Source organism: Coffea eugenioides, chromosome 2, assembly GCF_003713205.1.
Source record: "Coffea eugenioides isolate CCC68of chromosome 2, Ceug_1.0, whole genome shotgun sequence".
Lineage (NCBI taxonomy): Eukaryota > Viridiplantae > Streptophyta > Magnoliopsida > Gentianales > Rubiaceae > Coffea > Coffea eugenioides.
Window position 1 is genome coordinate 21,160,630 of NC_040036.1, and position 119,801 is coordinate 21,280,430.

A 119,801-nucleotide genomic window follows, 5' to 3' on the forward strand; every position below is an offset into this window, starting at 1 on the left:
CATGTCTTGTCTTTTAAATTCATTAGTTGCTGAAAAATTTGGTGCACTTCGTAACACAACAAGAAGCAAGAAGAAAGCGTTGCGTTGTAATGGCGTTCTTTAACCTTTTGTGCCGCGCCAACAGCGGTTGGCATCAAAGCTCAAAATGGTTTTTTGAAGAGACGGTCTTCCTCGAGCAATAATAATTAATGTATCTTATACGTTTCCAATTTCCACCCTTCCCTTATATGATGTTGAGTTTTTAAAAAATAATAATAATAAAGGGTTGTTATTGCAATTTTTTTTTCTGTTTTGGGTCTGGAGTCCAATATTGTACCCAGAAAAAAAATATATTTTAAAAAGGCCTCTCCGGCAAAGGTTAGAGCAATGAGCCAAGGCCCGTGATGTCTGGAAGGAATCGCGTTTCAAGGTTCTTATCCACCCAAAACTCTTAAAAATTGGCAGAAGGCAGCCCATAACTTGCGGTTTGTTTCTTGAAGACCAGCTGCCCACTGTCTCCGAAATAAAAGAATGCCCCATAATAATTCGTGAATCCTTCCCACTCCATTGTCAGTGTCCTTTAGGGGTAGAGGGATCAAAATGGGTGATTTGGACAGGTTGAAATGGATAATAGATATAAGTGAGTTAACTCATTTTATAACCATTTAATTATATAGATATAAATGAGTAAGTCAAAACATGAGTTAGATAATCCAATTATCCATTTATAATCCATTTATTTTAACTTTTTGTAAACTCATTTAAATTCATTTTTATAAACTAAATTATTAATTTATACCACTCTTTGCACCCTCATTAGTTTTAGAAATTTGTACTTATAATGTTCAATAAGCCTAATTACCAATTTTTTCATCCATGTTTTATGTTGCAAAATTACATACTATTTAATAATTGAACAATAAGAATATAAAAATTTGAACTAAATACTATGAAAGTTAACATAAAAACTTAATCCAAAAACTTTGAACCCTTAGCATTTTTTTCGTATATATATTTAAAATTTCATTTTTGCAAGGTAGGAAAAGAGGCTAAAACTTATGATAAATGAAAGGACAACTGTGTGCTTCAATGACAACCTTGGAATCCAATTGTCGCATGTTGTAAGTTGTAACCCATTCTCTCTCTCTCTCTCTTTTTTTGGTTCGTTCGTTGATTCACAACAATTGGAAACAAAAAATCTTGTTTAATAATATAAGTTTAGTCCCTTTTTGGATTGTAGTCGGGAGTTTGAATCTTACCTGTAGGAAAAAAAAAATTAAGAGGAGGTGCTAAAACACCCTTTTAGTCTAGTCGGATTTTTAAATCTATTAATTTCCTATATATAGTTTCTTTAAACTCATCTGCATATAAATTATGATAGATTAAGTTATAAAAAAATTATCGTTATGATAAAAAAAAAAATGAAAGGACAACTGCGTGCTTCAATGACAACCTTGGAATCCAATTATAGCATGTTGTAACCCATTCTCTCTCTCTCTCTCTCTCTCTTTTTTTTGGTTCGTTCGTTGGTTCACAACAATTGGAAACAAAAAATCTTGTTTAATAGTAATATACAAAGGAAACAAACAAAGGGCAAGATGCCACCACGAAGCTTCCCTGGAGCCATGTCCCTAATAAAAAGTTAACCAAATGTATTTACACAGGGAACCACAATTATTAATTCCCTCCAAATTGCGATTTGGCAAATCTATCCAAGAATCGTGAAACACAATTTGGTCGGCGGTTGAAAAGGTATATTTGGGGACAGGAATCGATAATTCCCTCCAAGCGGCACTCTGTTTGGTTAGTGATTACTAAAAGCGAACGAAAGAACAGTGGTTAATAAGGTTTATTCATACAGGGGATCACGATTTGTCATTCCCTCCAAACCGCAGTTTGGCAATTAATTAAAGAAGATGAAACATAATTTTTGGTTAGTGCTTAATAAGGTATGTTTATACAGGGGACCAGAATTAAGAATTCCCTCCAAAATGTGGTTTGGAGACGTATCCAAGAATCACGAAACAGGAGAGTGCTACAAAAGGTACCTACGATACTAGTGTTATGTAGCAATTCAAGGTTGGATGTATAAAGAGAGATATCAATTTTTAAATAGTTTTAAGAGTTTAGGTTATTGGATGATGTAACAAGAGTTTCTTGAATTACATGAGTATGATAGCGAAAGGGGATGGTGAAATTTCCCATCAAATACGAGCTGGTCAGTGCTTAATAATACCGATTAATAATTAATACATTTATGATTTATCATACTATATGGGATCACGGCTAATAATTGCCTCCGTGCTGCAGTTTCGCAGTTAAAAATTGCCGGGAACAGCATCATTTTCTTCCCGATAATAGTTGAGTTGATCTCCTTCCTCTTCCCCCAGTTCTTTTTATCCTCAAATCGGGATCAGATTCTCAGAAGTAAACGATGGCAGCTGGTTCACCCCTCCAGCTCCGACCTCTTGGCAACACCGGCCTCAAGCTCAGCTCCATCGGCTTTGGCGCCTCCCCACTTGGCCGGGTCTTCGGCCCCGTCTCTGAGGAGGAAGCAATCGCCTCCGTTTGTGAAGCCTTTCGCCTTGGCATCAACTTCTTTGACACCTCCCCGTGAGAAAAAAGAAATCCCGTTTTTCATTTTGATTTTAATTAGCTGGTTTCTTTTTCTAATTTGCTGATAAAATGGGTTAATTTGTACTAACATTTGACAATTGTTTTTTATGCGATTTAGGTACTATGGAGCGACCTTGTCGGAAAAGATGTTGGGGAAGGGTTTGAAAGCACTTGGGGTGGCTAGAGATCAGTACATTGTATCTACAAAATGTGGGAGATATCAGGAGGGTTTTGATTTCAGTGCTGAGAGAGTGACCAAAAGTGTCGATGAAAGCCTGGAAAGGTTGCACCTGGATTATGTTGATATATTGCTTTGTCATGATATTGAATTTGGTTCTCTTGATCAGGTGCCGTATTTTTTGTACTTCTTGCATTTTGAATAGTAGGGGATAAGAAAATTATTTTATTAGGTAGTTATGAACTCTGTGGCTCGTTTTATTTGTTTCTCCAACAGATTGTAAACGAGACAATTCCTGCCCTTCTGAAACTAAAGGAAGCAGGGAAAACGCGATTTATTGGTTTAACAGGATTGCCATTAGGGATTTTTACTTATGTGCTTGATCGAGTACCACCAGGTACGATTGATGTGATTCTCTCCTATTGTCACTATAGCATTAATGATTCGACATTGGAAGGTCTACTGCCCTACTTAAAGAGCAAGGGTGTTGGGGTGATAAGTGCCTCTCCCCTATCTATGGGGCTTCTTACAGAAAGTGGTCCTCCAGAGTGGCACCCTGCTCTTCCTGAACTGAAGGTTTTGATTCTCTTTTCTGATTAGCATCCTTTTCTAGTTTTTATTTATTTTAAGAGCTAAATACACATACTTTCTTAACCTTTGCACGTAATTTAGAATGTAAACACTGGCAAGTTTGGTCTGTTTGTTGCCGTGTCATGGTGAGAGCCTTTCGTATTGTATTACTTGTTAACCTGACAAATGTTATTCCAGTATCTATGCTACTTTCATAGTTGACCTCTTTTTGTGTCAAACTTCATCTTAGACGCCAATGCTACAAAACTGATCTCAGACAAATATAGTGTGTTACCTCGATGCTTTATGACAAGGTGATCATGGTCTTGCATAAGCCTCAATTTTTTCACTGTAAAGAACCTTACTTTATGTAGCTTAAAGTGTGTTATGTATATTGTACTGTGTGTCAGTTACTTCTCTCAAAGTTGTGTTGGAGAAATTACCTCGTAATGGGCCAATGCCCATCCTACAAGGTGTAAAAAAGTGATGGAGGATTTCTGGTAAAAGAGCAATCTCAGGAGGTGAGTGGGCAAACTCTATGAGATTAGCCCCACAGGAGATAAGTTTTATTTAGAAGAACGCTTGTCTGCTTGCTTGAGTGCAGTACAAATCAATTGCATCTTGGTGTATGCTCACTACTAACGCAGTCATCTTTTAAGTCCTTACTCTTATTCTGGATGTGTCGTTGTCTGGAGCTTACTCTCAATCTGGTTGAAATACTTTAGTTTGCTTTTCCTCAGGTTGCATGTCAATCTGCTTCTGCCTACTGTAAGGAGAAGGGAAAGAATATACCTAAATTAGCTATTCAGTTCAGCTTATCAAATAAAGACATCTCTACAATACTGGTTGGAATGAACTCTGTCACACAGGTAAGGTTACTATACTGAGCCTGAATGTCAACAACATACAAATTACAAAATTTGGCCTTGTGGAGAAATTTTCCTTGTTAGCCAATGATCTTTCTTTAGTATTTCACCTAGACCATGCTTTAAGAGATTCACGATTAGCTACACTCTGTTTTATTTTACACAGAGTCTTTGGTATCATTGTCATTCCTAGCTTAAGTCATTTCTCCAATAAAAGATAAGGATCTGAAGACAAACGCGTGTGGAAAATGCAAAGCATGCATGTTTTTCTTTTGAGATAAATACTTGATGGTATTGGATTTCCATTTTTGAAGAATTATAAAGAGATGTACGGATTCGATCCAAGCTCTCTTATAAAGATTACTTCTTTGTTCAGATTTTCATTCCATGTAAAATTTTGTTTCATTCCATGTCTCTTCAATTGTTATTTTTAACTTTTCCAGACAACTTTAAATTTAGGTTAAAAGTAAGGAATTTAGGGGATTATGAGTAATGTCTTATCATTTCCTCGTTGATACAGCACTTGACAAGCTTAAGATGGTTTTCTAAAAAGAAGAAGGCCTAGCATAATATAATTACCATGAAGAATTAGCAGAACCAGGGATCGTCCCTGGCGGCCAGATTTGGGGGTTAGGGAGGCTTAGGGGAGGGAGGGATGGGTAAAAAAGAAGAAGAATTAGCGGAACTACTATTTGTAATGAGTTCGGGGCTGCTGGTTCCTACTTTTAACCATCAGTTCCACTGATATATGTAACAAACAAAGTTGTTGATTATCAGGTTGAACAAAATGTAGCGGCTGCAGCAGAGCTTGAAACAGTAGGAAAGGATGAGAAATTACTGGCTGAAATTGAGAAGATTTTGGAGCCCGTGAAGAACCAGACGTGGCCAAGTGGAATTCAGCAGCTTTGATATCGTATCTGCTAGTAACTGCTTAGCATCTGTTGCATGGACATTTCCAAGGTTTCTTCTCATCTCTGTGAATCCCAAATTGGTGTCTTTCCTTGTTCTCTTTCTTTTTAAGGGTGAAACTGGTGTATCTACCCGGTTTAGTTAAAGCTCTGTATCACCTAAAGCCAAGGAAAAAAAGAAAAGAAAAGAAGCAGCAGCTTAGCATCTTCATTCCAGTTGGTGACCATATGTACTTTATCGCATTACCGAACTAGGGAGTCTTACATAACACTTGTGGATCCATTTATCTTGCATTAATCCAGGAATTGTTAACATTGTCGGCTTCAACTGCGCGAATTCGGGAGCCCAAGATCACCTTAAACAAAAAATAATTGCGGACAACAATTAAGCGAAGGAGTTATACTAATTAGCATCTACAATAGCTTCTCTAACCATTAGTAAAGCCATCGGCGATTATGTCAGTGAGTGCAAAACAACAATCTCTAAAGTCTAAACTCAGGCCAACGATCTGTCTCAAAAAGTCGAACACAATTCTTGCAGTAATGAACCCATTTCTCAATTGAACTATAATCTCTGATTGTCAATCAAGCACATAGAGAGAAGATACCACTTCCACAATAAGATAATGTACATTCCCCCCCCCCCCCCCCCACCCCAAATATTGATTTTGAGATTTTGCTTTGTACAAAGTGTAAACAATCTTTGAGTTCTGCTTTCCTATTTCAAATTGATCTACATTGTATCCGTGACAAATGTCAGAATTTACTTGCATGTAGCAATGGATTCCCATTCAAATAGCAAGCAAGCATCTTCGACTTTCACTACCTCGCAACCTGCTGTAAAGGAGGCCAAGCAATCTCATTGTCATCCGTATAACCACGTATGACGAAGTCTGAGCAGTTCTTCCTGCACCCGTGGTTATACGGGTTGCGAAAGCGGCCATCTGGCCCGCGAAGATATCCATAACGTATAGCATTTGCCATTTCATTTGTGGTAATATTCCTAGAGATCTGCGCGGCAGAAGACTTGATCAGTTACCAGTACCAAACACGACTGAGCATCCAAGACAACATTTTCACTATGTGAAAAGTTAAAACCCAAAACAAAAAATGGAATTTCCTTGTTCAAACTAAGCTATGTCTTCGAATTTGGCAAAAGTGGGAAGGGGGCCAGGCACTCAATTTCTAGCATTGCCGCAACAAGGCAACAACTTTTGACCACAAGACTTGAACCTGAATTTTCCGTCACAATTCACCCCAACAATACAAGCTTGAATCTTTTCTTTTTCTGGGGGCCACAGGGGGAGGAAGTGCATAAGAAAAGAAAATTTTGGTTCTTCTTGCCAACTCTCTTTCATTATCTGTTCTTTTATTCCCCAGTTGTGTGTGTTTATGTGGTGGTGAATAGGAGGGTGTTGATCCATTACCTGTGAAACTTGAACTATCAATAGAGTTGCAGCAGCAAGAAGAATAGATCCATCCATGATAAGAAATGCGACAACCCCAGGGTGTTCAAAAATAACGTGATGAATCCATGTTTCTCCCTGTAGCACAAATACTGATGTCCAAATTCCTGCCATATCAAGACATTATTGTTATTCGTGAGTAAGTGAAGACATAAATGCTATCAAAGACTTATCCAACTTACTTTGAAGAGCAACAGCAGCACCAATTAATGATGTCATCATCCCCAAACAGAGAAAAATGAAAAAGTCGCGTTTATTCCTCTACAAAAACATCAGAGAAATGAAATAGTGAAGCCAAGGATAACTATTCAGTATGTAACTGCAAAGTGCAAAACAACCTACAAGTGCTGCCACCAATAGTAGCAAATTTTTAAATAATAATGTTAGAGAAAGTCTATATATGAAACCAAAGCCACATGAATTAACAGAGACAGCTTGCAAGTGCAAAGCAGGATTCAGTGCATTTCAGCATCAACAGCATCATATATGAGAAAGATAGTAGCAGAAGACCAAACTGTATTTAATAACTTCTGTCGCAGAATCCCATCAAAAGGCTATATTACAAAGGCAGGCAACCAGTAAAACATTTCATTCTGTGTAAAAGAATTGAAGTACGTCAAAAAGTGACTCCAACTTAAGATCTCTATCACGAAGCCACAAAAGAAGCTCATTCTCCCAGGACAAATAGGGAAACACAGGGGCTTAATAAGAGTAAGAAACACGCAGGAACCAACAAGTTGAACCAATATTGAATAACCGAGATTTCTTATGAAACTATGAACAATCCTAAACATACTGCAATATAGTTGCTTTAATCAGCAAATAACACTAAGACCTACCTTCCCCACACAATTTGAGATCCAGGGACAGTGATGGTCAAACTGTTCCACACAGTGTTTGCAAGTTGGACAGTGCTTTGAGCGAACTGGTCTTATTATCTATACATAAACCAAAAAGAGAGATGACCCACATATTACTAAATGTAAGATACAAAGGATTTTACATACTCTGCTTCAAAATTTAACTAATTAGCATAGAGAAAAGTTAGTTTACATATTTCTAGAGCATATTAAATTGGTAGCAGAATAACTCAATTATAAAACCTTGCAGGTAGGGCAGAGCTGAGACCAATTTCCAGTCCAAACTGAGGAACTGTTCAAATCAATGTTCAACAAAGGATCCTGCGAAAGTTAAATAACCTAATTAAGAATCAAAAGATGAAGACGGCCATACCAAAATCTAAAATTTGCAGAAAAAGAAGATGCAAGAAGGTGATAGGCAGAGAAACACAGAAGAGCTCAAGTACCTCTGAGTCAAAATGACTATCCATCCCAGTCTTTATATAACCTGGATCTTTGCTGCAATTGAATCAGAAAGCGCCATCAGACAACATGAAAAAAAATTATGCAGAGGATTATGTGCTAAGTATCATAAAATGAGGACCGATGCAACTAGCGGTACCATGTTTGACATTTACAATAAACAGAACAAACAAGAAGCCCCAGACAAGATGATTAATTGTTTCTGAAAAATTAAAGCTGAAATAGGAGCTTCAAACACATAAAATAAGCAACTGCTGGTGATGACACAAAATACTAGTTCCAAGCCAACCACAATCACTTTTTCAAAATAAAATCATGACAAAGCTACTAGGCCCCAGTCACAAACAGTGCTCTAAAAGATCATGGCGAATCTTTCCGAGTCCTGGAATTGAACTTCAATAACTTTATCAAATTTGACAGATCTAAACTAGGCCATGCTTTAGCTTATTTACTTAAAAACTACCTTTTGATGCTTTAGTACAAAAGCAAATTTTGGGGACTATATGATTTCTTGCTCACCAAATTGAGTTTTCTGTTCATACTTTGACAATATTTAAGTATATTTGTATAGAAATCTAAATTATGATAATTTTAAATAGAAAAGCAATCATGTCTGCAAAAGTAAACAAACTCTATTCTATAACTAAATGATTCACATTCAGCTGTGTTTCCAGATTCAGCAATACGAGAAACCTGCTAATTCACATTTTCCACCCATAACTTGTTTCTGTAAGCAGTCTATCACAGTTGATGACACTTATCAGCTGGAAGTTAACTGCTAGACTAATCAAATGCATACACAAGTAATGAAAAGATAGATGCAAAAGAATGCAGTTCACACACAAAATGGCATTCAGATCAAAAGAAATCATAGCACAATATTCTGTATAGGATGAAAAGATACATACCTGCTACAGCGGACAAACATTACCAGTGCTGCCACTCCCAGAGAAACACCAGTCCATCCCCAAAGTCCAACTACAGCAGTTACTTTTGTCATATTTGAAGCTAGCACAAGTGTTTTGAAAAGATTAGCAAGGAAGCAATTCTAACTTGATATATGGAATAGTCTAAAATTTATAGATTTAATTACCAAAAATGACTGAATTCATGAAGAGAATGATGTTGAAAACTACAAGAGAGAACAGAATTGGAGCATAACCAATATTTCCGTTCTTCCAAGGGAAAATTTTGTTCTGCCAGCCCTTACTGTGTGCATGCAGAACATTAGACTGCAACAAAAACAAATCAGATCGTATCAAAATCAGCCTTCCTAAAGGTAAAACTGTCCTATTTTGATACTCGAGCAGAATAGATAAATTGTTTCAACTCACATGACAGGAAAGTCAAAGAAAAATCTCTACTTGACAAGCAGAAGAATGCGCTATTTCAGTTATATGTGACACATACTAACTCTCCTAATTAGATTAGGATTTTTTGTCACTTTGTTTACTTTGTTACTTCTAAAATTCTTAACTTTAGGATGCATAACTTTTACCATCTCACAATTTATATAATAGCCCCTTAGCTAAAGAACCAAAAAAATTAAAAAAAAAAAAACCAAGAACCAAATATAGTTGAATTCAAACATGACAGCACTACTGCCCTGCATACAAGAGAAGCATCACCAGCATAGCTGTCAATACTCCTAAAGTTTATCAAAAGAAATATGGATTTTAGTGTATTCTCATTCTCCCATCTTTTAAAATTGTTAAATATTTAAATGTGTATCATGAGCCAAGAACTACAGTAGGTGGAGTATGGAAAACTTTGCACGTTGAGCCACCATCAGATTTGAGTAAAACACTTCAGCAACTTGAAAGGCCAGAAACAGACAGTTTTGGGGGTAACAGCTACTAATCTTATATACAACTAGAAGTTATACCAATGCAAAGTTACCTACGAGGGAAAGACCAATATGTCGATGACCTTTGTCAAATGCAAGCTGTACAGGCGTAAACCCAGCTTTATCCTTCACTAGTAGTTCCTCCTTAGTGCCTGTGTGTAGGAGAATAGTACATGCTTCTGCATATCCTCTTAATGCAGCCCAATGCAGAGGGGTACAGCCTACATTTCAATGACAGATCAATTTGGCCAGAACGAGTTATCAAATGAGATTACAGAAATAAGTGTCCAGTCAATTAATGTATAAAGCATTGTGTCACCCACAGTTGCCTTTAGTTCTTTGGCTAATACAAAAGTATCCGAGTGACATCCATGTTTAAGTCAAAATGGATATTCACCACCCTAAGTGAATTTGCATGATCAAATATCCTTGAGGAATTCAACAAAAGCCCTTGAGTCCCACTCACATAAAGAACCTCTCTCTACCCTCTCTCTACCCTCCCTCTCCCCCTTCTTCCCCCACCCCTTGTTGCATCAGTCCTACTAACAATTCTTCTTCACTCCTCCTCCTCCTCATGAAGGATGAACAGCCTCTGGCAGACTAGTTGTGGATTCAAAGAACCCATCAGGCATTTACCAAATGGAATATGTAATGTGCACTCACATGCCTGAGTCTTGTCATGTCAACCTGTCTGCTTTCGGGTTTAACAACGAGCTGAGCAACAAAGACTCCAAGGATAAACAGAACAAGCAAAAGTGCCACAATACAATATCAACGTACCTCCTTTATCCTGCCTCCCTTGGTATGCATCTCTAAATAGCAATAATCTGATTGTATCAGAATATCCCTTGTAAGCAGCCCTGAAAGAGACCATTTAAGCAGGCATAGGCCCATTAGCAGAAGAGAAACTCAAGTTCAGGAAACTGGCATCGTATGTCACTATTGAAATAATGATAATAATACCTAAACTAACCGAGAAAAAAAAAAGGCCAAGCAAAAGAGTAACTAATCCAACAACTGTAATTGAATCACAGCATCACCCACAATATGATGATCAAGTAAAAGAAAACTCCTGATCAATATCTTCAGCTAACAGAACAATACGCCTCTATGGATAAGCAGAGTTGCACATAATCATTAAGTAAGCACTTCAGAATACATTTAAGTTGTACTTTCATTTACCATATTAGCTAGTATGGCAGACAGAAGCATTTAGCAGACAAAAAACGACATCTGTCATTAAAACCGCTAATCCAGGAAACTCCAGATATTACAAGATTCGGATCACCCCTTTGCTCTTATTTGACAATAATAGATGACTAGATCGGTATTTCTAGAACAAAAAATGAAAATTAGAAATAGACCTGTTAATAGAATAAGAATGGGACCAGATTTCTCTATCTAGACTCATTTTACCCCTCAATGTGACAAAAAAAGCAAGAGAATGCAACAGCACACAATTTCAATTTTGACTTTCCATCTAAATCTCATTGTTCCTCTTGTCTTCCAACTTTTCCACTCAATTCCTTTACCCAATTTCATTTAGATGCCCCATCTAGGTACTGAAAATTTTTGAACAAGTGGTATGCTGGAGGGATTTTGCCCAAAGCAAAAAAGAAGAAAAAAGGAAGAGGGAAAAAAAAGGGGAAGAAGAAGATACAGATGCAGCAAACAAATATAACATACCAATGTAGGGGACTTCTTCCATCATTATCAGGCACATCAAATTCAGCATAATACTTTGCAACAATGTGATTTAAGAATGCTGTTTGTCCATATTGAGCTGCTACATGAACTGCCTGCAATGTCAGTAGTTACTACTTTGAAATTAACTGCCAAGGTATTAGTTATCTGAATTAAATCAAAAGCAACCTTTAGTTTTGGGTGCACAAAGTTCTGCCGAGTTCATACTTAAATTTTCTCCCCAAGAAAAATTAAAAACTTCAAAAAGAATGTGTTTTTACGTTCCGATCACTCCATCGCTTGAATTGCATCTTACATAGAATAATGAACAATGACACTACTGAAAGTAAGTTTCAGCGGTAATTACTACATCATAAGAATATTCAACAAGCCAGCAAAACATTACCCGATAACCATTAACATCAACAGCCTCGACTCGCGCCCCGTTCTGCAACAGAACATCGGCAGCTGCAATTGATCCCCTGACAGCCGCCCAATGCAACGCCGTTTGTCCAGAATTGTCCGAAGCATTAACATCACCACCGCGCTTCAAGATGATCCAAATAATTCGATCTTGGAGCAAAATTGAGCCAATAATAATAATAAAAAAAAAAGAATCTTCGAACACTAATTAATTCCTAAAGAACAATTACCTGGATGATATATTGTGCTACATCAGGGAAATTATTCAGAGCGGCCCACTGGAGAGCGTAGTAGCCGTTGCCGTCGGGTTGGGAGACAGAAACGCCGTCGTTTTCGACGAAATTTCGAAGTTTGTCGAAGTCGCCGTAGGCGGAAGCGGAGAAAATGTCAACAATGGCAACCTGGGTAGGGTTTTGGCAAGCGTTCTTCTGATCGTTGGAGACGGATACGATTTCGATCTCGGATGACGCCATTTTCAGATCAATCATAACATGCCAGTAGCTTACTACTATTAGAGCTTCTCTTGATAGAAATAATTAATTTCGGGGGTTTAGGGCTTAGGGTTTATATATAATGATTCGATGGGCGGGATTTACCGTTTCAATTATCAGGTGCTTAAGCGCTTTCCGCCAGCTTTTAGCTTTGGCAAGATTACTTACCAGAGAAGTCCAGACTTCAGACTTTGACTCGCACGGCTCTAAATTTCCAATCAGGGACTCTATAAAAAGGTATTTGCGCAACCGGCGACACAATCTTTGGATATTCATCTACTTCCCATTTAAGTTTTGTATTCCATATTAAGTGCCCATTCAACACAATCAGTTCTAGTTTACAGAATATATTTGCAATTATTCTGGTTCAATTACCTTCTAGTGTAAATATCTGCACAATAATTCCACTCTCAATATTTTTATTTGGAATTTAAGATATAATTCCACTCTAGTATATTATTACATGGAAGCACCAAATGTGTCATATACTAGGCATGGTAGGTGATCGATGCTTTCATGCTGACAAAATGACTAATTGACTATTTGCATGACATAATACAAATCAAAAGGTACAAAACTAGCAGACCATTAACTCCTGACAAGTTAGAGTCATTCTTTTTTTTTTTCCTTGACATTTCTCACCTCTCAAATGTGACGTAGTTATTTCTTTATTCTTCGATATATTTTACACTATACTTGCCCCAAAATTTCAAATAGTAGTCCGTCCGGATCAAGGGTCTCTTTAGTTGAATTTTGTAATTTTTATGACTTTTGATAGAAATTCAAATAACCTTAGTGTAGTTATAATTTTCATGCTACTAATTTAATTGAATGAACTGAGAAATTTGCTTTTATACTACAATGAGGACATGTTAATTATAATTATATGTATCGGACAAAATTAGAGACAATACTACAACTTGAGAGGTACAGGCTATAATTGGAGCTTGCATTATCTCCTATGATATGATTTATATTGATTCGTCCAAACCCGCTCATTAATAAGTGGATCTGAGAATGCAATACAATTTGAATGAATTTTAACTTTACATGAGTAACTCAGTTAGATTCATTTAATTAGTAGATACTGGGTTAATTCATTTCACCCATTTACATCCATTTAAAAGCAATTACATGTTCAAAATCAATATTTGGCGAGTTTTAAGGGGATATATTTGAATTTTTTATTGATCTAATCACAATAAAATATCATGGGAAAGAATTAAAAAAAATAGAATTTCAAACAGGTCATAAACTCATGCACATTTATGCCTATTTAGTGTCAATGGATCAATTTAATTATACCATCGCCCAATTATAATCCCGTCCAAACCATTTTGACTCCTTCTGAATGTTAAGCTATCTATAACTATGCACAACAAAATTACTATAACAACTTACATCACCTTGCAAAATGTATCGAAATTAAACCAACACAGAGGAACGAGAGGGAAGTGAGGTGAACTGTTGAGAACTCTTCCCATAAGTATATGGCAGTTGCAATTATCATTGTAGCCAATTTGGGAGTTTAGGTTAGAAAAGAAAATATGGGAAATGTTAAGTTATGAAAGAAAAAAAAAAAAAGGAGATTTTAACGTTGTTGTCTGGAAGTTAAGGTAAAAAAATGGATGACTTCGGATATATATATATTAATAAAAATTTGTTCAATACACGTACAAATTGTATTTAAAAAAATTTTATTCGACAGAGTCAGCTTCTTCTTTACTTGCCAGCCATCATTTCAAGCAAAGTAGTAGGAGTTCATCCCTTCAAATCATATGCTTTCCGCTCTTTTTCTGCCGCTCAAATACTGCCAAACGTTAGAAAGACGCCTTTCTTGTCACCTTCTTTTCTTTTCTCGTCAAATCACAGCTCCCAAACTAGCTATAGCGACAAATCAAACATCACAATCATCTCGTCACCACATGATTCTAATGTTGGAAATTTCATTAGCAAGCAAGCAAATTTTAAGCAACCAAGAGGAAAATGAAAATTTTATACAAGCAACAGCGAGCTAATGCAATATTAAATTGTTGGGAATGGTAGCTGCCGGAGTTATGGTGTCATTGATACCAGGGATCGGCTCCACTTGGCCATTAATGAAGAGCCCATTTTTCAGGCGATCGAGTACTATCAGCCTCCGCTTCATCAGCGAAAACACCAAGCGACTTGAGCAGCAGGGGCACGCCATTCGCCGTTATTTTAACCACCCTGGTTACCAGATCCAAGAAGAAGGCCAGGTTGATCGCCATGATTACAGAGTCTTCTTGCTTGATAATACTGGCAAAAAGGTATACGAAAAATAATAGGGGAAAAAAAATCAAATTCTTCATATGTTATTTGACCATGATCTGACGATATTGTGTCAGAAAATGTTAAACCAACTCACTGAACTAAAGAGATAACTGACTCAGTGAAGTGAGAGAATGGATAAATTGGGTTCTTCTGTCAACGTTTCAGTTTCAATTATTTCATTAGATGAACTTTGCTCAGTTTTGGAAACGTGTTAAAAGGGGTGAGGAATCCTGCTGCTTAGAATCTGCTCTTTGTTTTAAAACAAAACAAAGACCCTTTAAATACTGCGCTATATTCGGTCCAGGAAATGCTCGAATTCGATGTTGGTGATTGGCTAAGAAAGTGTGGAATAAATTAATGTACTCCGTATTGTCTCTAACACCTCAAAAACAATTAAAATCTTATATTACATTTGTGTGAATGGTGTAGCTACATAGAAGATGAACTTGTGACTTCTGTCTCATACTGTCCATCTTCTCGTCTGATTCCCGCCTTTTCTTTTTCTTTTTTTAAACAGTGTTCATTAAATGTGCAGATTTCGCCTTGGCACGATATACCCCTACACGTTGGCAACGGCGCGTTCAATTTTGTTGCTGAAATTTCTAAAGATTCAAACTTGAGAATGGAGCTTGCCACCGATGAACTATACACCCCTCTCAAACAAGATAAAATAAGGGGTAGAATTTGGTAATGCGTGCAAGGATGCTTTTAACTGTTGTCTTCATGCTAAGTGTATTCTCTCCATTAGGCATGCTAGGAAGTTTCTAAAATTTGCATATCTTTTGGTTTTTGTATGTTAAGTCATATTAACATAGCATATAAATATCTGTTTGCCAGCTTCATGCTAACAGTAATTCTTAACAAATTTGTCTTCCTCAAGAGATGCTTAATGAATGTGATGAAAATGATACAGTTAGGCTACAGGGATTACTAACTTGAGCTTTCAATCAAGGAGATGATTATAGCATTTTTGCCTCTAAGGTATGTCCAACTTATTTTCTACAACTTCACCATTCGGCTGCTAGTTTTCTCCGTCTTCTGGGAGAGCTACTTTCTCACTGGTGAAACCAGCTAGTCAGATAAGTGAATTCAACCATATTTTATAGGCAATCGTGTCATTAAGGCTGGCAAGCATTAAGCAGTTGACTATGAACTTTAGTTTACACAAAGGAATATAAGCATGGTGTGGTTGGAAAACAGTATCAATGGCTGATCTATTGCAGCTATCATACTTTACTTATCTATGTCAATGATAGTTGGATTTTGGCACTTAAAAAGGAATCTAAATTAAAAATTTTGTAATTTCCCGAGTATTTTTACAAAATGCATATGTAATAATACCAAGTGTCTTAATAGGAGATGAGAAGGCCTGAACATAGACAAGATTGTTTATCGGGCCTTTAGGTGAACGTTTTATGTTTTGGTTAAAAGTTTTTGTGGGAACATTGTGTAATTCATTGCAAAATGTATCTTCTTCTTGTTTCTTTTTCAGCATTAGTTACCTTCATATAATTGTCTTAGATGCAATATGAAGTGGAATTATGGATTGCTTCCTCAAACTTGGGAAGATCCTTCATCTGCAAATCCAGAAGTTGAGGGCGCATTTGGAGATAATGATCCTGGTAAACATCTATCTATTCTTATCTTGTGATCAACGTTTCTACTGAAATAAGTGTCTTTTTCTACTGCTCCAACCAAAAGGAATAACAGTTTTATAGAAAGCATATTTATTTCATACATCTGAGAGTCCCTTCAATTTGCAGTTGATGTTGTTGAGATTGGGAGCACCTCTGCCAAGGTTGGTGAGGTTTTGAGAGTCAAGCCACTAGCTACTCTTGCACTGATTGATGAGGGTCAACTTGATTGGAAAATAATAGCTGTTTCCCTGGATGATCCAATATGTTCTCTCGTTGATGATGTTCATGACATTGAAAAATATTTTCCGGTATGTTTAGGTTCAATGAAGCTCACATTTTTGCTTTACAGCTTCTTTTTTCTGTATTCCGTTCATCTGCAGATAATAATGTTCTGTTTTTTGGCTTACTCTGTCAGGACAATTTCTCATAATGGTATTAAAAGATGTAGGACTCCCACCGCATCTCAGTATAAAGTTTCTTTTCAATTTAGCAGCATGAATGTCATTTTGGAGACCTAGTTTCTGGGTGTTTGAAAAAGTGGTGATTTGGTAATCTAATGAGGGCTACCTAATAATCTGGCCATGAATCGCTTTTTAGTATGAGATAATTCAACCTGGGCTTCACATTGTTCTTCTAGACATCTGTAAGCATGCAAAAGAAAGCATGATTAATTAGGTTAAGAATTTATAATTGGATGAATGATCACATTAGCTTGACAATCCATGATAAAGTATGTAAAATATGTGATCTATTGAAGACAAAAGCAACAGGCAAAGAATTAATCTGCTAAAGAGAAGTTCATATTTGGTAAAGATGTCTCTTACCGACAAGACTGATTGCCTGGCTACCTCCTGGAATAACCTTCTTTATAATCTTTTGCAAATTGATTGATCTATTTCATGATAATACATTTCTCTGGTCCAAGACTAAGCATACATTTTCTTCAGGCCACTCTAACTGCGATCAGCGAGTTTTTTAGAGACTATAAGATCTGTGATGGAATACCTGGCAACAAGTTTGGTCTAGGAAACAAGCCAGCTAACAAGGTACACGGTCAATTATGCAAGATCCAGATTTGTCTTTTACTGAATGGACGAGTTAAAAGATATTCCATTTTCCTGATTCTGGAAATGTCCTTTCATAAAAGGTTTGATTTCTTGTGAATCAGTCATACAACCTATATTTTGCTTAATATACCCTTATCATAAATGCTCTATGGCTTTTTGTTTTTCCTCCGCATCAATGTATCATCAATGTCTCAACTGCCCGAGTTCATAGGGTGCTAAAACTCAGGGTATCAATCATTTATATATGGATCACCAAACTCTAGTAATCTATTAGAGTTTGTCAGTAATCTCAAGCAACATATTATGGTACAACCTGCAAACTTCCATTCCAACTTATAATTAGGCTAATGCATTTGTTTCTAAAAGTCCATTTAGTGGCAGCCCTTTGTTGAAAATGCCTGCTAACAGAGAGGGAGAAAAAATTCCCTTACCATGTCATTGCCTACTGAATGTAGGTTAGGCAGAAGGGGTAAAGGAAGGGAGTGTCTTACTGTAGGTTTGAGACAAGGAGGGAGGGTTAGAACAGCCACACAATGCTATGTCGAGGGTAATTTCTCTTAACATTTTGGGGCGGAATTTGTACTCTTTTGCTGTTGTGAATACTTCATTGGCAATTTCTCTTCTTATACTTATTTTCTTGAGACAAAAGAAAAGTTACTTGGAAGAGAGATTATAACCCGCACACATTCTTTTTTTTGAGGTCAGAGGAAGGTGATACTTAGCCCCCCCGGGGGTTTTGGCGGTGGGGGGAGGGGGGTTCCCTGGTTGTATTTTTGCTCTCAAATATGTTTTCGTTTCTAAATTCATATGAGCATAATGGGGATAACTGCTAATTGGATGGCCATCGGGGTGGCTAACTACTTGATTGTGTATCAGTCTACCGGTTCTCTTGACTTCCCTCTTGCACCTCCTTTTGGCTTTTGACCTCCCCATTATCCTATCCTCCAATGGAGATGAGATGACTGATGAGAGGAAAGAAGCACATCCACCTATTGAAGTCTTTTACGATGAACGAAAAGACTACCGAGAACAAAGAAAACAGAAATTGGGGGACGGATGAAGTAGAAGACAAGAGAAGTAATCAATTTTCATGCAGACATTTGATGCTGTTTATTGTTTGCATGCGTCTTTGTTTCTTTCTCTACTTTCGCTCTTAAACATTATGTCCTCCTTGTGGTTTTGAAGAATCTAATCATTTTTGGACAGGATTATGCCGTCAAGGTTATCAGGGAAACCAATGAAGCTTGGACTAAACTTGTTACAAGGTCTATCCCTGCGGGTGAGCTCTCACTTGCATAAGCGTAATTATGGAGTGTTTGAGCCATTATTGTGTCTCGTATCCTTGGCAAAAACAGAAATGACCGGAAATCTCCCACTGGATTCTTTTTCTGTAACAAATGTTGATGATGATAATAAGCTTGTCAGTCATGACAAAACCTGGTGTTTTAGCAAATATGATTGATTGCACACAAGGGCTCTCAAATCAATTGTTGAATCACATGGCGAAGGCATATATATATACTAGGTGTTGGACCCCGCGGGTGTCGCGGGGTGCCCATATTATCTTGTTGTTGAGTGTTAACTGATGGTTTTTTTGTCAAGAAGATGTTTGTGTTAGAGATGGATTATAAACAGGAAAGTAGAAACCATGCATTTTTTATATATACATGATCACTGGGAATTGCAGCTTAATACAAAAGTTAGTTGTTATTTGTACAGAACAAAATTCTAGAAAGCTGCAGTGATTCGTAAACAAAAAGTACAATTTTTTGTTTTACATCCAACTGGAATGTAAACTGTCTAGTTTAGTTTTTGATGCTTTGTGCTTTCAGAGAAATCTGCCTCAAGATTGGATTTTCATCAAGTATAGACCTCAGCTGTTGTAGAATAGACTCTTTGAATTTGCCTGAGATAGCCATTCTATTTGCTAACTCATGTTCTGTATCATAAAAATACACAGTTTCAAATGCAAGTTGAATATTTTATGGAGAAATTAAGTGATTGAGTGAGCTAGCATGTTTCTCTGATTTCATATTGATAGTCAGTGGATGATTTAAAGAACGATATCATTACTACCTGAATGAGGAGGAAGAGGAAATTGGTGTACATGAACATGTGACGAAGCTGAATTAAACAAACTCTGTGAAATTGAATCATCGTTTATAGCTGGACAAACTATATGAATAAAAAATTAACAAGATGATCAAGCCTGCTATAGGTCAGCAAAAAAACGACACAAAAAAAAAGAGCACATAAGAATAAGGGAAGAATAATACATGGATCAATGCTAGACACAGTTGAAGTTGATGGAATATCTATGTTATCTGGAAGTGAAAACACAGGCAAATCCAAACAGAAACAGCCGACTGCATGTTTAGCTGGCAAATCATGATGAACAGGAACATCAAAAAGATTGTGCTCAGTTGTCTGAGGAGCAGTGGTCATAGGTAAAACCTGCGTTACTCTGGGGTTCAATAGGCAAAAGAGCTGCCTTTTTATGTCGAACTATTTTTCTAATATATCTTGTCTGAGGAGCAGTGGTCATAGGTAAAACCTGCGTTACTCTGGGGTTCAATAGGCAAAAGAGCTGCCTTTTTATGTCGAACTATTTTTCTAATATATCTTGTACGATCACGACGGCTTTTTTCTAAACGATATTCATTTTCTGAGGAAAATTTACGTTTCCGACCCATATGCAATTGTAGTTAAAATTAAGAAAATTCTGTTATCCATGACATCCAACAATAACAATCAAATCATCTAAAGTTTCTCGAAGCAGACAAAACAAACGTGAATGAAAGAGATGATTACCATTTAATAAGCAAAACGATAACAAACATAGAAAATAAAACACAACGAAGTAGAATAGACTAAGCACTAAGCAGATGAGGAACAAATAAGTAAAGGGGAGATTGCTTTACCTGAACAATAAGCTTCGAATAGGATGGTTGAGCTGAGCTGCATGGAATAAACCGATAAGATCACAGAAAAGATAAATATAACATGGAAGTAGCTTACATAAGAAAAGTCAGAGTCCATGCAAACTAAAAACTTGCAACAAAGAAATGGAAATGATGGGGAAAAGAAAATGATAAAAGCATAACTTGAAGCATACGAAACAAAAATAAGCAAACACAATGAAAGAGCAAAAAGTTCACCGAAGGAACAACGTAATAAACAGCTATATTAGGCGCAAAAGTGAAGAAATACAGTAAAGGAAAACAGGCAGCACCTGATTGAAGCGAGCGAGAACGAGGAAACTGGAAACAAAAAACACCAAAAGCTGGCACAAGATGGAGGCTTAACAGAAAGACGCAGGACAAAAGAGAAACATCTCTAAAACATTATAATAGTTGCTGTTATGCACGTAGAGAAAGTCAAAGCAAAGAAACTGTGGGTGGAAAAGCTAATGTAGATATAGCACACAGAGTGCTTAACTATACAAAGAGCCTGTGCTTTGGTAAAAGCAAGCACATGCATGCATTAAATCCATGTAATGATTGCAAGTCCACTATGATAAAAGAACCAAACGAAGCAAGCATATCTATAATCACCGAACGAACCAAATATAGCTCTAATGCGTAAGCTGTAAGCACGTAAGATGAAATTTGACCCAGTGCAATCTGCAAGGTGTAATCTGTAAACATGCAACACGTAAGGCAAAATTTGACTGTGTAATTTGTAAGCATGCAACACGTAAGGCAAAATTTGACAGAGTCAAAGGAGAATTGCGCCACGTAATGTGAAAGTAACAGAGAAGAACCACGTAAGATCTGATGAGTAGCTTTAATTTAATAATCGAGAGAGTTTAATTTAATGGATTTAATAGGGTAGACAACTAATTATCATTTTGTATTGAGCACATATATGTTATGACATTCAATCTTTTAGCTAACAATAGCTAACAAATTTTATCAATCTTATCTACTCAATCTTAAAACGCAAAAGCTTTAATTTAATAATTGACTATTTTAGTGTAATATTTTTTGAATTTTACTTACAAATATTTATGTTTTTAACATAAATTAAATGATTTAAAGTAAAATGTCCATAAATAGCTAGTACTTTGTTCATGTAATGAAAAAAACCAGTAAAGAGCCGGTATGCTATGGGCAATTTCTTTTTTTTTTTTTTTTTTTTACATATTTAATTTATGTTCAATACAAAACCTATGAGTTTCCCTTTTGTAAAAATATTAGTGTAACACTTTTCCAATTTTAGTTACAAACATTTATGTATTTTACACAAATTAAATAATTCAGAGTAAAATGCCCATAAATAACTAATATTTTGTTCATGTAATGCAAAATACCCATAAAGAGCTGGTATGTTTAAAAAATGTATTTTTTGTGATTGGAAAATGAATTGTGATTTAAAAGAAAAAATGGGTCTAAATGGGGGTTGAGAATGCGACGATTTGACCCAAAATTATAGTTTAAAAAGGGTTTTTGAAATAAAAATTGGAGTCGCCACTTGGTAATGAGTTAAGGTGTACCAAGTCACCAAAAAAATAAATTTTTAAAGAAAAAATAGGAAAAAGTAATAAGAAACCCCTTTTAAACGACTCCTAGTCCACGTAAACCAAAGAAAAAGGTTCGGGAGTCACATTTGACAAAGGGGAAGGCGAGGATAAAATCCAAGGCACCCCTTTGACCTAGCCAAGGCTAGTTGCACGATTTAATCAAAGATTTTCTTGTTTTAACCAAAGAATTTATTACATTTGGATGCACTACATGGATGCAAACCCTAGACCTAGGGGTATTGGGGGAAATTTCTCTTCAAAGGTTGAGTGGTGCCAATCACATTAGTTGTGAAGCCCAATAACGATCCTTTGAAGAAGTCACGAATAATGCGAGTGGGATGCAAGTGAATGGAATGCATGTATGCAATGTGAGGACATGAGTTTGAAAAAGTAATAAAAGACAATAAATATGTAAATGAAAATGTGCACGTGAGTGGGCAAGGTACGGTATGTGAAATGATAATATGAAGTGCATGTGTGCAAGTGATGATAAAAGTGTTCGTGTGCAAGTGAAGAAACATAAAGGTGCACGTGTGCAAAATGGGAGGAAAAATGAAAGTGTGATGAGGATATAAAATGGTAGAGTGGATTTAAAAATGCATGAGCCTAGGGAATTCATGCATATTGGGTACGGGGAGACCTAAATCGTGACTCAATTTGCCCTTTATAGAGGGAATACAAGCGTGCTAAGGCTTAGAAAAAGCCACACTCGTCTATATCCCATATTTAAGGGGACTCTCCAGGCAAATGAACCCTATAACTAGTATGAGATGCAAAAATCCTAAAATGAGGGGAAAAGGGATTCGAGGAGCATGCCAAATGATAAAACTAAGAAAAATGTATGACATGTAGTGAACATGCAAATATGCACTATCGAAAGGGAAATCCTAAGGGTCTAGCGTTGGACTAGCCCATCTATGAATTCCGACTAGCGTTGGACTAGCGGAAACGTACATTCATCCATCACATTCATTCATGGCTATGAAAGCAAGTAGACATGCCAAAACACTCGTAAACACGTAACACGTAACACTGAGCATGTTCGACTAGATGCAAGAGCCTAATAAAGCAATTAAACATGTAGCAACAAAAAGCAAGCAACCAAGGGGAAGGGGAAATGGACCAGATGCTCTCCGAGCCCTATCTATTACAAACCAAGAGGTGTACACATACCCCATAAAAACATAAAGGGGAAGGGGAAATGGACCAGATGCTCTCCGAGCCCTATCTATTACAAGCCAAGAGGTGTACACATACCCCATAAAAACTTAAATAAAAGTAAAAGTAAATAAATGCACGCAAGGAGGTAAGGAAAGCGAAGTAGACAGGCATATTCACATAACACATAAGATCACATAGGAGAGACAAAAAGGGATAAAAGAAGTTGTACCTCCCTCCGTGTGTAATGCTAGTAAAGTGAACAATACTCAACTTGGGCTATGGTCACTAAAGAAGGAGCTAATTTGGGCTAAAACCATTCAAAGGAAAGGATTAATGCACCAATGTAATGATAAAATACAAATATGACAGTCGGAATCCCTCAAACATCGAATTCTTCCTCACTTTGCAACTTAGAAATGATCAAATAAAACAAATTGGACCAATCGATCATCTAAATCATCTCAAAATGCAATCAAATAATGCACGGTTACCAAGGAGGAGAGATTATCAACCAAGTCCTAAAGTAAACACTCCTAATGATTCACTTGCTAACATTAACAACCCCTCAAGTCCGATCAATCATTATGGAATTTCGAAGGTCCAAGATCAAATACGGGTCAATGAGTGGTTTCACTTGCATTTTGGGATCCAAAAACAACCATTGATCAATCAAACCGAAATCAATTAAAACGTTTTAAAAAACCTTAAAGGTCCCAAAACAAGAAAAAGGTCAAGTAACAAATTTATTTAGGAAAATTGAAGAGAATAGGCAAGCATAAGCTCATGTAGACATAAGGTTCACAAATTCATGCATTAAGTGCCACCTAAACAAATGAAAACAAACAAGCAATCGAGTTGGAAAATTGAGGCTACCAAGGACTCAAATGCGAACACTAACCAAACACTCAAGCTTATCAAACACTTCTAGGAACCTCAAAAATCCAAAGGCAAAGAAAAAGTCAAGTAATGGCTTAAAATTCAGCTATTCTAAGACCTATTTGCAAAAATTAGGACTTAATTGAGTCTTTGTAATATTGCTGCAAAATTTCAGGGACCCAATTGATTGATTTTCAGAGCTTACGGGCCTGAGAAGGATTAGATAGAAGCCAAGGGGTTGGAGTGCAATTATTTTAGAACATTTTACATGCAAGTTTCATGCAACCACGTAAAGAATGCTTCTGCAAATATTTTCTTCCATTCCAGCAATAAAAGATTTTCAGCAACACCGAATGAAACTTGCTGCAACTTTCTTACCAATTCAGATTTTTATCAAAGCTTTGATTTAGATGTTTTTAAAACCCAACATCACAGCTCCAAACCAAACCATTAACTATACCACCACCATGATCCTAACAAGCTGGAAACTCAAGAAGATGTCATACAAAATTCTGGAATAAAGCTCATACGAAGAAACAGGTTTATTCTTTCCAGCAAGCACTTGAACGTGATTCAAACATTTCAACCCATACACACCCAACACCCCTTAATACTGAACACTTCAAATAAAACTAGAGTTATTGACTATAATCATCAAACTCAGCAGATCACAACTCACGGCCAAACAAAGAAAACCAAACAGCAGCTGAAGCGAACAAAGTTTCCAAAGTCGCAGGTCTGAACCAGCAAACTTGGAATTCATGCAAGGAAACACAGAAAATGAGTAGGTTTAGCCGAAATACTCCCATGAGATGCAGCAAAGCAACACAATCTAAATGCCCTGAATACTTGTCAAACCTGAACTCTAGCCTTTCAAGATATCAGACCCAAAAACAAAAAAAAAACAAACTCCAGCGGCTCAAGAGAAAAAGGAAGCTATTCGCACAGCTGCAACATGGTCAAGAGTAACTCTCGGCTATTCTACGCTTCACTGTAATGAACTAAAAGGGACTTAATACAAGCCCCAACTGACTCCAGCACAACGACTTGGGGCGAAGGGGCGAGGGAGGATTAAATACAGCACAGCAAAGAATACAAGCATCCACACCACCCAATCAGAATTTCAGTTATTCTAGAAAAATCAGTCTACAAACATCCACATAACCAGCCGAACCCTTTCAAATTCATTGCAGCAAAGATTTTACTCCTAAACTTCAGCAAAACACTGTGTGAATCCAGGCCATGGCATCAAACAAGTATTGTTTTTCAACCCTTAACATAAAAACACTAGTTTTAGGCATGCTAAGAGATTTTAATCATAGAACAAACAAAACTGCAAACTTTCTACGGTGAAGCCTTCATTTCCTTAGACCCGAACCCCCATAACCCTCAAGTCATCAATTCTCGCACAACCCAAGCACAAAAGCTTTTCGTTCCAGGAGAAACCGGACAAACAAAACAATACAGAACAAACTAAGGATGATGCAATTCTGAAATATACAACTTGCTGGGCTTGCTTGAAAGAGGTAAAAAGGATTACCTTTAACGCCTTATAGTGTCCAGTGAGCAAAGAAAAATTGGAAAGGTTGCACCCAGACGTCAACTTTGAAGATGCAGGCTTCAGGTGAAAAGATTCCCAAAGCTTCGTAGGAAGACAGAAACGAAACCTTTTCCTCCTTCAGCCACTGGTCAGATTTCTCTCTTAGCCCTTTCTGGTTTTCTTTCCCAGCCGCTGCTTCACCAAAAGATCCTCTCAAGCTCTCCCCTAAGTTTCCTTTTTCCTTTTCAAAACCCCCAACCCCAGCTCTCGCTTTCAGTTTTTCTCTCGCCGTCCAACTCTCAATCCCTCAGCTCTCAGTTTTTTATTTAACATAAATTAAATGTGTGAAAGTAAAAAAGATATTGCCTATAACATACCAGCTCTTTATGGGCTTTTTGCATTACATGAACAAAATATTAGTTATTTGCAACGGGCCAACCACTAAAAAATATTATTTGCAATAAAAAGACGAAAAAGACCAAAATCTCTAGAGAAACAACAACGAAACCAGTGTAAAAGGGTAAAATTGGAATAAGGCGACCAAAATTTAGAATTTTAGTTATAAATATTTATATATTTAACATAAATTAAATGTGTGAAAGTAAAAAAGATATTGCCTATAACATACCAACTCTTTATGAATTTTTTGCATTACATGAACAAAATATTAGTTATTTGCAACGGGCCAACCACTAAAAAATATTATTTGCAATAAAAAGACGAAAAAGGCCAAAATCTCTAAAGAAACAACAACGAAATCAGTGTAAAAGGGTAAAATTGGAATAATGCGACCAAAATTTAGAACCTGTGGCCGACAAGCATGAAACAGAGATGACCCCACAATGAGTTCCATCACACCTACAAAGACAAATGAGGACAAAATCAACCCTCAAATTACAAAATAACCAGTGAAAATCACTGTTGCCAACCCTTCGGCGCTTTATGTAGTTAGATAGAGATATATATGAAACAAAAGTTACCTCCACCACGTGCAGCAACCAGGATGGCCGCGCCGTTTGTCAACATTTTCTACGGCGCTATTTCCGTGAAGGAGAGCCTTTAGGAAGGTCGACGGCTGCTACTTTTGAGCTCTGAAGAAGATGACATCGTCCGTCCCGGAGAGCCCAGTCATTGTTTAACCTGAGCAGAAGAAAACATAATACGTACAATAAGTGATCATAACTCAATAAGTATCTTTTCTTAATCTTTTGAAAGCAAAGTCATAAAATAAAAGTTGAAAACCTTACTACTAATCGATTATCCCCTGCTGATTCGATTATCAAATTTCCAGTTCTTGCAGTTATTTTCTATTCTCAATCAAACTTGGTTTTAATTGATTTTTATTCAAAGCGATTTTTTGAATGAATTCGAATCGAAAGTCTAGCTGATTTTGGTTCAATCGATCGAATCGACTGATCTGATTCGAGCTTAAAAATATGGATCAAATATTGAAAAATCGCTACTATCTTTTCTTAATCTTTTGAAATAGTTTCAAAAACTTTTCGTGAGGTTTTTTTATTTTTGATTCATTGGCCTCTCCTAAATTTCTAACAATATCACTTATCGGTAATGTAACCAAAAAAAAAAAAGTTTGGGTGTAATTTTTTGTCTTCCCTTATTCTTTTGGCATAAAATAATAGGTTGATGACAAAGACATCAATTTGGCTTGTGGCAACTTGGCACGCTACCCACGAGCCACGGACCTGGTTAAATAAATGCTGTAATTGGTAGGAACAGATGGATGCTCTTAGTGCTTTATTCCTCTGCCTTTAATTGTATTTTAAAGTCACTCTAAGCCTGTGAGAAAGAAGACCAAATTTTTAGAGATTTTATAGAAAAATATACTATAACGATAGAATATATATGAAATAAAAAGATAATTGTGAGATGTGTCAATATTTTTTTTTTAAAAACTCACAATCCAAATAAGATCCTTTTTTTTTAAATAGTATCTTCTGATAATCAATCGCATTATTTTTAGCTTAAATGATGATTGCAGTTTGGTTGGTATACAGACCTACAATTGTGGGACAAATTGAAGAAATTATAATTAACACCCACACTTGACGATGCGATAATAGTAACATAAATTCGGAATAGACCCACAACCTGATAATTGAACACAAACTCTTGGCACCCCTGATTATTTTGCTTAGTGCAATTGAAATCTATAGATACTTTCTGACATTTTCTTACAGAAGTAAGAATTTACGCAAATAAATCTAATCCCCACAGGAACTTTAAAAGCCGGCAACTTTTGAAGTCTATAGATACTTGATATGGCATAACTAAGAGTTGAATCTGGTATCAAGGCTAAATGAATGCACATTACTGTAACCTTCAATTTTTATGCAAATTTTTTTCACACAAAAAGAGTAAAAAAAAATAAACTTATTTTTGTGCTTGATCATCAACATATTTACTGGTAAGATTTCGTATTCCGTCACTTTTCAGAGTAGAGTTAGTATTATATAGAAATTTTGAAATTACAGCTAATTTGATAGCATATTTTTTGTCTTACCAATTAATCGGGGCGAGAATTTTCAACTATGAGGGTATATTATATATACCTATATATCAAAAACCCAAAAATGTGGTATAAAGAGTTTGTATGCCTTAGAGCCTTTTGTGCAACAGTCAACCAATCAGGGCTTAGCGTTTGGCTCTGTGGTCAACAATTAACTAGAGCAGTAAACAGGAGTAAGCCCTGCTTCTTTGTTCGTCAATTATCAGCAGTCAACAATCAGAAGCAGCAGCAGCAATGGCGGCCACTAGAGCGATAGTGTCAGCAAGCAACACTATCACCACTTCATTATTGAGAAAAGCCCCATTGCGAGGCCCCAACAGCCTCAGCTTATGTTTCAACTACAGCAACAAGATTGGACTTGTTTTACAAAAGAGGAGACTTTTTACCTGCAGTGCTATCTATAATCCCCAAGTTCAGATTAAAGAAGAGGGCCAGCCTGAAACTCTTGACTACAGAGTCTTTTTCCATGACGGTTCTGGCAAGAAGGTCTCTTTTTTTGTGGGTTTTATTTTCTTTTGGTTTTTTGGCTGGTTTATGCCGAAATTTGTTCAAAGATGCTTGCTTTATGACCTGGGATTGAAGGGTTTAGTTAGTTCTGAAATTGATGTTTATTTGTTTCCTTTTTTGTGCTGGAATCTGTTTAAAGATGCGTGCTTTTATGGCTTGTGATCGGAGAAGGGTTGTTTGATTTTGAGAATGTTGTTTTTGTGTTTTTTTCAGATTTCTTGTTTGATATTCTCAATCGCTTAATAGAATAACTATATGCTCTTTGTACTTCATTAGACTGTTGGAGTTGTCTTGATACTGTTGGCTTTGTAGCGAATGCTGAAAAATTCTTATTGACATTCTTAAGTTCGAGTTTCTGAACTCCCATGTTTAAGCGTTTAGCGTGTTAAAGTTAGGAAAGGGGAAAGCTACCCAACTTCTGCTTTTGTTATTATACTTTTGAATTATTTGGGAGATTTTAAAACTTATAGTCATGTTCGTAATTTTGACAGTATAAGCACTTCATTTGCCTGGTTTCTGGTTACCATGTGAGCCTTTTGATATCTTGTTTGCTAATATTTTTGTAGTTTTAGTTGAATAAATTAAGGGTTTTATACAAGCAAATGTTTAGAATATTGAGGGGCCATTCCTCCTCGGACCAGATTTAGAATTATAGTCCGTTGATTATATTGCTTCTTAAGCAGAGTAGTTGGCAATGTGTAGTTAATAAGTAATGGTTTCTCTCGTAAATTTTCATGAGACATTCTGTATCAATTTTATGTGCAGATTTCTCCTTGGCATGATATTCCATTGCATTTGGGTGATGGCGTGTTCAATTTTATTGTTGAAATTCCCAAAGAATCAAGTGCAAAGATGGAGGTTGCAACCGATGAACATTTTACCCCTATAAAACAAGATACGAAAAAGGGAAAACTTCGATATTATCCGTAAGACTAAATTCATATTCTTTTTATGCTTATTATTTACATGTCTGAGGCTTGACTGATCACTGCTGCTGCCCAATTTGGAATTACTACGTAAACTTTACTGGTGTCAGACTGGTTAATGGACACATTTCAATTGATTTTGTACTCGGTGCAAATTATGTTAGTGCCTCACCTTTGAGTTTCTTTGCTGGTTCTCTGGTTCTCTCTGATGGTTCATGGACCTTAAAGTACCCTTATTTCTCATTCCCTTGAATAAATCAAGAGATTTCAAAAGATAGATATCTCTGACTAAGAATTTCCTTTTAGAATTCTTCACATGGCAAGTTCAGATTTTCAACCAGTCACACCTTAGACGTAGACTAAATCATCAACCATTGACATTCAGCGTGGAAGTTTTAGCTCCTATCAGGGTGATTATTATTTCCTTCAGTGGCTGATGTTTGGCTTTGGGATTCTTTTTATCTAGCAAAAGAACACTATCATCTGTTTGTAATTCTATGCACATATTTCAGTTATATGCGTATTACCTATTGCACTAGCTTTTATCTCTTTAGGACATCTGATCTTTCTTCACATTTTTTTTCCTTTCTTCCTTTATTCAGGTGCCATTTTTCTGTAACTTCTCAGGTACAACATTAACTGGAATTATGGGTTGCTTCCCCAGACATGGGAAGATCCTTCATTTGCGAATACTGAAGTTGAGGGGGCATTTGGAGATAATGATCCTAGTATGCTTGCCACCTGCACCAACATTCCAAGATAGCTTGATTTAACTGAATTGCTCATTCGGCTTCCTATAGAAGCATTGTAGATTTATTCCAAAGTAGCTGGCCTTTTAAATCTTATCTAATCAGTGCTTTTATCTGCAGTTGACGTTGTTGAGATTGGCGATAACCGTGCCAAAATTGGCCAGGTTCTGAAAGTTAAGCCTTTAGCTGCTCTGGCAATGATTGATGAGGGTGAACTTGACTGGAAAATAGTTGCAATTTCTTTAGATGACCCAAGAGCTTCACTTGTTAATGATGTTGATGATGTTGAGAAGCATTTTCCGGTATGCTAAGTTTACGTTTATGCTACATTTTCTTTTCCTGCTGTTCTGAAGCATGTTTAGTCTTTTTATGATGTGAACTGGGAATTTATGTATTGTAGCAACATAGCTGAAGAAGTGACATAATCATCCATATGGTCGTTTCTAAATGGTTTTTTAAATTGATGATCTGACGAGTCCACTACATGCATTGACTACTTAAATGCAAACCTGGAGGAAAAAATTTATTGAATGCATGTATAATTATTTGACTAGCCCCAAGGAAGAGTGGGAAATTAAGGAAAGTGCTAGGTAGATGCTCAAGCAATTGTGAAAGTCAAGGGAATAAGAATCTGAAAAGGAGTGATTAAGTGAAAACCACAGAATCTTTCTCAATATAAAATACTGGTCCCCCTTCTCACAAATTTTGCTATTTACTTCTCTTATCTCGGTCAATATCTGAATCACTCCATATGGTGGAAACTGATGAATCCTAGGAAACAATGATTGAGGAATTCTTGTACTACACTTTTCAATTTGTTCTTTTTTGTTGAATATGGATTTTTAGGTTCTTAACTTTTTTCCTTGAATCGTTCAGTAGTCACTGTCAAACTTTGTTACCAGGATTTCGTGAATATGCATCTTTTTATGTGGTATGGAATCTCAGGTGCAGATATCTGAAGGATGAAAATTGAATGCCATTTGTCTTCCATCCTCATTTTCTGCTTATAGTTTATATGGAAAATTGATAATCGCTTGTGGTTCATGGAGACCAGAACTGATATCAGAAGCCTTAGTTGTCTACTAGTGGACTCAGCCTTCTATTCCGCGTGTTTTTGTTATCTCCTCTATTTTTAGGAAGATCTGTAGTTTAAATAATTCAACGTTGACGTCCCTGTATGTTTTTATTGTAAAAACAGATTTAGAAACATTTGGTGAAAAGCGTTTCAATTAAGAGTAAAGTTGGAAGCTGATGTTAAAAGTCATGTATATCTCACTTCACTAGCTCTTTAATGGTTGTAACCCTTCAAACTATTGTTTGGAAGTGGAGCACTTGTTCTTCTGAAGTTCAACAAGTACAAGATAGGACTAAATTTCTTTGTGCCTGTAAATTTGCAGGGCACTCTTACTGCAATCAGGGACTGGTTTAGGGACTACAAGATTCCTGATGGAAAACCTGCTAACAAGTTTGGTCTAGGGAATAAACCAGCAGATAAGGTATAGTGCAATTTAAGCCTTAAAACCATTTAATATGCATCTGATGTTTTTTTGTACTTCTTTTCCTTTTTTCTCATATACCAACATGCTATTTACTTGTCATAACAGGAATATGCGCTTAAGGTCATAACAGAAACCAACGAGTCCTGGGCTAAACTGGTCAAGAGATCTATCTCTGCGGGTGAGCTTTCACTAGTGTAAATGGCACTTGGAAGTTTGAGCTGCCTGCCATTCAAGGGGATATGCTGTGCATCTCCGGGAGCCCAAGTGATGGAATTTATTTGAGATGAGAGTGAATTTTCTTAATCTCCGGATTCAGATGAATAATTTCTGCAATTATGTTGGAGTTAAAATGTACTTCTTGACTTTAGTGTTCTTGTAGTTAAGAAACTTATTTGTGAAGTTCTTGGTCGTAGATTTTCCCTTGCGCCAAGAGATGAGATGAATGATAGATGCGGTGGAATACACAAATAAACTGAAAACGGAAGATAAATTAGGTTCTGGGTTTGAACTGTTCATTTTTTTTGAGATTGTTCATTCACTGAAAGCCCTCTCATTGTTCCCACCCTTCCGATTAAAAGAAGATGCAGACAAGCAAAATTCAAGATATCATTTGTTCCTGTGTTTGAAAAAGATGTCATTCGTTTCTAAGTAAATAAATAAATAGCAAGACACTACTGTTCCTGCTGTTAAGCATTTTTCACTCTTTTTAAGCGTTCGTCATTCATCCTCTGCAACATTTGAGTACGATTTGGAAATCCACCCATCGCTTTCGGTGAAGCAAATCACGCAGCATATATTAGCTAAAGGACAGGAAGAACTTCAAAGAAATAAATTACGTGGGGAAACTGGAAACGAACGCGTTCCACGGCATGCACGCTTGGAAACCGCATTTGTGCGTCTGACCATATTCTATCGATTTTTGTCTTCAGGCCGCCATTGTGAATTTTGGTCAATACAAAACCAATGACAGAAAGAAAATTACAGAGGTTCCACTTCAAGATCTCATAATTTTATACAAAAATATCATTGATAATTTTTATGTATACAGGATCAAAAATAAATATTTGGACCCCGCGTTACATTACACCACTTCTATATGATTTTTTCGGCTTTCAAGAACTGCAAGCTAGGCCTAATATGCTACAGTTCCGGTGAGTTTTGCAGGGTTTTATTTAGGTACAATAATGTTAGCCATGCCTAAGTAGCTAGCAACTACCATTTGGGTGCCTTTAGAGCTTTTAACAGTTGCAAAGTTCAACAAGTTCCGGAACCCTCTTGTCAAAAGCCTCGTCTCCTTCATGGGATTTGTTCAGTGCTTGTGATCTGCGTTGAAATATGGAATACCATTTCCCCTCTTGAAGCCATCTTCGCACAGATACCTGTACTCGAGAAAGAGGCAAATTTTCTGGTTGTTCTGCAGCCGGTTGCGGAGGCAGGTCAGTTGTAGGTGCTTGTGTTCGGCGGATCAGGAGGAGCATTGCTGCTGTCGGTGCCATCTGATATCAGAATTTACAATGCTGCAAAAACAAAAGTACAGAATAGGAGTCAGTTTAGCAGTAGTACTTCTTTTTATAGCAGTGAGTCATATGGTTGGTGAGATGCTTAATTGATGCAGTCTTGAATTGAAATTCTGTAGATTGTAAACAGAAGTAAAACTGTGTGCTAGGTTGCTAATTTGACTGGTTTTGGCCTAAAATTTCTATCTTATTAGTCCATCTTCTCTTCTACAGTTTACAATACCACCAGCCTTGCTGCATTTACTTGCACTTCCAAATTTTTGAGAATTCTTTTAAACCTTTCTTTTGCTTGCTTTTTCTACTGTGTCTGCATATATGCTAAGCCACAATATGATTGCACGCTTGGATGAAATGGAACGGAACTAGACCACGTTGTGGGATCCATCCATACGTCTTTTTCCAATTACCTGTGGATGGATTCATTTCCATGGGCTTGGGACTTGATAAGTCGATTGTACTATAAATGATTTCAGGTAAGTGAATCTTGGTTTCATGTAATTATTAAGAAGCCGTGGTTTTGGATACGCGACAGAACCTGGGGCGTTTTTGATGCTAAAATAAAGGGTTATTATCACTTTACCGCCTTAAACTATATAACTACTATCAGTTTACTTCCTAACGTCATCTTTTATTCACTTCACCCCCATAAGTAATTCAACTCAACATGTTAAGAAATTTTGGACAAAAATACCCTTTTATTCTATAGCATTACTACACTGTTATTATTACTTTATTCCTTTAAATTATAGTGATATAATCGATTTAATTCTTAACATTATTTTCTTGACATTTTATTTCATGTTAATCTAACTACTATGGTCAAAATTTTTTAAATATATTTACCCTTTTATATATAATTAAAAATAAAAAATTTAGAATGATTATTCTTCTTTTTTTTTTCTCTTTAAGAGATCCAAAAATATAAAGATAAAAGGGTTTTCTCAAATTTCTTTTTTCATACTTATTAATACTATGAAAAGAAAAATAGATAGGAAAGAAGGAGACGGAAAATTAGATTTTGCAAAGAAAAAAAAAGTCTAACATTATCGTATTAATTTAAGGTTGTTGGGATTAAAATTGAAATCTGGTGGTAAACAGTACAGTGAAATAATTTTAAAATAATAAAAGTATTTGATTCTTTTTTATTTGTATTTTGTAAAAAAAGAATTGAGCTCTCTCTCTCTCTCTCTCCACCTCTTCCTCCCCCTTCCGATCTTTCTATTTTTTTAATATTAATAAGATTTTCAAGAAGAAAAAAATTAATACTTTGACTTTTTTTCTTACTACTAAAGAGGAGAAGAGCCACACTAAATTTTTTATTATTTTTATTATACAAAGAGAAAAGTACTTTCTTCTAAAGTTTTTTAACTTGTTAAATTGGTTTAATGGTGGGATAAATTGCTTAAAAAATAACTCTATGGGGTAAATTGATAATGAGACTATAGTTTCTGAAGGTAAAATGATAATAACTTTAAAGGCTAAATTTATCTTTTTACTTTAATTAACAAACTCCGTTAAGTTTGACTGTTAGTCTTGGGGGTAAAGTGACTAAAAGATAACGTTAAGGGGAAAATTAATAGTGACACCGAACGTTAAGGGAGTAAAGTGATAATAATCCTAAAATAAAAGATAAAAACGTTGAACCTCTTGGCCTTATCAGTTAGAAGTCATTTCGACTTGAAAAACCTTGAATTCGGTTAATAATGAGTAACACGTTTGAATTGCTATTTTAGGAGTTTTAGTAGAAATATATACGATAATAATTTGATGTGTGTAAAATAAAAAGTTAATTAAAAATACATTTAGAAAATCAGTAAAAAAAATTTCTACGAAAAATCACGATTCAAACAAGGACAAACACGAATACATTCTATCCATATCTGTACTAGACTTTTTTGATAAGATTTTCATCCTAAGCAGCTTAGAATTGATTACATTCTATCCATATCTGTATATAGACTTTTTGGATAATTGTCAGATATATTTTTTGATAACTTATCTAGAGTTCCATCCTAAACAGCTTAGGATTGATGTATATATTAAACTTCATTTTCTTTCCATTGAAATTTAAAATTCATTTTTTACATATATGACATACATTCTTTTAATTTGGATCAAATTTGGGCCTCAAGGTTGAGCTCGACGAGAAAAGACAACGTTGAGAAAATACGGGCTCAGCTCATTTTAGGCCCAACTAACATCACCGTCGTGTTTTTTGAGTTTCTACAGATGTGAGAAATTACACCCAGATTTGGCATTATTTGGAACAATAGAAACACCAAAGTTTCAAGATAGCACTCCCGAAGAATGCTTCTAAACAAAGACTGACTTTGCATAGCACACTGCTATCTATATTCACATGCAACTGATGAAATTGCAGTTTTAAAAGGAAAAAAAAATCAATTTGAACCATAATTTCTCTCAAATTTTCTTGGGAATAAGAGTTTCAAGAATGTACATCTAATAAGACGCAGGACGTAGCAAAAAAGGCTCAGGTTCATGGGAAGCTGCGGTTGTTTCAGCCGTCTTGTCTTCGAGTAAAGGTGTTGTGTTAGCCCTGTCTGCAGCAGTAACTGGGTGCTGACTGTCTTCATTAAATCTGTCGACGCTGCGAAGAAAGATACCTAAACAAAGCCAGAAAACAAGCAAAGCAGTTTAGCAGCGGCTGATGCTATATGGAATTTGAGTTTACCCAACAACATAATATTTTCATAACCTGATTGATTTTTGGCATACCATGCAGAGAAAGTTCCATATATAGAAAATGAAGAACTTCGTTCTGTTGTTTCCACAATTTTCTAAATCATCTGTATCTTTTTACTACCAGCCGAATATGGGATTTGGAGGACCAAAGGGACTGGCTCTAATGATGTTAATACCAACAGGAGAACACTTCGTGATGAACTTGGGCCTTACCACCAAGAACCACATTATCAATCTTCTTTTTTCCAGGTTTTTTTAGTTCTTTTCGATTCAATCGAGAAGAAAACAAACTAAACACTCACCAATAAACCATATAGCAGATGCAATGAAGAAAATCGATGTTAGAACCAGCGCACTTATCCTCCAGTTTTGGACATGATCCTGCACAAAAAGATGTAATTGCTTAAGCGGACAACTCTTATCGATAGAAGAGTACCATATGAACCCAAGCTTAACAGAAGAATTCACTTCTTTCAGTTACTGATTTAAAAAGGGGAGATTTTTGTTTCCTTACTTTGTATGTCATACTCATTTTTTCTTAATCAGCTCGCCTCCAGTAATACTAAACCAAATAAATCATGGGCGTTTCCTAAATTTAGGGCTTCACTCGACTTCTTCAGAAGACGTTAACTTTAGAGGCCATATTAGCTACTGACAGCCACAGAAACAGCAGCACATATTTGTGCAGTGATAATAACCCAACTTTACAAAAGTTGTAGGCTAAATAGGAGTTTTTTAAATAAAATTTTGCTAAATAATATTTACCATTTAACATCTACACCGGAAGACGAGTTATGCCCGTATTAGTTTAAACTAAAAAGACAAGCAGACCTGGATAAGTCCAACCAGAGGAGCAGAAGGTACATCCCCAAAGATGTGAATGGAGACGGTAGATATCGCCATAGATAACGGTCTCAAACTTGGATGCACACAATGTAGGCATACAAAATTCACAGGACCCTGCGTTAACATGAACAGAATGTTAAAAAGAATTTGTCTACATTAGTTAGAAACTCCAATGCTTCAATAGATGCTGTGAACAACTATTTCAGGGATACTACCCAACACATTCTACTATTTTAAAATAAACATGGTATGTAGAACTAGCCGATGCTTTTTGCAATATAGGAACAGAGGTTAAAGTTAGGTGATTTAATTAAAAAAAAAAAAAGGAGTAGCCGATAACACTGAGAATCACTTAAGGGGACAGGACAGGCGTACAAGTATCAATAACACCTCAAAACTCGTTTCAGTAATTGATGGTTGTGCAGTGATCAATTGCATTGTACAAATTGATACAACTTAGAACATGGAATAAATACACTAGTGAAGTGAAGCCACTTCAGGAGAACTACCTGAGTGGCAAATATGAGCACTTCCCCAATTGCTAGAAAAGCCATGAAAGCATATAGACTCTTAAAACAAAAGGCAGCAAAGCAAAAAATCCCCCCAGTGAAGGTTACTGCAGAAAGGAGCTGCAAAATAGATATAGATAATTCATTAGTAAGAACCGAAAAAAGCGCCAACACCAATTTTGAAAGAACCAAAATTCTAGATATGCTTAATTCCCAACATGCCAGAGATGCCATTACCAAAGGAATGTAGGACAAAATATAAAGTCTAAGAAACTTCATTTCCTATGGACTTTACTAATAGCAACACCATTTGCACCTGAAAGAAGTAACAGTTTATGAAAATATCATAGACATATTATGAACAGTTTCACTCATTTCATAATAAAATTCACTTCTATAATCACTTTATGATTCCAAATGAACCAATCGAATTCTATCACAAGGAACCAAATTATTTTGACATTTTAACTTGTTTTTCTGATTATTATTGCAGAGAGAGAGAGAGAGAGAGAGAGAGAGAGAGGAATATAACATAATTTTCTGGATTGATATTCAGTTATCTCCAGTGCTTCATACTCTCTTCTCATTATTAATGTTATTTTTCAAATTTAGCAAATTATAGTTGAATTACAAACACGAAAAGAAGAAAGGTATACAAATCTCTCTTCGTTATTTGACCGCATTATTAGAAGTCCAAGTAGTAAAATGAAATGTCCAACAAGTCTATCACTTGGAAGCATGTTTACCTTGAATGCATTTGGAATCGTGGAAGTCATACGATCCAGAAGGAAACCTCCCGCTACAGTGCCCAATACACCGGATACAACGGTCACACCTCCAAACATCAAATCTGCATTACTCTGTGATATAAGGTCACTTAATCAATTGTTTTCCAGAATATTTTTTTTTTTTTGGAAAATAACTATAGAGAAAAGAACATGTCAAGAATAAGAATGAAGTAATAACATTATATGGTTCTGTTAAAAAAAATGTCCACATGCCATCATAACAGACAAAAGTGCTCAGAGCTTACCATATGATATAAGCCATAACCAGCCTTTGGTCCCCAGTAGGAATATGAGCCTATGACAAAGTTATATGCGATGTAGCCTGCAAAAAGCCATTGCCAATTAGTACGATACTGCTACACAACATCATGATAACGATATCATATATATCACATAACATCTTGCTGTAACTGTCTCTATTCATTCTAACTACATTATCCTCAAAAAGCGGACACAACAGAAAAGTGATAATCCATTAAAATTATTCAATCATGATGCACAAAACTAGCAAACTTTAGAATAAAGCAAGGAAAATGATGTACCTAGAACATTCACAACATAAACCTTTTCTCCCAAAAGGGCTGTCAAGTCTTGCAAAAATCTTGTAACTTGGTTTAAATTAGTACTTGCCTTTGACCTGTAACAGAGATAAAACAGAATCATGGAATGGTTTCATATACATCCTAGAACAGGAGTTCTAAATTTTTAATCACATCATCGTAAGCCCCACAGTTTAAGCACAAGACGAGTAAAAGCAAACAAGCATATGCCAGTAAATCCATAATAGCCAGGGCAAGAAAAACATCTCACCTGGATAATTGAGAGTTTTGTTTGACGAACTCTCCTGTCAAAGATAGTTCACCACCTTTAACAAATATAAAAAAACCTAACTCAGAATACATAGCCAGATGAAATAACTATGCCGACAAAGAAATCCATGCAAAAGAACGCTTGGATAAAGTAGAAATGAAAACCTGCACTTCTAAACATCATGATTTACAGATCATACTGACTATAATTTGAAGATTACAGCTGGAATTGAGCAAAATTTGAAACTGTTCACTTCCTAAAGTCACTAAAAAAGTTCAAACCAACTAAGAAACCCAAGAGGTGCAAACTCCCAACAAGTGCAAACTTGAGCGAAGCAGAAAATTTTGGTTAATCATCAAAAAATGGTCATCAGAGTTTGAAACTAGATGAACACATGACAGCAGCTAGAAGATAATATCAAGCTCACATTTTCTTCCCTTGCTTGGTAATGATTAGCAACAGAAAGGTGTAAGCTCTGTCGTGGCATGAAAAAGCAACATGACATTGAGTTCACATGGCAGTTAAAAGCACAAAGTATCCTAGGGGCCTCCTTCCATACAACTGTAAAAAAGCTCTAGCATATCATGTCTTAAAACTTGATGTAGAATTCTTGGTAAAGACTGCTTAAACAATCAAAAGGAAGTCAGTAAACTAGTGGTGCAAAATAGCTCAAAAGAAGCCATTGAAAGGAGAAATTCTCTATGTCCCTGCAAGGATGTGAAGATACTTACAAGATGTTTATTAACATTTTAATTCGACATCCTTGTCAAGTAACTTAAGTTTCTGGCTACAATCTTTGCCAAAATAATTCTTTTGAGAAATTCTCTATGTCCCTGCAAGGATGTGAAGATACTTACAAGATGTTTATTAACATTTTAATTCGACATCCTTATCGAGTAACTTAAGTTTCTGGTTACAATCTTTGCCAAAATAATTCTTTTATATAATCTTAGTTGTTTCAGCAAAATTTTTGCGTAAAAAATGAACCAAATGATTACAGCTTATTCAATGTCTATGATTTCCATCTGGGAATAAATATAGTGCTACCACATGATGTTTTTGATGATAGTTCGAACACACACAAATAAGTTCATAAAGCAATATGAATTTACTAGTGAAGCATATTGCTGCATGCAACACCTTGATTATCTGAAGCAGCTGTCTCTACAGTGGTCAATGCTTTTCTGGATCCAGCTGGAGCAAAACCTGTACCATCACACATTGAGAATAACTGTAGTGGCAATAAGCTTCAGAGTGAAACCACATCTAACCAGATTTGCACCTTTTAGCTGCAATGGTTTTGTCAGAAAACCTAAGACAGCAAAAGGAAGCATCAAAATTGCTTCAATCCAGAATGCATAACGCCAGCTGAGTTGATTTCCAACCTATGGGACCAAGAAAAGCTGACTTCATTTCACCTCTAATAAGTGATACAGTGTGTTAGATGTGAATAAACCAATAGTAATCAGGTCTTATTCAAAAACACACACTTGCGTTCACTTTCCTCACAAAATTTCGAAATGCAAAATTACTGAACATAAAACATTTTCTGCCATGAAGAATGTAATTTTTGAAAAAACAAATTAAAGCTTACCACTCCACCAAAGACATAGCCAACTGCAGTACCAACGGGTATGCACATGTAAAATATACCAAGCCAAGCATTTTTCTGATTTACAAAAAAGTGAATTTAAGATCATTAAAATACTAGTAAAACAACTTCCAAGGTTAAATGTCCTTAGCTGAAAAACAGAGTAATTAAACCTGAGCAGCAGGGGCATTATCATCAATGAAAGGGGCTGCAAGACTTACAAAAGAAGCCTCACCAACACCAACAAACCTAAAATAGGGGGAAAAATCTTTTATTAAAAGAAAAAGAGCCAAAATCCATGAGCAAAAGAGAAGCAGGATACCGAACGCTTCAGTTATTCTAAGCTTTCAACTTACATGCGACAGATAGAAATTGACCAGAAATTGATGGAAAAACCACAACCAGCAACGGCAATTGTCCAGACGGACAAACCAACTCCAATAAGTCTAAATGGATTAACACTGCAAGTTCATAAATAAACAAGAGGGGTCAAAGAAGAACACAATGAGAGGCAATTTCAAACTTTTAACATGTACAAATGGCAAACTTTTATGCTTTTACTCAATGCTGCTTAGTAAAATGGAAAATAAGACAAGAAATAATTCTTCACATTAGTATTCTCCAACTTGAGATAGCTGGAACTAGATATTTCCTAATCCAAAACTGGATTGCTATTTCATTGTTATCAGCATCTACGCTCAGTCAGATGGACACAAACAAAGGGCGACAAAAACATAGAGCCCAAAGATGACAACTAAAGTTGCCACTAGGCAAGTGCAAGCAAAATGATTGAAACATAGACTACAACATTCCAGAGAATTACCAAGATTTAGCAATAAAAACCAAATACATGTGATGACATTTAGCAAAAGTTTATATATTATCACGAAGAATAGAAATATTTTTCCCTTTTTCCTGGGGCAATGTTCCTCAAATAAAAGCCAGTTAACTTAAATTTTACAACACCAATTACAGTTCATCGATGAAGATGACACTTCGTCCAGTAATTATTATATATTCTGTCTAAGGTTATCCAAAAAGATTCAGGAGCCAGAAATTATTCCATCAAGAATCATTTTTACTCAACCTTTATAATTTTGCATTTATGGCTTTCTTTCCCCATATCAAAATTTCTTATGCGGTTTCACAGGCCAAATAATAGCTAGGTTCCTTCTAGTGAAAGGATAGAAAGAGAAGTTCATAATATCAGGACCACAGCGGACAGAGAAGTGATGCATCTCCACTATACCTCTTGGCTAAGGATGCAAATATTGGAGATGCCACAAGGAGTCCAACCATGAAAGCTGATGATAAAACACCATCCTGAAAGTTGTTCAAGTTGAAATCGCCCCTGTATTGTGTAAGATACTTAAAATAAATCAAACCATTAAAGAATCAACTGCCAAGGTTTGATGACGTTATGGGTGCGTAATGTAAAGAAAATATAAGGAACTATCAGCAAACCCAAGACTACTCCAGGGCAAATTCCATGGAGGGGTGTCACCCTTATACCACCCCACTATAACCATACACCTAATGCCCCTGTTTTAAAGTGCTCCTTCCAACTGCAGTGTATACCTCCCAGAATAAATGTGCTTTTTATTCTATCTAATTAATGCAATGTGGTATAAATAATTTATAATGGAGCTTCCGCACCTTAAGGTTATCCCCAGTACTGGAATTAAGTGAAAGGAGTGACCAATGACAATGACAGTAAACAACAATTGCTCGAACTAACCACATGCTGAACATGATATATCTTGTCTGTGTTGTAGTTTAAAAAGAAGTAAAGTCAACTGCTTACTGAATTCCACTACCAGCAGAACATGTACCACTTTTTGTGCAAGTTCTGCGACTTCCATTCACACCATTACTCGCTATGGCTCCACGATCCAAGTAATTTAACATGTTAATCACAGAAAATATCACAAGCACCCTGCAAAACACCAACAGTTTCCAATTCAGACCATTATCAAGTAAGTTGCTTATGCACTATAGAAGATCTCTCAACATTTTAATAATTGTTAGGAACCACTTCTGCGTACATAAACCCATTTAAAACTAATCGCAGCTCCAGAGTGGATTATAACTCTACTTAAAAAGTTATTAGAACTAGAACCCACTAGTACTGTATTCCCCATCCCTCAAAGGACTAAAAACCCAAACCACACACGAATGATCGTAGTCAAAAGCATAATCCTTTATGTTGTTTAAAGTCAGATACCACCAAATATGCAAGCAACACCACACCCCCCCCCCCCCCCCCAAAAAAAAAAAAATTGAATCTTTTAGAACAAATGGCTTACTTCCAGCACACTTCGCCAGCTAATTTAAGGTAAAAATGTTTCTTGATGAGTCAAAAGCTAAGCACACGAACAGCCCATCAAAATTCTACTCATATTTTCTCCAAAAAAAAAGAAAAAAAAACTGATTTATAGAAAATGGAGCGAAAAAATCACTCATTTTTCGCAGACCAATTTGGCATAAGATTGCATATCTCAGTTTCCCTTGGCACTTACTTCCAATTTCCCAGCGATCCACAAGAGAAAAGGGAACAAGGGGGAAAAAGAAAAGTATCTTTGGCGCACTTTAGCAGTTAGGAATAGCTTCCAAGAAAAACTAAAAAAAAGTACCTTCTGGGAGTAAACCATGATGATTTGGGAGGTGAAGATGAAGCCATTGGAGCTACGGCCGTTGCTGGAGTAGTGGAAACCTCAATAACGGTTGAAGGATTTGGATTTAAGGTTGGGTCAGATATTTGCAGGGGCTTTGGCTCTTCCTCTTTCTTTTTATCTTCTCCCATTAAAGATGAGAAAATTTTAAGGTAAATAATTAAATATATTTATTACTCTTTTGACGCGGACGTACTTATTAAGAGACGTTGACTGGTCGTTTGGTTGGAAGTTGGAACTCGGAAGAGATCTCTTCCAACAAGTCTCCGTTTCGGCCACCTACAGCCACAGCCACAGCCACAGCCACAGCCCAGCTTCCGCTGCTTGTCCTTCTTTTTCACCGCTCTCTGTTTTAAAAAAACAGGGAGTTTGTTTGGATAGAGAGAATTTGGATGATTTATTTGAGATATTTACTGTAGCACTTTTTGTGATGTGATGTATGTGAGATAAAAAGGTGATTGGGAAGATAAAAAGGTGATTGGGATTTGTGAGGATAAATTTTGCAAACCAAATTCTTTCTATCCAAACAAACTCAGGGTTTTTCTTTCTGGTTGAAATTTGCTTTGCTAAATGCTAATTGCTGATTGAGGATTTATCGTTCGTTACGATTTTTTGGATTCGGTTTCTATGGCGATTATCTTGGTATTCAAATTTAGAGGACTTATCTGCATTTTTATCTTCCATTAATTTTTTTTTTTTTTTTGGCATTAACAATTATTTATACAGCTCAAAGTTTCACCTTTTGTAAAATTCCCATTGCACCCTTAATGGTTTTTTCTTTTTTTTTTTTTTTTTTTTTGGGAGCAACGGTAATGTAAAGTTAAATAGTTCCAGCCTATTTCAAAAAAAAAAAAAAACTCATATTGCATCGAACACAAAGGATTACACATCAGAAGAGGGAAAAATGCAAGAATCTTTCTTCCAATAGCACAACAAAAATGTGAAGTTTCGCAGAAGGTTCATTCATAAGGTTCGGACAAGCTAAAGTTGGCCGCATAAAGATTACGTATCGTCGTGAGAAGGTTCGTTTATAAGGTTCATTCAAGCTAAAGTGGACAGCATAAGCATTCCGCATCGACGGTAGATGTACGCATTATCACCTTTACATATATGAAAAATCGTTCAAAACGTTTTTTATATTTTACCAACTCCAAATGAATTTTTCTGTCATTCAATTTTATAATATTAGCTTTGCGTCTATTATAAATTCAAGTTAATAAAATTTGATTCCAATTTAAGTTTTCAATCACTTTATAATCTGAAATCATTACGTGATTTATATGCCATCATTTTCTATGCACAAAAAATGTCAGCTTCCACTCTTTCAGACTTTTTAATTAATTGAAATCCTCGATATCACTTTCTCAGTGGTAACTCAGTACCACCTTTAAAATTATATCAAGTGTCCAATTAATTTAAATTATCACGTGATATCTAATTTAAACTTAGATTAATTGGACACTTGATATCGGATGAATGAGTGGTACTGAATTGTGACTGATTAAGTGACATTGAGGATCCGATTTGCTTTTTAACTTGAGGCCACTACGTGATTTACTTGGGATCATTTTCTATGTACAAAAAAATCAGGTCTCACACTTTCAGACTTCATGCTATGACTAACTAAGGGCAGCTCCTCCCCATTACACCCCTCCATGACACGGCTCCCCATTGGAGCCGTGTCATGGATATTACACGCATCACACAGGTGATGCGTGTAATCCATTGATTTTGTTATTATTTGTATTTTATTTGATTTAACTTATGTAATATTATGTTATGGAGTTCAACTAATTACATTCCGAATTATTAATTAAATATGGATTATTATGATATCTTCGCATTTAAAGTATCAAATATTTGTTTAATTTCCTACATAATTATTTTTTAAAAAATAACAATATATTATTTTTGAAACATAGAAAAAGATATATTATTCAAACTTAAAAATTAATAATATCATTTTTAGAAAATAAAAAAATTCAAAATGTACAAAATTTAACGAAAGTTAGTACTTTATTTTTTAAAAATAACAAAATTAGTTTTAAAAATTACTTTATTTATTTATGGGATATGAGTTATGCATTATTAAAATAAATATTTGATTAATTGTGGACCCATGCTATTACACCTTGTGGAGTGTAATCCATTGTGAGTGAAAGTGTAATAAAAGAGGAGAAAGTGGAATGCTGACGTGGCATGTGGATTACACTCCACAAAGTGTAATAGCATTGTGGATGCTCTAATGCTCAAACTACAGTCAGCATACTCAAAATTCTTCAGCCTGCAATATTGCTTTTTAAGATATGAACATGTGTCTAAAAAAAGTCTAGTACCCATTTGTACTATCTTGTACAATATTTTGCGCATCAACATCTTCAAAATTTACTGGAGAGCCATTCTCAGTATCTAGTCTGCAGTATGAAACCCCGTCAGCCGCTAGATCCTCAGATTCATGGTGCCTATCATGGTCTGCCAGATAATCTGTTCCCCCAGGTGGTATCTGCGAGGGATCTCCATCCATATGTTTCGCTTCAAGGCATACTGTGTCTTCTGTCAAGTTCGACCCATTGATTGTTCGAGCAGCTACTCTTATCTAATTGCAAACAAATTATTTCCACCATTTAGTAATGTGGTCTTATAAACAGGCAACCTGCAGTACTTTACAGCATAAATTAGCAGCAAACACTCTTCGCCTGTCAATCTATCACAGCAAGCAGATATATATATATATATATATATATATATATATATATGTGGTGTAGAAAAGTTTGGTATGGATCTGTCGTACTCCTCAAGTCCGTCAGAAGCATATTGTGAACTTAGCAGGAAAATCAGTGCTGGAGAAAGTTTCTAGACGATCAAACAAAGCAGAGTATAATAAGGCATATATGTTGCATTCATGCTTATTAGCATATCCCATGTTACAAACATGCATAACACCAGAGAACTGTAGTGAGCCATGAGCATTGTAGTTTTAAGTACCTGCAATGGCTTCATGACATCAATATCTTGTTCAACAGTTTTATCAAGTGTATCCTGAGCTTGTAGCTCCATGGAATTTAGAACAAGCTGACTCAGAAAGGTTATATCATCAGACATAACACCAAACCCTTTTAACATCTTAGAACCAAGCTGCAAACTTGTCTGCAGGCAGAAAGGCCAAATGATTAGGAGGCTTGATAACAGTAAGACCGACAAGAACAAAGATTCAATGAGTAATACCTCTGCATTCTCGAGAATAGCATCTGTTGCACCGGCTTTCTTCAGATCTAGCAGATGCATCATATCCTGTGCACGGGCGTATATTGGAACCTAAAGAGTTTCATGAGAAGATTTCCAAAGTGAGAAATACCTTCTATTTTTTGCCAGCACCATCTAGGGTAATTTCAGAACGTGCCGTGTAGAAATCTAACGCTGTTTCTCGATGCATCAAAGATTAATACAGGAGGATTCAATGAGCAGGTTGGAAGTATGATTGGAACTATAGTGATAGTTATTCTGAGCAAAAAAAAAAAAAAAAATCGTGTGCAGGCTTAACACACTGCAGATCAAAATTCTGTATAAAAAACACTTCTTTTTTTTTTGTTATCTATCTTTTGTTTTTGTGGTTTTCTTGGGGTGGGGGGAGGGAGGAGAGGAGAAGATCACTGCAAATAAAATATTACCGCCGGAAACGCCAATCGAATCCTCTGCACAGCCTCAATTGTCCTTTCCTTCCCAGTGTACGTAACAATGACTGCTTTTGGTGAAGAGATACCAGCAGATTGCAGAACTGCAGGACGTGATCCATCTCCATATGAAACAGGGAATCCCAGCTTTCTAGAAGCCTGTTAAGATGGCCATATAGAGCAGCTACTAGGCTTTACCTTTTATTTCACGAGTCAACTCAAGATATATCATCACAGGAGAAAACTCTTAAGTGCGACGCCAAAACAAATTTAACAAACGTGGAACACAACGCAAAAGTGCATGGGGCACGTATATATCATAAAACCGAAAAAAGAAAGGCAAAAACCAAAGTAAATTAAAGAAAGGAAAGTGCTCCAATGGGTAAATAAAAAATCTAAAATAAAAAATAAGAAATCTCCGCCCCAACAGGGATCTGTAAAAATGAAACCAAGGAAGCCCAAGATAGAAGAAGAGAACTATCGAAATATACAAGTACTCGTATATCACGCAGAATCTTTACGAAGCATTAACAAGGTACCTAATATACCACAAAGCATTTTTCCAGGTCTCTTGTTTAGCTAGATGAATATTTGAAAAGGGAAAAGGAGAATTTTTTATCGTCACTGCTTAAGCCTTTAGCTTCACTTGCCTTTACAACAGATGGATTCAGATCAAAAGCCACGTAGGGCCATCCAACACCTACAGTATCACCATCTAGTCCATACACCAGCGGGGTGGACAAAAAATTTGCAAGAACCTGTACGACAGACAACCTGAATAAGTGGAACTTTCAGTTAATAGGTTCCTAGTCATGACCAGAGTAGACGTACCTGTCCCATCTGCCCAAATCCAACGATGACAATTGGCTCGCTTGCATCAAAATTTACTGTGTTATTAGTTTTCTGAAATGATGTTGTTCAGCTTCATCAGAATTTTTATATAAGTAAAGAAGAGAGTCAACAAAACCTATCTACATTTTGAAGAATTGTGTCAGAAGCATCAAAACTTGTTAAACTGTTGGAAGTTATGAGAAAAGTCTCACTAGGATAAGCAACAAAGCAGTCACCCTACAGGTAATAGTAAGAATATCAAAACATCTCAACTCTTATGCTTTTATTTTAACATCTTTTCTTAAGCACTAACAGCTCCTTTCAAATAGTTGCTTAAAATTGTTTAGCATTTTAGACTTCATTTGCTGGGTGGGCACAACTAGGTTATTCTGTGGAAACAAGCTAAGTAACAAAAAAGGTTTGCTGCAGTGGTAAGATCGCTCAATATGTAGTAGGCCTTATGCACAGAGAGAATGATTTCATGTCTCCCACCTTTTTGCCCAAGTCCTTCTTCAGGCCACTGGCGGAAGGGGTGGTAGTACAGCCATTTTTTACAATGTTTGCCTTTTTTATTCTACTGAAAATCATCAGATGATACTATGCTAGATTCAAGGTTCCAGATCCAATACCTGTGTATTAAGATTGAGACTGATGAAAAACTAACTTACATCTTGCTCCTCAAACTTCTTTGCAATAACATCAGCAGCCTTTCGTCCAACTTCATTTAGCAAAGGAGTCAATGCCATCGACAGCACAACAACAATTATAAGTAACTTGTTCAGTTCAAGGGGCAGCACTCCAAGCCTACAATCAGGTATAGACTTACATTAAGGCTAACTTCACAGAAAGCATATCAGTCACAAAATTGAGAGTTGCTCCTTGGAACTAACCCGTTTGCAAGAGAGAAAACCACAAATGCAAATTCACCTCCCTGGGAAAGAAGCAACCCTATCCTTATGCTCTCTTGGAGGGAAAGTCCAACACGTGGACCTATTGCAGATATTATAAGAGTTTTTATAACAATCAAACCCGCCAAGAGTGAAAGTACATTTGGCCATTCTCGGAAAAGGACCTACAGAAAATAAAGATGTATGTGAAAAATTTCCATGTCAAGAATGAAATAAAGTATCCAAACTTAAAAACAGCAGAAAGTACCATGCAAATTAAAATTGATCTAAGTGATTTTTCACTTACTGTGGTATTTATGCAGTTATCTAACTCACAAGTATTCAGCAACACAAAAATAAGTAAATCAATGTCTGAAGTGCCTAATAAAAGCACGTGCCATTTTCCCAGCAAGAGTTGTGACCCTTGTGATGTTAAAAAGATACGAATACCTCCATGTCAATAGAAGTCCCAGTGGTCACAAAAAACAACCCCAGAAGTAAGCCTCTGAATGGCCTAATATCAGCTTCAATCTGTGTACGGAAATTTGTTTCTGCTAATAGGGCTCCAGCAAGAAATGCTCCAAGCTGCAGCAAAGTTTATCCTTATCAAGAACTGGATTAACCACCAAACTAAATGCTACCAACGTCTTGCATTTATTTTCAGACTATTTCTAACCGTGTCACTAAAGCCCAATTTTTGGGTTAAAAGTGATGTCCCAGCAACAGTTAGGAGACAGAGGGCCACAAAAGCTTCTGAGCTTCTTGTTTCAGCAACAACCTGATATAAATTAACATGCTTTGGTTTATTTTTTTAAAAAAAATTAGATTGAACTTGAGTTCTCGTTGAGTTGCAAATCAACAACAGACCTCAAAAACTCGCCGCAAAATGTATTTTCCTCCTAGAGAAAGCAAACCTAGTCCACCTAAAGCCTTCAGACTTTCTTTAGCTAGCATTGGCCAAATACTTTCTTCTGCCAAATTCTGCAGGAAAGTTTACCAGTGTGAAAAATAAAGGGCAGAAGATGTTTCATAAGCAATAAAAGAAGGGAAAGGTTATTATACATGACATGTCACCAAATGTCCAAACTCAAAAGGATAAATGAAAAGTAAATTAAGTCCATTGATCCACATGAAACAGATAGGTCAAAGAAGAAATGATTCCAAACTGCAAGTAACGAAAACAGAGCTTTAATCTAGTTACTTATTTAGTTTACAGAAAGATCACCTAGAAATTTAAAAGCAAAGGATTTGAAATGCTTCTCCATCCTCAACCCGAGGATAAGAACAATACTTTCCAATGATACACTGCATGCGAGCCAAACAAAAGTAATTGCTTATAAAAAGGCCACAAATCTGCTTTTGTCCATTAGACTTGTCAAAGAAAAGGTAACCAACAGTTCTATTTTCATGCAATCATGTTTCTTAATTACATGCAATCATTTGGTTCAGGACATGAAAGCCCAAAGGCAAGAACAAATTCCATCTAAATGCAGCCACATTAGCTCAGGCAGTAGAAAGGGAGATGGAATCCTTCTCTGCTTCCTGTCAAACCCAGGAATTTTTCCAGTGAAGCCATCAGCCTTTGGAAGGGTTGTTTATACAAATCCTAGGTACTTAACAAGAGCCCAAAATGGGAAGCAAACATCAGTTACAGAAAAGGCTAGAAATCTCATTTTGACTTCAGGTTCTGCTTACAGAATTACTAGAACTTGTAACCAATAATTGTGCCAATCAACTGAAGTCAAGAGAAAACAAAAGACTAAACTAAAGTCAAAAGCAATTAGAACACAAATAAAATAACACTAAATGATATATCCACTTACGAGTATCTAACATTTGTAATCATATACACACAGTTGCTCTTTCTCTAATCAGATAGGATGTCCACCATCACTTGTACAAATAACTTCAGGAAAATTATTCAATTACAATATGGGCCATGAGATGGATATGATACAACTTGTTCCTTACCTACAGGACCATTGAATAGCATATTGTAATTCTTGTCTTATCTCAAAGCACATTGCACCAGGAAAGAAGCATATTTCTAAGCACCTGAAGCCATATTAACTATCATGAATTCTTTCACAGCTATCAATTTCAAGTCGATGACAAATGAATTCCTCCACCTAGGTAATCTGATTTGTTTGATCTAATATTATGGTCACCAAACAATCACATTATATTATTACTCTGTAGCACCATAAATGTTTAAGCAACCAGTGTAACCCTACCATTCATGCAGGCCACTACCAGAATTTCTTTACAATAAAAGTACTAGCCAAAATTTCTTCTAAGAACAAAAAAGACTCAAATCATTAAGGTTCATACTCTTTGTTCATGCCTATTCGCTAAACGCTTAATTTATATGCGCATGACATTCTTTAATTTTCCTTGTAAGATAACATAAGTTGTTTGACATGACAGAGAGTTTGATGGAAATGGCACGTATTGGCCTAAGTTCATAATTCAATTTGGGATATCCATTCCGACAAGTGAAGATGAAAACCAGATAGTATTGTTGACTATAAAGTAGCTCATCACACACAATGAGATCCCTGGACATGGGGTGGAACAACAGGTTGTGAAATTTGGTCTAACTGGTCCCACAACAAGGTGAAAATTTTACCTTTTTGACCAAAGATAACAGCATGAAACTTACAACAATAGATAATTTTGAGAATCTAAATCATCTATTGGTAAAGATATTGCTGGCAGATCAGCTTATCTCTTTGAACAAAAGAAGTATGTAAAGCATGATATACATTTATACAAGACAAAAGCAAATTAAGTTTCACTTGAGAATGTGGCAGCAGATTTGCCATGCCAACCATCTTGTCTAAGAAGGGAGATAAAAGGACATTAAATATAAAGATTTAACATATTTGGTTGGAAGCATAATAAAGATGCTAAAATCTTGCTTTATGAATTTAAACAACTGGCATGACAAGAACAAAAAATGAAAGCCTTTAAAACCATTAGGCTACCTGACTTTCCAACACTGGTAGGATGACTAAGAGAGGAACAACTGCAATGTCCTGCAAACACCAAGCAGTATGAATCCATAAAGGTAATTGATATGACACTTGTGATGCACTTTGCATGATTGGCCCTAGTCAATTCAGAAAAGAAAATAAAACATGAAGACACAAATGTTACACAAACTACATAGACATCCTAAAATGCACCAGGAAAAAAAATGAACAAGAGCAAATAAAACCTGAAGGAGAAGTATCCCCAGAGTTGCTGAGCCAAATCTAGTTGGAAGCTCACCCTTCTCCGCAAGAAGCTACAGTGATTGCTAACAAGTAAGCATCAAAGCATTTATTCTCGAAGAATAGGTTGTATTTCTTTTTTTTTTTAATTGTCTTATGAGAAACAGAAATCCCGTGAAAACAAAATGAGATATGAGAGAAATGAAGAAGCATCAAAGAAAAGACTCAATATACAAATGGCATCACAGAATAATTTAGACGGCTAATTCATTGAAATGGCTGTCTAAAGCAGGAAATATGCATCCTGAAAATTGCTAGATCAGATTTTTTAACAAATGAAATTTGACCACAAGGAAAGAAGTCATTTTATACTGTATTCAGATAAGATCACTACAACAAGGTCAATCTTCATGTCACAGAAAGTAAGACTTTCCAACTGCACAAGATGCACTCACAAACTCATTCAAATATGCCACAAACAAAATATCATTTTTAGCAACATAGAATACTTTATCTCCAAAATGTCCATTAGAAAAGAACACATTGCAGACTCATAGACAAGACACACTTTTCAGGTCATACGAGTTTGTATCATTATTAAGTCCCTCCTTTTAGTACATTTTGTATGCTTCATTACTATAAAAATAAGACCACAGTATTATAAAAAAAAAATCACGCATAATGGAAATTGAGAATAATCGCTGCAGTGGCAAATGATTATTTTATCGACCAAGTGTTGAAGGATACCATCAGATACTTCCAAGACAAAGAAATGTTCTTAGTTTCAAGTGTTTTATTTCAATAGCAAATAGATAGTTGGCTACATAGGGTCGAGTTGAGAAATCCCTACTAAAGTGGTTAGACTAATCGGTATGAATGTACCTTATCCATTAGATGTTCAGTAAGTGGAATCTTTCTGGAAAATGACTATGTGATTTTCAGATATGCATAATACCTGTAAAACAAAAGCTGAAGAAGACAATGATAGAGCAGCACCAATTACCACAGCCTCGTCTACACTTCTGATGTTTACCTAAGTGGTCTCACACCAATTAACAACACATCAGCAAGACAAACAGGTAAACCACAAGGATTACAAATAGACCAATCAAGGGAGGGTTTTAAAGTCATAATTATATGACTAGTCAGATCCTCAATACGTGGTTGAACTGAACAAGTCCATGGATAGAAGTCTTTAAAGCACATAGAATTTTCACACAAGCAAATTCAAATCATACTAATGCTCGAGTTGTTTATTAAACATTTGTCGCCAGGCTAACTGGTCAAGAGGTGATGTCACAAGAAAAGAGGCTTCTAGGTGCTCACAGTTTCATAGAGAAAATAAAAGCTTTTTTAACCACTCATAAATGTATCCATAGTTAAATCACAGGAAAAGATTCATTAACGGAACTTATTTAAATGTGAAAGACAACAAAAGTCAAATTCAACAGAAATATATCCTATATTATTATTCTGGGAAATTCATAAATCACTCCTCTACCTCAATGCCTTATCACCAACATGAAAAGAAAATGGTTTATGAAAAAGAAGTGCATGCATCTAAGAAATCTAGCCACAAAAATTGCATGACTTGCTGGTTGAAAGCTACACAGTATCATCCAGTAAGTCCTACAACTTGCAGCCTACTTTAATGAGCATGAACTGACAATATTAATTTTTCTAGCAGCAACAACATTGTAGGTATAAATGTTCCCTTAGAAAGTTGTAAAACAAGATAAGTTGAATGCAAGACATAAATATTACCTTGTGCCCTTGAACAACCAAAATTTTTCAGTAATTATTGTGTAACTCAAAGATACTCATAAACAGATAGCTCCATACTTGAGAAATGGCAATTACTTTACGAAAAGCTTGACAACTTGTAAAAGAAAAGGTTATCAAAGGAAATACAAATTTTGTTTTTATCAGCCAAGATAACAGAAAAATGATAACTATAGCAAACATCTTATCCAAGTACATCAAAATTTCCCCAAAGATAATTATGACGTAGACAACTGTCAGTTTCAATTTCTTTTCTGGCTATGTTGGAATACCAAATAAAATAACTTTCTCAAGTTGATAAATGGTTATAGTATTTTAGTTCTAAAGTTAAACATAGAAATGCAGAAGTATTTAACAACAACATTTTACCATTTGGATTGAGAGACTGCTTCTGAAACAAACATAAAGTAGACAAGATATGTTAAGCTGAAGTAAATACTTTTCATCTTGCTTGTCAAAGAATGCAAACTAGGTCATGTCAAAATGGTAATTCTGTGATTGGTTTTCTGAAAATTAAATATGAATAAGAACGTGGAGGTTTTAGAAAAAGGGAACAAAAATGCACAGAGCCATATTGCTTTTCATGATGTATAGGAAAGCTCAAGTATTGTTGTTAGGAGGAGGACTGGTCCGATCTACCAGACAAGGTAAAAGAGATGCTCAGAGGAAAGTTTCTCACCAAATCAGGTCTTGAGTGAAAAAGGAACTCCAGAATCCTTGTTCCTATAGCACCATTAGGTGGAAGCTCAAATGCCGTGAAAGCAAGTGTGCACAGTACAACCTTCAATAGAACAAAATCAAGGGGATAACAATCTAAGCAACTAGAGCAAAGATGGTCAAGATCTCTTTGATTACAAAATTATATTACTAGCCATGAATAAACATTATTCTAGAAAGAAATATAAATGTGAGGAATATATTATCCTAATGTACAACAACAGGAATTAGCTACCATGTAATGATCAACATGATTTTCTGATGTACAAAAACGAATATCTCTAGACAGGGTACTTAAAGTACTGCCATTAAGTCATCAATTAATCAATTTTCTAGTATGATTTCCCAATCATGGACATTCATAGCTATATGAAACTTCTCACAACTGCTCGAAGCTAAAGTCTAGAGGGATATGTACTCAAATACTGCCTTTTTTATTGGACATTTTACAAAAAGATACTGTTACTTTCAATGGATGCCAAGAATACAGAGATCAACTTTAAAGTCCATTTCCATTCTCCAAAAGAATTTCACCTTCCCAAAAATAAACTACAGTCTATGATTGTGTTTCTCTACATAGAAAAATTCCCCTATGACTACAACGGAAGTATGGGGTTTTTGCAGTTCCATCCATCAACACCCTTCTCCCTGCAATGAACTTTCCTAGCTCTTCAAGATGACTAAGATAGCCAAGAAGGCAAGTATTGCTGGGAAATTAGATACTTCTTATGGTGCTAGTCTGGGAAAGCAGATTTAGCAAATACATCTTCAGATTCTGTGAAGAGTATGCAGTAAAAGCAAGGCCATTGGAATTTGGAGATGCAAAGACTAGCAAAGTTAAAGCCAACGTTGCTTACAAGTTAGACACTGCTAGCAGCGTGACAGTCAAGAGCATCATCAGAAGGTCAAAAGAGCAGACTGAGACTAAATAAATGAAATCAACATCAAATGACTCTACTTTTGGAAAATAATTAAAACCAATACTTTTGATTTCCAATAAAAAGGGTAATGTTCAAGTAATTAGCCCCTTGTGCAAATATATATATATACTCAAAGAACTTTTTCCCATAATAAATTGTATAGCAATCTACTTCTTTTTACACAAATAGGCTTAAGTTTCATCAGCAATATACCTGAGTCAGTCCCATCCCAAAAGCAAATTTAGCAAGAGCTTTTAGACGTGCAAGTGAAAGCTCCAAGCCCATCTCAAACAGCTGCAAACAAGCATCTATTATCAAAATCAAAATGGATTTCAATAAGTAGCAATACAAATACAATTTGAGCTATGCAGTCCTCAGCTAGGCAATAACTTTAAGGCGTACAGCAGTTTTCTTAAAATTTAACCTCTCCAAATCAGCTCAAACCAGAAAGCAGATTTTACTGTCTAGACAACAAGAGTTTTTGTTTTCCAGGACTCCCTATTTACTACACAATCTGAACACATGATAAATTTCATAGAGTCTGCCCTGATCAAAAAGAAAAAAATTTTAGGCATATGCACTTCAAAGTTGGTGTCACGTTGGCAAAGAGTAACCCACCCATTCTCACTCCTCCCAACACGTTGAAAGCTAGCTTCCATAATCTTTTTTACCTATTTAAGGTTCCTGGAACAAAATTGTGCACATTTCACTTAATCATACACAAATCCTGGGCCAGAAAAATCAATACGGGCATGCTTCCTTCATTATTCAACTGTTGTTGCTTATTGCTTTGGATTGTGGAGGAACCCCAACCTCCAAAACCAATTCCAAAAGCATTGACTGTTCTCTTATTTAAGACATAAATAAATAGTCATCAAACATTGCTGCTCATCTTTCCCACCCTAACTTCTTAAAATAAGTCCTATTCAGAAAACCTGCAGGTGGTTTACGTCCAGCCCACCCACCTTCCAATGTACATGCAGGATGATGCACAAAAAATACCATTGAAATCCCTGTGGCAGATTCCCATGAAAGCATCCTCCATAAAAACCATCTACATTCACTTAACAGTTTGAAAAATACCTCATTTGTCACTTTCAGACATCCTAATTTTTCTCATACATATTAATATCTTCTCCAAACTGTAAGATTTTTGATGGTTAAACATTACATACCATGAGAATCAGAACAAAGCCACGCAAAATACCCATCAAGATGATGTCATTCAATGATCGTGCCAAATTTTACCCTTGTAAACTTGTCTAAACTTGTGCTGATAACTAGTATGAAACATAAACACTAAGGCATTAGAGCACATAAAAGAGTAAGAATGAGGACAAGAAAACTATAAACAATTAGGTCAACATTCACCTAGTTGTACTCACTTTGAAAGAAAAAATGAAGTTACTTCAAGGACAAAAACAGAAATGGAAATTGTGAGATGAGAAAGCATCACACTTACCAAGAAGAGAATCCCCCATTCTGAAAGAATCTTAACATCTGTAAGATTTCTAATTAATCCAAGCTGATTAAGCACAACTCCAGCAAAGAAAAAACCAAGTATCTGCAATCACAAGGAGAATTAGCATTGCCTGCTATTGGAGAGATTCGCTGCCATAAATTGCAAAATCCTCAACTCACTACCATCTAAAGTAATCGTGAGCACCTTCAAATGTGTGATCTTATTATAGTGCATGATAAGAAGGTAGCAAACAGCAGAAGGTTGAATGAACATTCTCAACTAAATTTGAAAGTATGGTAAATAAGAAGGTGGAAACATATCAAGGAATGCAAGACATAATGCAGATGTGGCTAGTAACAGTCTCATTGATTCACACAAATGTAGATTTGATTGCACAAATAGGTGACAAAAGGGAAGGCTAATAAAACATCCTAAGCATGAAAGTTAGATTCGACTCTTAAAACAAATTTTTGACGAAATTTCTTAGTAATCTTCAGATTCATGCATCAGAATAAGGTCATAGAGCATTATAGGCATAATATAAGAGGACCAAGGGACCAGAGCTGCACGCAGCGATCTATTAATGCACAGACACATACAGGAGGAAATCCATAGCAAATATGGCTGCTGGTAGACAAGTAGTGCTCACGCTTGTGTTAAGGTAATAAAATTTCTAGCATGGTTGAACTGGCAGAATATCGAGACTTCTCAACCAACATCTGAAAGCGATGTGCAATTTGCAACAATCTATGACTCCCTATGTTTCAGAAGTGTCGAGCGGAGAAGATTTAACAGCTTTTAGAAACAATTGAACAAGTAAGATGATTCTTGGAACTTGGGGATTGATACCAGTAAGCAAAAAAGACAGATGCAGTAAGATGTGAAAAAGTTCGCTCCTAGGAAAATCGCTGGCTCAGCTTCAGTATTTTATCACCAAAGGTTACTTTTTTTTAATATATATATTTTTTTTCAAAATTCACTTTTGCAAAGCATTAAACAGAAAACAGTGTGAAAGTATTTGAAAAGATCACCAATAAATACAACAACATTTCTAAAATAAAAGGAACCATAAGATCACCTAAAAGGCTAAAGCAAAAACCACAGCTAGAACTTTTACTGCCTCTTTTGCTGGTAAAGGTTTCAAAGACATAAATCCTAGAAGGAGTAACATACTTTGAATCAAATACGTAACTAAAGTCAAAATAAAGATTTTGGCATTAGACATGCATTCTCTGTTCTTGCGCATCAAAAGTTCTGGGCTGAAGCAAATTTAATTAGAAAATTCGAAATTATCCCAAGTTAGCTTACAGGGCTGGCTTTGATGGTTTTGAAGGCAGGAACAACCAATACAATTACAACTAGCAATGTCAATGAGTCTGATCCTAAGTCATTGATGACTTCAACAGCACTGGAGACATCAACTACCGCAGATAAACAGAATCTATTCTTCTGAGTCTGTCTATCATGGAAGCAGGATCTTTTTCCATCAACACTCTGGTTAGATAGCCAAGGCGTGCCTTTGATGATAATTTGTGAGAAACAACCTGGATAACTTATCCTGGTATACGGCGAATCTGATGGCAAGTATGCTGGCCGATCATAAGCACATGAAACATAATATCGATAGATATGCATGTGAGAAGCAGCTCTGCCAAAGCTTCTTCGAGCTATAATGTCATATCCCTGCATGTGAGCACAACAAAGGGACAAATATGCATTAGAAACAATTTCAGTCCTTCTTTGAGAAGCATCAAATTATTACACCTACTTAGTACTCCCAAAATTGTTTACAACATAATCTCCATTTTCTAATGGTGCAAATCCATGCAAAACAGAAAAGACCAGAACATTTGAATCAGATCCAGTACAAACCTCTTTTGGTTTCTCCTTTACCTGGCATCATACAGGGTAAAAGATTATTCTTGCTACTTATCTGACCTTTGACATAAAACAGACTAGAAGAATTCACATAAAAATGATTGGTAATGTTAGCTACTAGAGCCCAACAGTATGACAGTTCTCATATACCAATTTCCATTCAGTTTATGTATGCAGTATATCTGGACATACGTCAAATGAACATAGGGTCATGAGATCGTGGAAAGCAACCATATCTATCAATCCTAAAAGATAACAAGAACTTCTGATACCAGACACCAATTGGAACTCCTTTTGGGCTCTTCTTTGAATACAGAAGTCATCTTAAGTTGTCGGATTAAAAAAAAAATCCAGTTCTATCAAATGCTGAACAAAAAGGCATCAATGATTATCCACTTTCAAAAGTAGAGGAACTCAAGAAACTTAGCTCCTATTCTGATTTAACTACGCATTCATAAAAAATAAAAAAAAAAGGCCATTTATTAACCACAGATAATCTAACATGCTTAACTTGTCACAGAAGACTTAGATAAAGCAGTTATGAGCCTCCTTGCATCAGTCTTCAACTACTATGCCAAGTAAACAGCAGAACTTTGTAAGAATCGATCAGAGATTGAGAGATTTGCTCCTTAATCCATGAACAACACTAAGCCTGTATATTAACAGCATCTACAAAATTTTCTTGGAAAAAGATTTTCCTCTGAGTCCAACAGTGACATCTAATTTTAGCATAAAATGTTTCCTAATCCTTTAAACAGTTCAAAAATGAAAAAGTTTACCCCAAATCATCCTCAACGTTATCAACCCTCGAAACCAAATTCCCACTCGTGGCTCCTCCCTCCAAACATCATAATGGGGCAGAGTGAAAGGCCATCACTACAATCCCAATCGTCTCCGTTTATGCCACCCATAGCACCATCACCACCTTTATTTATTACTCATTTTTCACCAACTGTTGCGACAACCAAAAGAACTGTATAAGCATCGCCCAACACATTGCCTGAAGAAACATTCAAATTCTAGTCCCAAGTTCCGATAAGCACCAAGTAATGTGTTCTGACCACTACCCAAGCGGAGCCTAGACATAAAATATAGATGCTGAACAAACTATAAAATAAATGCTTAACAAACTAGAAAAAAGTGACCAACGGCAGGGAAAGAGTAAGTTATTTATCTATATGACTACGTCGGGGTATCAAGAGCACCACCTTAGATTGGTAACAACTAACTATCTGAGATTTTACTAGGACCCAATATTTGGCTGGCGAGGCTCTCATTTGTTTCCTTCACAGCTAATCCGGCCTGCTAAAGACAGTTTAATATCCCGCAAGGTTGAGAATTCTTCATTCGAAGATTGGAAAGAAAAAAGATAGTTTCCCTTTCTTCAATTCTTCCAAGAAACGTCAAAAAATCAGAACTTTACGCAAATAGCAAAAAATAAAGATATCTAAAAGTAACTAACTTGGGAAAACTAAGGAGTCGTTGAGTTGTTACCTTGGGACTGTGATGGTAAGAAATCATGGAACCCAACATGATAGCTGCTATCTTTTGTCAGAAACCATTCATGGAGCCAGTGCAAACTCTGCAAATGCCTCCCACAAATACCCCAGAAAAACGAAGGAAAGAAACATGATGAAGATAAGTACTAGGATTCTAGCATTTGGGTTCTGTGAGTCTTTCAACTTTGATACAGGATAACATCTGAGAGTATAACTTTAATTTACGTCGTAGCAGTACTACTAGTGAAAAAAGAGGAGGAAGATGGGTGGCCGCAAGCGCAAGGTAAAGGGCCAGGTGAATTTGGATGTTTTCTTTTGTGAGTGAGTGACAAAGAGAGTGATAATTGGACAAAGAAGGCTGAAGAAATGAGAGGCAGAAGCAGAACCACCCCTCCCCTGGTTGGACTTGGAACTTGGAAGACCCTGCATTTCTTTCTCCTTCCGTTTTGTTTGTGTGAATGTCAAATCTTCGGACCACTCCCGTATTTTGGCGTTTTTGCTGACTGGGATCCACGTAATTACTTGTAAGTGATAGAAGGGAATTTTTTATAGAAAGGGTACAAATTTTGTACGGGAATAAATAAACAAAGAAAAAATCACAAAAAAGAAAAAAAGGAGTCTTTTTTTTTTTAAGAGATCCTATTTCTATTCTAACCTATTCTAGAGGGGATGACTTAACAAGGTCACGGGATACCGACGGAGATTTAACTAATAATGTAATATGTTGGCACGTTATTATTATATCAACTCATTAAAAATGTAATATGTTAAGATATTTAAATTTGATTTTCCTGCATATTCGAAGGCTTTTGTGGGGATACTTTAGTATGTACCGAACCAGATACAATAATATATGCGCCGCCTGAACAAGGAATATATCGAGATCAAATAAATACAACGCTCTGTAAATTGTTATTTTTGTTTTTGATCATAAAACCAATGCCAGTCATTGAAATGCTTCAATCACTAATAATAATGTCTAATGAGAATGCTTCTTTTTTTTTTTTAAACAATTAATAACATCTGTACTATCCTGCTCTACTATGAGAATTCTTTTAACTGCAAAATGCAAGATTAAACCCCAAGAGGGATTTAAATCCCAAGAGATTTGGACGAGTCGAGTCGAGTTGGTTGATAGTTGATACAGCCATGTTCAGCGCAAAAATCTGTTACTCTTCTATCAAATCCTGAAACGGACCTCCTTCGTCGAAGCCACGGGCAGGACAGACTTGGCATCTTGTTTCCATTCCATGATATGAGCAGTAGACATTATTCATGTCGCTTGCTCAAACACCAAATCACATTCGTGTGCAAATCGAAGCAGGCAATATAATGGTCTCCGAAATTCACACCAACTGCACTGCATGTCCAACTTTTCTCTTCAGCATGAAATGAAACCACCAACTCTTCTTAGTTCTTACCAACAAAAGAATAAAATTAACAAAACTGAACCTGATTTCTGGGCGGATGACTAAAGGATGCTGCAAAAAAACTTCTTAATCATATTACAGTAGTAAATTCAAATTGAACGAGCAGATTCAACGATCACAGATCATTTTCCCTTAATAACTAGTTCCATAATTTCTGTTGCCAAAACCAAGTTCACTTCTGGACACCCCTGCACTTGCGCACATACATGACATCGATAACCAGTATATCCTCAACGTAACAAGAAATATTTATTTCAACAGCACAACATCATTATCCATCAATGGATCAAAATCACTTTTATGTTTAAGACAGAAGATGCAGAAGGAGGGCGCAGAATAAGGAACAAGGTTCATATTTTGGCATCAGAATTTGCAGGAGTGAACTTGAGTGAAATGCTATTGACACAATGACGCTCGTCTGTTGGTGTCGGGAATCCTTCACCCTTAAACACATGACCAAGATGCCCACCACAAGCAGCACATGTAATTTCTATCCTCCTTCCATCTGGGTCAGGCTGAAGATCAAACAGGTATGGTCATTAGCACAGAAAACTTCATCAGAATGATACTTCGAAAAAATAACAACGCGGAGATAGAGCACAAGAATATGAGAATGAAACTCACAGTGCGATTCATTGCACCAGGAATGCCCTCATAGAACGCTGGCCATCCACATCCAGAGTTAAATTTAGTTGTGGACCTATACAGGGGAGTTCCACATCCTGCACAGTTGTAGACACCTTCACCATAGAACTTGTCATATTCCCCTGTACCTGGATACCTGTGGAGAACTCCAGTGGATTATCATCACATAAAGCAATAGTAAGTCAAAACATTCACCCCTTGCACTCTGGAAGCATGAATAACGCTAACAAGATAAATAACTGATGCACAAGGAGCTAGGTTGCATAGCATGGAGAGCTAGTATCTTTCAGCCTGAGCTAAGGATCTATATATCACGGTCACAATTCATACAAGTATATGCATAAAAGCCAGTCCACTAAAATTGTTCAGCTGCAGCGTTTGCTCTTTTTGACTACAGCTTCAGCATAACACCTATCAAATGATATACAGAAATGAATCCTTGAGTCACTCTCATGCTCAGTATTGTTTATTTTTACACCTTGTCTTTAGAAAGAGAAGAATAAAATGTATCACTATATCCTATTACTACTTCTACCCTTTCTCTTTAAAAGAGAGGCTGAATGGAGCAATTCTTCCCCATGCAATTTGTCAAAGATACCATATGTTTCTTCTAAGCTCTCTATAATCTGTGTTTTCCATCATGGGGCTGGGGAAAGACAATTAGGAATTTTTTACTTAATTATTTCAACTCTCTATGGTTTACCATCCCTCAGCCCTCTCTGTCACTTTGGTACTGCTGTTCCTTCCCCTTTGCAAGAGGAAGCTTAAGAGGATTAATTCTGTCTGTTTCTCAAGCATGTCAAGAACTTGTATTTTTTGTCTCTGTCATAAGATAAAACTAGAGGACCTTTCAAAGCTATGTCTGATGCAGGAGCCTGCCAATGCAATCTTTTGCACATATGACAAATTAGCAGTAACAGGTGATTTTCGGAGGCCATCTTTTACACATACGACAAATTAGTGGAAATGGTAAGTAGAGGTTCGATACCTAAGTGTATGTAGTGCATCACAAGAGGATCGGTTTGCACAGAGAGCGAAATATTCTTTCACAATGTGAAAATTGGTGGTTCCACAGCCAAGATTTTACCCTCGGGTAGTTCAACAATTTCAATTAAATGGGACAGTAAGATTGCAAGAATTTAACCCTTTATCTCATGCAACTATCCATTGTCCTTCATCCCTTAGATAGAGAAGATGCTTGTCCACTTTGCACTGGCACCTTTGCCTTCACTGTTCGTTTCCTAAAGTAGATGATTATTTAGCCAAATAACTGGTATCAGAAAGCACCAAGAGCTTAGTATAACATATTTTGGAGTCTGTCAACCATTGACGTACCAAATTCTGTAATTAGCTTCCCCTAGGTGGTGAATTATCCAATTGACACCCCCCCCCCCCCACCCACAAAACAAAAACCCCCAAAAAAAATCATCCCAAGATTCCTAACCCAAGGCCTCCTTGGCCCTTGCAGAAAACATTTTACGACAGCCTTTAAAGCTACAAGCACAACCAGGAACGACATCAGACCAAACAAGGAAAAAAATTGTCGAATAACAAGAAAGTTTGAAGAATTTATTCGAGGAATAAAGCAAAAGCTCCGGTAAAAAAGAAAAATGAAGAAGAAAACATACTCGGTCCCTTTTTGTCTGAGAATGCGGAACTGTTCAGGAGAAAGAACTGCACGCCATTCTTCCTCAGAATTCTGAACTGATCCGGGTGCAGCAGTCATGGCTACGACCCCACCTCTGATGCCTCTCTTGCTCTGATAGTGAACCAATGCACCAGACCCAGGTGGCAAATCGCTTTCTTTAAGTGGTCGATAGGATAAAGGTCTAAACTTGGCCTTGAATAGACCTGTAATAGTGGGAGTTGACTTTGGGAGGAATGTTCTTGGGAGCAAAGGGGTGGAATTGAAAATTGCAGCTCTAGAAGAAGCAATTGGTGATATTTTCATGATTTGAGAACCCATTTGTGATAATCTTTGGAGGGCTTTGTTTTGCAGGGGGCCAAAATAAATTCAGCTCAATTCAATTCACCGTCAATAACGGATAACGATTTTCCAACAACGCTTGCTTCTTTCCTTATATTGAAAAATATAATTAAATAAACGAGTTCTTATTGCTCACCCACCGACTTGGATGGATATGTATGCGGCTTGTTCGTTAGCCATTTGCAGATTTGCCTCTGGACATGCCATTGCCAGCAAAATGATTTTTATGTTTTGATGGAATATTATTGTCCACTAGGAAACCTCCGAAGGTAATTTTACACCGCCAATGAATGTATGGGTGGTTTTTTTCAAAAAATAAAATAAAATAAAATAGGACGTTAGATCCATTACCCAACATTTTCCTTTTTTAATTTTTTTATAACACTGCGAGTGATTCGCAATACAAACTAACTCACATAAAATGAGAGAAAAAACTCGATGGAATTATAATGTTGAATATTACTATAAATTAACTCATAAAGTGGGAGAAGCAAACTAACCCACATCAAGTGGAAGAAGAAACTCATATTTAAGGACTGTTTAGAGTTGTGGTGACTTGTAAAAAAACATTTCTGAGTAGTAGAACTTTTGCTCATATTGTTTGGTGCATACCTGAGTAAGCTTTTTCTCTATTTGATAATAATGTGTAATTTTAAAATTCCAAAACATAGTTATGTTTTTATTTAGTTCAAAATTTATAATAAAATTGTTAAAGTTAATTTTTTTATTTTTTTAAATACAAAACTATTTTAAAAATATCAATTTTGAACTTGTGCTAAACGTGCTTTACTATCGAAAAGCTCTGCTCCTAAACAATGGTGCTCACCAAACACATTATTAAAACTTAAAAATGCATTTATCCTTTAAAAGCACCTTTTAGCAAAAATACCCAATCCCAAATGAAGCCTTATGGAGACTTAATTCAATATTTCTAAGTCTCGTGGACTCAATTTTAACCACTAGATCAAGGCCTTATTGTTACACATTTTCTGTTTACTCCCACATGTCGAGGATTGCTTTATCAAAGAATAATTTATACTCACCAACTAGTAGGGCTGTCAACGGGCCGGGTCCGGGCCGGAATTCATTATTCCGGACCCGGACCCGAATTACTATGTCGGATCCGGATCCGACCCGTTTACCCGACGGGTCTTTTATTCTATGTTCCGGATCCGGATCCGGCGGGTCCCGGATCCGGATCCGGGTCTACCCGAACAAATTTACCAAAATTTATAATTTCTAATAAAAATGAGAAAAAAATATATTTGTAAACTAATTTCTAACTAATGCAAAGAAAAAATCAAATAAGAAAAGAAATCAAATTAACTTTATTAAAATACATCACCCTAATCAAATTATATTGATAAATATATATTTTTTAAATTATTAATTCATTTATATCCGGATCCGGGTCTAAAACGGGTCGGAATACTATATTCCGTACCCGACCCGTTTTTTTGTTTGACAAAACGGATCCGGATCCGGATCCGGGAAACGGAATTAAATCTCTACCCATACCCGCAAAAATTTCACGGATCCGGTCCGGATCCGGGTCTAGACCCGACCCGTTGACAGGCCTACCAACTAGGCCAGCACTTGCAAGAAAATAATCCCAGCTGGAGGCTAAGCAAGACGCCAAGATACAAACTAGTTGCCCCATTGTAATTGGATTTATGATGATCCTTTCCGGGGGACCTGATTGTGAAAAGAAAAATTAAAAACTTGAACCTCCAAGATAGTGGTAAAAAAAAAAAAAAAAAATTAGTCGATCCTTTAAGCTTCTAGCTCTGATATTATATGCTTACCTAAAAAAGAAAAAGAAAACTATGATGATGCGAACGAATGATTTAGCAATCACCTAATGAACAAATTCATGGGCAGGAGCCCCGTTGCATCAAGTAACGGATGGTCATATTGATAGTTGTCATCGTGCTTGAAAGAAGTCTTCAATTTTCCAATAAGCGTTTTTTCCTCTTATTTTGTTCTTCGTGCAATTGGCTACAAGAAAATATCAATCGTTTATCAATCGTTTAAGTCATAAATGAGTTTATTATGTCACTAATTGCCGTCGATTAATCCTTCCGCTCATACTCGCGTCCTCCTCAGGCACTGCAGGGGAAAAAAAAAAACCGCCGTTTCAAGATATATCATGCAAAAATTAAGCCCTGTCTGGAGAAGCTTTTTAGATGAAGTATGGACTTGTCAATATATTTATGAAGTACGGATTGATTATGTGCTAATACATATAATATATGAGTATATTTTATATACACTGATGATGTATACATTATCATACGTTTTGATACACAAAATATATGCAAAATTTGAGTTTTAAATTCAAAATTGAATTATGTGTTATTCATCTAATTGTGAAAGTGTATATACTGTTAGTATATAGAAAATTAATCCATAACATATTTGTTCTTCACACGAAAGTGAATGTTATATATCCATAAAATGTTATTATTGTAAGACAAATAATTAGATACACATAGTTTACAATTTACTTATAAACCATTTTTTTCATATGTGATCATATATAATTTGCTATCACATTTCTTAAGGGGTTATTATCAGTTTACTCCCTTAAATTATATCGCTACTATCAATTTACCCCCCTAACGTTATCTTTTAGTCACTTTACCCCCATAAGTAATTCAACTCAACACGTTAAGAAATTTTGGACAAAAACACCCTTTTATTTTATAGCATTACTACATTGTTATTATCTCTTTATTCATTTAGATTATATAGTGATACAATCACTTTAGATCCTAACATTGTTTTCTAAGCATTTTACCTCATCGTTAATCTAACTAGTATGGTCAAAAAATTTTAAATATATTTACCCTTTTTATATATAATTAAAAATAAAAAATTTGGAATGGTAATTCTTTTTTTTTTTTTACTTTAAGAGATCGAAAAACATAAAAATAAAGGGTTTTCTCAAATTTCTTTTTTTTATACATTTATTAATACTAGGAAAAGAAAAAGAGATAGGAAAGAAGGAGACAAAAAATTAGATTTTGTAAAAAAAGAAAATAAAGAAAAGTCTAACATTATTGTATTACTTTAAGGTTGTCGATATTAGGATTGGAATTTGATGGTAAACAAAAAAGTGAAATAATTTTAAAATAATAAAAGTATTTAATTCTTTTTTATTTGTAATTTAGAAAAAAAAAAAAGAATTGAGCCCTCTCTCCCTCTCTCCCTCCCCCTCCGCCTCCCCCTCTCCCTCTCCATCTTTCTATTATTTTTGGATATTAATAAAATTGCCAAAAAAAAAGAAATTAATATTTTGACTTTTTTTCTTGTTACTAAAAAGTAGAAGAGTCACTTTAAATTTTTTATTATTTTTATTATACAAAGAGAAGGGTATTTTCTTCTAAAATTTTTTAACTTGTTAAGTTGGTTTAATGGTAAGATATATTATCTAAAAAATAACTCTAGGGGGTAAATTGATAATGAGACTATATTTTATGGGGTAAAGTGATAATAATTTTAAGGGTTAAACATGTCTTTTGACTTTAATTAACAAACTCCGTTAAGTTTGACCGTTAGTGTTGGGGGTAAAGTGACTAAAAGATAACGTTAAGCGGGAAATTGATAGTAGCACCAAACGTTAAGGAGGTAAAGTGATAATAACCCTTTCTTAAGTGTAAATTTTTTTTTTCTGAAAACAAATTGATAGTAGTACCAAGTCTATCTCTAATTCTCAAATAATCCGTAAAGGGTAACGAGATAGGACATCATAGCACTTTAATTTACGGATTTATTATTTTATTTTTATTTTAAATGTTTAGCATAATTTGATTAATGATCATATCAAGTGAGCATCGTGCCCCAAAAGAATAACTTGCAAACTCGTGCAATTTTGGAATCGAAAATGAGTTTCAAATAAATTTTGCGCTTTTGGATTAGCCGTTATTTGTAAAAATTATTTGATTATATTATAAATACGTTTTTCAATCACTTTTTTACTTTCTATCTTTTTAATAATTTTTTTATATAACAAACAACAGATCATGACAAGTGCAAAGTGCTACAATGTTATTTTTTTAAAAAAACTTCGAATATCTTTTACCCAAATGCATATTTTAGAGATGAGACATCATTGCACTTGGAAGTTGGATGTATGGATATCTTTTTTTTTTTTCCAAGCTACAATGTGGAAATATATTTTCTATAAAATAACTAGGAAACTCTCGCAATTTTGGAATTCAAAATCAATTACGTGCTTTCCTTATAAACAAAAACATTTAAAAGAACGAAAAATGGTTAGGAAGGTCAATACAATATAGCACGTGCGAAGCATGCGTACCCCTTTTGTCCTTTTTCTTTTGGTCAAACAACATGCTCACGGGCGGCCTACCCATTCAAGATCCACGTTTTCGTTAGTTTTTGGCAATTTCCATTTTCCGACCAAGCTCCATCTCAATTGAGTTCTACTAGGAAAACACCTCTAAAAGGTTAAAGCCGCGTGGTTAGCACCCGCCCGAGTTGTCCTGGAAGAAGAAGGAAACATATGGGAATTGAAATTCAAGAAAAAAGAACGTAAAAAATGTCAACTATAAAGCCCACCCCTTCCCTTCCAACCCAAAATTATTCAACAAATCCAACGCCTGGGAGTTGGGAACTTTGAAAAGTTCCTGCTCGTTCCACCTAACCCATTTGATTACGTTCCTATTCGTCATTGAATTCTTCTGAAAATTGGTTTTATTCATCATCTTCAGTCACATAATACTACTATATATAGGAAAAGGGGTCTCGGAGCCATCTCGCTTGATTTTTCTTCTTTCTGCTAATTCTGATTGATTGAATTAATTAATTTGTGAATTTAGTCTTTCTATCGATTTTTATGGCGGCTGCGAGTGGCTTCGTGACTTCAATTGGATTTTTGGATTCGAAATTGGGAATGGATACCAGTGGGCTTCTCCGTTTCAATAATTTAGGCAGCTTTGCTCAGTTTTCTTCTTCTTCTTCTTCTTGTTCTTCAGCTACTTTTCCCTATCAAGCTCGAACTTTTCGAAAGGGGTTGAAGGTTAAGAAGAAAACGAGGCCGCTTTCGTTAAACCCTAAATGCCAAGTTGTAGACGAGATCGGATCCAGGGCTTCGAGTCTCTCGGCTTTGGAGCTCCTCAAAACATCAGCCGCTGATCGTAAGCCTCCTATCCTTTTTATTTTGTATTTTTTTTTATCTTGAACGTGGGCTTGCTTGCCGCATATGCAAACTGCATGTACATAATCAAAGATAGTACTGTTTATTTGTATGTGTAGCTCATTATTATTGTTCTCAGTCTATTTTTCTTTTTCCTGTGACCTGGGATTCTAAATTTTCATCTGGGTTTTTTGGGCGTATAACACTTTCTTTTTTTTTTTAATTTGGCTGATAAACAAAAGCGGACTTGATGTTGATTTCTATTTTTGGTGTTCATGTGCGAGTTTAATTGGAGATGTGAAGCATCATAAAGCAAAAGGGTCGAACTTTTTTATTATAGAGAAAAAAAGAAAACAAAGAAATTAAGTAGGTTCTCAATTTTAACTTGTTTGATCACGTATTGGAGCTATGCAAGTACATGGTTTGGAACTTGGGCAACTTTATGAGCATTCAATTGCTGTTTTAAGTATTAATATTTGCCTTAATAGCCTTTCTTGTTGGGCATTATCTCGAAAATTGCAGCGATTAGTTGATAAATAAGAGATATCCCAACATGATAAAATTTTTGAGCAAGGTGCTGCAGAACAGCAAAAAGAAGATTTTCCTGTGGGGATTGCCTCTTATAGTTGTTTACAATGCAGTTAGATATGACTTATATTGATTACAACTGCAGGAAACTGATTAGGGTATATGTACTGTTTCTCTTTTCAGGGTATACGAAGGAAAGTAGCAGTATTATGGTTATAGGGATAAACTTTCGGACCACTCCTGTTCAGATCAGAGAGAAACTATCCATTCCAGAAGCTCAATGGCCTCAATCAATTAGTGAACTTTGTGGTTTACATCATATAGATGAAGCTGCTATTCTGAGTACATGTAACAGGATGGAAATATATGTTGTGGCTCTGTCTCAGCATCGTGGGGTCAAAGAAGTCATTGACTGGATGTCTAAGGTTCCAATCTATTCCATTTATCTGATGAGCAGTTTTAGTCCTGTTTGTTATCCTCGTATTTGGCAATGAAATTTTTTTGAGACATCAATAGAAGAAACAGTAGAAGTGTTTGTTCCAAAAAAGAATAAAAAGTATTTAATTTTGCTAGTTTAGCAACTTGTTCATGCTTCAAGTTTCATGAAATGATTTTTGGTGCACTAGTTAGTTTTTATATAAATAAGAATATTCAAATTCATATCCTGACTAAGAATTTGGAACATTATGTCGACTACTGCAACAATAAGTGGTGCAACCTGTTGTGGTTGTTTCTGGAGTGAAGCATTCTACCTCTTGTCTCCATTAGGACTTCTGTTGTTGTTGTTGTTGCTCATTTTTTCTTCTGTTGTTGCCGTTGAGCTCACACTAATGATGTTGGTTGAGAAAGGCTCTTTTGTGCATATGAATTGTATGACAAACTTAGCTTTGACTTTTCTTTTCTTCATTGTCAGAAAAGTGGAGTTCCTACATCAGAGCTGTGTCAGCATCGCTTTTTGCTATATAACAAGGATGTCACATGGCATTTATTTGAAGTATCTTCTGGGCTTGATTCTCTTGTTCTTGGAGAAGGCCAAATTCTAGCACAGGTAAAACATGTGGTTAACTCTGGACAGGGTGTCCCTGGCTTTGGCAGGAAGATGAGCGGGATGTTTAAGCATGCTATCACAGCTGGAAAGAGAGTTAGAACTGAAACTAGCATCTCAACTGGGTCGGTTTCTGTTAGTTCAGCTGCTGTGGAGCTTGCTCAGATTAAGCTTCCACAGTCTTCTTACACAACTGCCAGTGTGTTAGTTGTTGGAGCTGGCAAGATGGGCAAACTTGTCATCAAACACTTGGTTGCAAAAGGGTGCACGAAAATGGTGGTAGTCAACAGAACTGAAGACAGAGTTTCAGCCATTAAAGAGGAGTTTAAGGATGTTGAGATAGTCTACAGATCTTTGTCGGAGATGTTCACATGTGCTGCTGAAGCTGATGTAATATTTACTTGCACAGCTTCAGATGCGCCATTGTTCCTGAAAAAGCATGTTCAGACACTTCCCCCTGTCAGGCCTGATATTGGACATAGACTATTTATTGACATATCTGTTCCTCGAAATGTGGAATCACCTGTTTCGGATCTTGAAACCGCACGTGTTTACAATGTCGATGATCTTAAGGAAGTTGTGGCAGCTACGAAGGAGGACCGATTGCAGAAAGCAACGGAAGCTCAGGGAATTATTTGGGAGGAAGTCGTTAAATTTGAAGCTTGGAAAGACTCCCTCGAGACTGTTCCAACCATTAAAAAGCTTCGTGCTTACGCTGAAAGAATTAGAGCTTCAGAGCTCGACAAGTGTATGTCAAAAATGGGAAATGATGTGTCAAAGAGCCAAAAGAAAGCTATATATGACTTGAGTATGGGTATTGTCAACAAGCTACTCCACGGACCAATGGAGCACCTGAGGTGTGGTGGTACTGGCAACCGGTCTCTCGGCGAGACTCTTGAGAATATGCATGCTCTTAACAGGATATTTGAACTGGATACAGAGATTTCTGTTTTGGAAGAGAAGATAAGGAGCAAGATGGAAAAAAACCAGAAGTAAGCTCCCAAGGTTGCTGGACTTTCCAACCGGGATTGAGAAGAACAGAACCTTCCTACAGTGGTATTTTGTTCGAGTATCATGGCTAGGTATCGTCCTAACTCCTCAAACGGGGAGTGCTGTAAGTCTGTACTGTTATTGTACTGTATATCCGGCATCCTAGAAACCCACAGTTTCCAAAGTGGATAGAGAATTGAGCTCGGCATTCGAGGAATTAAGATAACAGGGAAGTAGATAAAAGCTTATTTAGGCTAAAGCTTTTGTCAGCTTTCGTTACTAACTCCCTTGACCGGAGGAAAGCAATGGATTAAGAAAGTTTCTGTTTTAGGTAATTATAGTGATTCAATTATTGGTTATTCATACGGCAAAGGGCTTGTTTCTTTTTCGTCTGCCTTAGGTGTGATTTTTGTCTTGTCGGAAACAGGCAAGGAAAATGGAGTTGTTCTATGAAGTTGCTCGTCTTTTAACTCTTCAAATTTTTGTTGGGACATTAGACAAACAACGGGAAGGAACCTCGAAAACAAAAGCGAGAACAAGGACGAAAGACTCATTGAAGAATTGATATTTTGTCTCAAGGAGGGGATTCAGGGGAATGTGATTCGGAAACCTTTCTATGTTTCTTGGGTTTTAGTTCCGTTCAAGGTTTTGATTGGGATGAGACAAGCGGACTCAACAAAATTTGTCTTTGCGGAATGGGTTAAAAGAAAAAAAAACTCCTGCGGTATATCTAATATACAGAAAAGCTTTTCGTGGTTTTAAAACATACAAAACGATAGCTTAAGTTTTGAACTAAATTGTAAATTAACAGAATTTGTTAAATTTAACGGAATCCGGTAAACTTAACGGAAAATTTAACGGAATCCGGTAAATTTAACGGAATTCGATAAGTTTAACGGTCGAAACCGTCATTTTCGTTAAATTTAACGAATTCTGTTAGTTTACAATTTAGTTCAAAATATGAGGTATCGTTTTGTATGTTTTGAAACTATAGGGGACTTTTCTGTATATTAAGTATAACACAAAGGGGCTTTTTTATTTTTAACCCTTGCGGAATACTAGTAGTGTTCATTAATGGACAATCAATAATAAAAAGAAAAAAAGTAATTTTCCAACGGAGAGAAATAGAAGATTGGCATTTATTTAATTTAACAGACGCTATTGATTTTCAAATCGCCTTTGTCAACTCTTTGCAATAGTATTACGTTTGATGAGGGATAGTTTCAATCTTTGTTCACTTTTTAAATTGTTATTGTTTTAATTTTCAGGAAAAAAATTAAAATTCTTTATAATTTTTAACGTACATCGTACAACCTACCCATAAATTTTAATACATTCTTCCAACAATCATTAACATCATTGGATCCCTACTCCCTCACCCAAAAAAAAAAAAAAAGCTATAAGAAAATGTAATGAAAATCTTATTCTGAAAATATTCCCTTCACATAATTAATCTTAATTTGCAAATATTTTCCTTCACAGAATTTCGTGTATATAGTCATTCAAATTTTTAGTATATCAAAAAAAAAATCTCCAACTTAAATGACAGTACATACTAAAGCAAAATCAAATACAACCAAGGTGTGATATTTTAGTACTGTTTATATAGATCTCATATGTAATAATTGCGTCTCGATTATTAAAATTTACAAGCAGTCGGCGCAATCCGTTTCCCAAGTACTACCGGGTATGGGACTTTCTGTCTTTTCCCCACCTTAAAAAAGGCGGAAAAAAAATGTAGAGAAAAATAGGAAAAATTTTAGGCTTCATTTGGATGGAGAGAAAAGGATAGAAAAGAAAGGATTCTGAGAGAAACCCGTACCATTTCATTCATTTGGGAGTTCTAACATGGACAGAAGAGAAAAGGAAAGAACGGATAGGAGTCCCTCCAGCTGGTGAAAATTTTCCGCCCAAAAGTGGGAAGAAAATGACGGAAACAACTTGGGTTGCCAAAAGACATTTCTAATATGACAATTTTGTCCTTTAAAAGCTGAGACAAAAATTTATTATTCCCATTATATCCTAAACTTCATTTGTGAAACCACCGGTGCAAGGCTTTCTCAGCTCTTACTTTCAATACTTGCAACTAGATTCACTTGGCTTTCTTCCGTTCAACACCCACAATTCAATACAAAAGGTATTTCTTCAACTCAATCTCTTCTTTCTTTCTTTCTTTGCTCAATCTTCTTTAGAGAATTATGAAAAAAAGGATTTTTTTTGTGTAGATTGTTATTGTTTATATTCTAAATTTTTTTGTTCATTTTCTGTCATAAAATTCTTGTCTGTGGGAAATCTTGATTTTTATATTATTGATTTGTGATTATATCTTGCATGGTTATGGTAAATGTAAGTTTCAGTGGTGATACATGAATATGAAATTTTAATGCATACATTCTATTTGTTTATTTGCCTGTGTAAGCTTCAAATTGTAAAATGATGAACACGGAGTGTTTGGCTGCATGTCAATATTTGTCAAAGTGTGGCCATGTAAACTTTTGTGTAATGTTTGTTAATTCTTCTGGACTAATTCTTTATGTTTGTCTAATGTTTGTTAATTTGAGGAAACTTTGCTAGTTCCAAAGCATCAACCATTTGCTCTGGCTAACATGCGCCTTTTAGTTCTCTACCTTACAAATAATTTGTCTAGTAAAATTGCTTCAACAACTATTGGAATGGGTTTAAAGTGGAATTTTTCTCTTCTAAATGGAACTGGTTACCTTACAACTGCCGGGCGTTCCAGCAAAATTGCTTGATGAATGTTTTAACGGCTCGGTTTTGTTCTCCTTCAGTTTTATATGCAGGGAAGAAAATACTTTTGAAAATACTTTAACTGGTTACCTTATATGAGCATGTTATCATGTTCAAAATACTTTTGAAGATACAAGCTAGTTTTGGAAATTGAAGATGATTCCAATTACCCACTGGACATTTCATGTTTTGAAATTATGTAGATCATTGGATCCATATTTTTATTTAGAAGTTGATAGAATTTCTTTTGTATCAGGAGTAAATGCTCATGTGGATTTGGAAATCTGAATGCTACGGGAAACCAAGTTGCATTCCATATAATCCTGGTTTATGTATATTTTGAGTTCACTTGGTTGCATTCCATTTTATTGAGTTCTCCTTATCTTGATAGTGACGCAGAGGCAGTTCGGCAAGATAATATATTGAAGCTTGAAGTTGCAGAGTTGAAGTCCAAATTTTGTGAGAGAACCCAAGCTCTCATCCATGGTGACCTTCATACAGGTTCTATCATGGTTACTAGCAATTCTACTCAAGTTATAGATCCAGAATTTTCTTTCTACGCGCCGATGGGATTTATGTTAGAGCTCTTATTGGAAACTTAATCCTGGCTTATTTTGCACAAGATGAACATGCAAATGAGGGAAATGACAGAAAGGAATATAAGCTGTGGATATTGAAAACTATAGAAGAGACGTGGAATCTTTTTTATAAAAAGTTTACTGCTTTCTGGGATGAACACAAGGATGGCCCTGGTGAGGCATATCTGCCTGAAATTTATAATAATGCAGAAATTCATCTGTTGGCAAAACAGAAATATATGGAAGATCTGTTCCATGACAGTCTTGGATTTGGTGCTGAAAAAATGACAAGAAGAATTGTTGGGGTGGCTCATGTTGAAGACTTCGAATCAATAGCTGAGCCAGAGAAACGTGTGATTTATGAACGGCAAGCTCTCACCTTTGCAAATTTGCTTCCGAAAGAAAGACGAAGCTTCAAGAGCATTGGTGAAGTTGTGTCCGCCATTCAGCAGTCTAAATCATGAGAAACTCCTCAAATTTATGATTTTAAATATTGCAAGGATAATTGAGTTAAATTGTGATATACAGTAATAACTCCAAAGGACAAGCAGAATGTATTCAAGGGTAATAAGAGATTTCTTAAGTTTTGCGTCCCAAAAAAAATTAAAAAAAAAAAATTGAAAGGGCAAATATGTAAAGTTACATTCTCATAAAATCCTTTTTTTCCATATCTTTCCAACTCTCAAATAAGGGAAAGATGTTTCTTTTCTTTTCTTTCATTGAACTCCCAAACGAAATATGCATCTTTTCTCTTCTTTTCCTTTCTTTTCTAAGTTATCTTTTCTCTTCTCTTCTCTTCCTTCGTCTACTCCCAAACTAAGCCTAAAGTGAAAAAAGCGAAATTCTGGCAACAAAACCCATAGCACACGTGTGCCGTTCGTCGGCGAATTGGACTCTCACAGTCTACGAGTCTACCGTCTCGTCCCCTCGATAGTCTGCTCTTCGCTTCCTCACACAGAATTCTCTAATTCCCCGGCTCTCCCAACCTTATTTAGGTACTGTAACTTTTATTCTTTCCTCGTATTTATTTAATTCCCTGCACCCTTTCCCGTTTCCGATTACATGATAATTTTCTTGCCTAAATAATACACCACAATTGCAGGATTAGATAGTTACTGCTTCTTTCTTTGCCAACTAATTGGGAATTCTGATAATCTGTTTCTTTTCATTTTCCTATGCCAATATGGGTTTATTTATTTACTGGAGACTCCTCCCCAGGTGACGACGACCATAGGCCTTTTTCTTTTTCTAATTAAATTAAGAAATATTTGGTTAGTAAGTTGTGTGCAGGGTTTAGAGGCTTATTTGTTGGAAGTCATCGCCATTTTCTTTTTACATCTGACTTAGTTCTTGCATGATCGGCTGTTGGGTTTTTGGACCCTGGCAAAAAAGGAATTATTTATGATGTTAAGGGGGAAAATACTACAAAAAATTTTAAGTGATAGAATCATTTTGGAAAGCTATAATTTGGTGCATGGTTTTCAAGTGTTCCATTAATGACAAGTGACATCGTGTTGGCGACCTACAAGCGTCTTAGCTATTCTTGCTTTGATTATTTGTGTATTTTCAAATTTGAGATTTGATGTATCTGGTGATCAGAGGAAGATTGGAAGGGGACTAGAGTTTAATGATAATATCTTGTCTGGTATATAATTTGATTCCACGAGCATGCAAATCGGATACATCAGGAGCTGAAGTTGGATTTTCTTTCTGAGTGTCTGTTAACTTGGAGATGTGTGGATGGTTCAAATCCTTTTCTTATTACACATTTTTTTTGTGATAAGTCAAATTTTCATGTAACCTGTTGCAGGAATTTATGAGCACCAGCAGTCTGGAAATGCCGCTGAGTTCTTTGAGAGATGCATTTGATCGAGTTGGTAAGAAGCAAAAATTATCTATTTCCAAATCCCAGGAAGTGATTGACCAGGTCAGGCATGAAGTTGAACAGGCATTGGTTGACATTCAATCAGATCATGTTGCTACCTGGGCTTTAGTAGACATTCAATCTGATGATGTTGCTACATCCCCAATCGATCAGAGATCTATTCTTGATGAACTTATAAATAAGCTCAATATGATTGCCCCCTTGAATCAGCTAGAGGGATCACAGAAAGAGTTAAACCTAAGTCTGAACAAGTACCAGAAGGTCCTTGACAAGACTCTAAATCCTGATATGTCAAAGGCTTATAGGAATGTCGATTTTGATCCACACACCTTACATCAGATCATCCTCAACCATTTTTACCGTGAAGGTTTGTTTGATGTTGCTGATTCCTTAATACAAGAGGCTGGAGAACCAGAGGCCATTTCACTTAGATTGAAGTTCGTTGAGCTGCATGAAATTCTTGAGGCTATGAAATTGAGGAACCTGGAGCCTGCTCTGCAGTGGGTTTCTGAAAACTTTGAACAACTGAAAGAATGTGGTTTGTTCCTTAAGCTAAAACTTCATAAGCTGCAGTTTGTGGAGATTTTGCAGAAAAGATGCCAAGCAGATGCACTTGACTATGCCAAAACATATCTTGCTCCTTTGGCTTCTGTTCACATGGACGAAATACAGAAGCTCATGGGTTGTCTCTTGTGGGTAGGAAAGCTGGACTCATCGCCTTATTCTGAGTTGGTTGACCCAAGCAACTGGGAGAAACTGACAGAGGAAATAACTGAGCAGTTTTGCAATTTCTTGGGGCAGTCATCGCCAAGTCCTCTGAGTGTGGCTCTAGCTGCTGGGATTGAAGGTTTGCCTACTTTGTTGAAGTTGGCAACTGTAATGGCTGCAAAGAAACAGGAGTGGCTAGCAATGAAGCAGTTGCCAGTACCAGTGGAGTTGGGGAAGGAATTTCAATATCACTCAATATTTGTCTGCCCAGTTAGTAGGGAGCAAGGCAGTGAAGAGAATCCACCCATGTTATTGCCCTGCGGTCACGTCCTCTGCAAGCACTCAATCCATAAGCTATCTAAAAACAGTACGCGGAGCTTCAAGTGTCCATACTGTCCGCAGGATGCTTCAGTTACACAGTGTAGACAGCTGTTCTTTTGATATGGACTCCCCGCGTCACTGCTTTTCCGTAAAAATGTCTTAGGGTGGTTTTTTAAGTGGTATTTTATGGAGTTTTGTGCATAGAATTCTTTAAAAGTTTGATGGCTTCTGTACCTAGTAGCATATGTTTTTGACAGGGTCTTGACCGTGCATGAGATACTACTATGTCCGGCAATTCATGCTTCTCATTGGTGTTGGTTAAAGTTAAATAGATTGGTAGAACATGAGGTAGCAATGTTCTCTTGTCACAGTATTCTCTCTGTTTACTGTGCAGAGAGAATGGAGCCTTTGGCTTCTCATTTGCTCTTGCTGCTGGGTGTTACAGTGTGATCGCCAGCATGCGCTTCCCAGTCCTTAGCTGCACCAAATATTTTTCCACTGGCATCTTGTTCCTTTGTGCTCTGTGGCAAATCCATATCTCATCCCAAAACTATCTTAATCCTGTTTGTTTCTGGAAAAAATTTTTGAAAAAAATTCCAATTTAATAAGTAGCAAGGAATTCTTCCTAACCATTTTAACGGTTCTTTATTGAGCCATTGGGGAAAATTCAAGAGCTTTCATTTTATTTCTTGGACACGCTAGGATTTGTTCAAACAATGGCAAAAGTTGCGCTTATGTTGAAAGCATCTAGCAGTTGGAGGTCTGCGCCAAGGGAAAAAGAAAAATAGAGTCTCAAGGCAAACTAGCTGGAGGTCTGCACTAAGGGGGAAAAAAAATAGAGTCTTGAGGCAAACTGGCGTTTGCCCTTCTCTACTGACAGAAAGAATGATCAATAGAAGCTAACGATTCCAGCTGCCGAGACACAGTTTCAGAGGGATTCTCATGCATGGAACGTTAACATTTCCAAAATGGATGACGAAACAAAAAAGAATCCTAAAATACATAAACCTTATCCTTTACTGCTCGAATCGTTTCCTGAGAATCCTATTAATTTTCTCAAACTAGGAAATAACATTGTACCAGAATCAACCAGGGCCTTTTTCTCATCAACCAAGTATTCATCAACTAATTCTTTGACAGATCTAGGAGACAAGGGATGAAAGTTATCACTCCATTCAGAAACAAACCCATTAACCACAGCCCACTTCTCATCTTCGCTCAATTTCCTCCATTTCTTCCCGGCTTCTTCAACTTTCGAGCCCATGTAGCTGCTCAACTCATTAAACAAGAGTTCTCTGCTCTTATTCAAGGCCTCCTCTCTTTGTACGATTTGAGAGTTCAATTTTTCAACCTCTCTGGCCAACTTTAATGCAAGCTCTGCGTCGCTCAAGCTGTTATTGCCGCTGGTGCATGAAATCGAGAATCGAAGCCTCGACGATGTGTTAATGAGCTGGGGCCTCGAGGAAGAATACGAGAGGAATGGATTGGTTTGGAGTTTTGGGAATTGTTGAAGGGGTCTTGGGGCGAAAAGATTAACTCTGAAGGACATTGAGAAAAATTTGTGGGTTTAGATCTCTAATACTGAGAGTTGGAGGCTTGATTTGATCTTCGTTGGTATGTTATGAAATTTCTGTGAGATTCTTGATTTGAGTCGGTGTCAGGCGGTTCACCTTCGGTTCCTTCCGGCAGATAGAGCAATTTTGTCAATTAGCCTCCTGCTCGCAAGCTTTCATACGAATTCATACTCTTGGTCAATTCTGCGAACCGACTCTTATAGTTTTGGGCCTCTTGGGCTTTCACCTCCCCGCCCAGCATGTCGATTGAGGACGGCATTTTAGAAAATGATGTCATTTCTTTTTTATGCAAATTTTGCGAGGCTTTATTCGGTAATGCATGAATAATGTTGCAGTAGTTAACATCAAGCCAAATAATAATTTTCAATCCAATGGAGCTGATAGGTAGGCCTCCTAAACCTCGTAACGTGCACATCAGATTTTCAGCGAATGCAATAAAACAAATGCTATACAGTGCTCTTTAACTCGGCCGCATCAAGAACCACTTGTGCAGAGGTGCCCTCGGCCGAATCAGATTTGCTTTCAGGATGCCTCGACGATTATTGCATGTACGATGTATCATGGGATTTCAAAGTACTGACAGACAAAGGGCAAGATGTATTAACTAGAACCCAGATAAAGAATAAATGAATCATGAACAACAATAAATTAGTTATGTGTTGTGGATGATACAGATCAATCCAATCTAAGTTTCATCTCAGCTGTCAACCTATGTAGCTTTTGCTTGTTCACCATCTCTATTTGCATCTCCAGCAGCCTCATCCCCAGGAAGGGGATAAAGAAGGGAACTGGAAAATATTTCACATGACAATGTGCTCAAGGTAAGTCTGGTTACATTCCCTATCCCCACCCATAAATGAAAGCAAAACGGGGTGAAGAATAATAGTTCTTATATTGTTCCTTCAGACTCCATAGCTGCTGCATGATGGTGCTCTGCAGAATCCTCAACAATCTGAAGTTACAAATCTAACTGCCAAATCGCATTTCACCACAGTTATGCATCTGGAGCAGCAGCTGCAGAAACTTCAGAAGCAATTACCCACTTCCCAGGTGATAATGGATCAGCTGTGACAAGATATCAACCCATGTGTCAGGAACACCTGGAAGGCACCAGTGCATGCAGTCCTGACCCCATTCAGCCACCGCGTCCTTCTTTCCCAACCAAATTGCTGGATGGGCATCTGATCTGTACTCGCTCATATGAGTCAGATCAAGTATTTTGATATCTGTGCCTTTCAATGCCTCCTGGATAAGATGATTAAGCAGTCTGGCTTCTTTGTTTACACCATTGTTGCCGGGGTCGAACCACAAGTCAAGCTGTTCAGGTATCAGGAGGAAACTGTTCTTAGCTATATTATAGCAAAAGACTGCTGCTGAAGATAATTTCCTCTATTGAAATCTTCCTCTTCCTATTTGCAGTAACAGTCCTTGAAAGAGAAGAACGCTTCAAAAGGACACAAACTACAGAATATCTCTAAATGCTTGAAAATAGTAACCTAGGCTTTTAAAGACAAAAACTTTGAAACAATTTAATCTTATTTTGACATATTTTCAAAAGAAAACTGAAATGTCCAGGCAAGGAAGAGTAGAAGACCAAAACAATAAAAGGTAACAAGCTGGTAGCATGCACGATTTCATACCTGAGGTTCTTCGAGAGGCTCATCAAACACGCAACTACCATTTTGATTCCATTCACCACCATGAAAATGTCTTGGTGATTGCAACCGCCAAAACTTCAGTGTCTTTTCAGGGAATTTTTCCCATATGTGAGCAACCATAGATTTAAGAACAACTTTAAGTCCATCCAACATTTCCAAGGGAGGATGTATTGGTTTCCCAGCCTTATAAAATACAAGTGGAGTCTCTCTAGGAAACTTATCGTAGCCCCACCTGGAGAAGATAACCCATCAGAACAAAAACCAAACACTTCTACCCCACAGAATCTATTATTGCAATATCTGTTCCTAGATTTCCATAAACAGAAAAGGATCAGCCAAGCTTCAAATGTTACAATTATATATCTCCAAGTTGAATTGAAAATCATCATATCGCACCAACAAAAGAAGCACACTACTGACTGCCCAAACAGCACCGAAGGATTGATGTAACAAATATTCAGGACAAGGCAGAATTACTGCATCATATTAATGATGATGTATGAACTTAAATTCCAGCCTGTAATATATGTTTTTTCGTCTTGCAAGGATATTTCTATTCACAAGGCTAAACTGGTTGAGAATTCATATCAGGATTGATAGGTAATACAAAAACTTGGCTATTCTATTAACTTTGAGGGAAAAAAGAACGTAGAATTACCAATGACCAGTATTGAATACTAAAACATCATAGAAATCAGCAATGTTGGCCCATTCATCTGCTGGAATATCAACATCCACCCGATATGTTCCTTTTACTCCATCTCCATCAGAAAGCACAGAATCTTTTGGCTGCCACCTTTTTTTAATCAGTAAGAGCAAGTAAGCTTGCCATTTCCAAAGTAGATGAACAAAATCTCAATGAATAACAGATGAAAGCTGTAAGTCATTTCAGATAGAAAAAAGGGGTCTGTCAATCTTGATGAATTTTCAAGATCAAACCCAACTTTTGTCACAGTATTACATGATTTGACAACTGGAAGCATGAATGTGATGAATTTATACATTCAAGTTTTTTGTTCAAAACAAAAAATCAATCATCGCAGGACGAAAATCAAGAAGCTGCCATGAGTCAATCAGCTTTTTTGTCGAGTCAAAAACTAGCAGTTGTCCTATACTCCTATTTATTACCACCAAATGGCAAACATCTAATTGATGTCAGAAATATTCCTCTACTTGCTAAAACAATTACATATAGGTGACCACTGAACAAAATCATGTAGCTGTAATACATATTTATGATCAAGATCAAACTTTGTCAGTAATATGTGAATACTGCTGCAGGCGCAAGAGTGTTCCCGCTGGTTAATTAGTGACATATTGCAATGTAGATTGTAGTTTCCAAACACTAAATGCATCACAAGATGGATTATAAGACCAATGCATTTTTTCCAATTTAAGAAAAGAAGAGTAAAGTAACAACTTCAAAGATGCCGTTCCATTTAGCCATCTATACTGAAAAAAGGTAATAAAATAACCAAAAGTTATTAATACAATCGGGAAAAATAACTAAAAAATGATGTAGAACATTTATGGTTTTGGATCAGATTATTTTCGACAAGCAGCTGCTTAAGTTGCTCTACTTCCTCTTTTTCTTTCCCGTCACCTCTAGCTTAGAAAAGCAGAATAGGAAACAAGATGAAACACAAAATCATCCATACCCATATGCTTGCAAACATATCTTCTTGGTAATGCTTCATCCTTTTTCCCCACAGCAGATTCTTGAGATGCATATAAAGGCCAATCAAACATTTCAAGTTTATTTTTTTGATTATACATATCAAGTTCGTTTCCAGTGAAAGTTGACATCTTTGTCAAAATTAATGAGACAAGGACTAAATCTAAGCAGAATTCAACTTCAAGATAACCAAATAAATGTACTGAAAAATTGAAAACGAAAAGAAAAGGCAACAAATTCAGTATACTCACTGGTATTTGGCCAGCAAAACAGCACGATGATAAGCAACAGTAACATTGAACTTAGGAAAATAAGCTCCTCTCCAAGCCCCTTTCCTCTTCCACTTCTTAGCACCCTCGTCAGCCACTCTCCAAATACACAATAACGAAACCAAAAAATTCTCGTTCAACGAATCCCCGACAAGCCCAATGTTCTTATTTCTCATCATACCCAAGAACTTCTCCGGGTCAACCCGGTTCAAAACACAGTCTTGGGGCTCCCATCTCCAAGAATTGATCCGACCCATGTGAGCCCTTTGGTTTCTGAGGCAGTTCCAGGCGTTTCTGTGAAAAGGGCAGGTCTCATCATACATGGGCTTGCGACTTGGGTCGGTTACCCACTTGCCTTCGAAGATGTTGCATGGGTTTGGGTCCGGGTGTGGGGTTGAAATTGCAATCTGGGATTTGTTTGCGGGTCCTGAGGGAGTATAGAGGAGGGTAGTGGAATAGACGAAAAGGAGGACGAAGGCTGGTAAGATTAGCCGGGTAAAGAACCTGGAATTCAACTTAGATGCCATTGCAAATCATCCTGCAGCACGAGGAGATTGCAGGCGACTCTGGACTGGAGGAGAAAACAAATTGAACCAAAGCGACGCCGTTCGTTAAGGTCGTTCCAAGTTACGGGGAGAGTTCGGAAAGTTGGGTGTGGGGGGAAAGTTTGAAAAGTGGAAAGAATTTTAGGGGGGTGAAGGTGCAAACGAATCCAGTTTGGCTCGGGTCAATATTTCAACCCGAACTCGTATTCAGTTTGAACTTATTTGGTCAAAATTCCAATTCTAACTTGTATGATTTTAAACTCTGAGTTCGACTTCGTGCAATCCAACTCATGCTTTACGAGTCAATTTGAATTCTAACATGTAAAGATTAGAAATTTGTCAGCTCAATCAAATTCAATCGAATTTTTCACGCACACACACGTGTATGTATGTATGTATATATATATATATATATATGTTCTTTTCTATTTATTAGTATAAAATGTCCTTTTATTCTTATTTAAAATTATATAAAATATGAATTTATATTTTTTAAATTCAATTATATTCTATTGAACTCAAATTAAGCTGGATTTGGACGAGCTTCAGTCGGTCACTCCTGGAGCTGAATTGGATTTGATTACACGCTTTTCATGTGAAATTGACCAATGGGCGTATAAAAAAGGCCAGCCAGTCGTTTTCATTCACTGCATTCAGATGTAAATCTGGAGCGATGAATAGTATAATTCTTCCGATAATTTAGATTCTTCTATCACTTGTCACTTCCTCCATTTTTTTTAATTAATTTTTAATAACAAGTGATACTTATTGTACTACTTGTTATAAAGGAGGGGGACTCTATGACTGTAGCCGCCAGCGCCACCAGTATCTGTATCACTAATAATAAGGCCACCACCATTGCAATCGGTGGCGTTGGCGAAGACTCAAGATTGGTGTCTTCATCCCTCTCAGCCTCTTCTGCTTCATTTTCATCGTCGTCAACTTCATCGTTTCGATTCGGATTATCATCATCGATTCCCTCTACACCGCTCCTAACAATTCCAACTTGTGCAGCTTCCCGATTGCATCTGCTCCGCCTCCCTCCTCCTCGTCGATGCTGTAAGTCCAAAAAGCTCAACCTTTTCTTCTTCCCAATCTGCTCGCTGCATTTTGTTTTTTTTTTAAAAAAAAAATTTAAATATAAATTGGAATGTTACTGTTCTTTTTGCTCATTTCAGATTCATTTTAGATGAAAAACGCTTAGCTTTTGATATTTTGTCGACATTCTATATACCAGATGTTTTTCCTTTCTGTTTTCTTCTTTTGGCTTTTCACTCTTCTTTAAGTGAGTAGAGTTGATTTTTGTCATCCCAAAACATAATTTGTATGCAGGATTAGAGACTTTAGAGGCGAGGTAGCTGAGCTGTGTATTTGAGGGGCCAACCTCATATTTTTGCCGAACTTTTTTTTCTTTTCTTTTTTTATTTTTTGGTTTCGTGATCTGGCTTTATAAGGATTGAAATTATCATTTAAAAATTTTAAGAATATAGTGCAATTTAAAAATTCTTGGGGAGTAAAAGACAGAAAAATGTTTGTTGCCCATGTAGACTGCATGTGGTTGTCTGGCAGTTACACGGAGCTTCCATTTCCAAAATGCTCAACAGCTGTTCTTTAATTTTGAATTGGTAAGAGTATACCAAGCAGTTCTTTTCCCTGCTTTGAAATTTGGTCAATCATCACCAAAAACAATTGGTCTTGACGTCCCAGTGTTGGAGCTCTATTGTTCACATGTATCTGGTTTGTGCCTGCACAATGTTGCCAAGAGTTTTTATGCCATATAGCATTTTTGGGAGCTACTTTCTGAGTTTTTATTTTATGAATGGATCTTTTTTTGTTTCTTACAGTTGCTAGCATGGACAGTGGTGAATTTCCAAGTCTGTATCCATTGCACCGGTGCAAAACTATTTACCTGGTTGGTATATTCAAATTTTCTAGATATTCAGTATCATGCTCTGAGTATTCCAATTTACTCCCTCTTTTAAGTTTGAAGGATACTTAAGATTGTCCTTTCTCTTGGCTTTTGCACACAATTTAATGGTCTCTGTGGTCTTATTAAACTATAACTTAGGTGAGGCATGCTCAAGGAATTCATAATGTGGAAGGAGATAAGAACTATAAAGCATATATGTCTCCAGAATATTTCGACGCATACCTTACTCCACTGGGCTGGCAACAGGTTGGGAACAGCTAACTTCCTGTGATACAAAGTTGAATCTCTTACCTTTATTTTGTTTTTCAGTCTAGAACAAAGTCCTTAACGGTGACTATAGGGTATGACAATCTTTAGCTCTTGTATCAGGTTGATAATTTGCGCAAGCATGTACATACAAGCGGGCTTTTGAATAGGATTGAATTAGTTGTCACATCTCCATTGCTAAGGTACCAATTCTCTAACTTTTCATGTATTAACTACCATAAGCTATCATTTTTGGAAAGAATGACTCCTCAAACTCTAGCAATTCTGGCATTTTTGCAATCAATGTTGGGTTTGCCTATCCAATTGCTTAAACATACATATTTTCATTTCTTGAACTACCTAAACTGAATTTCTTGAATGAAGAAAGAAACTCCAGCAGAATTAGGCTGCAGCTAGCCTCAAAACCTAATAGTACCTCTAAATTATAGATCAATGACTGTTTCTTTAGTCTTTTTTTTTTTTGAGTGGTCTGTCAATGCCATTCCCATATGGTTGAGTATGCCATTTTCAAGTGCAACGGGATGACGTTTTATAGGCTAATTGCTGTCAATACCTGCTGTCCCCTGATTCAAGGAGACTAAAGTTAACCATGATAGATTGACTGAATAGTTGCTACACAAGCTCTTACCTGATATGAAAAGGCATGCCTTGGCGCCTTGACTGTATGCTTTTGGTTATGATGATTTATCCTGACACTACAGAACTATGCAAACTGCTGTTGGGGTATTTGGTGGTGATGGCTATACAGACAGGATGGATACCCTGCCACTCATGTTGGCAAATGCAGGAAATAGTCGGCGTGCTGCAATTTCAAGTCTTAATTGTCCTCCTATTGTTGCATTAGAACTTTGTCGAGAACATTTGGTAGGTCCTTTGAAGGTTATGTGTGCAACTTTTGATTTTAAATGTGAACATTCTTGTGGTTGTGGATAGCATTCTGATTTTCTTGGTTCAAGTCTGGGGTAGAAAGGAAGCTTTGATTTAATTACTAAGTTCAAATACTTTATTTTTTCTGGTGCTGTTGAGGCAAGAGAAATTACTTAGGGCAGAAAGTCAAAGCTCTGCTGGACTGAACAGTGAAATGTTATATAAGCATAATTGACTAATTATTTAATTAAGTTTTCATAACATTGTTACAAATATGAGTTTAACAATTTTCTTTTTCTGCAATTTGACAATTTCCAGAGCATTTATCTGTTATCCTTATTCTGAAATGCTTGTAATAGAGTTGAATGTACTATCTGACAAATTGATCATCAAATTTTAAGTTTCTTGTTCTGTTTGTGTCATGCTGATCTAGTTAGATTATTTCATGGTACATCTTTTGAGCCAGTTTTCTTTCTCAATCTTGCTTTGTTTGCTAATAATAAGTCTTTCATTTCCTAGACCTTTATCTTTTTTTGGATTTTTAGTGGTATGCATGTGCTTACGTCTACATGATTGTATGCTTAATTAGGCTTCTTAACATGGTTTAGAAATTATGTATACAGTTTCCCTTCTTGTTGGATTGAGATATATAATATTTAAAGTATGCAAAGTGTTCAGCTGTCTTTGAAGTTTAATTCTGCCAAGTATATTATGTACATTAAGTGACCCTAACATTTGAATTTTTGTTGACCTGAATAAATATTTTCAAAAGTCAAGGGAATTTTTTGGAACTCTTAAATATTTCTTATAGAACTCAAATATCACAACTACTTCCACTTAAATCCAGTGAATTTCCATTTTCCTTTTTTTCTTTTTTATGAGAGACTAGAGGGTATGTGGTAGAGGAGAATATGTTACTCCAGATTCAGATTTTATTTGCATAACTTCTATGTTCATATAAAAGCCTGAATCTTTTTCATTCAATAATCTGGTTGCAGGGTGTTCATCCATGTGATAAGAGGAGAAGCATCAGTGAGTATCAGTGCCTTTTTCCTGCAATAGATTTTTCACTGGCAAGTGTTTCAAATCTCTGCTACCAGTCATTTAGGGTGATATAATGCTATCATTGATCATGGACCAGATATTTCAAACAGATTTTTCCTTGCATATGATTGGATCTTGAATCTTGATTTATGTTTAGATAGCAAGCGATGAGGATACTTTGTGGAAGGCAAATGTCAGGGAGACAAAAGAAGAAGTTGCAGCTAGAGGAATGAACTTCATGAAATGGTAAACTACTTTATTATTCTTGCATTAGAAGTTGAACTTTAATTGCGACCAGAAGCTTGTGTTCAGGTGCACATAGGCTTACACTTATCATCTGTAGAAATAGATTGTAGTAGTTTCAGTCTTGAGTAAGTAACCTGTGCTCAGGAGTACTTTAATAAAGTTTTTGATTTTTGGCCATCTTGGTCCTTACTGCTTGGTGACAAACACATATGATAGAATGGGGCTTAGTCACAAGGTTCACTGGGAGTTAGGCTTGGACTAGGGATGCAAAGCATGGCCTCTCTCTCTCTCTCTCACAATCATTGTTAATTCAAGGGAAGATTAAATGCTCATATATGCATATTTATGAGTCTTTATACAATATAGCTGCATATCTGTGAGTCGTTATACCATATATAGATATAAGTAGCTATATTTATGTCATACTGTTTGTTAGATATGTATTTAGATTGGTGATGCATAAAAACATGTGAGAAAGGTTCGACCCATCTACACATGAATCATTTAGGAAGAATCTTTACCTTCTCTAGAACACTTTTCTGAAAAACATATATCATGGATGCAGGTTACTGTCACGAAAAGAGAAAGAGATAGCTGTTGTTACCCACAGTGGATTCTTGTTTCATACACTATCCGCATTTGGTAATGACTGTCACTGTTCAGTGAAGAAAGAAATTGCTCAGCAGTAAGTTCTCATAGGATTAGTATCTATCTACAAAAATTTTAAACTCCATTTGGATGATGTGCTAAACTATTTCGTGCTTTAGATGGCTAAATACCTACCTTGTTAGCAAATCATTGACTATTAAAGGTGAACTGGAAACTTAAATTTGGGAAGGAGGGTATTTAAAAGGCAAGTCACTCTCATAAAATCTTGTCAAAAGATTCGCCCAGCATTTCTACATTCAGATCAGGCCAGGAGTAACATCTTAAGGGAGCGGAAAAGCTGCTTTATAAGGAAAGAAAATTAGTCAACAGAATGACTACTTTTTCTTGAAATTCATTGTTTCTATCAAGACGTTCTATGAAAGAAATGATTACTTTCTCCATGTTTTGCAGTTTTGCTAATTGTGAGCTTCGCTCAATGGTCCTTGTGGATAAAAGGTAGTAGATTGTTTTGTTTTCCACGGCCATTTGAGTATATTTACTCGTTTGCCTACAACGTGTCTGACTTTTTCCAATTTCCAGCATGATAGGGTCAGACAGTTCACCAATAAATTATCCTGGTAAAATTCCTTCTGGGCTGGATTTGCCCAGCGATTTAGCAGACGAGAAGAATCTGGAAAATGGGAAGACCTAACGAAAGACACTCCAACCGGGTCTTTGAAGGTAATCATAATCCTGTTCTTGTGGTAGCTTCACTTTTGACTTGGTTTCAAACAAAAGTTGACAACTTTATCATTTTCTGCACCTCTCTAAGGAAATTTATGATTTTTTTTTATAAGGTTTGATCATGTCTAATGCACAAACAAGATGTACCTTTATTCACTTCCTAGTTGATTTAAACTGCAAGCCATGATCCAAAAACAAGCTGCATGTTGTTGATTACTTGAGTCTTGACAACTGCCAATTTCCCTTTGGTTTTTGTTTGGGTGTTTTTGTTTCTTGAGGAGAGAGATTCTTTGTGCAAAAGCAGACCATTTCTGCTCTAATTACTAGTTATTAGATTGCAATTTCTTAAAGCATATTAGACTGCATGTATGCAAAAATATAATTAATTTCTCTCGGCCAGTATCTGCTTCGTAAATGATGGAAGAACCACATACTCAGATCAACCCATTGAAGCATGGGATTGCTGCTGCTATATGCCTGTGTACCTTGGCTGCAATCTCATGACTTAAAAAGCAGCTGAACTTTTCGTGGAGATGATGACTTTCTAGATGCAAGGAGCAATACTGTTTTGCATCGTCTGTAATTTGTTTGGTTATATATATGTAAGCCATCTAAATTTCTATCTCTTGGGAGATTACTGCGAATCTACCGTAAAATCTGATCATATTTTTCTGTCTCTTGGAGCTAAGAGGGTTTTATTTATCGCTTTTCTCTTGAGCAATGCTTTCCGCCTTGATTTAAGATTCCAACAGTTCCTTTGCTGATTGTTTGTTATTTTTTCGGCTTAAGCTTTTACCTTTCCCCATTGACTTTTGTGATTAGAGGTGGGCAAGCGATCCAGAACCGAAAATACTATTCTTCACTGGCCTGCCGTGGTACGCATGTCCTTTCCAATTCTTGGAAAGTTTGCTTGCCTTTCGCCCAAAAAATTTTTCGCAAGACAGCTTACTTTTGGGCTAAAAATTTGTACGGCCCCTAATGTTAGCGTTAGTGTAGGGGCCAACTTGGCGGCGGGCCAGGCAAGGCTTCACATTTATCTAGCTGAGCAAATCGTTTTGCAGTGATGAATGGGCCAATTAACAACGTAGATTTGAGCTTTCAATGGTCTTTAATGGATGTTTTCGAATAGCAAGACAAATGATGAGCGTTTTCATGGTTCGTTCACTTGTACAGGTGTTCTAACCAAGAGCAAAGACAAAAGTATATTTTTAAAGATATTTTTTTTTTTCAAAAGTATTACACCACCCATGCAGGGGGGTTACATTTAGTATCATATTGTGATTAAAGTAAAATGTTCAATTTCCACCAGCCATGCAATTAAAATTTTGTGGAGATGGTAACACCCTGGTTGAATTAGGCATTTCTGTTTTCACTCAAACTATAATTCAAGACAGTTTAGAGGCCATGTAAATCTTTCCTTGTTGAAGCAAATGGACTGTCCTCTTTATTACCGTGTTCCCATGCTAAAGAAATGGAAACTCAAGAACAAAAATTACGAAAGAGACAAGGTGCGCTTTGCAATTGCAAGGAAACAGAAGAGACACGGCCAGATGCAGATTGCTCAACATTTTGTTTCTTCCCAAAGTTTATGTCACTCAGATTCATTATTTTGCAACGCCACTGCATTTCAAACTATTGAACCGCTCAAGCATGCAACTAGTTTTGCCAGACTCTGTCAGGCTGATATTCTTCCTGGCACCTCACAGACTGCACCAGTGACCAACCAAATATAAGGCCTTCATTTTTTAGCTAGTTCCCTTTTAACAAGTCAAAGAACTGCACTGGTTTCTTCTTTGGCTCAGGACAAATCTCCTGAAAATGCAGATAAAACAAGCCGGTTCAGTCTTTTGAAGATATACAGACAGTCATGCTCCACACAACAAAAATTGTTAAATGTAGATACAAAATCTAATTCTTGTATGTGAACTAAACCAATACCTCTATGGCAGCAGCTAGACGTAAAATAGAAGCTTCACCCCACGGACGACCTAAAAGCTGTAGACCTATTGGGAGTCCGTGCTTATCATAACCAACCTGACATACAGCATTTTGTCACACAATAATCAAACGTGAGAAAGCCGGGTTCTCATAGTAGACCCATCAAATTCCAAAAGTATTATTTTGTGGGCACTGGAAGTGAAAGGATCAGTTCAATTGTGAAGTAGTTGAAAACAGAGATTTCCAATAGTTAGTGAAGTCACTATATTAGTATGTGCAACAGGTTCGTTCATCATGGCCTGTATAAAAAGAGAACCAAACATCGCACAGATTCTAACCACTTGCAGAATATATTTAATGAACTTTATCACATAGTCGGAGATTACGGACGCTGTAGAGTAGAATCTTGCAACACTAGTGAGATTTAGATTCACTTTGCTGGGGAGGCTAGAAAAATGTCATAATACCTACTACAGATATATTTGACAAAACAAGTCTCCATAATACCTACTACGAGGTGCAAAGACCAAAGGCGATCCAAAAAGCCCAGGACGCTAGTCAGTCTAGGGGGTGACTGGAAAAAATAGACGTTCCACTATTTTGAACTAGCTATGGAAGAGATATAGAAGGCCAAGATGCTTGGACCAAGGAAATAGTGTCTAAGGGTAAACACAGTATAACTGCAGAAGTATGAAGGAAAATACTTTAATGAACCACAAAAGATCCAACGTCAAGAGATCGTACACTTCATATAACCTGGAGTCTATCTTCAATGTGAACTCAAACCTAATGTTTGGTTAGGCTTACCTACTTTGCATGACGAAGAGAATAAGCTTTCTACGCGTCAGGGGGCATAAGTGCTTTTTTCACAACGAGGTTGAACAACCTTTAGGAAAAATATTATGCTCGAGCATAGACAATGCCCAAAAAACAAAGCACAAAAGAAATCTGGGAACAGGGGAATCATTTATTAAAGGCAGGACATGTTGAGTCACTCTTGTGTTCTTGCCATCTAAAACAAAGCAAAGCAACTAAGAGACACTTACAGGGACAGAAATTGCAGGCAATCCAAGAAGATTTGCCGGCACAACAAAGCGCATGAGATTTCCTGAAAAAGAAGAAGCATTAATATGGTCATACTGGAGCCTTGAAGCAAATTAATGTTCTAGTAATAACATTCTTAACTGAAAGTAATTAGTTTGCACAGCTAAAATGATTTTACATAACTTGAAGCATCCTAGTTAAGTGCAAACACTTGCAAGATCTCTTGACATAAGATATTACAAATTAGTAGTAGTTTGCATGATGATAAAACAAACCAACCAACCTGAGACTTGAAGATCTGTTTCTCCAGATTTAAGGGCAGCTGGTGGTATGATAGGTGCTGTCATGCTGAAAAGGGGAATTTTCATATGCCAGTAAGAGTTTGCTCGAAAGAGGCCGCTTTGTCACAGTAAAGAAATAAACAAAAATGTTCAAGAAAGGGCTTTTCTGGCTGATTGTTACATGAGTGACAAGTGAAAACCAGGAGAAGAGGAAGAAGAGCCACGAGTGATGATCAAATGAATGACGGATACAATAGGCAGGAGATTAGCCAAAGAGTCAAAAACATATTTTGGAATCATATCATAAAGAACCATAGAGTAGAACTCGCACATACCCTGTTGTAGGGGTAACAATGACATCCACCTTCTTGAAAATTTCCATATGGTAGTGCATTATCCTTCTTCTGTATGGCAATATATAAGATGAGATTCAAACCTATGCTGAATTCATAGTAAAATAGCATTTTATAGTGAGTGTCAGTAATCTAACACTTGCATTTCCTGGAGAGTATCGAACCTTTAAGATATCATAATGCTAACTGCCTTTTCCTAATTAACAGTAAATTATGGAAGCAAAGTTCTAGAAGAAACAATGGGTGACTATTAGTAAGATGGTTGAGATACCAAGTCTCAGTTTTTCAAAATCATGCACACTTAAGCAGAAGAAAACTTTACCTGGATGACATAACAACACGAATAATTTATTTAACCAAAAAAAAAAAACCTTGATCCTCAAGACAATAGTCTGGAATAACAAACACATTAGTTTGACAAGTAGGTTGCAACCTTTACCAGTCTAAGTTTGTCATTTTCCCTGAAACAAACTGCAGTTGTAAAATCAAATTTTTGAATATTTCCAGAGGTCCGTGCATGGGTGTGAGAGTGAATGTGGTTATAAAAATAGCTGTAAAGGGAAAAAAAAAACAACATATCAAATCGGACATAAGCGTAATTAATTATGTGGCCCAGAAAGTACTTACATGATATTGATTTAATCACAAAACACTACAGATCATAATAATATGCCTTACCTTAAACACTGGGCAGCAACATAATCTGATGCAGTGAATGTTCTAAAAAGTGCCAGATTTGTGCGAGTGTCAAGTGAAAAGTATTTCCCTTTCCTACACAACAAGAGGTAGCAACATTAAATGTTTTCAAACCATCAAACACTTGAGAAAAATTACAAAGTTAGCAAACTCAAAGTCCTCAAGTAGAGCACACACAAATGGAATCATACGATCCAAAAGTTAAGCTTCATACCCATCCTCAAAATCAGGAGTCAAAGAGGAAAGCGATTCAGAACCAATGGAAAGAATATGAGCTGTGCGCATCTCATGCAGCTCTGGAATAGCAATCTCCACCATCTAAATGACAGAAGGTCTAAAAGATTAGAAGCATAAAGCATATTGTTTATGCACATATCAGGAAACAACTTCTCACTCTGATTTGATGCACTTAATGGTTCAATAACAGCATGTGCACAAAGCAACTGACTTACGTTGCACCCATGTTTTTCTGATAGCAAATTAAGGATTTCCTCGCACTTGATGGAGATATCAGTTGAGAAAACGTCATTGAACCACTGCAGAAGGAAGCTACATACCAGTAATGGTAATTGAGAGTGACTAAATTACTAATTTTCTGATGAAAATGAGAGAAGAAATACCTCTGTGTACTTCCCCAACCGCAATGATCCTACAGCATTCAACCCCTCATGTGAACACAAATATGGCAAACAAGGAAGAGACTGCAAAAGGATCAGAAAATGAAGAAGATAACTAGTACTGTAGAATAAAAAACAACACTTCTGTAACTTGTAACAAGATCTTATCATGCTCCCTGACTTTAGATCAGTCAACAGCAAACTTGACACCAGCATAGGACACTTATTAGAGTAATTGCTGGTTCTAAACTATTCATTTGATGCACCATCAAATACAACTACTCATTACATCCACCTCTTCAACATTAACCAGCATGAAATTTCTAGTATGTAACCTAAACTTGACTTAACAGGGCATCAGCTTCTGGAAACTGTTTCTGAGTACTGTTATAAAATTAATAATCAGATATTCAATTAGCCAAAACTTCAACTTTTAGTCAAGTCTTTTGATTCCCTTCAGGTTTCAGCTAAATTCGTGTAACTAAAAACATGGGAAGAGAAGTGTGTTAAAAATCAGGCATCCTCAAAATCTCAAATGTTGGGAGAAAAAGGAGAACAATATTAAAGTTGCATCAATTGCAGAAAAGCAAAGATCAGTTTAATACCCTGTGTGTCCTTTTTTTCAGTGAATGACTATCTCAAGTTCATTTAGCATAAGATACCATTTAATCATTATTTATTATTGGAAGTAATGTGCTTCTGTGTATCCTTTTTTTCGGTGAATGACTATCTCAAGTTCATTTAGCATAAGATACCATTTAATCATTATTTATTATTGGAAGTAATGTGCTTCTGTAAATTGCGGATGTCCTTCTTTCCTTTAAAAAAAAAAAAACAAAATCCATTCGTGCAGCAAAAATCAAAGAAAAAACTTGATTTAGGGATATATTCTGCTAACCATTTGTTCTGTTTCATTAAGTTGTACCTTGAAAATGCATAAAGAATGAATAAAATTTGTGGATTGGCTACAAAAAGATAACTGGACTCGCAACTGGAAAAGGAAACTTAAGAGCCAAGCAAGTATAACAGTTTGGTATAACAGTTTGGACCATACAGGTCGCAAGGCAATTCTATCTGCAGCAGAGGACCCCAATATTGCTGCATACCTGAAAAGTTGTCAAAACACCAACCAATCAGGATACATCATCTTCCAATTGACAGAGTTTATGGTCTAAGCAACAAAAGAGTCTACTGCTTTTGTTTAAATTTAACATATCAGATATTTTACAAATGCTTTTTGAACTACTATATAAAGCCCTGGGCTATTTTAACTTGATTTCATGCTTCCAAAATGGCAGAAAAGTTTGACCTTGGTTTTAATGCAGTCATAATTCTCTCCAGGTATTTTCCATGCCTTGACAGACATTTCTCTCGGATTTCTAATTTAGAGCCTCCACCTCTTCATTGTGCCTGGGTCTCATTTAACAGTACATGCAAGAAATTGTCAAAGGCTCCCTTGGTTCCATGCGTCATGCAGGTAGGTGTTAAGATGCATACAAAAGGGAAAACACATGCTGTGCTGGCAAAGCTAACGACTTGAAATGATGACACGACCACATTATTTGTGCTAAAGTCCAAGTTAGAAACCAGAATAAAAATGAGAGAAATATGATAATCCAGCTGGAATACTATGTATTTAGCTCAAAGTAACTTCAAAAAATTAATTTAGAAGTGTACTAAAGATTATATTCAGCTGCCCGCATCCACTAAATTCATCGAGGAGGCATTTGAACCCATCCAATAGATCCAAACTTCATTCAAGTTCCATTTCCATGCAGATACAGTTGCTGGACAATCTTACATATAAAGATATTGAAGTGAAAACTACTTTATATAGGAACATAATAATATAAATTTGTATTCTAAATCACTCCATGCTTAACCATGTAACAACATAAAAATAGCAGAAAAGTGATGTATGGATAGCATACAAAGAAGCTCATACACATCAATCACTTACACAAGTAATGCATCCTCAACTGATGATGTGATAGGCCCAATAATCTCTACAGTCCCTGAATCACATAATGCCCTGAAACAGAAAGCTGAGAGATATTAAGTTCACATAGTCCAGTTTAACTGCATGAGATAATTAACAATTTAGAAAATTTATCTGCACTTGAACAACCCAATTTATCTCACATCTTCTCTGATCAAATTTCAATTATTTGGGATTCTGTTCTCCAAACTAGTTGTAAGATGGAGGGCTAAAACTTTTCACTTTTCATAAGTGATGAATAAACTTTTGCTTGACAAGATGGTCAAGAGTACAATGCTGATAAGACAGATAAGGGAATACAAAATGCTATTACAACATTGTAAAATAAGCCAACATGAGAAATAATGTGACATATGATTGACATCCACATTCAGACTGGACTTTACTTGTGATGGGGGATACAGTAATGACAATGTATTTATTTCTATAGTTTCCGAGCTGATGGAAAAATACTTTAAAAGTCAAGCATTACATGGCTCTTGTAGATTTCCATATGTTTGAAGAACAAGAAAATTCCTTTTCAGAATGAATAAAAATAAGTTCAAAGATCTAATCAAATTTGATGGTAGAATAAATATATACGTACACAAATGTAGGCCAAAGAAGATACTCGAAGCTTACAACCTAAACAACTCAAACAGGACCACTCTGAAAGAGAAAATGTGACTTGAAATCAAAAGGAAAAAAATAGTACAGAGAGAAACAGTTCAATCTAAAGGAAGTGTCATGTTATTAATGACTGACCCTCTCATGTCAGTCCGGCCATATGTCGTCTTCAAGCCAACAACACCACAAAGAGAAGATGGAATACGTACTGAACCTGCCTTTTGAGTAACCATATGGAATTAGGAGGATTTGATAAAAGTGAAGAAAATGATTCAGAAGCCTAAAGAGCTGTTAGTGTATAACCTCCGCCATCTGTTCCCAATGCAGCCGAACATAGTCCGGAAGCAACAATTGCTGCTGGCCCTGAAGAAGATCCACCTGTATACCTATCTGGAGCGTGGGGATTCCTTGCAGTCCTGCGATATGGAACATAACATTTTCAGTTAGACATCAATTTGCCAAAAAAATGTGCAAACCAAATCTTCCCTCCAAAAAAAAATTTAGTAAAAAACTGAACTAGCCAATGCAAGTTTGTCATCATTAGTCAGATTACTTAGCTCAGTCTAAAGGGAAAAGAAAATTAGGTGTTTACCATAACATACCATCCACATAATGCAAGCCCCCCTTACCTATTTACTTTTTTACTTTGTTTGAAGGAGGGGGAAGCAAGGCAGAGAAGAAGATAGGGAAGAAAAACCCTAGCCATGGCACCATACTACATGATGTTTCTGGTTCATGACTTTATATTAATAGCAGGCTATATCTAGGATATATATTATTATGAACATTGGCAGATCCCTGAAAGACCATAAACCTCTGTAGCACTCTGTTAAGTAAGTAACTGGGGCTTCAATATCATTTAAGTGTTAAACAACGACAATATCCAATGTCACAAATCTGTACACTAATAATGCATATGGAAGTCGTACTTAAATAATATCATAGTGAAAACAAATACTACAAAGATTCTGAGCCAAATAAGATTCAAACATGTACCAATACCAACAAAATAAAAGTGAGGAAAAAGATGAACCAGATTCGCTATAAGATGGTGCAGAAGCATCACAAAATAAAGAAGTAAAATCTAGAATCCTGAAATTGCTACATAAAGAAAGTTCTGAAATCTCATTAAATCTCAGTAAGGTACTCAAGCTCAGTAGCATTTCAGTTGGATTGGACTGCATTAAAGGGATTATCAGTTGGATTGCATTTCTGTCTTGAACTAACCAACACAAACCAAGCATCTATTCACTAGGACCTAAAAAATAGACTATACTTGAAGATGAGCAAATTTTTCACTCCCAAAAGCTTAGATCCATGGTTTGCATGTGCAATGACGATAACGTTTTACTACTGCAGAATGTTGCATAATTGCAAAACTTACCCATGATTTGGATTATTTCCAGTTGTTCCCAGGCCAAATTCATGCATGTTGGCTTTTCCAACTAAAATCACACCACAGCTCCTTAACCTTGACACAGAAACTGCATCTTTTTGCACCTTACGCACCTCATGTAACCATGTTGTTCCACCTTTTGATCACAAAGCACTAACTTCTTAATTACTCAAAAAGAAACTGGAGAAAATAGAAAGCAAAAATGATACCGTTGGATGGATAAGGGTGGCAATCGATGTCATCCTTGATAGCCATGAATGTCCCATCTAATACTGACAGTGGTTTTCCTGGAGAACCACTCATCAGAGGGGAATCAGTCTTGAGTTAACACCAAAAAACTTCAATTACTTAAGTAAATATAAGATAAGATTCAGCCGCAGAATAGCCTAAGATATTTTAGTGACGTTGTAAATCTACAATACCTTCCTCAAACCTCTGTGTTGAAGCTGCAGCTTGCTTTCTTATATCCTCAGGGTCATAAGAAATCAGTAATGGTGTTGATGGATTCTTATTGTCGAACTCCCCGATTGCTGCAATGAACCGCTCAGCAACCTAGACAAAGAGTTAATTTCTTGAAAATAGTATATAAGAGAAGAATAGATACAATCATACGAATTAAACTCACTTACGATGGAAGGGGTGGTAAGCTTAGATCTGTATGCATATGCATAATCACGAATCTTCCAGTAGCGGAAAGATGCAATAGAATCTGCAATCCATGTCTCATCAGGATCGTAGTGTGGAAGACACTTCAATGCTAATTCAACTCGGTCTTCTGGTTTTCCATCTTCTTCCAAATGAGCAACACCAGACTCGGGTTCTAAACATAGATTATGGAATCTTGGTCAGAAGCATCTTAGAAGGATATAAAATTTTTGAAGGGCAAGCTCGACCACAAACTCGTGCCTTGTTCCGTATTGTCAGATAACTTCTGATTTTTGTGCATGAAATGACACCAGGGAGCCCAGGAGGACTTAATGGGAATGCATCAGCAAATCTTAATTTTGAGAACATTACAGGCCCTTTTTGCACTGAATCACCCATTTCTGTGTGAGAATTTTAGAGGTGAATCACCCATTTCGGTTTAATCTTTTCATTTGTCTTTGTCCATTCATTCTTTTGACTTGCATATATAAGAACATAGGAAGCAAAAGGAAGAGGCATTACTTTCCAAAGGAACTGTCACTGCGTACCAGAAACCACGCATGTTCCTTTATCTCCTATATTTCTGTCATCCTCAAATACTACTTCTTAGTTTAAATTACTCAATGCGTCGCAGGTAGATGGAATGCCTCGTAACTTCATGCAAAATTCGGTAGATAAAAGCAATATTGTTCACTTGTACTCGTTTGGTTTTGTAATTGTACGCAATAAAGCATGGTTGAAAAGATAATGAAATTTCATTAAAAAAAAAAACAAAAACAAAAAAGAGGCAATTCCTAGAATTAAGTATCGAATATTGTAGCAAGGCAAGAAGAGGTAAAGGAAAGGAGTAAGAATGAACCTTGGGGAGGAAACTCAGGTCTAAACATGGGAGGTTCGGGGATGACAGTATTTCTCAACATCTGTGACAATAAACACACAATTAAAATGATAATGGCAAAGAAACAATTTGAGACTTGAAAAAGGCACAGACCTCGACCACCCTATTCTGCTTCTTCAAATGAGATATAAGCATGGGACCAATGAATGGCGCTTCTAGTAACCCCACAAGCAATTTGAGCGAAAATCCAGTCAAATGCGGAGCTGCATAATCAACACGTCGTTAATTGCTAATCAGAAGCACAATCTAATTCAACAATGAATACACCATTTAGACAACAGCAATCTTCAATTTCAACTTTATAAGGGGAAAAAAAACAAAAACAGAACCTTGAACTTGTTCAAATTCATATTTGACAGCGGTCAAGTCGACTTCAGCTGCAGGCAACATTACTTGCTTCTTCCCCATTTGATTAAAACAACAGAACCGACGATGCTCTAGTGATGATGATGCTCTAGTGATATACTACTGCTTCGCTGCATCAGAAATCAGACAAGTGAAACTGATCGACCTAATCACTCCGTAATGAATCAAAAAAACCGCCAAAATTTGCTTTACATACCTTTAAATTTAGTAGAAAACTTGTACAAGGGAATCCCCACCAAAGACTGAGGATCGAGATGCCGAAGTAGAAATCGATGGGAAATAAATACAGGAAGAGAATAGCGGTCTGCAATAAATAAAACAATAAAGGGAGAGGTTGAGAGTTGAGAGTTGAGAGTGAGGAAGTAAGGTGGGTGGAGACCTGATAGAAAAGACTCAAAGGAGGAATTTGAGAAGGAGGGAGAGAAGGAAAGGTTGACCTACTTCCTGCTACTGCTATTAAGTTTAAGTTACGTACATGGCGTCAGATAACAACAAAGACTCACTGTGTCAACTCGGCCCTCTCTCCATTCCATTTTCATTTTGTGACGTTTTCTTTGGAGACTTTTGGGTTCTTTGTTTAGAGGTTTTTTTTATTCTGCATGTCGCTTTCGCCACTCTCCAGTCCCAGTCTCTCGTTGAGTTTTGGCGTGCCGTTAATAGCAAACAAACGTTTTTGCACTTTGTTTCCTGCAGAATCGGAATCGGATTTGCAGTCATGTTTCGATTTGGTAGACGACCTTCTCACATCTCAGCTCTGCCATGTTGACTTGACTCTCTTTTTTCAATTTTTTTTTTTTTTTTTGAAAAAAAAAAAGAGCTTTATCATTTGGGTGGCCTGGTGGTGTATAGTAGTAGCAAATGATCCAACCCGAGAGAGACGTGCCTTGGTGGCTTGGGCTTGGCCCTTGGTCCTGCCAGCAACAACAGGAGGTTGAATTGCATCCTCGACGCCTCTCTCAAGTTGGTACAAATATAATTTATCCGATTATAAAATTCGTACAAATCCTATACGTTGTATAAAAACAAACACTTCGCAGCTGACTTTTGAGAAAATTTCATCCGACACCTGGAGGGGTAAAAATGAAAGAGGAAAATTGTAATATAAATAGTTAAACGCAAAGTACAACGTGATCGTGCGTGTTTCAATACGTTGTTTCCATAGTGCCCTTCTATATATGTGGGTGCGATAAACTGTTGAAAATTTGTCAAAAAAAATATATATATAATTAATACAAATAGAAAAATGCCATCAACACGGAGCAAAAATGCCATTAATGGCTTAAATGCCGCTTCTGTATAGGAAGTGATCAGTTTACACCCTAAACTATCCATTATTCAAACAAAAAAGCAGTTTATTCGATTGCACTCCCGTAAAGGATAGAACAGATTAAAATCAATAATTGAGGCATGTTCAAGACGGTATTAATGTGTGAAAGCTATTAAGTATTATTATCTTATCGAACTTACTCTATCGCCCATAAAGTTGCCTTCAAAGTCATTTCAAAAAAAGGTTGGTTTTGAAGATATTTCACGCTATCTAAGATTCAGTCCAAGGAAATTTCCAGATGTCATTCGTTAGGCACTATCCGGGTTAGAAAAATGATGGCAGGAAGCTTATATGACTGGGTCCGGGATTAGGAGTAGGAGTTGAATGAATCCCAAACTAAAGGTAAAGTTGAAAGAGGGGGACGTGGGAGAAGGACCGGATGGACGGTCCGGATTTGATCTGGAGAGGAGAGAAAAAGGACAATCCAAGACCTGGGCAATCCAAGACCTGTGTTGTATGGCCCGCTTGGCGGGCCCCCCTTCCCCCACGTTCCGACAAGAGCGTGATCCGTCATACCTTTTGCCACGTGGCCCAAGGCCATTGGCCCCCCGAGGGTGCTTGGGCCCATCTGAATGAACAGTCCAATTGGGTCGCGCAGCCAACAGTGCCCGGAGGCACCGCTGAAGGAAAGGATGATGAAGATGAACTGTTGTCGTCTTCAATAGTGAGTTTTCTTGGATTGGTTGGATGCACCGTTTTGACACCCAATGAATGCATTAATTGGTTCCTTCTGCGACCGGTTACAAGATTTTCTACTATTTTGTTTTTCATAATTATCTTTGTACATACTACGCTGGAATGGTGGTGATTTTCCTTTATTATAAATCTTTTTTTTTTTTGGTCTTTTTGGGTACAAACGAGATGTCTATTTTGTAATACTACCCGAAGAACTTGTATAAAACATGCAGGTGACTTGAGGACGTGCATTTGACCATATTCATTTATGACAAATACTACTGCTGTGCTGTGCCGTGCCGGTAGATTTACATTTACCTGGTTTTCTTGTTCTTTGATTAGCTGATCCATCATCCAAGTTGGCGATCGAAGACAATGGAAACGAGTGCATTTATTTCAACACCCACAGCGGTTTTGGAAAAAAATGGGAAAGAAATAAAAAAGTTAATCCAAAAGTGCATGGCGTAAGAAGATGGCGAAAATGACATCCAAAAGATTACACATCGACATTTTTCAACTAATCCTTGAAATAGCATGGTATGAGTAGAGCAGTAAAGGGGCGTTAATTGAGAATAGAAATGATTTCGTAGTGTTGGGTGCTTAAAACAAGTGACACACACGCTATTGACATATCAATTCACCAATCAGCGAAATAACAGTAGTAGTGTGATATTGCCCCGTTAATGATCAAAGGAGGAATCCGACAATTATTGTCCTGAAAGTGGAAAAGTAATCGAGATTGAGAACCAATAAATATATTACTGATTTTATTAGAAAGAATGCGCAATGAAAATCCAGCACCTTGCACCGCATTACACACGTGGCCTCCACTTGCATTCATTCTTTGACGTTTTCATTAAAGTAAAGGAAAATGCGAGTGAGGTGATAAAAAGAACTTCCAGCAGCACGCTGTCATGCTGCTGCATTTTACGACCTCAGTGAATTCGATCATGAAACAATAATAATTTATCTTATCCCCAGCGTACTCTATATATATATATATATATATATATAGCGAAAAATCTAGAATATAAAAGTCAATTTGGATTGAGTATTATTTGAAATAATTACTGTAGCGCTTTTTATAATGGAATGCATGTGAGATAAAAAAAAATAATTAGAAATGTAAAAATATGAGCTGATAAATGTGCGCATGATACAAGCGAAATATTCTTTTAAAAAAATTTACTATTTTGTTATTCTTGTGCACGCTAATAGGTGGTGCCAAAGCTGACATATAGATGGCAGATTCTAGTAGTTATCCTAGAAGTCGAATTTTTTGAACATTCACCCGCTCTTAAGTCCAGTTTGATAATTCAATTCAACATTTAAATTTAATATATTCAGATGTGTTTGATAACAAAAACTAAAACATATGAATTACTTTAAGTGCCACTAAATTTTTTAGATAAATCTTGTTTCAAAAAATAAATGGATATACTATTCACTTATCACTTAATGTGATATACACTTAAATGTATCAAATTTAGTACTTAATAATTCGGTGATTTAAAAGGATTTATATTTTAAATTTCAATTTTTAAACTTCTATTTTATCAAACGCATTATTAATTTTTTTTCCCTAATAGGAGAAGAGTAGAAATTAAAAAACGAGAAAGGGACACGAGGATTAGAACCTAGAACTTCTACATTTGGATTTTCAATCTTAACTACTGGACCAGTGCCTCATTGACGTATTCTTCTTAGCTAATACTATTGAATTTATCCTACATCGATTGTGAAAAGGAATAAGATGCTTAGTTATAAATATGAGAAAAAGTTTCACACTTTGAGTTAGTTTTGAGGTGGGAAGACCCAACAATGCCCAGCACTATCCCACTCCAAAAGCAACCAAGACCGGCATCAGAGATTGGTTATGGAGTGTTAGCCGTCGAATGAATGAAAGGTTGATGATCTAATAACCCAAGGCCCCGTTTGCTCCATTGAAATGTCACCAACCTAAGGCCTGATCTAATAAAACCTAAGGCCCGCTCTATGAGAGGGAGATTATTTTGTTTATCCCACCCCCCCCTTGTGGAGAGGAAGGGTCAGAGTGCTTTTGATTTTGGGTGGAAAGACGCATTCATTAGTAACTAACAATACATGATTTATGAGGGACAAAACAGCAAGAAAATTCCCATCAAAGGTGATTGCGTCTACATTTTTGTTTTGTTGCTTTGTTAAACTTTTCAAAGCATTTTATATTTTCTTGTTGAATTCAAACCCAGTTGTAGAGGACATTTCTTGTTGAATTCAAAAAAAAAAATGAACGAAATATTTCTCTTACGGATTGAGTACCATTTCTTGATTGTAATCACTGCGTATCCATGATCAAGCGCACGATACAAATCCGCAGAGTTGCTAGAATAGAAATATGTATACATTAACCAAAAGATCCAGAATGGTAGTAATAATAAGTAAAATAGAATACACGATTGATGCGACAGAATAAACAGTTAGATTAATCTGTTCAAAATAAAATTGTGAAGGTGAGGAAAAATCTATCGACTACTGCTACCACTCATCATTGTTCATGAAACGATGATTGGATTTTCGGTGTGCAATGATGAGGAAGCCTGCCCTTTTCCTTTCTTGTCCAAAACTCCAAATTTAGCCAAAGAACGGGGGGGACTCCACAAGTGTTTGATTTTGCATTTTAGTCCCGAAAATGAATAGTTTGAGTACTAGTACCCCCAAGTTCTTACTACTAAAAGTCCCATTACGCTCAAAAGTCAAGATTCACACAACAGTCTCGCCCACCCTGGAATCCTTTCCAGTTTCCAGTTCCCCGCCCCAGCCCCCAAAAAAAATCAAATCAACGTATGTATAAATACAGCCCCCAAACTTCCCGCCGGAGGGAAGGGAGAGGGCACGCCCACGCTTCTTCCCCCCCCAGACCCACACGGCTAATCTCCAAAACCAATTCTAATCTCCCCCTCACCCACACCACTCTCCACCTCTACCTTCTCACCACGTCATCCATTCCCCGCACGGACCTTAGGTCAACCTATCAACCCCACCTCACAACCCAAATTAAACACCATCCTCCGTCTCCCTAACCTCTTTTCTTCCCCAGCCCACAATCATCAAGTGGACTAAAGTCTAGACCAAAAAATAAAAAAAAAATTCAAGAAATAAAAGGACCCAAAATAAAAAAAAACCCATTCAAATTCAACCACTGCCTCCCTCTTCTCCACTCTGCTATACAATACTCTCCACTCTCTCTTCTTCTCCAGTGACGTAGGGCCCATGGAGACCTACCCTTACCCGCCGTCTTATCCTGATTCCGGCGATTCCTCTCCCCGGTCCCGCGAAATTGACTTCGAAAACCCAGCCCCCTGGGAGGACTCCCAGAACCCCCAACAATCCGTCGCCTCTAAAGTCAAATTCATGTGTAGCTATGGCGGCAAAATCCACCCCCGCCCCCATGACAATCTGCTGTCTTATGTAGGCGGCGAGACTAAAATCCTAGCCGTCGATCGTAATATTACGTTTGCATCTCTGATCGCGAAGCTATCGTCGCTGTGTGATTGCGCCAGCGTTTCGTTCAAGTATCAGCTTCCCGGGGAAGATCTTGATGCGTTGATCTCCGTGACAAATGATGACGACCTTGAACACATGATGCATGAGTATGATCGGCTTTACAGGGCGTCTCCGAAGCCCGCGAGGTTGAGGTTGTTTCTGTTTCCGGCGAGTCCTGCGCCTTCGTCGCAGTCGCCGACGGTCGTTGGGGCGAGGAGTTTTGGCTCTGATGATCAGGTGATTAAGTCTGAGAAAGAGAGGTTTGTGGAGGCTTTGAACTCTGGGCCTATTCAGACCTCTCCTCCGCCGTCCGCCGTGACTGCGTCTCCGCCTCAGACCGCGAATGTGGATTTTTTATTCGGGTTGGAGAAAGGAATGGTTCCACCGCCTCTGCAGCAGCAGCATCAGCATCAGCATCAGCATCTGCAATCTCCTCCGCTTCCGGCTGGGGTGAAATTAAGAGATCCGGTTGCTGAACAGGCTTTGCATGAGCATGAAATTCCGGGTCCGGCTTTGGATGACAGAGTGATCGGGTCGGATTCGATCCAGAAACACATTCAGGATCTTCAGAGGTTGAGGATTGAAGAGCAGCAGGGGTTGTACCGCAGGAAGAGCGACGATAATCTCGCAGGAGGATATCCCGTGGGAGGCGGGGGTGAGTATTACGTTCAGAAAGTGCCGGAGAAGGTTGCTCCGGTATCCGTGCCCGGAACCATGGCCATACCGACGGCAGGATACTGGCCGCCTGAGAAGCAAGTGGCAGGTGGGGTTTTCCCGGCGAGTACTTTCGGCACAGATCAGCAAGTATACATGATCCCAGCTCCGGCGGGAGCGTACCACCCGCAGATGGTAAGACCGGTGACTGGGCCCACGGGGCAAGGGTACTACACCGTTCAGAGGGTGCCAGAGATGTACCGGGAGCAGCAGCAGCAGCAGCAGTACAATGTTGCGCCGCAAATGGGGGCTCCGGTACAGTCCGTTGCGGCGCCGCCGCCTAGCCTTGCCCCTCAAGGACCGCCCACCAAAATAACAGGAGGAGGAGGAGGGGGGGCTTACACAGACGGATATGGGATGGTGAGATCGGCGACGTCAGGCGGAGTTGGGGTGACGGAGACGGGGTACGGACAGGTGGCGTACGATAGTGGACTTGGGAGACAGGTGTACTATCCAGCGCAGGGAGGCGTAAATGTAATGGGGGGCCCATCACCACAAGCACAACAATATCATCATGCCATGGCTGCTTCCACTGCTGCTGCTACCATGGGTGACGTCAGAGCGCTAAATCAGGAAGCGGGTAAGGTTGTTCCGAAGGCTACGCAAGCTTCCTTGTGAAAGCGAACGTCGCATAAGTACTACTATTACCTAGTAGCGAGTAATAATTACAGTTACGGAGTAAAAAAGCAGTAAAATAAAATTCATGCTGTTATTAAAATAATAATTATAAAAAAAGAGCTAAAAATCATATGAGCAGAGGGATTTACTGCTGCTGCTGCTTTAGTAGTAGTACTATTGTTAATTTTGGTTTTACTCCTCTTTATGTCATTGTTGTGTTGAGAAAAAGTTCCATTATTCCTTAGATCTTAGTAGTGAATTAGCGTTCTATGTAAATTGACGTGGAAATTATATCGGCTTTGGTTTGTTGGGGTCAAGGGCGTTGTCTATGATTGTTCCTTCTTTTTTTTTTTTTCCTTGGTTATTATGGTCGATTACTCTGTTTGGATTGTAAATTATTTGAGATATTTTTACTGTAGCACTTTTTGTGATGTGATGTATGTGAGATAAAAAGATAATGGGGAAGATAAAAAGGTGTGTTAGAAATTGTAATGATTATGTAAGTAGATAAATTTTGACAAATAATTATCAATCCAAACAAACTACATTTGTTACTCAATTTTTTGACAAAAACTCCCAAAAAAAAAAAAAGGAGAGAAGGGGGGGTGTGTGTGGGGGAAGAGACAGGATCCGATCCGCCGAGTACTATAACAGTACTAGTGACTGCAATATGATGGTTCCCTCCACTCCCAGTGACTGCCGCTACATCGTTTCTTTATTCAATTTTGGCATAGGCTGTGGGTAATTCCCTTGATTAATTTGTCTCTGCTCTCTCTTCACTGATTTTTTCGGCAGGTACATAGCAAATTGTTTTAAATATATTATTTTATTTACGTCATAAACATAATTTTTAATTTTTTTTTATACTCTTAATTATTTTTTCATCTCGCAAAAGTATTAATATAATATATTTTTTAAAATAATATTTCAAATCATTTTTGTCCAAATGCTATAACTTTTTTTCTTTTTGGGATAGAGAGAGCAATTATCATCCCTAACATAGGACTACCTTTTTTAGGTTGTAGACCATTTCAGTTTCAAGTTAAGAATGCCATTTGTGGGGAGAACGGAAGCCCATATTGATGATTGATCTGTTCATTGATGTCTAATCTTTCCGCTGATTCTAGTTTAAGAAAATACTACTACGCAGTAACAAAAGAACAAATGCCACCTTGCCCGGCAGAATCTGTTTCTCTTCGGTTTTAAGAGCTTTCAAGAGGACAATAGGCTGGCAAATAAGGAGGACTTTTGGCTGCCAAAATCCTGCATGTTTTTCTGTGCTTTAAACTGGGAACGGAAACGCCTAAGTTTCACGCAATCATTTGCCAAAATCCTGCATGTTGTAGCTACCCTCCTACAAGTCTACAACCGACGGAAGGCAAAAAATCTATCACTACCCTCCTCGGGAAGTCTTGCACATGACTGGCCATTTTGGTCGTTTGTGGGCCTCCGAAAATAAGCAGAAGGGGGGAATTGATTATTTTCATCGGCTGAGCATCAGGAGAAAAAGGAGATATGCATATGCCAATTGTTCTGTTTAATAAAAAATTGTTGCGAGTTCATACACATTTCTTTATTATTTTTTTATTTCGTATATGTTAAATTATTATAATTTTTTTTTATTAAAAAATTTTTAAAAAATAGCAATCTAATCCAAACCGGGCCCTTGTGTTTCTTGCATGGCAAGTTGGACTTGTGAGGATGAAGCTTTGCTTTGGCGGAGGGTGGTGCAGATCCTCAAACGGAAACTCGAGAGTGAAGTAATTTTTGTTTAGTTGGCCTCCATGTGAATACTGAACTTGGAATATCTGCAGTGGAAATGATTAGGTCAGGTAAACGAGCAAGGATTCCTGAGTGGATACCTTTATGGTAGGAACGCGTTGACCGTGCCTATGGTAGGAAGGCCTCCAGACCCCGACACGTGTTGCAGGTGGATGGATTGCAAACGGAGATGTTAAATTGTTGGAGAACGCGTGAAGAGCAAATCTCAAATTTTGGTCTGTGGCCAGAAGCAAAAAAAGCACAAGTTCAGACTTCCGCTTTCCAAATCAGTAGGTTGGGGTAGGGAAGGGTAATTACACGTCAGAACCACTGGCATTTATGCATTTGCAGTTGTACCCGTTAGGAACGGAAAAATATTGGAAATGTCTTGGACAAAGAAATATGCGTAAAGAAGGTACTGAAGTTTTAACAAATAATAAATGTAAATGTCACACGTGTCAGGGATAATAACTTGAAAGAAGGAAAAGTGGAGCAGAGGTAAACGCAGTAGTTCAACAGCAACGCGAAACACAAAGATATTGAAGCCTTCATTATATTTATATACACATATAAATTTAGTACCCAAGGGTTCAGCTTAAGCATCCGGTAAAATGGTCTCATAACTATCGTTACGAGTAAACAAAATAGTTTTAGACATGATGTAATTGGTTATAAAAATTTTAGCGACCATTTGATTACCCGTTAGATCTATCCACTTGAATAGGATTATAGGTAAAAATAAGGGATTAAATTTCTCATCTAAAATAGTAAGTTAACGTAATAAATTAGTAAGTTTTGCAATCGAAAAGGTAAATTGTAAGTAATATGAAACATACTTTTTAAAGAGATAAATTACAAAAGTATATCGCAAATATACTTTTGAGGGTGTAAGTTTATTTGAAGTAAAAGTTTGTTTGTATACATAAATAGTGATTTTTACTGATAACATAGTTAATTTGATTAATGACAAAAATATGCTAATGTATGGCTAAAATATTGTATTATGCTTAAAAAACTTATACGAAGGCCATATTTTAGTGTTATTTGAAATAACACTAAAATGTATTATTAATGATTAAAACTGAGTACCTTACTTAGTATGTACTGTTAATATACTTGTATACATACTTGATCGTATATGAATAAATAAGTATTTTTGAAATTTGTAGGGAAATTAATTTTTTCTTTTGGAGTTTTAAAAGAAACAAAGCGAAAACATTTTTCCTCAGAGCACAAAAATCCACAAGTTAAAGTAGTTGGTATAAAAGGGAAAGAAACATTCTGAATATCATTATTTAAAGTACTCAATAAATGAGATGTAAAATGGTCGTTAAAAACAGGTGCATTGACATATAATAAAGGAAAGCCATAAAGAGCTAGCCATTTATAGGAAAAGTTATCATTCATAAAAATAGCAACGCTTCACGGTTTTCTTATCAGTCTTGCAACATATGAGCAAAGTGACAATAATTAAAATAGTATTTTTTTTCGATTTGTACATATTTAATTAATATTTTTTGCTTTTTAAAAAAATGAATGAAAATGTTCTATGAGAAAGCACATAAGTCAAAAGGAACGGTCTAAAAGGGAAAATAATAGTAGATACGTACAGTACTTGTAGTTCATGTTCGAAGGCTATAGTGCTGTTTTTAAAAAAATATCCCGAAAAATATCTAATCCAAACGGAACCGATTCTTCACTATTTTAAATGTCAAATCTGTGATTGTGTTTGAACTGTTATCCATTGGTATCGTAAAGTATCATTTTTCCATCAAATACCACCTCTTTAACACCAATTTTCACATAAACAAATTTATTTATCGGATAAAAAGCATAAAAATTCATTTTTGAATAAAACACTAACTCTTTATGGCTTTGCTCCATTATAAGAACAGATTACCCATTTTTGCATAAACAAATTTATTTATCGGATGAAATAAAAATAAATCAATTTTTCAGTAAAATAGTAACTCATTATGGGTTTCCTCTATTATAAAAACAGAGTACCCATTTTAGCCCCTCTAAAATAAAATGTTGGCTTTGTCACTGACTGAAATGTTTGTAACTGAGATTTATCTATGGTGAATATATGAAACATAATTTTTTCACTGTATTGAATTTATATGATGAAAAATGAAATGGGTGAATTGGATTAGTGAGCATCAGTTTTGTAAATGATTGTGAGAGTAAACTATATTATGACTATAAAATACGTTGAATTGTGAAAATTATAATTGAAACATGCTCCTAAATTTTGGATATGTGACTTTCCTAGTTACGAATTTCTTAAATTAACAGTTAGTTATTACTATGAGTATTGTGGTAAGTGTGAGATGTGAATGTCAGTAATAACTGTTAGTTATTAGTCTCAGTAAAATCAGCAGTAAATGTGAGACATTAATTGGAATTTGCAGATATCATTTTACATGGGTGGTTATTATCTGTTAGTTAAAATTTAGGAGTTTTAATTTTATGGGTTAGGAGGGAAAACGTGAGGGAAATGTGGGACAAACATGAGCATGATTATAGGATTTGTACGACCAGTTATAGGATTAGTTGTCAGGTAAACATTTCTTAATTTTAGAAATGTAAAATTGTAATAAAATAGTATTCATACAACATGACAATTTGGAAAGCTTCTTATCCAAAATTCCTTCTGCAATACATATATATTAGTATTTTGACCCGTGCTATGCACTGGATTATATTTCAAATTAAAATAATATTGTATATATTTATATATTGTGGTACAGAATAATATATATATATAGATTAAAAAGTTTAAAGAAGTGCATGTTTAACATGTTGAAAAAATTTTAATTTATAATGATTTACATGATAGAGAAATTGTTAACGCATTTAAGGAGAGGGTTAGGTTGGGTGGTAAGGTGAGAAGAGTTTTCTAAAAAAAATCAATTTATCAGTACCCAACAAAACATATTATGTCATACCCATATATCAAAACTTATAATATAAAAAAATAAATTATAACCAATTTATTTTCTTCCATTTTTTAGAAAAAAAAAATCTTTCTCCTGTCTTGTACCTCTAAAATTGTTGACTGCATTTAGATTAGCTTTTTTTTTATATACTTTAACGTATATTGAAAAATGTTAGGAAATTGGTTTAATTTCTTTTAGGTAGAATTCTTATTTTGTGTGGAAGTAACTAGTTTCCTAATTGGTTTTAGTTACTTGAAGTAGTAGCCAAGAAATATTCTATTTAGTTTAGGATTAGAAGTTATTCTATGTAAGTTTAGAAAATAGTATTGATTTCCAATTGTTATTTGATTTTTTGACAGTAATATTCCCTATAAATAGATGGGTTGACATACTACACAGAGAAACACACAAAAGAAACACACAAGGAGACATAAGGGGCATCATATAGCCTTATACATGGGGTGTGAGAGAGAGTTCTTGAGAGATGAGAGATGGTATACAAGGGTTGGGTTTGGTTCAAGTTGTATTCTTGTATAGGGTTTTCCTCTCATAATAAAGAACAGGTTTCTCTCCGTGGACGTAGGCTCAATGGTGGAGCCGAACCACGTTAAATATTGTGTGTCGTTTATCTTTCATGCTTGTGGCTTATTTGCCATTAAATTGTTGTGCACTTGATATCTCAATAGTTATTTATTCCGTGTTTGGATCCTAACAAAAAAAATCTCTGTAATATATATTTTAGAGTTCTCAAAATTATTAAAAATCACCATCATATCTCTCTTTTCTTATCCGTCAGCTAGTCATAAGATGCCTTCTACGACTTTCGTATCTTCTATCATGGTACCACTCTCTCTATTTTTTTTTTTTTTGTCATCTCTGTCATATCCCTGCAATCCCCTTTCTTCTTCTCTCCCTACTCTGCCCATCCTTGTAACCCACATTTCTTCTTCAACTTTTCTCGCCACTTTTCAACTCCTCACCATTTTCTTCCCTCCCTTCTCCTCCCATACCCAACTTCTAAATTCATATCTATGCACCCAATATATTTAACTTTACCTATCATAATGAAAATATAAAATTGAAAATTGATTACAATGGTTGCAATTATTAGTATCTAAAAATGGAAATGAAAAACTGATAATATCTATAATATTCTCAAGTACTACAATCAATATATATATATTTAACATAGCAAATACATATTTACATATGAAGACGGTAATAAGAATACATAAAATAATTAATGATACCAAAAGTTATCCTTAGTGTTTGGGTTTTACATTCTTATTCAAATCTAATCAGGGTCAAATTTGGGTTAGATATATACAAATTAAGTAGTATTTTAGAGTCGAATGTTCTATATTTTTTTCTTAAACTATAATGTTACTTTTTTTAAAAATTTTTGGTAGAATTGGTGTTGTTATTATCATATTTATCAAAAAAAAATTTCCACGTTAAAAGGCCAGTAGTACTTTTTTTTTTATTTAGTGATTTCATAATTTAGATTTCATGAATGGTACCATTCTTGATTTTTTAAATCCACGACATTATTTCCTTTTGTTTTCTGTATAATTTTGCTATTTTACTTAGGATTACTAAGTTAAAAGATAAAATATTATTTTTTACTTTTTTACTTTTACTAAGTTTGGTAATGTTTTCTCTTTATTTACCTTCCCACTAATAAATTTCAAACCAAATTCCTATATAAGTGGAGCCACTTCTTACTTATTTAAATTATAAAGGCATGGAAGGCACTTCTTATTTAGAAAAATGTTATTTGCACTCCATTTTTTATTATTTGTAATTCCACCATTTGTTTTATCATATAGTCTAATTAATGAAAACTATATGATCAAAATGATTATTGAAGTGTGAATAACAAAAATATAGTGTAAATAATCTTACTTATTTAAATTAATAAAAAAGCATGAAAGGATGTCATATTTGTTATCTCTTGTTATGGTCTTATAGAAGTTTTAATTGGAGTAGAATCATAAATAACGCAAGGTAATCGAAAACGTGATAGGTTGAAGTACAAATAAGATAACATGCACATTAACCAACAATTTGAAATGAAATGATTTTAAAAAGTAACTAACAATTTCAAATGTGAAGAGTAGATGTGGAAGTTAAGAGAAATATATTTTATAAATTAAATTAAATGTGAAATGCTAGAAAAATAGAATTGGTAGTGGGAAGACGTGTGAAGGTTTGTTGCTAAAAATTCTTTCTCAAATTTATATAGATATAGATAGATATAGATGTCTTTTTTTTAGTGGTTCAATCTCATATTCGTGAACTATCTGCAGAAAAAAAAATTCTGGACTATACTAATTTTGTTATACCAACTCTGTTATTCTTATTAGTGTATTAATTGTTACGCTATTTCAGGATCTATTTTTATTTTATCCGATAAATAAAATTTTTGTATGCAAAAATGGGTACTCTATTCTTATAATGGAGGAAAGTCAGGAAGAGCTAGTATTTTATAGAAAAATGTGTTTATTTTTAGTTTAGCCGATAAATAAAATTTTTTATTTATAGAAAAATGGGTACGCTGTTCTTATAATGGAAAAAAGTCATAAAAAGCTAGTGTTTTATTGAAAAACGGGTTTATTTTTATTTGATCCGATAAATAAAATTTTTTATGAGAAAAACGGGCACTGTGTTCTTATAATGGAGGAAAGTCATAAAGAGCTAGTGTTTTATTGAAAAATGGGTTTATGCAGAATTTTATTTTATCCATAAATTTTTTTTATGGAAAAATGTGTACTCTATTCTTATAATGGCGGAAAGCCATAAAGAGCTAGTGTTGTATTCAAAAACAGGTTTATTTTTATTTTATCCGATAAATAAATTTTTGTATGGATGTCTAGATAAAATTTATTGATCAGATTAAAAGAAAATTTATTTTAACACTCATTTTTCCAAAAACAAATTTTCTTTTCGAAAAAAAAAGAAAATAAGCCCGTTTTCTAATAAAACAGTCGCTGTTTATGGCTTTTCTGCATTATAAGGAAAGAGTACCCATTTTCTCAAAAACAAATTTATTTCTCGAAATAAAATAAACATAAAGGCGTTTTACAGTTAACCACCCACTATTTACGGCTTGCCTCCATAAATTATCCACTTCACTATTTTTCATAAGTTAATTTACTAGTTGGATAAAATTGGAATAAAATTAGGTTGAACAGCAAATTACCCTTTAGGATAAAATTGAAATATAGGAAAGTAACCTATAAAATTGTAATCAAATTGTTTTTGCAAACGCAAGAAGAATAATTTATAAAGTCTCAAGAAACCTTTACAACCGTTATGCAAAAGCAACTTATTCATTCTAAAATTTTAGCATCAATTTGATTACCTATTGGACGTATCAACGTCAATAAGATAATATGTATTTTCTGATACACGAGACATAATAAGAATTAAACTTGCATTAATGTAGACCTAACAAAATGAGAAAAGTGGCGTAACAAATAATACAATAATAAGAATAACATATTTGGTATAACAAATTTAGTATAGTCTAAAATTTTATTTTTTTTCTGCAGATAGTTCACGAATATAAGGTGCAACCACTAAAAAGAATGACATGCATATGTAATGTAAAAATGAATATAAAATGAATGTAGTTACATTGTGTCATCCGGTATTCGGGTCCATAGTGGAAGCCGAACTTCAATAATGGAAAGCCAAAGTTGAAGCTTACTTCAAACGCTATGGGGAAGAAGTGGGGTCACCAAATATTTGGTACAAAGGAAAGACTTGCAATAACATAGTACGGAAGTCAGTCTGCTGTTTGCTTCCATCCGTACACGCTTCTACTTGAATCCCTGTGCACGCGCTCTCCAACAATTTAACGTCTCCGTTTGGACCGTTTTGCCCCCAACACGTGTCGCTCTCAGCCGGCATTCCTACCATAGGCAGGTTCCTACCATAAAGGTTTGTGATGTCCATAGAATCCCATCAATCCCCGAACGTGGCATTGCTGTTTATGAAGATGTACGTACTTTTGGCCAAGCTGTAACACTTCTTGGATATGTGTTACCACTCTCTTTATTTGTTCTACTACGTAATGCTTTTGATATCCACCACCACCACTGGTATTTTGCTTTGCTAAGAATTTAGCTTTAAATATAATAAATATATGCCAGCGAGTTGGCTACTTGGCCACATGCTTGGTTTGAGAAAGCTATAGACGGTTGCGATGCAGCTTACCTTAGCTCTCATCCTGCTCCCAAAAAGGGTGGACGCTAGTTGTTGGCATGAATGCCTATAAGCACGGGAGCATGATCCAACTGCCATTTCCACACCTAGTAACTTTTAATAGTATTCAGTACAGTTAAGAGCTATTTTTTTTTTAATCAGACGACAACTGTTAACAGCAGAGGCCTCGGGAGCAATTAGTCTAACTTATTTCTATCCTAGCCTACATCAGGGGACAGTTAGTCTAGCCTATTAGATCATACGGGTACGCTGTTCAAAATTATATATAGTGGCATATTGAATGAAGGTAAGGTTTGAACGTTTGACCTCTAAAATCCATCAAGACTTAAAAGTCTGTAAGTCTTTGGTGGTAGCCAACGGTCCAAAGGGTCGTTAACAGCTAATAACTTATTTTGTTGGTTTTGGTTTAAGTTTAGCCTTTTCTATTCTATTCTAAATGAAGTATCAATATATAATTTATCTGACAGAGACATTAATTAGGCAGTGGTGAAATCTAATGATAACTAAAAATGAAAAACGAATTGTCGAGAGTGAAAATTTTTGTTGTTTTGGTTCTAATATGGAACCTAATTTGAGTTCCAATTCAGCTAGATCGATTTTTCTTCTATCTCAAATGAAAAAAGAAAAGGTGGGGGCACCATTTATACCCCGGAGAAATAGCCAAAACACTAGGAGAACTTTAGATGATAGAGTGAAAACTACGAGCTGATTTTTAGTAATGATGTAACGGATTCTGCTCCCCCTCCCCGCCCCCAAACACAAAGAACAAAACAATAAAAAGGGGAAAAAAAGAGAGAAAATAATTTAAAAGATTTCGCTTTAATTGCTGTTCTTATCGATGTTTTGAAAATCGGATCGGACCGATCGGTTGAACCGCGAATCAGTCATGATACCGCTCCAATTCTACACTACAGTTGAAATTGTCAAATAACTGGTCAATCCCATCAAAACCGGTCGAACCGGTGATTCCCGCTTTTCAATTCGTCCCTTAATATTTTTTTAAAGTTTTGCAAAATATAGCTAGCAAAAATCAAACTCGAGACCTTTGCTATAAAAGGGCACCGTAATAACTATTGCACCTTTATATTCAATTAATCTCTTTTTATACCACATTTATATAAAACAAATCTCCATCTTTTTTTCTTCAATTTTCTCTACAAAATCTCATCCTCTCATGTCTCTTTCTTTTTAATCTTCAACTCTCTTTCTCTCATCTTTTCTTTTGTCACCCCCTTTTTAATCAAACCTCTTTAATTCAATTTATTGATGTTTTCTTCCATCTTTTAATTTGTTTTCGTCTATTAAATTGAAAAAAAATAAAAAAATAAAATTATATTTCTTTAACTCTAAAGGCTAATTATTAACTGCCACAACCACTCACTTTCATATCATTTTTTGCTTTTTATCAAGTTTGCATCTCTATTTTCGATTCTCCTGATTTCCTTCAAACTCCAAACTTCTTCTTCTTTTTTTGAAGTTGCAAAATCTAAATTTAAAAAACGTGAATTAAAATTTAAACTCACAACGTCTAATTCCCATACACGTGAATTTTGTATAATTTTAAAATATTGTGGTATTTTTGGGTTGGATTTAAAAATTTTTGTTGGTAGATATAATTGAGATTGAGATGAATTTTATTTGTTTCAATTTATAATTTAAAATTTTATTTTTGAAAATATTAAAATTTTCATCAAATAAAATTTTAAATTAATCTATTGCATGTCGTATTTGTGTGTATATATATTTATTTATATAAATTATTTTTTAAAAAACTTGTTGAACCAGAGTTGAATTTTGATTCAAACACCTCATTGATTTAATTAAAAATTCGAGTTTTAAAACATTAGATCATGGGTATCCACGTCATGGGGTCGACGGAAGCGCCAAAATTTTGAGTTAAATGTTGTAGTCTTCTCTCGTGGGGCCTTGCCACCGGAAGAGAGATTAGTCTGCTAAAATATTTACTCACTACAGGACAACTAAGGGGGAAAAAGTAAAAAAAGACAACTAAGTAAAGTGAGATAAGGAATAGCGGCAGATTGAATTTCCGCAGGCGCAGATATACAGATTGACACATGCATGGATGATATGTATTCTCATAAAAGCAACGCACCATCATGGATCAGGTCCCACCCGCCAATTCTAATCTTTTGATTCAAGACTTCGGAGTTTTGGATATTTTCTTCCTTTCAAATGAGACGAGAGGGGGAATGAAAAAGAAGTTTAGATATTTTTCTCTATTTCCCGATTAATGTAGTCGCTGCTTACCCACTTGTGACTTGACCGTCTCCGTTTCACACCGGCATTGCTTTCACTCGCCGTCAGCTCATCGAATGTCACTTTTAGCAGCAGTAGTCACCTATTATTATTGTTTCGGGAGCATGACTTGACTTGATTCACGGTGGTGATTAAAAATGAATATATTTATTTTTTTTCTATATATATATAAATAAAGAGAGGCTTTTAGGAGCAGTCAAGCCATTTAATGTCACTTTTTTAATCAATTTATCATCAGGTGAGACATAAGGTGCAAATTAAAAGATTTAGGCCTTGTTTGGATTATATTTTTTTAGATTTTTTGTAAAACAATTACTGTAACGATTTAATATATGTGAGATAAAAAGGTGATTGGAAAATATGTTCACAAAAAACGTAGTGAAAAATTGCTATCCAAACAAAACCTTAAAAAAATATCTGTACGTACATTAAAATTTAAAGGGTGTACAGAAGTGCATCGTTTTGATTTAGAAATGTTTTTGTTTTGTCTAAAGTAAGTAGAGGTGTTCATGTGTTTACAGGATTGGTTTTGTAAGTCAAAACTGTCATTTTCTAATTGAACCTCTGAGTCTTCGCGAATCTGTTTAGACATTGAGATTAAGTTTCTCGCTGCGTAAAGATTGAATATTCTCTCCGGGGCCAGGCCTTCACCCTCGAGTAAGAGTCAAACTCTGCGGGCGCTCCCCGGGCCGAATCCGGATTAGTGCGAAAGGGATACCGGGTGGTTTAGACCAAAAAAAAAAAAGATTGAATATTCTCTGGCTTTACAATGCCAAAAATGATGCTCCACTTGTTAGCAGGTTATAAGAGCTCAAAAATGAGTGATCATACGTACGTTATATTTATACACACGGTATATGAAATCCCTACCAGTTTTCAACTGTTGAAGGACCAAAAATATCCCTGCTTCACGCTTAATACTCACCTTAGTTCCATCGGCAACATCAAAGTGTCCTTGTCTATTTCCCAATTAAATTCCTGTTCTTCGTCCCTAGCTATGGCCAAGAATACTTACAACATAATGGCCTGATTTTCTCTGACCTTCTTCTGACTTGGTTTAGATATTTCCAGCTTTCCATGTGGGTTGCTTATAAATTAGACAAGCAATTGTAATGAATTCCCCCCTAAACATCAACAATAATTTCCTCTCTGATTCGTCAATGAATTTGACGCGTGACCATCAAGTGAAAACAAGTCCATTTGTCGAAAAGATGCTATTGCCTTCTCATACACTACTAATTACTGTAAGTGAATCAGACTTTGCAATTACAGGTAACAGGAAAAAGGGGCCGCTCCATCTTATATCTCTTTCACACTCGAGAGAACGAGGACAAACAAAGTGGAAAAAATTCACTACTACTTTTCCGGGAAGTTTCCTTTTGATTTTAAATGATCTCCTCTTTTTCTTTTCGACCCCACTATAATGTAATTAAGCGGAAGGGTTCAAATCTGAAAACCCTTTACTCACATTTTCTGCTTCCGAACCACTAAACTCGTTCGTTCCCTCGTCCCAT

General features: G+C 36.2%; 14 protein-coding genes and 1 pseudogene across 17 annotated transcripts; 9 read left to right on the top strand and 6 right to left on the bottom strand.

Moving 5' to 3' along the window:
* The first annotated feature begins 2,102 nt into the window (after positions 1-2,102).
* On the top strand, positions 2,103-5,441 carry LOC113760812 (L-galactose dehydrogenase). Of its 2 annotated transcripts, XM_027303545.1 has the most exons (6): positions 2,103-2,197; positions 2,290-2,592; positions 2,714-2,942; positions 3,050-3,349; positions 4,084-4,212; positions 4,987-5,441. In XM_027303545.1, the coding sequence occupies exons 2-6, from the start codon at positions 2,414-2,416 to the stop codon at positions 5,116-5,118; spliced, it is 969 nt and encodes a 322-aa protein (XP_027159346.1). In that variant the 5' UTR covers positions 2,103-2,197; positions 2,290-2,413; the 3' UTR covers positions 5,119-5,441. The 2 variants fall into 2 exon arrangements, with proteins under 2 accessions (XP_027159346.1, XP_027159344.1); XM_027303543.1 differs by lacking the exon at positions 2,103-2,197 and having other exon boundaries at positions 2,228-2,592.
* Positions 5,442-5,768: 327 nt separating this feature from the next.
* On the bottom strand, positions 5,769-12,468 carry LOC113760811 (probable protein S-acyltransferase 23). The gene is made up of 13 exons (XM_027303542.1): positions 12,088-12,468; positions 11,841-11,981; positions 11,438-11,550; positions 10,532-10,611; positions 9,809-9,972; positions 8,999-9,137; positions 8,814-8,913; positions 7,890-7,941; positions 7,687-7,764; positions 7,423-7,521; positions 6,766-6,844; positions 6,545-6,690; positions 5,769-6,128 (listed from the first exon to the last, which is right to left on the bottom strand). The coding sequence occupies exons 1-13, from the start codon at positions 12,343-12,345 to the stop codon at positions 5,940-5,942; spliced, it is 1,638 nt and encodes a 545-aa protein (XP_027159343.1). The 5' UTR covers positions 12,346-12,468; the 3' UTR covers positions 5,769-5,939.
* A 1,702-nt stretch (positions 12,469-14,170) lies between these two features.
* LOC113760813 (soluble inorganic pyrophosphatase 6, chloroplastic-like) lies at positions 14,171-18,853 on the top strand. The gene is made up of 6 exons (XM_027303546.1): positions 14,171-14,639; positions 15,179-15,330; positions 16,165-16,265; positions 16,407-16,588; positions 17,228-17,326; positions 18,554-18,853. The coding sequence occupies exons 3-6, from the start codon at positions 16,172-16,174 to the stop codon at positions 18,644-18,646; spliced, it is 468 nt and encodes a 155-aa protein (XP_027159347.1). The 5' UTR covers positions 14,171-14,639; positions 15,179-15,330; positions 16,165-16,171; the 3' UTR covers positions 18,647-18,853.
* LOC113759230 (soluble inorganic pyrophosphatase 6, chloroplastic-like) lies at positions 14,388-15,334 on the top strand. Its single transcript, XM_027301799.1, has 2 exons — positions 14,388-14,639; positions 15,179-15,334. The coding sequence occupies exons 1-2, from the start codon at positions 14,388-14,390 to the stop codon at positions 15,332-15,334; spliced, it is 408 nt and encodes a 135-aa protein (XP_027157600.1).
* A 9,221-nt stretch (positions 18,854-28,074) lies between the features above and the next one.
* LOC113761416 (soluble inorganic pyrophosphatase 6, chloroplastic-like) lies at positions 28,075-32,169 on the top strand. Its single transcript, XM_027304393.1, has 6 exons — positions 28,075-28,459; positions 29,246-29,406; positions 30,034-30,134; positions 30,276-30,457; positions 31,553-31,651; positions 31,760-32,169. The coding sequence occupies exons 1-6, from the start codon at positions 28,208-28,210 to the stop codon at positions 31,850-31,852; spliced, it is 888 nt and encodes a 295-aa protein (XP_027160194.1). The 5' UTR covers positions 28,075-28,207; the 3' UTR covers positions 31,853-32,169.
* Positions 32,170-35,329: 3,160 nt separating this feature from the next.
* LOC113761097 (probable sphingolipid transporter spinster homolog 2) lies at positions 35,330-43,232 on the bottom strand. 2 transcript variants are annotated; one of them, XM_027303935.1, is made up of 16 exons: positions 43,052-43,232; positions 42,223-42,354; positions 41,668-41,769; positions 40,775-40,879; positions 40,592-40,667; positions 40,422-40,496; positions 40,110-40,212; positions 39,968-40,033; positions 38,828-38,861; positions 38,560-38,654; positions 38,263-38,339; positions 37,976-38,089; positions 37,230-37,349; positions 36,706-36,834; positions 36,177-36,255; positions 35,330-35,795 (listed from the first exon to the last, which is right to left on the bottom strand). In XM_027303935.1, the coding sequence occupies exons 1-16, from the start codon at positions 43,219-43,221 to the stop codon at positions 35,632-35,634; spliced, it is 1,641 nt and encodes a 546-aa protein (XP_027159736.1). In that variant the 5' UTR covers positions 43,222-43,232; the 3' UTR covers positions 35,330-35,631. The 2 variants fall into 2 exon arrangements, with proteins under 2 accessions (XP_027159736.1, XP_027159735.1); XM_027303934.1 differs by having other exon boundaries at positions 38,828-38,882; positions 43,052-43,230.
* Positions 43,233-45,252: 2,020 nt separating this feature from the next.
* Positions 45,253-60,347, bottom strand: LOC113764169 (K(+) efflux antiporter 3, chloroplastic). Its single transcript, XM_027308250.1, has 19 exons — positions 59,948-60,347; positions 57,884-58,258; positions 56,576-56,677; positions 55,327-55,407; positions 54,156-54,257; positions 52,650-52,727; positions 51,700-51,768; positions 51,467-51,517; positions 49,347-49,460; positions 49,156-49,257; positions 48,930-49,064; positions 48,483-48,664; positions 48,261-48,396; positions 47,593-47,664; positions 47,412-47,519; positions 46,759-46,920; positions 46,316-46,405; positions 46,076-46,237; positions 45,253-45,686 (listed from the first exon to the last, which is right to left on the bottom strand). The coding sequence occupies exons 1-19, from the start codon at positions 59,984-59,986 to the stop codon at positions 45,420-45,422; spliced, it is 2,427 nt and encodes an 808-aa protein (XP_027164051.1). The 5' UTR covers positions 59,987-60,347; the 3' UTR covers positions 45,253-45,419.
* Positions 60,348-61,388: 1,041 nt separating this feature from the next.
* On the bottom strand, positions 61,389-64,211 carry LOC113761966 (peptide methionine sulfoxide reductase B5-like). The gene is made up of 3 exons (XM_027305176.1): positions 63,656-64,211; positions 62,007-62,163; positions 61,389-61,897 (listed from the first exon to the last, which is right to left on the bottom strand). The coding sequence occupies exons 1-3, from the start codon at positions 63,991-63,993 to the stop codon at positions 61,733-61,735; spliced, it is 660 nt and encodes a 219-aa protein (XP_027160977.1). The 5' UTR covers positions 63,994-64,211; the 3' UTR covers positions 61,389-61,732.
* Positions 64,212-68,478: 4,267 nt separating this feature from the next.
* LOC113763028 (glutamyl-tRNA reductase 1, chloroplastic-like) lies at positions 68,479-72,424 on the top strand. The gene is made up of 3 exons (XM_027306711.1): positions 68,479-69,173; positions 69,884-70,125; positions 70,614-72,424. The coding sequence occupies exons 1-3, from the start codon at positions 68,873-68,875 to the stop codon at positions 71,739-71,741; spliced, it is 1,671 nt and encodes a 556-aa protein (XP_027162512.1). The 5' UTR covers positions 68,479-68,872; the 3' UTR covers positions 71,742-72,424.
* Positions 72,425-73,809: 1,385 nt separating this feature from the next.
* Positions 73,810-75,634, top strand: LOC113763643 (annotated as a pseudogene).
* A 211-nt stretch (positions 75,635-75,845) lies between these two features.
* Positions 75,846-78,470, top strand: LOC113761167 (protein RMD5 homolog). The gene is made up of 2 exons (XM_027304033.1): positions 75,846-76,056; positions 76,872-78,470. The coding sequence occupies exon 2, from the start codon at positions 76,878-76,880 to the stop codon at positions 78,093-78,095; it is 1,218 nt and encodes a 405-aa protein (XP_027159834.1). The 5' UTR covers positions 75,846-76,056; positions 76,872-76,877; the 3' UTR covers positions 78,096-78,470.
* A 1,702-nt stretch (positions 78,471-80,172) lies between these two features.
* Positions 80,173-83,798, bottom strand: LOC113762523 (protein trichome birefringence-like 12). Its single transcript, XM_027306009.1, has 4 exons — positions 83,134-83,798; positions 81,866-82,003; positions 81,190-81,439; positions 80,173-80,866 (listed from the first exon to the last, which is right to left on the bottom strand). The coding sequence occupies exons 1-4, from the start codon at positions 83,676-83,678 to the stop codon at positions 80,585-80,587; spliced, it is 1,215 nt and encodes a 404-aa protein (XP_027161810.1). The 5' UTR covers positions 83,679-83,798; the 3' UTR covers positions 80,173-80,584.
* Positions 83,799-84,300: 502 nt separating this feature from the next.
* LOC113763080 (phosphoglycerate mutase-like protein 1) lies at positions 84,301-90,103 on the top strand. Of its 2 annotated transcripts, none has more exons than XM_027306781.1 (11): positions 84,301-84,755; positions 85,541-85,608; positions 85,765-85,872; positions 85,996-86,075; positions 86,595-86,757; positions 87,759-87,833; positions 87,962-88,050; positions 88,616-88,735; positions 89,110-89,154; positions 89,239-89,379; positions 89,821-90,103. In XM_027306781.1, the coding sequence occupies exons 1-10, from the start codon at positions 84,497-84,499 to the stop codon at positions 89,348-89,350; spliced, it is 1,119 nt and encodes a 372-aa protein (XP_027162582.1). In that variant the 5' UTR covers positions 84,301-84,496; the 3' UTR covers positions 89,351-89,379; positions 89,821-90,103. The 2 variants fall into 2 exon arrangements, with proteins under 2 accessions (XP_027162582.1, XP_027162581.1); XM_027306780.1 differs by having other exon boundaries at positions 84,304-84,755; positions 89,783-90,103.
* A 687-nt stretch (positions 90,104-90,790) lies between these two features.
* Positions 90,791-100,918, bottom strand: LOC113762007 (fatty acid amide hydrolase). Its single transcript, XM_027305237.1, has 21 exons — positions 100,418-100,918; positions 100,185-100,331; positions 99,949-100,058; positions 99,817-99,877; positions 98,942-99,132; positions 98,735-98,864; positions 98,522-98,599; positions 98,301-98,448; positions 97,220-97,332; positions 97,055-97,130; positions 96,272-96,343; positions 95,366-95,417; positions 94,315-94,395; positions 94,147-94,230; positions 93,909-94,012; positions 93,677-93,769; positions 92,981-93,049; positions 92,648-92,712; positions 92,367-92,428; positions 91,321-91,416; positions 90,791-91,194 (listed from the first exon to the last, which is right to left on the bottom strand). The coding sequence occupies exons 2-21, from the start codon at positions 100,261-100,263 to the stop codon at positions 91,132-91,134; spliced, it is 1,827 nt and encodes a 608-aa protein (XP_027161038.1). The 5' UTR covers positions 100,264-100,331; positions 100,418-100,918; the 3' UTR covers positions 90,791-91,131.
* A 4,194-nt stretch (positions 100,919-105,112) lies between these two features.
* LOC113761117 lies at positions 105,113-107,394 on the top strand. Its single transcript, XM_027303962.1, has one exon. It carries the CDS (start codon positions 105,473-105,475, stop codon positions 107,075-107,077), a length of 1,605 nt encoding a protein of 534 aa, XP_027159763.1. The 5' UTR covers positions 105,113-105,472; the 3' UTR covers positions 107,078-107,394.
* The last annotated feature ends 12,407 nt before the right edge of the window (positions 107,395-119,801 follow it).

Coding starts and splice junctions, on each gene's coding strand:
- LOC113761097 (XM_027303934.1), bottom strand. CDS start 43,221: ATGGGAGAAGATAAAAAGAAAGAGGAAGAGCCAAAGCCCCTGCAAATA. Junction 42,355..43,051: donor TCATGGTTTACTCCCAGAAG/GTACTTTTTTTT, acceptor GGTGTTTTGCAG/GGTGCTTGTGATATTTTCTG. Junction 40,668..40,774: donor TCAATTTCTATCTGTCGCAT/GTAAGTTGAAAG, acceptor CCCCTATTTTAG/GTTTGTTGGTGTTGGTGAGG.
- LOC113759230 (XM_027301799.1), top strand. CDS start 14,388: ATGGTAGCTGCCGGAGTTATGGTGTCATTGATACCAGGGATCGGCTCC. Junction 14,640..15,178: donor TTGATAATACTGGCAAAAAG/GTATACGAAAAA, acceptor TTAAATGTGCAG/ATTTCGCCTTGGCACGATAT.
- LOC113760812 (XM_027303545.1), top strand. CDS start 2,414: ATGGCAGCTGGTTCACCCCTCCAGCTCCGACCTCTTGGCAACACCGGC. Junction 3,350..4,083: donor CTGCTCTTCCTGAACTGAAG/GTTTTGATTCTC, acceptor GCTTTTCCTCAG/GTTGCATGTCAATCTGCTTC. Junction 4,213..4,986: donor GAATGAACTCTGTCACACAG/GTAAGGTTACTA, acceptor GTTGATTATCAG/GTTGAACAAAATGTAGCGGC.
- LOC113761966 (XM_027305176.1), bottom strand. CDS start 63,993: ATGGGTTCTCAAATCATGAAAATATCACCAATTGCTTCTTCTAGAGCT. Junction 62,164..63,655: donor CTCAGACAAAAAGGGACCGA/GTATGTTTTCTT, acceptor AGTTCTCCACAG/GTATCCAGGTACAGGGGAAT. Junction 61,898..62,006: donor CTGGTGCAATGAATCGCACT/GTGAGTTTCATT, acceptor TTTGATCTTCAG/CCTGACCCAGATGGAAGGAG.
- LOC113762523 (XM_027306009.1), bottom strand. CDS start 83,678: ATGGCATCTAAGTTGAATTCCAGGTTCTTTACCCGGCTAATCTTACCA. Junction 81,440..81,865: donor GTATTCAATACTGGTCATTG/GTAATTCTACGT, acceptor TATCTTCTCCAG/GTGGGGCTACGATAAGTTTC. Junction 80,867..81,189: donor AGCCTCTCGAAGAACCTCAG/GTATGAAATCGT, acceptor ATACCTGAACAG/CTTGACTTGTGGTTCGACCC.
- LOC113764169 (XM_027308250.1), bottom strand. CDS start 59,986: ATGTTGGGTTCCATGATTTCTTACCATCACAGTCCCAAG. Junction 47,665..48,260: donor AGAAGTTTGAGGAGCAAGAT/GTAAGTTAGTTT, acceptor ACATCATTTCAG/AAAACTAATAACACAGTAAA. Junction 46,921..47,411: donor TGAATCCATCTGTTGTAAAG/GCAAGTGAAGCT, acceptor CCATCTTAACAG/GCTTCTAGAAAGCTGGGATT.
- LOC113763080 (XM_027306781.1), top strand. CDS start 84,497: ATGACTGTAGCCGCCAGCGCCACCAGTATCTGTATCACTAATAATAAG. Junction 84,756..85,540: donor CCCTCCTCCTCGTCGATGCT/GTAAGTCCAAAA, acceptor TGTTTCTTACAG/TTGCTAGCATGGACAGTGGT. Junction 87,834..87,961: donor CTGCAATAGATTTTTCACTG/GCAAGTGTTTCA, acceptor ATTTATGTTTAG/ATAGCAAGCGATGAGGATAC.
- LOC113761167 (XM_027304033.1), top strand. CDS start 76,878: ATGAGCACCAGCAGTCTGGAAATGCCGCTGAGTTCTTTGAGAGATGCA.
- LOC113761416 (XM_027304393.1), top strand. CDS start 28,208: ATGGCGGCCACTAGAGCGATAGTGTCAGCAAGCAACACTATCACCACT. Junction 28,460..29,245: donor ATGACGGTTCTGGCAAGAAG/GTCTCTTTTTTT, acceptor TTTTATGTGCAG/ATTTCTCCTTGGCATGATAT. Junction 29,407..30,033: donor GGAAAACTTCGATATTATCC/GTAAGACTAAAT, acceptor GTAACTTCTCAG/GTACAACATTAACTGGAATT.
- LOC113760813 (XM_027303546.1), top strand. CDS start 16,172: ATGAAGTGGAATTATGGATTGCTTCCTCAAACTTGGGAAGATCCTTCA. Junction 16,266..16,406: donor ATTTGGAGATAATGATCCTG/GTAAACATCTAT, acceptor TTCAATTTGCAG/TTGATGTTGTTGAGATTGGG. Junction 16,589..17,227: donor ACATTGAAAAATATTTTCCG/GTATGTTTAGGT, acceptor CATTTTCTTCAG/GCCACTCTAACTGCGATCAG.
- LOC113761117 (XM_027303962.1), top strand. CDS start 105,473: ATGGAGACCTACCCTTACCCGCCGTCTTATCCTGATTCCGGCGATTCC.
- LOC113762007 (XM_027305237.1), bottom strand. CDS start 100,263: ATGGGGAAGAAGCAAGTAATGTTGCCTGCAGCTGAAGTCGACTTGACC. Junction 97,131..97,219: donor ATTGGGAACAGATGGCGGAG/GTTATACACTAA, acceptor CTCAAAAGGCAG/GTTCAGTACGTATTCCATCT. Junction 96,344..97,054: donor GGCCGGACTGACATGAGAGG/GTCAGTCATTAA, acceptor TTTCTGTTTCAG/GGCATTATGTGATTCAGGGA.
- LOC113760811 (XM_027303542.1), bottom strand. CDS start 12,345: ATGATTGATCTGAAAATGGCGTCATCCGAGATCGAAATCGTATCCGTC. Junction 9,973..10,531: donor AGGGAGGCAGGATAAAGGAG/GTACGTTGATAT, acceptor ATTGAAATGTAG/GCTGTACCCCTCTGCATTGG. Junction 8,914..8,998: donor CATGAATTCAGTCATTTTTG/GTAATTAAATCT, acceptor CACTTGTGCTAG/CTTCAAATATGACAAAAGTA.
- LOC113763028 (XM_027306711.1), top strand. CDS start 68,873: ATGGCGGCTGCGAGTGGCTTCGTGACTTCAATTGGATTTTTGGATTCG. Junction 69,174..69,883: donor CAAAACATCAGCCGCTGATC/GTAAGCCTCCTA, acceptor TTCTCTTTTCAG/GGTATACGAAGGAAAGTAGC. Junction 70,126..70,613: donor TCATTGACTGGATGTCTAAG/GTTCCAATCTAT, acceptor CTTCATTGTCAG/AAAAGTGGAGTTCCTACATC.